The sequence below is a fragment of the Tenrec ecaudatus genome, chromosome 17, assembly GCF_050624435.1.
Source record: "Tenrec ecaudatus isolate mTenEca1 chromosome 17, mTenEca1.hap1, whole genome shotgun sequence".
Taxonomy (NCBI): domain Eukaryota; kingdom Metazoa; phylum Chordata; class Mammalia; order Afrosoricida; family Tenrecidae; genus Tenrec; species Tenrec ecaudatus.
The window spans coordinates 16800251-16933710 of NC_134546.1; the positions used below are offsets into that span (position 1 = coordinate 16800251).

General features: G+C 46.3%; 1 protein-coding gene, 2 long non-coding RNA genes and 2 other non-coding genes across 6 annotated transcripts; 3 read left to right on the plus strand and 2 right to left on the minus strand.

The window, feature by feature from the left end:
• Positions 1–13766: 13766 nt before the first annotated feature.
• Positions 13767–79975, minus strand: LOC142430620 (uncharacterized). Of its 2 annotated transcripts, XR_012780642.1 has the most exons (6): positions 79820–79975; positions 76004–76097; positions 57349–57415; positions 43544–43641; positions 14755–14897; positions 13767–13865 (listed from the first exon to the last, which is right to left on the minus strand). It is a non-coding gene; the product is annotated as an uncharacterized LOC142430620 (long non-coding RNA). The 2 variants fall into 2 exon arrangements; XR_012780641.1 differs by lacking the exon at positions 57349–57415.
• LOC142431251 (small nucleolar RNA U13) lies at positions 26585–26688 on the minus strand. Its single transcript, XR_012780785.1, has one exon. It is a non-coding gene; the product is annotated as a small nucleolar RNA U13 (small nucleolar RNA).
• On the plus strand, positions 77970–79596 carry PCBP1 (poly(rC) binding protein 1). Its single transcript, XM_075535348.1, has one exon. The coding sequence runs from the start codon at positions 78192–78194 to the stop codon at positions 79260–79262; it is 1071 nt and encodes a 356-aa protein (XP_075391463.1). The 5' UTR covers positions 77970–78191; the 3' UTR covers positions 79263–79596.
• A 20847-nt stretch (positions 79976–100822) lies between the features above and the next one.
• On the plus strand, positions 100823–100924 carry LOC142431158 (U6 spliceosomal RNA). The gene has a single exon (XR_012780716.1). It is a non-coding gene; the product is annotated as a U6 spliceosomal RNA (small nuclear RNA).
• An 8315-nt stretch (positions 100925–109239) lies between these two features.
• Positions 109240–119601, plus strand: LOC142430277 (uncharacterized). The gene is made up of 3 exons (XR_012780631.1): positions 109240–109320; positions 113688–113754; positions 118194–119601. It is a non-coding gene; the product is annotated as an uncharacterized LOC142430277 (long non-coding RNA).
• Positions 119602–133460: the final 13859 nt, after the last annotated feature.

The following is a 133460-nucleotide window of genomic DNA, read 5'->3' on the forward strand; positions in this document are numbered from 1 at the left end:
CCCACGTTTCCTCCTGGGCCTATCCATGGCATCCGGGGGAAGGAAGCCACAGCAGACTGCCCAGTTTAGGTAGAACGGGTTCCTTTGTGAACTGGGCTAACAACCTGAAACGGAATTGATTCTAGTCCATCAGCTTCGGGTGCTTCAGCAAAGTCCTCGTCTGACCCACAGCCTAGGAGGGAGGATGGGCGGGGAGGACACATACTGACCTCCAGCTTCTGCTGCTCTAGTCTCCAGGGACACCGGTCCAGCTGTGCAATGAAACTCATGCTGCCATGACACTGACCCCACCCCGGCCAGGACACTTCACCAAGCATTTCCAAGTGAGCCAAGAGGCATCCAAGGATAAGCCAAAAGCTGTGGTTACCAACCACAGAACCCTTTCACAGAGCTCTCTGGACGTGAAGCCAGTGTTTCTCGATGCATCCTCTATCGAGGCGTAGCTACTTCTGAAGGCAGTGTTTCCATCTCTCGAAACCTCCCCCAGGATCCCTGGTGGTGCAGTGAGTTAAGTGTTGGGCAGAAAATGCCATGTTTCAAACCCACCAGCCATTCCTCGGGGACAAGAGGAGGCAGCCGCCTCTAGAGAGATATATGGCCCAGAGACCCAACAGAGCAAATTACCTGCCTGCCCTGCTGGCGGTAGATTTGGGTTTTGATGGACACACTTCCCTGAAGAATTCTGCTCTCTTCATCTTAGTGGGAACATCCTCAAGAGAATCCAAGGGTGTTCCCTTTCAGTGAGTTTGAGGAACAAAAAGAAATAAGAAGGGGCAAGATCAGGATTATGGGGTGGAGAGGATAAGGTTCCCCATGAAAATTCTCATAGGACCAAGCCTTCGACCCAAAGTTAGCAGCTGTATTGTCAGGATGGAAAAACACCCCAGGGCACACGTTCCCCGGACTTTTCCTCAGCAATGCCGTTTCCAAGGTTCTTGAAACACCTTCGTAATAAGTCCCCATGATTGATTTCCCTGCGTCCTTCGAGAAAACAGATCAAGATGAGGCCGGTGGAGTCCCAAGAAATAGCTCCCAAAGTCTTCTGAGCTGCCCTCTCAGCCTTAACCTGAACTGGCCCAGCAGATCCCGTGGAAGCCTGTGGTTTTATTAGACTTCCCTCTACTGGCAAAGACTCAGTCCAGAAAGTGGTCCGCTTTAACTTGAATCTTGCCTAAAAGACTGGGGGAAGGATGGACTCTTGGAGCCAGCTGATCTTCCTGCCATGCTTTTTCTTAACGCCTTTATTTGAAGGCGCGCCAGTGAGACCAAGGCGAACCTATCTATGGCCATCCATCGACCACAGACTTGTTGAAACACACGTTGTTCCGAACAGACCCATGCGTGTAGGAAATAGAACCGTAGTGGCAATATTTTCGGGCTTACCAGCATGGGTGAGTGGATCATTTAAAATCTGGACCATACCACAAGAACTGGGACTTACCGGGTCTTAGCCGGTCAACCTCTGGTGAAAGAACGTGGGCAGGGACTGAAAAGCTACATGGTTCAGAAAGAGGGCGCTTTCTAGTCTCTGGGAACACTGTGGTCTGAGAAGCATTAAGGAAGTTTCCAAGGTCCCCTCCTATCTACTGAATGGTGCCTAAAATCCCATAATTAGAGCTCTCTCGCTTTCTATACAATTCCATTAGACGGGGCAAGTCTAGGTGAGGGTGGGTGGAGCTGGAACTGTGTTACGGGCATTCTTTCCCAGCTGGGGACAGTATGAAGGCTCTGAGACTGGAATAGGGTTTGGCTTTATGGAAGTGGACATAAGTTACCAGGCCAAGACAACTTCCTAATGTTGCCGCTGAATGGCTGAATGAGTCTAGGGACCCAATCAAGGTGAGTTCAGTCTTTGAAAATGAACGCGCTTTCTGGTTCAAGTGTCCACGGCTCTGTGGAGAGTCCTAGCAAGAAGAACTTCCTCTGCAGAGGCTCTCTGCAGGCTCCAGGAGCTACAAAGGTATCAGGTGCTTAGCCCACAACCTCCATTTGTGGGCGCCTCTGCATCTGGGGCTAGGACCCAGGTGGTGACACAGCAGGAAGCCTGGTGCGTCTGTCAGATGCTTACAAATCCGTCCTTCCGACAGTACTCCCCGCTGGCCCACCAGGCAGCTAACTCCCCATTGGAATATTCTTAACAGTACTCAACAGGTCCCAAAATACATTCAAATGGCTTTTAACTTAGTGTGGGGCTAGAGGGTGGGTGAGTAACGACACAGCACAAGCAGCAGTAAACAAAAATCAAGCCCACGGCCGTCGTCGAGTTGATTCGGAGTGGCAGCAGCCCTCTAGGACGGGGTAGAGCCAGGGTTTCTGAGACTGTAGCTCTTTATAAGAGCAGTACGCCTCATGTTGCTCCGGCCCGAAATAACCAAAAGCCATATTTAAGAGTTGATTCTAATTCATAAGAGGTCAGCTTAGAACTGTCTCATTGGGTTTCCCAGGCTGCGAGCTCTTAAGGTGTGCTGGAGGCCCCTGGAGGCTAGGAAGTGGGCTGCCGACGGCAAGATTGGTGGTTCAAGCCCACCCATCTCTCCCCAGGAGAAAGATGAAGCCAGGGGAAGATGAAGATGGAGTGGCAGAAACACTATACAGGGTCGTTATTGTTCACTCGGAGGACAAGTGAGGCTTTCTACTCCTGAAAAGAGTTACCACCTCAGAAAGCCACAGGGGCAGCTCTACCCAGCCCTGTAGAGTCACTATGGGTCCGCATGGCAGGGAGAAGGTTCAGTTGTTAATGAGACAGAATCGGTCCAGGGAGAAAAGGTTGACAATGGAAAGAGTTCCAAGCACACACCCCCTAGACTCCCGGGGAAAAAGGAAAGTGAAGGGCAGACAGGACGCATTTCTTACCAATGGCAGAGACCGAAAAGGTGAGTGGGTGTGGGCAGAGGAAGACAGGATATTCACGTCCCCACAGTGGCTGGATCGACCCTTGGTTTCCAAGCTGGATAGTAAAGCAAAAGCATCAACTCTGCGGTACTTGTACCTAGGAGGGAGGTTCGATATGGAAACCCAGCCAAGAACAAAAGATCCACTAGACAGCGAGCTAATGGTGGAAGGTTCACCGTTAGCCGGATAAGAACTTGGCTCTTCGTCCTATGGTGTCCTCAATTAACCGGGTGGCATTTTGGTATTTCACACTGAAAAAGAAAAACAAGCCTCATGGCCATCGAGTTCATTCCAATGCGTAGCAGCCAAACAGGACAGAGTAGAACTTCCCCTGGGGATTTCCAAGACTGTTTTTCTTTATGGGGAGAGATAGCCTCATTTTTCTCCCACAGAGCCACTGGTGGTTTTGAACCGCTGACCTTGTAGATAGCAGACCAATGTGTAACCCACGATGCTACTAGGGCCCTTTCTACACTTAAGGAATGCCTTAAAAACCTCATTCGTCCCAGTCCATCTTTTCTCTGTCTCTGGTCTGAACGCTGCCCTCACCTGAATCTTCCCTGTGCGCAGAACAAGAACCAAGCGGAGGCTTGAAACCTTGAGGGACGGTGGGAGTCGGACCTGACTGAGGGCCACAGGCTTGGCTTGGGGGTGGATTTGGTGTTTGTTTGTTAATCTGTTGGGAAGCCGACCTTCCACAGATGTCTCTCAAAGAGCAGCCGGTGCATTCAAACTGCGGACCTTCTGACATAAACACTGCAGCCGCGGGCTCCAAGTGGTCGCCCCAAAACTTGCACATGGAGTTTACAGGTGGCAACTCAGTTGAAACAGGAGCTGGAGGTAGGGCGATTAATAAGGCTTAGAGATGCCTGCCTTAAAGCTGTGTTTTCGGAGTTGATAAAGAGATGACTTTGCATTACGGTGAATGCTTCTGTTGGATGGCTTTGACCAGGGACTAACAGAATTGGGATGCTAAAGAGGCCCCCAGAGCTACCCCTTGACTTTACCAGTACAAGATCCAAAATAAGCTCAGCCTCAAAACAGGGAAGGTGGGGTAGGGGGTTGGGGTCTCTTCCAGGATCCACGCAGGGGGTCGGAAGGGGCCAGGAGGGGGAGAGCTGGCAGGCCCTCAGGCTGAGAGGGGCAGGAGGGAGAAGGGCGCAGGCAATTGTGGGGTTGGATTATCCAGTCACATGACATAATCTCCTGCTTCTTGTCACATGATATCTTTCCCCCTCCCTTCTCTGGTTTCTGCTCCTCGCTCCCCCGCCCCTGCTCTGTTTTGAGTCGGTTAAAATAGATGCAAACTCCAGTCTTTTCTATTTTTAATACCTAGCCATTACATAATCCACAGCGTAATTGCTGACTTGAAAAACTATTGGCAACAGTAGAAAATCCCCAGAGTTTTAAACAGGAAATGGATGATTGCCCACAAAGCCATGGCAGTTTTACTGACTGGTAAACTAGCTATAATCCGTTTGAGAGCGTCACCAGTCAGTGGAAGTCACGTGGGCCCTGGGGAACACTTCCCACCTCCGGGAGATCAGGCTGGGGGAAGGGAGGAAAGGCCGCCTCTGCAAGCTGTAGAGCAGATGCTTGTCACATCGCCCTGGAGACACAGGGTCAGGATGGGGAGCTGGGGCTGGGGCTGGGGCTGGGCCCAGGCTGAGGGCTGAAGGGCTGAAGGGCTGAGCTTCAACTTAACCCTCGGGTCACCTTTGGGGGCTTTTGTTTCTTGCTCAGTAGCAGCGGCAGAGAAGTCTCCAGCCTCCAGAGCCTTCCTTGTCAACTTCTGTGCCTTCCCACAGCCTCCAACACATTCCGGGGCGAGCCTGAGGGTGGATTGCCCTGTTAAGCAGAAGATGATTTTATAAAAGCACAGGAGTTTGTTAAATCACACAGTCGCCTGACCTACTTCTCTGCAAAGCTTTCCAGATATTGGGCCAATCACCACACGGTTGAATCCTTCAGTAAAATTGTCCACTAAATATATAAGAACTGCTGGTTTGGTAAAAGGTTCCGCAACCAAATAGAAATGCACTCGCGTATGAAGGCAAGCGTCACCGGATGAGGGTTGGGGGTGAGGGTAATGCAGAAGATGGTGGGAAGCACAGCGGCTTCTGTGCCCCGATTTACCAATTCTGCTCCAGTCGGAATCCCGCCGTCAGTAACTGCTTGCTGACCGGCACACACTGGACCAGGAACTGCCAGTCCAGCCATTAATCAAGACACGTCATAAAGCTACTACAAAGCTTGATGAAAAGTACTATGTAGGTGCACGGGGGCACAGAGGAGAGAACGTGGTCAGGTTTGAGGACGCCTAGAAGGCTCCCCAATGACTTAAGAGCCCCTTCAACTCAGCATCCGCCCTCCCTCCACATGGCCCTCTCTCCGTCTTTCCTTCCTTCCTTCCTGGCTGTAATTAATATTCACTGGACTCTCTCCATGTCAAGGATAACGCTAGGTTCTGGATGTGTGTGGTCCCGTGTGAGTCTTAAACTTACGATTCAGCCCTGGAAGACCAAAGAATCCCTTGCGAAAGGCTGAGCCACACTTTGGGATGAGAGCGACATACCATTGATAATAAGGATTAGCTGAACCTCTCTGGCTGCCGGAGACAAAAATCCCAAAATGCCCCTAAGAGAAAAGGAACCCCGCGCTCATGCACAGACTGTCCAAGGCAGGCTCGCCGGAGGCACAGTCAGAGCCAGGAGCTCACCGGGGCGTTTCTGCCCTCCCGGTCTCCCCGTCTCCTGCTGACCTCCTGCAGTTCCAATACGGTGGCTTCACTCTCAGGCAGCGCTGCCCGCAGCAGGAGTGGGCTTCCAGTCCTGGACTGTCTCTGTCCCACTCGTGTGCCCTCTGGGCCCAATTCTGGGGAGGCTGCAGCTCTCTGGTTCTTGAACCAGGTTCTATGCTACAGATCATCCCAAAACAATCACAGCAGCAGAACATCGACCAGAAGCTGCCAGAAACACAAGCCAGATTGAGAAGAGGACCTGGAACAAGGACTATCCTTGCTGACGTCAAATGGAGCTTGGCTGAACACAGACAATACCAGACGCAGGTGGACTTGGGCTGTATTGACGATGCTAAGGCATTCGCCCAGGGAATCAGCACAAACGATGGCAAACATGTCAAAGAACTGGACTTCCAGAACATTTCACTGCGCTCCTGTGGACCCTGTACAAACATCAGAAGACAGTCATTGAATCGAACAAGGGGAAGCTGCCTGGCTTAAAATCGGGAAAGGTACGCATCAGGGTTGTATCCTTGTACCTACTGATTCCGTCTGTATGCTGAGGAGCTGGTCTCTAGGAAAAAGAATGTGGCAGCAGGATGGCAGGAAGGGTCATTAAAAACCTGTAATATACAGGTGACACAGGTGGGCTTGTGTCCAAGGGAAGAGGGTCTGAAACATTTACTGATGAAGGTCAAAGACTACAGCCTTCAGAATGGTGACAAATGAAAGTAAAGAAAACCAAAATCATCCCAACTGGACCCATAGATGACATCATGATACATGGAGAGCAGATCGAAGTTGGGCCAGGATTTAATTTTACTTGGATCCATAATCAACTCCTGGAAGCAACTATCAAGAATCAAAAGATTTGCCTTGGGCAAATCTGCTACACAAGACGTTTTTAAATGTTGAAGAGCAAAGATTGACCCAGACTTGGTATTTCCAATCATCCATCTGCATAAATAAGTAAGACCGAAGAAGAAGTGACACATCTGCATTGAGGTGATGGCAAAGACTCTGAGCGTACCGTGGACCGCCAGCAGGAAAGCAAATCTGTCTTGAGGGAGCACAGCCAGAATCCTCCTTGGAAGCAAGGTTGGCAAGACCTCATTTCATGTTCTAAGGAGAGCCTAGTACCTGGAGGAAGAGGTCATGCTTGGTAAAGTTGAAGTTTAGCACAAAGGAGGAAGAGCGTCAATGAGATGGATTGGCACAGGGCTGCACCAGTGGGCTCACCTTAATGTGCAGGCGGTACAGAAGCTACAAGGTTTCAAGCTGCTGTAGATCCGGCCGCTGTGACTTGGAACATAATGAACAAGTCTTCTGTTAGGAAATGTTGCTCCCCTTTTGGAGTCTGAAGGTGCTCTGGTGGTTCTGAGGGATAAGCAGGTAGTTAGCTGTCCGATGCTCGCTAACCTGATAGTGCGACCAGGGCCAGGCAGGAGTAACACAGCACTATAAAAGTCAGAGGTTAAACACACACACACAGGGGAAGGGGGTGCGAACAACAGAAACTTGGGTGAAGACAGACAGCAGGCAGTGTAAGATATGAAAATAATAATAATTTATCAAGGGGTCACGGGGAGGGGGAGGAAAAAGAGGAGCTGATATCAAGAGTTCAAATAGAAAGTAAATGTTTAGAAGATGATGATGGCAATAAATGTACAAATATGCTGGATACAATTCATATATGGAATGTTATAAGAGCTGTAAGAGCCCAAGTCCCCCCGGAACTGTCGGTCCCGTTGTTTTTCATCCAGATAGTTCATCCAGCCTGTCCTATTCAGACAGACCTGTGGAGTCACTAACATGCACGAAAACTAGACAGAGGAAAACAAAGCAACAGTATACAACCAGACAAAGACATGTACATGCAAATATATATAGGAGGATGGGGAAATAGATCTATGTGTCTATATTTATAGGTCAAGTATTAAGGTGGCGGAAGGACCTTGGGCCTCTACTCAAACACTCCCTCAATGCATGAATACCTTCTTTTATTAAATTGGAACTCTATGATGCTCACTCTCCCGACAAAACGGCTGGAGCCAAAGTGGGTGAACAAGTAAATGTGGTGAAGAAAGCTGATGGTGCCCGGCTATCAAAAGAGATAGTGACTGGGGTCTTAAAGGCTTGAAGATAAACAAGCGGCCATCTAGCTCAGAAGCAACAAAGTCCAACACACCAGCCTGTGTGATCGAGTGGTCCCAAAGGGATCAGTTACCAGGCATCAAAGAACAAAAAATCATATCATTGACTGAACACCTCCATGATAGGATCGCTGAAGACAAATGGGTGCATAAGCAAATATGGTGAAGAAAGCTGATGGTGCCTGGCTATCAAAAGAGATAGTGTCTGGGGTCTTAAAGGCTTGAAGGTGAACAAGCGGCCATCTAGCTCAGAAGCAAATAAGCCCACATGGAAGAAGCACACCGGCCAGTGCGATCACGAGGTGCCCAAGGGACCAGGTATAAGGCATCATGCAAAAAAGAAAAGATATAAGTGTGTGTATGTATGTGTATATATGTGTATATGTATATATGTATGTGTATATATGTATATATATATCATATTAAATGAAGGGGGAAGTGCAGAGTGGAGACCCAAGGCCCAAGTGTCGGCCAATGGAGATCCCCTCATAGAGGGGTTTAGGAGAGGAGATGGGTTAATTAGGGTGTGAGGTAGTATCGATGAAGAACACAGCTTTCCCCCAGATCCTGGATGCTTCCTCCCCCCAACTACCATGATCCGAATTCTACCTTGCAGGGCTGGATAGGACAGAGGCTGTACACTGGTACATATGAGGGTTGGAGGTACAGGGAATCCAGGGTGGATGATACCTTCAGGACCAAAGGTGTGAGGGACGATGCTGGGAGAGTGGAGGGTGAGTGGGTTGGAAAGGGGGAACTGATTACAAGGATCCACATGTGACCTCTTCCCTGGGAGAGGGACAGCAGAGAAGGGGGGAAGGGAGACTCCGGATAGGGCAAGATATGACAAAATAACGAGGTATAAATTACCAAGGGCATATGAGGGAGGGGGGAATAGGGAGGGAGGGGGGGAAAAAAAGAGGACCTGATGCAAGGGGCTTAAGTGGAGAGCAAATGCCTTGAGAATGATTGGGGCAGGGAATGTATGGATGTGCTTTATACAATTGATGTATGTATATGTATGGATTGTGGTAAGAGTTGTTTGAGTCCCTAATAAAATGTAAAAGAAGAAAAGAGAAAAAAATGATTAGGGCAAAGACTGTACAGATGTGCTTTATACAATTGATGTATGTATATGTATGAACTGTGAAAAGAATTGTATCAGCCCCAATAAATTGTTAAAATAAAAAAAAAACGTGAATATGAGCAAAAAAAAATATTCATGTTAGGAATTGGTAAATCCATCTATGTAATAATAATGTTCTATGCAGATCCAATAGGCGTTATTTTGTAATAAGCATTATAAATGGAAAATATCACTGCTTTGAAAGATAAAATGCTGATACATTTGAAATTGCTTTTGAAAATAGAGGAACTCGTCCTTTTTCAATAAGGACAAATATAATTTTTAAAACATTAAAAAAAAAAGAGCTGTAAGAGCCCCCAATAAAATTATTTTTTTTAATCAGATGTTAGCTGCAGCCACCCTTTTCTTAGCATATTTCAGTTCTTTCAGCAAGAACCCCTCGTGGTGATGTGGCCTAGGTGCTGTGCTGCTCACTGCAAGGAAGGCACTTCAAACTCTTGAGCCAATCTGCAGAAGCAAGCTGAGGCTGTCTGCTTCTGCCAAGATTTACAGTCTCCGAAACGTCACTGAGGCACTGATGACAGTGATGACAGAATTGATGGCAATGGGCTTGGTTTGGTTTTTGGAGTTTGGACTTTGATTCCAGTGCCCCCTTGGGCCTTTGACCTCACACCCATCTTACCTCCTAAGGCTAGTAAACGCTTCCCTCTGCCTTGAGCTGGTGGGATTCCGATCTTTATACAGTTTTACTGGCACATAATCCACATATCATATTATTTACTCGGTCAATCATATCAAGAATTATACAATTATTATGAAAATGTTATATTTTTATTTTTAATAAATAATTTTATTGGGGACTCATACAACTCATCACAATCTATACATACATCCATTATGTGAAGCACATTTGTACATCTGTTGCCATCATCATTCTCAAAGCATTTTCTTTCTACTTGAGCCCTTGGTATCAGCTCCTCATTTTTCCCACTTCCTTCCCCACCCTCCCTCTCTTATGAACCCTTGAAAATTTATAAATTATTATTTTTTCATGTCTTACACTGTCCAATGTCTCCCTTCACCCACTTTTCTATTGTCCGTCCCTCTGGGAGGGGGTTATATATAGATCATTGTGATCAGTTCTCCCTTTCTCCCACCTTTCCCTTACCCTCCTGGTATCAGTACTCTCATTACTGGTCCAAGGGGTTCATCTGTCCTGGATTCCCTTGTTTCCAGCTCTTATCTGTACCAGTGTACATCCCTGGTCTAGCCGGATTTGTACTGTAGAATTGGGATCATGGTAGTGGGGGGAGGAAGCATTAAAGAACTAGAAGAAAATTGTGTTTCATCAGTGTTATACTGCACCCTGACTGTCTCATTTCCTCCCCCCATCCCCACGCCTGACCCTTCTGTAAGGGGATGTCTAATTGCCTACATATGGGATTTAGGTCCCCACACTCCCCCTCATTCACAATGATTTTTGTTGTTGTTTTTTTGATGCCCGATACCTGATCCTATGGATACCTCGTGATCACACAAGCTAGTGTGCTTCTTCCATGTGGACTTTGTTGCTTTTCAGCTAGATGGCTGTTTGTTTAGCTTCAAGCCTTTAAGACACCCGCTCCCCCTGACGCTATATCTTTTAATAGCTGGGCACCATTAGCTTTCTTCACCACATTTGCTTGTGCTCCCGCTTATGACAATCAATTTTAGAACATTTTCTTTCATCCCCCATGATTAAATCACCTTTTAAATGAGTTGTGTAATCACATTCAGTTCTAGCACTCCCTCCCCCTTCAAGTTCTTGTTTCCATTCTTGACCCCCAAAAGAGGAAAAAGAGTACACACTCACAAACGCACTCAAAACATTTGTGTGCTTAGCAGATTTTCCTGAGGACATGCAAACATGGGAGTTTTACACGGGGGTGGGGGGAGGTTAAATTCCCCTTACACTCTTATGAAGAGTAATGTAGCTCTCCATCTCCCTCCCTGGCTCGAGCAACCCCCTCCACCCAGTGGCCCCCAGTGGGAGTCAGCCCCACGAGTCCCCCACGCCCATCCACTCCAGGTTCTGCACTGAGAACAGAGAGGGGTCCGTTTTCAGTGCCACCCCGGCCATTCTGCAAGTGGGCAAGGGCATGGGAGGCCTTTTCTCTCACAAATAAGGACTGTGCCACCACCACCCACGGAAAGGCCTGGAGAGCCTCTGCCTTAGAAGTCAGCCACTTTACAGCCATTGGATTTAGCATATTTCTTGCAAAATGCTGAAATCGAGGTCCTAAAAGAAGAACGATCAACTAATTAGACTTCGAGTGCTATGGAGTTATGAGGAAGCTCTTTTTGTTGTGACATAGAATGATTGCCAATAAATATGCTTAGTGGGGGAAAAAAGTCAGATTTTGTTTAAAAAGCAGCCACTGAGAACTCTAAGGAGAAAAGTTCTAGCCTGACATCTATGAGGCTCACCATGAGCCAGCATTGCCTCAATGGCATTTTTGTTTTGTTTTGTTTACCGTATATACTCGAGTATAAGCCGACCCGAATATCAGCTGAGGCACCTAATTTTACCACAAAAACTGCATTAAAAATGTGACATGACAAAATAACAATCAATAATTTATCAAGGGTTCATGAGGGAGGGGGGAAATTAGGAGCTGATGGCAGGGGCTTACGTGGAGAGCAAATGTTTTGAGAATGATGAGGGTAACTGAGTTAGTTTATTGTGCCAACCTGGTCAATAAACACATGTGGGATTAATTGAAGGGTGGAGGGATAAACGGCTCAGTGAGCCTCGCCTTACTAGTTCTTGGGTCTCTTGCTTTCTGATGGTGGGACCAGGGTGAAGCTGCCTTAGCCAGTTCCCTGCTTCAGCTGGAAAGGCTCACTTCCTGCAAGACATCTCTGAGGAGAAGCCGCATAGACCTACCCCGATGCTGCCCTGGGTGCGGGAGCACCTGTGTGGAGACCCCTGCCAGCGCTGAGATGCTTACACGTTCACTGACTCAGCTTTACTCCTGCAGTTGGCATCATTGCGTCTGTTTTGTGAGATGGAGGAGGACTTTGTGGATTGGTGTTGGACATATGGGTTAATGTTGGACTTGTGGGCTTGGGTAGCACGGGGTTGGGATGTTTTCTTACTGTGTACTTACCCTTTATATAAAACTCTCTCTTATACATGAATTTCTGCGGATTTGTTTCTCTAAAGTACCCAGACTAACACAGTAATGAATATACAAATGTGCTTTATACAATTGATGTAGTATGGGTTGTGATGAGTTGTGTGAACCCCCAATAAAATGATTTTTTTAAAGAAAGAAAACCTTTTTAAAATGTGCTGAAAAAGTTGGCTTGTACACGCGTATATATGGTAATTTAGAAGCAGAACTGGCCAGTTGGTTTTGTTTTAAAATGAATTTAAGTAACAGAAGCCCGAGTCGCTAATCTGAAACAATTTCCCTAAACACTTATTAGGGTCTATTGACATGGAAACTGATTAGAAAAGCAATACTTCTGTTCACAGTGCACTGTCTGGTTAGTCTCAAGGTTGCCAGAAAAGAATAAGGGGTTCAGGGTTCATGTCCTAGTACCACCTTGTGATGGAATTTCATCTGTTCCCAGCTGGGGCTCTGATCTGAAACCCCAGAGTAATCCACAAAACTAGGTGTGAGTTTCAAGGATTCACCTCGAGTGGTGGGGAGCCCAAAAATCATCAGTCTTCTCCACAGGAAACACACACACACACGCAGTAGAACTGCCCGTGCGGGTTTCTGAGTGAGCAGAAAGCTCATCTTTCTCCAGGAGTGGCCTGGAGTTTCCACCTGCGGATCTTGCACTAAATGCAAGAAACAGCTTTCCTCCTACGATGGGGGCCAGGGCTAAGCCTTGGCCCCATTCCGCCCTCAATCCTTCCCAGGCCACTTAGGTTTCCAAGGAAAAGGAGCCAGCAAGGCCTCCCAACCGGGAGGAGGTCCCAGTCCTTCGGAGGCCACCAAAGGCCAGATGGGAAACGTGTGAGGACCAAGGAGGAGCGAATCCTGGGAACCAATTCTGAGCTCTGAACCCCTTTGTCCCTCACCCCCGAGACAAGCACAGGCAGCATGGCCCCACAGGGGTCCCTGGGGAAGCCTTTCGGTTCCTGGAGCAAGAGGCATCATGTGCCGTGCCCTCGATTCTTCTTCCAGGCTGAGATTTATGATACCAGATGAAACCAATAAAGAGAGAGGGAAGTGGGGATGAGGAACGAACCTTTTATCTCACAGAAGAGGAAGTAATACATTGGCATTTCCCTCATTAAGGTGTTGACGGAAAAAAAATACAACTTTTAAATAATTTTAACCTGAAAGCACCCGCTAATAACACTGAAAACAGTATGCATTGTGGTCAACCACTGACAGAGCTTCTTGTCGTGAAAAGACTTTCACCCTCCAGTCACAGACTGCCTTTCCACCCTGAGTCAGCCCCTTCCACTGGGCGGGCACCACTCATAGTCACCCCGTGGAGCACCAAGAGTAAGTCCGCTGGGTCCTCAGCACTGCCCAGCTTCCCACTGGTGTGTTCTTAGATGGCTCTCAGCCATTGGCGTCACCAGGGATTTTTGGCATCACAGTTTTTTAAACTAGACCAGTCTCCCTTCTATCCCTACCGGGCCCAGACAACCTGAACTTCTGCCCAGAGTAAATAAAGCCAATCATGGGGAGATTCAAAAAACACCTTCAGTTTTCTGTCTCCACCCAAATGTTACCATCCCTTAGTCCCATCACATCCTTCTTCCCTACCAAAGGAGATTTTTTTTTAGGGGGGGTCACTATTTTTTTTTATTTCTAGACTGTGAGGCCATTTTGATTAACAGACAGTACTCACATAATGAGACAGCATTTTTATAAATCATTTTATTGGGGGCTCATACAACTTTCATCACAATCCATCCATCCATTGTCTCCAGCACATTTGTACATTTGTTGCACGACGCAGCATCTTATGATGGATCAAGGTCCTGTGTCCAGGAGGAAAGCAGGGATGTGATTAATACCAACTTGATGCTTAAGCAGGTATGTTTATAAATAACACAAGTCTCTATAGATTAGGCACACGGTTTTCTTACACTTTTGGTACAATAGAAAGGACCATAAGCAATTTGCATGTTTTATAGAAATTCATTTAGTTTTTCCAATTTTTAGTTTTATTGGCATAAAATTCACTCCTCACACAAATCAATCGTTGAAACATATTAAAAATTAGTTGTGTTGTCACCACCATCTGTTTTAGAACGTTTTCTTCATCCATCTACGTATTGTTCTTAGCTTCCCATTTCCAAAGGAGATTTTAAAGGGCTTCGGCAGAGCTGACAGCAGGCAGGAGAGCAGTACATGACGGTGGCAGTGCCGCGGAGATTCCTCAGTGGCCGCTTTGCCTCCAGGTTCCCATCACATTGGCCCGTTCCCCTTTCTAGGTCACAGCACTCCACCCCGTCCGCTGCAGGACCCTTGCTCAACAGGTTTACATTGTCCTTTCCTTCTCCTTCGCTCACAGAATGACCTGAGACTCAAAAATAAACGCCCTCCCTAAATCCTACAGCCTCGCTCTCACTTTAGAGATGAGCTTCTTGAAGGAGCAACCTGTCATGGGGCCGCGCCCTCTTCATCCGGCCACCAGCTGCAGGGCTACTCTCTAGCGAAAGCAAGTCCACTGCTCTTTTGTGAGCCACGATCCTGCGCTTCGGGAACTTGCTTGAGAGATGAGTATCGAAGCATAGTGAAGGGGGATACACTGAGTCCCTGTTACTTCAGAGTTTTCATAATGTAAGTGAAGAGTGACTAATGGCCTTATCCTTAACAGAGCGGAGCAAGATTACTTAAAGTGTTCTTGAAACAATATAAACTTACCTGTTTTCATAAACTTCCTCTCATCCTCCAGAGCCAAAGCTCCTCCCTCTGAATTCCCACACGGCTCTGCACCTGCCACACCTTTGTCACTTCACAATTAAACGATGTACTCCGGGTAGGTCCTCAAAAGCAGCTGTCTGCAGCTAAAAGATAATTGATAAAGGAACAAATGAATTTTATAAGTAGCTATTACAGAAGAGATCATTCTAATTACTGATCAATCTAACCGATTGACTCAAGCGAGCAGCAGCACCGCCTTGCGAAGAATTCCACTGCCATTTCGCTCAGCTCCGATGAGCTTTTCTGCACATTAACTGTAATAGAGTTGACCGTTCACGTGCCTTGGGACGGCTCCAATCCTGAAGCCTCCCTTTCTTCGCGGCTCCATCTGGAGGAACCAGGATAAAAGTGAGCAGGCCGGTCAGTCTGAAGTGGGTCCGCAGGCATTCCTGGAAGAAAGGCACTTATTTCCCCACCACCACCCTAAGAAGACTCTGCAACTCCTCCAGGGGGACCGAAACGTCCTCGCGCGCAGAGCTGCCCTCCTCCCCTTCAAGGCTCACATTTCCGAGGGTCCACTGCTCAGGAGTGGCTTCGCCCTGTGCTGGAACTCGCTAAAGATGACAAACAACACCATCGGGTTGACCCCGGCTCACAGCAACTCGATGGGACAGAGCGGAACTGCTGCCGTAGGTCCCCGGGGCTGCGGGTCTATGCAGGAGCAGCCCGCCCCACCTTTCACCTGAGGAACAGCCAGCACACAGCCCACTGTGTCACCAGGACCCTCTTGGTGACGTGGGTTGAGCAGTTCCAACCTATTAGCCACTCGGTGGGGAAAAGATGAGACTTTCGGCTCCTGTAAAGACTTACAGCCTGGGAACCCGAAATGGGCTATTCTACCCAGTGCTGTACAGTCACGACAATCTGGATTCCACTCAAGGACGGTAAGATTTGTTTTGCTCCTTAGGTTTGACCCATTTCCCAAACTAAGAAGTTTGCCTAAACGTTTCAAAAGTACTTCCTGATGCTAATATACTATGACTAGTTGTACATAACTTAAACTTAGAAAATCAAATTCTCCTTTGAAAAATAGGCTCAAGGCTGAGAGAGACCTGGGGGTGTCTCCTTGTGTGATATGAATCATCTGTACACCCGTCATCACCTGGATGTAATCATCCAATCATCTATAGGAGACCAATGATTTTCACAAGGCAGGAAGTACAGTTCTCTCAGGAGCTTCTTCCAACACACTGCCATTCCTGTCTCCACAGTTCCTCTGAAGAGTGAACCTTTAATCCTTTAAAAGAACAAAAAATACATAAAAATAACCACCAAAGCCACCGCTGCCAAGTCGACTGAGACCCACCGCAAGCCAGGTCTACAGCTGTAAACCTCTGGAGGCAGACTGCCTCTTCTTTCTCTCACAGAGCAGCCGCTGGATTCAAACCACTGACCTTCCCAGCACTTAGCTAGTGTGCCTCCAGAGCTTGGAGGAAGTGTGCTAAGGGCAAAAAGGCGGCCTGGATCACATGCCAGGAAAAACAGGGTGGGGCCGGGTGGCCAATCCTAGTCTCCAGTGCCCGGGGAGCCAGAGCCAGAACTTCCCAGTTTGCTTTACCCTCAGAGAGACTGTCATTTCCAGCAGGACTAAAAATTGTCAATGGCATGTGGCCAGAGGGCAGGGGCAGGCTAGGTAACAGGGTGGCTCCTGACGTGGAATGGAGCAGGGAGGAAGCCAGGCGGGGAGCTTCCCAGGGAGGACCTATGGTTGCCCTCTAGGGGTGAGGTCCAGGTTGCCTCTCAGATCTGCCCCCAAGGGCTCCTCTCGCTCCAGAGCCATTCTCAGTGGCCTGTCTTTTTAAGAGGACAGACCAGGAGACAGAGACACCCCTCAAGCCAACGTTGGAACCATCCCTTCTCTGCAGAGCCACCACCAGCTCTTGGCATCTCCACCCCTTCCTCCCCCCACCCCCACTGTACAACTCAAGCAATAGGACTGGTCCCAAAACAACCTAAGGAAGCCGCTGTGAGAGCCTGTGAGAAGACTGTACCCCACAGCTCCATGTGCCTTCAGGGATAAGGCTCACTCACTTGTTCACTCATTCATTCATTCACTCACTCATTCATTCATTCACTCACAGTCTTTCCAGGGACTCTGCAAGTTGGCCAATGGCCCCCTCAAAAACCAGTCTAGCAGTGCAAGAGAACCTCTTTTAAGCTCGACTGATTGAGAAGTTTTCACAAGAGATAGCTGTGTTTTGTAATTATACTATTAGAATCAAAACCCCACAAACTCACTCCCACTGAGTCATTGTTGACACCTGTGGATTTCCGATACTGTAACTGTTTACAGGAATAGAAAGTCCAGTGTTTCTCCCAAGGAGCTGCTGCTGCTGGTTTCGAACTGCTGGCCATGTGGATCGCAGCCCAATGTGTAACCACTACGCCAACAGGGAAATTCATCCCATCAATGTGACTACCAGTTGGAAAACTGAAGCGACTTAGGAGACTCTTGTTTCCACCCAGTGAAGCAGCGTGTCCCGAGCTCTCTCCTGGCAAGCGCATCCACAAGTGGGGTGACTATGCGGTTCCCAAAATCAACAACCCTAATGACTTCACACAAATATTTTTTTTCCATTAACTAATTCAGACAGCCTTTTCCTCATGAGTCTAAGTCAACATTTTTTACTATATTGTGTTCCAAGGAATGAGGCCAGAATTCAAAAAGCCACGAAGCCCCTGACTGAACTATGCCACAGCCACACCGCCCACGCTTACTTCCCACACCTCCCAGCTAGGTAGGGCCAAGGCAGGGTTTTCCTTTTCCGTTAAATTTAAAGGAGGCTTAAGGAAGTGTCAGGATCCCCCAGGGCTAGGGGACAAGGCAGTGGCTTTGTGGGCCATGGTCTCTTTCCTGACCTTGTCCGTCTTCCCAGCTCTTGGTGGGAAGCGCCAGGCGGCTGCTTTTACTCAGCTAGACCCCCTTAGAAACGCCATCGTTAAGAGAGAGTGAAAAGAGAGAGCGCGCGAGAAAGGAGAAAGAGAAATTGAGGTAAGCGTTGCGTTTGAGTCTTAATCCTTCCAAAGGAGCCTCAGTGTCCATAAAAAGGGGGAACCACTCTCACGAGAATGCAAGTGGATCTGGCTGTGCGTGTGCTTTCTGAAGGGCACTTTCTTGGAGGGAGGGAGGGAGAGAAAGAGGGGGGGAGGGAGAGGAGAGGGCGGGGGGGGGGGGGGTTACATTTAAATGCTATGACTGTTGTTGGATGATGATGACTACCACCCACTCCTTCTTCCTGCCACTCCCTAAGCCCTGCCCTCAGGTTCCCACTGAGCCCAGGGCCACACCTTCCTCCGTGGGGCCTGTGGAGACTGCCAGCAGGAAGGGAGAACCAAGATCTCGGGCAGCCTTCCCTCAGCGGTTCAAGGGCCCCCATTCTGAAGACGTATCCGCTCCCACCTATGACCTCTAAGAAACATTCAAGGGAATCCATGGCCCATGAACATTTCCCCCCAAATGTGCTTCCGGTGCCTCAAATTCAACCCCAGGAAGCACAGCCGCTGCTTCCTCCTGGAAGAAAGGCGCCCTCTTCAAGCACATCCATTTCTATCGGGACTGAGCTAATCCATTTCTATCGTTCCGTTTCACAGGGTAGCCTAACACCACGGATCGTCTTTGGCTGGTCAGTCATTTCATTCTTTCTCTTCTGCAGACAAACCCCAGCCCACTGCCGGCGAGTCAGTGCTGACTCACAGCAGCCCTGGACCACCCTGTGGGACCCAGGGCTTCCGGCCGGCACATCTTTAAGGGAGCAGCCGGCCCCATCCTTTTCCTGGGGTTGAACTGCTAACCTTCCCGTCAGCAGCCCAACTCACAACCCCTGCCCCCACCAGGGCTCCCTTCCTGCACCATGGATTCACCGTGTCGTTCGGATTGGGTCTTTATTTTCTAACCCTACTACCCACCCCAGCTGACGTCTTCTTAGCTCAGGGCTGCAGTGCCACTGTTACCTCCCTAACTAGTTTTCTCTAAACTCATTTTCTGCTTCATTCACTTCCCACGCCCACGCTCATCACTGCTTTTACCACTCTTACCTACTCAAAAGCCTACAATGGCTCTTTATTAGCTAACCCATCAGGGTGAAATAACTCTCAGCCCACCTACTACCCTCAAGAAAGCTAGGATCTAGTTCCTATTTTTAAGTGACTTTTTTCTGAATTAGGATATGTAACCTTTTAGCACTGTGTTGCATGGTTATGTGAGTCTATGCACCTGGCTCTGGCTCACAGTGACAGTGACTCTTTGGGGGGTGGCGTTAACAGGGTAACCCTCAATAAACTTTCTCGAACAAGGGAATCCCTGGTGGCTTAAATCAGGAAAGATGTGTGTCAAGGTTGCACCCTGTCATCGCACTTCTTCGATCTTTGGGCTGAACAAATAATCCGAGAAGCTGGACGATATGAAGAACATGGTATCGAGGTTCACAATGCAGATAGCCCGATCTTACTGAGACGGAAGAGGCCCTGCAAGCACGTTTTAATACAAATCAAGCTCCCGAGATGGAATACAGGTCAATGTTAAGAAAAGCACGCACTCACAACTGGACCAATCTGCATCGTGCTGCATGGAGAAAAGACTGAAGTTGTCAAGGAATTCATGGTACTTGGATCCACAATCACTGCTCAGGGAAGCGGCAGTCAAGAAATGGAACAATGCATTGCACTGGGCAATTCTGCTGCCCAAGACCTTTCATTAAAGTGTCTAAGAGCAAAGATGCCGCTCGGAGGACTAAGACGCACCTGACGCAAGCCATGGTGTTTGCAATCCTCTCATAGAACATGTGAAAGTTGAACACAAGAGGAATATATTTTACATTGGAATTATGGTGTTGGGGAAGAACATTGAAAGTTCCATGGACTTCCAGAGAAGAAACATGTCTGTACTGGGAAACGTTCAGTTGGAATGTTCCTTAAACAAGAAGAGTGAGACCGTACCACCTACTTTGTTAGGTGCCAGTTCCAACTCGGAGGGACCCTGTGTCCAACACAAGGAAACACTGCCTGCCTTGTGCCAGTCTCACTACAGTTCTTACGTCTGAGCCCATCCATGCAGCCCTGGGGCGACCCAGCTTGTTGAGGGCCTGCCTCTCTTTGCTGCCCCACTACTTGACCAAGATGATGTCCTTCTCCAGGGACTGGTCTCTCCTGACAACATGTCCAAAGTACATGAGACGAAGTCCCACCGCCCAGGTTTGCCTCTAAGCAGCACTCTGGTTGTACTTCTCCCAAGGGAGACCTGTGTGTTCTCTTGGCAGTTCATGGTGTTTTCAAGATTCTTGGCCAGCACATAATTCAAACTTAATTTGTATACATCAACCCTTCTTCAGTATTCCTTAGTCAATGTCCAACGTTCACATGCATATGACATGATTAAAAACACCATAGCTTGGGTCAGGCACACTTTCGTCCTCAAAGTAACATCCTTGCTTTTCGACACTTTAAAGAGGTTGTGTGCAGCAGATTTATCCAGTGAGATATGTCATTTCAACTCTTGACTGCTGCTTCCATGAGCCTTGACTGTGGATCCAAGCAAGACAAAATCCTTGACAACGTCAACATTTTCTCCATTTATCATGTTACCAACTGAGCTGTGATCCACACTAAAGGCTGTAGCGCTTGATCTTCGTCAGCAAGTGCTTCAAGTCCTCCTCACATTCAACAAGCAAGGGTGTGTCATCTGCATATCTCAGGTTGTTAATAAGCCGTCCTCCAATCCTGATGCCGTGTTCTTCTTCATAAAATGCGGTCTCTCTGATTGTTCGTTCAACACACAGATTGAATACGTATCGTGAGAGGATGCAGCCCTGATACATACCTTTCCTGGTTTCATGCCCTTGTTGTGTTTGCACACACTACCTCTGATCCCTTGTGGAGGTTCCAAATGAGCACACGATAGTGTTCTGAGATCCCCATTCTTCTTAAGATTATCCATAGTTTGCTATGGTCCACCCAGTCGATTGCCTAAACATAGTCAGGAAAACACGAGTAAACATCTTTCAGGTGTTCTCTGCTTCCAGTCAAGGTCAATCTGACATCAGTAAGGACATCCCTAGTTCCATGTCCTCTCCTTAACCCAGTCTGAACCTCTGGAAACTACATCATTATTGGATGATTTTTTTTTCACATTTTACTTGCATGTGATATAAATGACAGTGTTTAATTTGAACAGTCTGTTGGGTCACTTTCCTTCGGAGTCAGTACAGATATGGATCTCTTCCAGCCAGTTGGCCACATAGCTGTCTTCCAAATTCCTTGGAAAAGACAAACAAGTGCTTCCAATGCTTCATCAGTTTGTTGAAACGTTGCAGTTGGCGTTACATCAATTCCTACAGCCTTGTTTTTGGTTAATGCTTTCAATATAGCTTGGCTTCTTCTTTCAGTACTATCAGTTCCTACTCATATGCTACTTCTTGAAATGGCTGTAAGTTGAATATTGGGGTGCAGTGACTCTGTGTTCTTTCCATCTTCTTTGGATGCTTCCTGCAACTTCAATATTTTGCCCACAGAATTTCCAATATTGCAACTCCAGACTTACCTCTCTTCTTGAATTCTTTCAGTCTAAGATATGTGGAGTGTGTTTTTGGTTTTAATTCTCTCTGGGTCTTCACACATTTCATTATAATATTTTAATTTGTCTTCTCGAGCTGCCCTTTGAGATTTTCTATTCAGCTATTTCAGTTCTTCAAAGTGCCTAGGTCACTCTACACTTAAGAACAAGTTTCAGCGTCTCTGCTGACATCCATTTTGATCTCTTTCTTTCCTGTCTTTTTAATGACCTTTTGCTTTCTTCATGCATGGTGTTCTTGATGTCATTCCCAGAGATCATCAGATCATAATCATCATTCTGCCCTTGGTGAACAATGCATCAAATCTGTTCTTGAGATCTTCTCAAAACTCGGGGGGACAGACGCAAGGTCACATTTTGATTCTCATGAACTTGTCTTCATTTTCTTCAGCTTCAACCTGAATTTCCATATGCAACATTGTCTATTCCACAGTCAGCCCATGGCCTTGTTTTAGCTCCTCATATTGCTCATATTGGAGCCATCTGATTTCTGTGTGTTCCGTCTGGAGAGGCCTTCCATGGTGCTGTAAAAAGTCATTGCGATGAACAAGTAGTCGGTCCTGCAACATTGTGTCCCACAGTCCCTGGTCTTGTTCCTGTCCCAGGGCCACAGCTCCTTCCTCCGTTTCCAATGTCTGCATTCCAATCACCAATAATTGTCAGTGCATCTTGGGTGCATGTTTAATCACCTTCAGACTGAAGGCATTGGTAGAATTCTTCAATTTCATCACTAGCTTTGGTGGCTGGCGCATACATTTGAATAACAGTTGCACTGACTGGATTTCCTTGAGCTCGGAGGAATAAAATGCTATCACAGCACTGTCTGTTAAGCTAGATCTTGAAATGAAATCGTTTTGATGAGGACTGCAAAGTCTTCCTTCTGCATGTGTCATTCCTGGCGTAGGAATTCCTGATTCCAAATGGCCAGTATCAGTCTATTTCAGCTCATTGATTCCTAGAATATTGATTTTTTATGGGTTCCATTTCATTTTTTACAACTTCCAATTTTCCTAGATTCATGCTTTGTCCATCTCAAGTACAACAAATCGGCAGGCAAAAGGTAGCTCTTTTACTTAGGCCATATTTTCAGACAGGTCTAGTCCCTGGAAAAGGGCGAAAGGGCAGCATGCTTGGTAAAGTATGTCAGTGACAAAGAGGGAAGCCCTTGATGAGAAGGACTGACACAGCGGCTGCAGCAATTCGCCCAAACCTAACAATGTGAGCGTGGTGCAGGGTCACGTAGTGCTTCGTTCTGCTGTGCATACGGTCGCTGTGAGTCAGAACCAACTCCACAGGACCCAACGACGACTGCTGCTGCTGTTCACGGAGCCCCGTGGTTATGCACTCAGCTGCAAACGGAACCCAGCTACTGCTCCACAGGAGGAGAACGTGGCGGGCTGTTTCCCGAAAGATTACAGCCTGGAAACTCCCTGGCACTGTTCTGTTCTGTCCTGTAGGACAGCTATTGCTGTATTCGACTAAATGCTAACAGGTTTTGTGTAGTTTTCTTCAGGAATATATGGATGGATGGATGGATGGATGGATGGATGGATGGATGGATGGATGGATATGTATATATATAAAGTTTAAACAGGAACAAATTTATATCCTATATACTTTTCATGTTTATACTGTGGTCATATTTCTACATCAATCATTATAGACCTATTTCATTTATCACCACCTGGATAAACCACAATTTATATATCCCTATCAGTGACCATTTTGGTGTGTCATAGGTATTTTTTTACATTTGCCCTTGGGATCAATATCTAGATTAAGAATAGCTGGTCTAAGCCTGTGCATGCATTTTACACTTTGATACATATTGCCAAACTGAACTTCAGAAAGGTTGTACTAATTTATATTATCAGCAGCGGGGTAGGGGTTCCTGTTTCCTCAAGCTTTTACCATGTGGGGGACCAGCCTCCCAATAATCAAATGGATCCAAGGGGCGGTTGTATAATTGAGAGGTGAACTAAGGAAACATCAGACAAGATAAAGCATGCAAGTGCTCACCTTCACAGTCATGACCGGGCAGAGGCCGAGTAATATAGCTCACGAGCTTATGTGCCCTGGAGCACGCAGGCCATGGCAAGCACATACATCATGGGAAGGGGCTGCACAATAAATAAGCATAAACATAACCGGAGGGGGATGAGCTAGGAGTATACACGCAATAGGAAGGGGAGGCACCAGAGGCACACATGTGACGGGAAGGCACATACGTAATATGATGGGTGGACTTTATAATAAAGATGGCAGCCTAACCTTGGTCATCCCTGAGTTGGCTTGACCTTCGGTGACTTTGAGTTCTCCTTTAGGGGAACAACTTATTATTCTTATCATAAGGGAGTGGGTCCTACTCAGAGTGGGACAGACAATAGGGTCTGATTGCTCTAGAAGGTGGACAACATTCAGGAAGATAACCCTCAAGTGGTTGACCTCCAAGTGTACAGTCGGTGACCATGTATTGCAAACAGCACCTTAAACTTGGCGTTATTATGGGGGGACATGGCGGAGAATAACTTTTACTGAGGAGAATGTGAGTGAAACGCAACTCCAGCCCCTGAACGTGAAGGTTTCCTCCACAGGAGCCAGGGCCTCCCAGACTCAACGTATGAATGTTGAAAGTTTGCCTGAATACACTCTTTTCCCAGTTTTTAGTTTTCACATTACCCGAGTAAGTTTTCCCTTTTTCATATTTATCAATCTAAACGGCAAAAAAGGATTATTTCGCTCTTCTTACATTATTGGGTTATAAATGGGAAATAGCTTTTATTCCCATACATTTGCTAAGCCATTTCTCGATGACCCAACCCACTTTTTCTTTCATTTCTCTGTACTTGCTTTTTTGCCCTATTGATTTGTAAGCACTTGTGTATACACCAGATATATGTTGAATACCCTTTGTAACTAATCCATCTGCTCATTTTTACCTTCATTTATGGTGTTTACTGAGATGTTTATGTGTTTTAGCTAATCCACTACACGCTCTGCTTTGGTGTCATACTGAAAAAGCCTAATTGTCTTCTAGAACAGGGGTTCTCAACCTTCCTAATGCCTCAACCCTTTAATACAGTTCCTCATGTTGTGGTGGCCCTCCAACCATAAAATTGTTTTCACTGCTATTTCATAACTATATTGAGTGACCCCTGTGAAAGGGTTTTAACAACCCCCCAGGGGGTCACGACCCACAGGTTGAGAATCACTGTTCTAGTACATTTATTGCTTTAGATTTTATGTGAAAATTTTTAATCCACCTAGAATTTATTTTGCTATGTGATAAGAAACAAGTATTTTTTAAAGATGGTTAGTCAGTTGTCCTTTATTACTTTTCCTAACGGTATCCTTCCCACTGAAAACGAGTTCTGCTTCTAGACGGCATCTATTTTGAACTCTGCTCCCCTCTCACTGTCCACCACTGGGTTTGGATAAGTTGTTGCCTATATTAAAATAGTCTTTTTTCATCCACAGATCCATCCAAGCAACACCATTCAAGGGGCAAAGAGAAGTGGTAAATACTAGTTAAGGGAAGAAATACCAATAAATAAATAAATAAAATGTTAAAAAGGAAGAAATGCCTTCAAAAGAAGGAAGATAATATGAAAGATTGAGTCTGAGAGTTCTACGGATCCTTTGTGTGATGAAACAACAGGAAAAAGCTTCCTGTTAACTCAGGAGCCTTGCCCATAAAGAGACGGGCCTAAAGTTAAGGCTGGGATCAAGTTAGAGAAAGTTACACTGCTTTGCATAATAGATTAATAAGCATTTGGAGTTCCTTGTGCCAATATGGTAAGGAGGATTTGGAGAGGGAACAAAGAAAGCTTTTAAGAGACCGAGACGATGTCCAATGGCAAATCAGAAAGCATTGCTACCAGGTTCCAGTTCACACATGCACAGGTCGATTCCAAACAAACTGTGTTCAGCAGGTCCCTGCCGTGAGTGGCTGGCTGCAGACAAATTCCCTCAGTGTAACTCATTTGTCTTCAATTTGGCTCTCCTTCGGCTGCTTGCAGGAAAAAACAGAGGGCCTCTGCTAGTTCCATTCAAGGCCAAGTTGTCAGCTCAGAAGGCTATGGAGACTGTTTTGAGGTTCCCAAGGGCCATCTGAGCGATGTTCTCAAAGGACCCAGGACAACCACGGGGACTAATTAGGAGAACACAATTTTAAGAAGAATGCATCAGTGAGAAAATGGCCAGGAAAGTTGTGCCAGGATATTTTTCCATTACCACAACGTGCCTGCTCCATTCTTTGAGGGCACCAAGAATTGTCTTAGGAGAATCTTACTGGGAAACTTAGCCCACCTGCCCGACAGCCCTGGTTTTGCCCCTCCCCTTCAGGTGTCTTTTTGTTGCCAAAACCCAAAGAAAATTGAAGATGAACAGTCTCTGCATTCCTGAAAGATGCTTTTTTGGCATGGTATGAATTAAAGAATGCAGAATTCTGGTGGTACAGGTTAGAAACATGGAAACACTACTGTTTGGGCATGGTACAAATAAGAGTGCAGAATTCTCAGGCAAAGGTTACAATCTGATTCAAAATGATCAATACTAGTCCACCATAGCTCACTATTACCGTATATACTCATGTATAAACCGAGTGTTTTAGCACATCTTTTATGCAATTTTTGTGGTAAAATTAGGTGCCTTGGCTGATATTCAGTACTTAGAATTTCAGTCACCAAGCACCCCATATTACATTTTTTACAATCCCTACATTTCCTTGAAGGTGGCAGAGGGGGTTATGTGTTGGGCTGCTATCTGCAAGGTCAGCTGTTTGAAACCACCAGCTGCTTCTTGGGAGAAAGATGAGGCATTCTGCTTTATAAAGGGGTACATTCTGCTTTATAAAGGGGTAAAGTCTCAGAAACCCACTGGGGAAGTTCTACCTTGCCCTATAGGGTCCTTAGTCAGAATTGACAAAGTGGCAGTGAGTTTGAAGCTTCCTTGATTCATACTTTGTACATTTCATGTTCCAAAAGAGTGGAAAGCTCTCAACAGGACAACTGACACAAGCAGCTGCAACAATGAACTCAGACCTAGGAGCAATTGTGAGGATGGCGCAGTGTTTCATTCTGTTGTGCATAGGATTGCTATGGGTTGGAACCAAGTTGACAGCCCCTAAAAACATGTTCCCATTTGGTTTTAGTGCAACAGTTTTATTGGCACATAATCCAAATTTATCATACAATTTTTTTTTCGTATCAGATGGGTAATGTGCCCACGTCGTAACAAGTATTATGGGAGGCACACGTCACACAGGCGCGTGAGAACCCGATCATCATGTTTATGAACCGGAAAAGGATCTATCATACAATTTTCAATAACTCAATTATAACAAGAGTTGTACAACGATCACCATTTTCTTCTTTCTTGTGATTCATTGCTATAAGCTCCCCATTTTCTTATAGCCCCCTTGCTGTACCCCAATAAATTAATTCAGTTACTGTTTCTATAGATTCACCACTCCTGGATTTCATATTCTGCAAAACAAAGAGTCAAAAAAGGTAACAATAACAAAATAAAATGGAAAAAATTGAAAATAATAAAAACTGGAACTTTAAAATGGGTCCAAAGGGAGATCAATTAATAAGGTGTTAGATTTAACCAACTACATCTGCCATAGTCCACTTTCCAAAGCAGGCGTATGATAACCAGGCTACTCCCACCCCTGGGCTGTGATCAGAGGGCAGTCACCTGAGGTGAAATCCATGTGTGTTAGCCCTTTTTTTTTTTTTTAATTAAACTGATAGAACTTTCAATGGGTCAAAAGGGGCATCAAATCAGATGTGACATTTTAACCTGACCGTGGATTTCCTTTCGTCCCGGGTGCACATTCAACAAGTGTGAAAGCTGCAAACTATGGCTGTTTGGGAATGAATTTTTTTTTTCAGGGTTTTCTGACCAGATAGAATTTCCTTACATTTCACAAGAAGTTTTGCTTTTTGCCTTTCTTAAGATTATCTTCCATTTAGTTTAACAAAGTAAGGGTTTGTGTACCTGCTTTACTGATTGTAATTGAGCATGTGTCCGTGTCTGTTTCTTGTTGGAGATTCTTCCACGTGCAAATGTATGCCAGATTCTGCAGGCCAGATTGCTGAGAAAAAAATGTTTGTGGTTTTTCTTGACCCAGTAAGCCCTATAAACAGATACTCAGTTGTCTTTGTTTTTTGTTATCTACCTCATATATTAAAGTCAGGTAGAGTTAGAAACGTGTTAAGCTACAACCCACATGGTTGGCAGTTTAAAACCACCGGCATCTCCACAAGAGACCAACTGGGCTTTCTACTCCCGTACACAGTCCCAGTCCCAGAAACCCACGAGGGGTTGCTCTGAGGGAGCACTCCCTCTCTATCACTACAGTAGTTGTCCTTACAAGCCTGTCTGATGACAAGGCTATTTACATTCCATGACTGCGGTCAGAGAGCAATCACAGGAGGCTTACTCGATGTGTGGGTGCAGCCTGGACTGGGGGCTCGCACTGTCATCCAGAGCCTTCTGAAAACAGGACAAGTGAGTGCATCAGCTGCGTATTTTTTCACCAAATTGTTCGATTTGTATATTAAGCAGATAATCCGAGAAGCTGGATTATATGGGGGGGGCAGAACAACACAAAAACACAGCATTCAATACTGAGCAAGACTGGAAAAAAAGAGATTGAGCAAGACTTAGCAACCACCTGGGATATGCAGGTGACACTTATTACTTGCTGAAAGTCAAGAGGACTTGAAGCACTTATTGGTGAAGATCAAAGACTACATAGAGCCCTCCAGTAGGGATTAGAGCTCAACATACAGAAACCATACACCATCACCATCACCACAGAACCAATAAACAACATCATGCGAAACAGATTGAAGTTGTCAAGAATTTCATTTGACTTGGATCCACAATCCACCCATGGACGCAGCAGTCAAGAAACCAAAGGACATTTGCTGTGGGCACAGACCTCTGTAAAATGTCAAAAAGCAAAGATGTCACTTGGAGGACTAAGGTGTCTCCAATGCTGTTTTCAATCCCTTCGTACATAGGGATTGAAAGCTGGGCTACGCCTAAGGAAGCCCAAGACAAACTGGGGCCTTTGAATTGCGATACTGGTGAAGAATAACATGAACAGACAGAAGAGTGAGCAATCTGTCTTAGATGAAATGTAACCAGAATGTAATGCTCGTTAGAAAGGAGGATGGGGAAATCTGATCATTTACTTTGGACATATTATCAGGAAAGCCAGTCTCTGGAGAAGACCATGCAAGGTCTTCAAAACCACACTGCCATCAAGTCCATGCTGACGGATAGCACCCGTATAGGGCAGGGTAGAACTGGCCCTGTGGGTTTCTGAGATTGTGACTCTTCACAAGACTAGAAGACGGGACTCTTCACCCCATCTTTCCCCTGTGGCATGGCTGGTGGTTTGGAACTGCTGGCCTTGCAGATGGAAGCACTGTGCATAACCACGCCCCCACCGAGGTCTGTGAAAAAGAGGAAGCCCCTTGTTGAGATGCACGACACAGTGGCTCCAACTCAGCAAAACAACTACGACTGTGATACGGAATCGCCAGCATTTCCTTCCTTCGATTGCACAGAGGGGCAGCAATCAAGTGGAATCAAGGGGCAGCAATCAAGTGGAATAATGTCTGCGGTCTTTAAAGACTTGTTGTATCCAAACAAGCAACCATCTACTAAGCGAGGAGCCCACTAAGTCCACACCAGCTTGTGTGATTCAAAGATGACAATTACAAAATTCAAATATGGTGAAGAGAAAAGCATCCAAGTTAAACTATGAACATCCAAATTGTGGAGGGTCATGAGGGACGGGGGGAGCCCAGAACCCATCTGTAGGGCATCTGCTCAGACTGAGCCACTGGCAGATCGCTCGAGCCACAGGCACGAGTCTCGAACAGCCTTCTTACGGGGCCGAGGCCATTGCCATATCGATTAGGCTGGCTCAAACTCGATACTTGGTCCACTGGCCTCCCTACAGACGCGACCCGAATGTGCGCCACGTGCCGAGAATCCCTTACTTGTTTCCATGCAGAAATTTCTTCCCTGGCTTTTTGGATGCTGGTGGGGTCTTTTCCCTTCTTATACATGATTTGTATTTTTGCCTTTATACCATGACTTTATCCTTACCACCTTAGTGAAATTTTGTTTTTTATTGTTTTCTATTGGGTTTCCCAGCTGTGAAGCACAGGAGGAGGGGATTTGGGGTGAAAGTGCATGTCAGGGAGGGAAAGGGAATCTGGGGAGTAAATAAAGAAGGCACGAGGGGGGCGGGAACACTAGAACGGATTGATTGCACAACTCAGTTTAAAGCGATTTAACCAGGCAGGTGGAGTGCTCTAAAATTCATGTGGTGATGATTGTACGATTCTCCTGGATATGAATGAATGATGGAACTGATGAATTGTATGATATGTAAATTAAGTGCCAATAAACTACTGGGGGGAAAATGTCCATTAGCTGAACTAATTTAGAAGAGCTCAAAATCAGTGACCATAAATATATGAGGAGAAATTTGTAAAAACTAAGAGGAAAGAAGTGGAATTTCTACAAGTTGTAGAATGCCAATTTGAGCCACAATGTTGAGGGGAAAGCTGTCCCCAGCTAATTCGTGAGTTACACTAAAGTGCTCGATCCTTACAAATTTTTAAAAGGTACCAAACTATAGGATGTTGAGTGGGGAGCAGAGAAGCAGCCATCAGGGAAAGTGGCAATTACTCGGTTTATAAAAGATGCTAAAGACCATATGCCCATTCCTTCGGCCCCACCCTTACCCAGGACTTAGAAATGGCCTTTGTCCAGCCCTCTTCCATGAAGCTTGCTCCCAGGTTAACCTCACATTCTTCCTTTTCAAAACTTCCACTTACCGTTTCATTTGAACCTACGTAACCTTTCATTCTTATCAAGTTATTCCTGTTATATTCGCTGTCAAATTCAATGAGAAATATTTTACAGATAGGAACCAGTCCCCCTAAAAATATGGGGAGGTGAGAACCACATCCTAAACATTTTCTTTCTTTCTTTAGCATTTTCTATTACATTCAGATCCTACGAAATTCTTGATGAGGAACCAGTAGAAAATACCGATGCAGAAACAAGTTAACAAATGAGGCAGGATAGTGATGCTCCCAAATTAAGGGACAAAGGAGGAGGAGAGATTTGGAATGGAAGAAAGAAGAAGGGTCAATGAAGATGAGAATCTGGCTTGGAACATGCTGAGGACAAGATGCCTACAAGTCACCAGGTAATGATGTCAACAGTGTTTGGCTGCATGATCTGAATTGGAGACAGAGACTTGGGAAAGGGGGCTATATAAATAATAGCTTGAAATGCGTACATATGAGCTCTCCCAAAGACAGTGTATATGAGTGAGGTGAGAAGAGGTTCGAGGACAGCACCTCAGAAAGTTGTTTCACTTAAGAGCCTGCTATGGGAAGAGATTGCTGTTAAATCGATTCAGAGACAAATCAAGCAAAATAAGCCCTCCACAATAAGACCTGAAGACTGAACACATAACCAATTGGTTCTAGTTAAGATCTCTAAATGTCCATGTCAAGTGTCCTCCCCCTCCTCATTGTTAACAGTACCGACATATAATTCACTTACAAGTCACTGAGTTAAGCACATTAAGGACCTGTGCAATCATCACCGTCAATATGAGCTATGTCTTCACACTTGTCCTCGTTACCATTAGCACCCCACCCCCTCAGCCCTAACCCTAAGCTATTATTCACTAAGATATTATTACTGTCTATAGATTACCTAGCCTGGATTTCATACAAAGAAAAATATATCGACAGTCCCTCCCAAAACATTAACTCCAAAACCGGGTCTCTGGGAGTTGGAACCCACTCTAAGGACAACGAAGTAACAAAATAAAACACAAATGATGATGGTAGCATATATGCAAATGTGCTTGGCGCTGTGGAAGGATGGATGGATTGTGATAAGAGCTGTAAAAGCCAGGGGAGTGGGGAGGGAGGGAGGGAAATGAGGAGCTGATGCCAGGGGCTTAGGTGGAGAGCAAATGTTTTGAGAATGATGAGGGCAAAGAATGTACAGATGTGCTTTACACAATTGATGTATGTATGGATTGTGATAAGAGTTGTATGAGCCCCTAATAAAATATTTTTTAAAAGCTGTAAGAGTCCCTAAATAAAATGATTGAAACTTTAAAAAAAAAAAACAGAAAAATAACAATCCAAAAGAGAAAATAAATAAAACTAGAGAAATATTTTAAAGGATCAAGAGAGAACAAATGATGATAAATTTTATCCCAACTACATCTGCATTAATCCATTTTCCAGTGTATTCTGATAGCAAAGCTATTTCACATCCTTGGTCAATAGTCAAGACAGGGCTCTCGGAAGGCTTAATCTACGTGGAGCCTCTGCGAATGGATTTTAGACTCAATGTCATCCATCGCCTCTGCAAACCAGGTTCTTAGAGTTTAAGTTCCAGTACAGTTCCCTCTTCCAGTCTTGGATTTTATTATTTACTATTCGGGGATCACAAAGGCTGCTGTGCTTCTTCCATGAGGACTTTAACAACTATTTTGCCCGATTTGTCACCTCAGGTAGTTAGCTGCTTGTTTTAAGTCAAGCCTTCAAGACCCCAGCCAATATATTTTTTAATCATTTTATAGGGGGCTCATACAACTCATCACAATCCATACAAACATGATATTCTTTCTGATAGTGCGGCACCACCTGATTTCCTTATTCACACTAGCACCCCTCTCTTCAGTGATCGCTTCATGAGGGCAAGTTATCCAGTGCGCCGTGTCTTACAAACTAATTGTTCTTAGATAGGGCTATGACTGAGCGCAAGGTCAAACTTCATTCATATAGCTATGGTTTACAACGCCCTTAGTGTGCTCTAAAGACATTATCATTTTATGCCCAATGTTACATATTATTCCATGGGGGCATATGATAATTCTATTGATAGTCTCATTAACTTAGCCAATGATAGAGAATCTAAAATACTCTTGAGCATTAAGCCTTCTACCTTCCTGTCAATGAACCAACTCCCTGACCATCGCAGTGAGAATCACGGTCTTCCAAAGGAAGTACAGACAGGGACATGCCACGGGCTAAGGCCCCAGGATGGAGCTCTGGGGTAAAGAACGCTGCCTGCGGGACGCTAAAAGAATACCACATCGAAGGGCAGGCCCACAGCTGAGCCTTTCCATCTTGTTTGGCTCAATCGGCTTATGCCCAGTCAACTGGGGTCTCGTCATTTCTTACGCAGAGGTCTTAGTCACATTTCTTGGCAAACCTGGTTGGGAATGTCACAGAGAAAACGTGATTGACTTCCTCCTTCGTTAACAACTATGCAAGAAGGTCACCCATCTTGCCAGAATTGAAAGTTTCTCCATCCACAGAGTATTTGCCTATTTAATGTCAAGGGTTAATACATATGTATTATAGATACATAGTTATCTATATTAGATATTAGTCTGGATTGGCCCCTAAGCTATTAAAGAGAGATCTAATGGGGAAAGTGGAAGATTTATATGTCACATCCACTCCATAAAAATGAGCCATTCCACTTGGTAATGATCCCCATGTCTCTAAATCCTGAGCTGGCATGGAGAGCTAAGACTGGTCTCAGACAGGCAGCCCCAGTGAGGAAATATGGGGCTGTTCCCAAGTCCTAGCTGACGCCAAACATGGGGAAAGGACTCTCAGAGAAGCCAACCTTCCTTGGATCTAGGAACTGATGATGCCGGTGGACATGATGACATCACTCCGTTTACCACTTCCTGTTTCAAGTGGAAGAAAGAGGAAGAACATCCACACATGGGAAAGAAAAATACAAAATCCTTATTGCCTTACCTTGGGGTTCCGCTGCAAATCAGGGCTGGCCTTATGCAGAGACAAGCTAAATGGTCAAACACATGACCTGGTTCCAGGAGCCTGTGACCTGTTGCCATGGAGTCAATTCCAACTCATAGTAACGCAACAGGACAGAGGAGAGCTGCCCCATAAGAGTTTGCAGAGCTTTTTCTTTTTCAACCTTTTTCTTTTTTGAAGTTTTATTGGCACTTCATCCACATGTCATACAATTCAATAGTTCAACCATATCAAGAAGAGTTGTACAATCTTTACCACCGTCCATTTTAGAACATTTTAGTTTTCCCCATACTCATTGTTATTTATGTGGTTTTTTTTTTCAATTTTGGCAAAAATACAACAAAGCATTCACCAATTCTACAACTTCTATAGTCATGCCACTGACCACTCTTCATATTATATAGCCATTATTGATATCCCTTTCCAAATTATTCCACCACCATTAACATAAACTCAATGACACCCCCGCCCCCCCCAGCCAGTGGTTCTCAACCTTCCTAATGCCGTGACCCTTTAATACAGTTCCTCATGTTGTGACGACCCCCAACCAGAAAATTATTTTCGTTGCTATTTCATCACTGTCATTTTGCTACTGTTATGACTCAGGTGACCCCTGTGAAAGGTTGTTCGATCCCCAAAGGGGTCTAGACTCACAGGTTGAGAACTGCTGCCCTAAGCAGTAACTCTTTCTCCTTCATCCATGGTAATCATTGGTCAACTTTGGGTTTTTCTCTTTTTTTAGTAGTTTTCTTGATATAATGTTCACATACCATACACTTCCGTGGTTAAATTGCTTCTAAAAAGAGTTGCATATACATCATCCAATCCGTTCTAGTGCTCCCGCCCCCTCCCCCCAAAGAGCTGTAATCATTGTAATAGCATTGCTCCACCTTTTTTCCATAGCGTGACCAATGGATTCAAGCGTTGGGGTTAACAGCTGAATGCTTAAGGACCACACGACCAGGGTTTCCTGGTTCCAGTAAAGGGATCAGTAAATAGTAGGGGCTCAGTGGGCATTTGTTGGACCCAAGAGAGATTCTCTACCTTCAAAGACTTTCTTTCACTGATTTGCCACATCCCCTTCATCTGCAATTCTTCCATCTGATGTCCATTCCTTTAGGATAAAGCCACAATTTCCAAAGCTGTGTTTCCCCAATCACTAGCTAGACTACCATGATATCCTATTCGTCCACATAGTAGTACGCAAGAGTTCAAGGGAATTCCGTGGTTAACAATCAGTAGATCTGGGTGTGAGTAGGTCTCTGCCCACTGAAACCCACCGTCACAGACAGGACCTGGCTCAGGAACAGCTGACAAGCAAAGTCACAGACCCTGGTGAGGGGTTGGAAGCAGAGCTGAAGAGCTACATGGGGCCAGGGAGCTGAAGCAGGGCAATTGGAGCTTGGTACTCCCAGAGAAAAACAAAATAAAGGGGCGAGGCAGAGACTGATGGTGGACAAAAGCCACTGGAAGCCCAATGCACATGCCCCCGCATCCTCCTCTACTGGGGTGAAACTGCTCACCTCTGCTGGGGTGAAACTCTGGAAACCAGCAGGCCTAGCTGAGCAGTGTGCTCTGTCAGTGCACAGGGCTGCTGGCGGGCAGTGGAAAGTAGAATGCCCTGAACCTGGTTCCGAGAGTTCTCCCGGTTCCATTGAGTAAAGAGGTCCAGCTTGTGTCCAACTCGTGAGTGCGGAGGCAAGGAAGGAAGGAGTCAGTTTTTTAGGGTATCTCTCTAGGTGAGTGCTCCAAAAGAAATCAGTTCCACACCAGGGAGGTACACTCTCTGTACCGTCGGCCACCTCAGTCTCAAAGGGCAGCATCTGGCCAAAACCAGAGCTCGGAGGCGGGAAGGGGCGGGAAAGACAGACAAATGGAAACAGACTCCAGGGCGGACGTGGGAAGTAGTACACTGAGGGGGCTGCAACCAGTGTTCAAAACAATATGTTTATAAATTGTTGAATGGAAAACTATTTGCTCTGTGAATTTCCACACATTCACTACAGTAAAAACTTAGAAATTATTTAGAAGGTAAGAGTTCTACAATGAGGCCAAAAGTTTAGATCGGGGCTCGGGGAGGTGGGGGAATGGCATGGATTTCGATTCAGGTGTGGACAGAGTGGACATTGAGAGCTTGAGGGTGGAGGGCATCCATCAACTGAACCGTGAGCAGCTGGGAAAGGCACTGGGACTTGAACTGCCGATCACAAGACCCTCCGGGAAAGGAAGAGCTGGAAGGGCTCCGAAGATAAAAGCAATTGGAGAGCCTGGTAGATGATGGAAGGTTTACTTATTTATTTTGGGGTGACCAATTAGGAAAGCTGTCTGGAGAAACTCAGGCCAAATCATCTGCACACCTAAATCGCAGGGGCTGCCTGTGGCTCAGCTGTTTCAGCTCCACAATCTTAGTGGGCGGGTGACACTGCACCTTCGCCCAGACACTCCAATGCTCTGTCACTGCTTTGACACGGCTTTAATTTGCTTTCTGGTAAAGCACGATCTTGGCCCCGCTGGTTGGGAAATCCTGACCAGAAGTTGTGACCAGATGCCACTGAGGAAGTGCCCTGCCCTTATTGTCTTTGGTGGCCTCTTTTTGCAGCACCATTTTGCATCATTTCTGGGAAGCTGTCCCTCTCCCCCCTCCACACACACCCCCACCCCCTTAAGATCTGTGTCGCTCTTGTCTGAGGACGTGATGGCAAACCACAGAGCCGCACTCTGTTACATTCTGCTGGTCAGCTCGGCAGACGACACAGTGCCTAAAGCGCTCACACACTGCTGGGAAACCTCTCTACCCAGCACCCACCCCCTCTGTAGGGTCAGGAGCCTCCATCCTAATACTCTCAACTTCTTGCCTTTCAGATAAATTGAAAAGAGAACTCAGAAACACTGAAAAGAGAAACTCAGACAGAACTGAGAAGAAATCAAGACGTTCTCTTCTTCAGGACCGCGGCTTCTCTTTCAAGGTCTTCATCTCAAATGCAGTTGTTTCCTTTCTGTTCCTGCAAAGGGTGCGAGGGGTTGCCCTCGACTCTCCTGGGCTTTGGTCTAGTTCTCAGAAATGAATTTCATAAACTCAATCACACTGATACCTGCATGACCGGATGCTTCACAACCCAGAGTCTCTATACTTTTACCAGGTCTCAAAGCTGTAAGCCAAGAAACGACCACTTCACTGGTGCAAGCTCAAGCAGTAGTAATAGCTGGGGCTAGCGGGGCAGGCCAGGTTCTTGGGGGAGGGGGGGGCTTGAAATTATACCACTTGACAAAGCAACTGTCTCTCCTGATGCCACCACCTGAAAGCCTCAAGCTGTCCTCCTCTGCCAGCCCAGAGGTCAGGATCCCCGGGAGCTGGGCCAGCACCCAGTGCCATCTGGTCTCCTTTGGAAAAACCAGAGAGAGGCCTCTTGTTTATTCAGTAATAATTCATCCTAATAGTCACACAACAGGTGCCACCAGCTCAGTCCACGCAGTAAGGGCAGGGCGCACCACACCCTCAACCCTGACCCCTCACCTTGCTCCTTAGGATATCCAGCAATAGGTGTCCATGGGGAGGGGCCCCTGAAACACTACCGCAGGGTCCCCAGTTGGTGGTCTGGCACTCCTGGGCTGCACTGCAATGAGGACTACACTGCAGCGGTTCTCAACCTGTGGGCCGCGACCCCATTGGGGGTTGATCAACCCTTCCACAGGTCGCCCGATTCTTAACAGTAGCAAAATGGCAGTGATGAAGTAGCAACGAAAATCATTTTATGAATGCTCTTAGCTTTCTTTGTTGTGTAAACTTACTCCCTTTTAGCAGGTACTTCCATGGAAAGAGATACACAATTTTTTTGAGCCCTCTACCCATAGGGCACCCTAAAAAAAAGAAGATAATGTTATGGTTGGGGGTCACCACAACATGAGGAGCTCCATTAAAGGGTTGCGGTGTTAGGAAGGTTGAGACCCACTGACCTAGAGGTGCAGAACAAAGGCGTTTCTTTTAAACTCTCTCCTACAGCCAGTTGGTATCTTTGCCACGTTATTGCAACAGCTCCATGCAGAGAACCTAGGTTTCTGTAAACAGGGCGCTCTGGCTAGACACGTTTCAACAAGCAAAACTGTGAGGTAGAGAACACCGACGTCTCCTCTCTTCCTTTCTGAAATCTCACAACCCAAGAGTGTGAAAATGAACTGGCTTTGAAGATGGAGACTTCAAGAGAAAGCCTAGCTCAGCCTTTGGCTGTGTGACTTTGGGCAGATAACACAACCTTTTTGACTTTACCCTTATCCCTGTACAAAAAATGGAAATGATACTGGTTGGTATAAGGAAATACACAAAAGGCATCTAAGTTATGTCTGGTTCTCCAGGGATGTGATTCTGTCCTTCCCATCTAGCTCATCATACGAGATCCCCCAAAGAAACAGGGGGAAAAAGCTCCCCGCTAGGCAAGCATCAAGCAACTCGCTCTGCACTAGGGTCGCCTGGGAAGGTTCTCTCTGGTCACAGTGAATTTTTTCATAAAAGCAGTTTCATTCGAGCCTCATTTTTTGTGATGGTTGATTTAAGAAAACAGTGTGCTGCTGTGAGATTTTGTTTCCTGCTTGGGAAAAATGCTGCAGAAACTGTTGTGACATTGAACATGGCTTACAAGGACAGCGCTATGAGGGGGAAAAAAGTGTACAGCTGGTTTGAAAAGTGCTTCCAAAAAAGGTGAAATACCAATTGATGACAAATCTTGTTCTGGATGGCCATTAACTTCCCAGAAGAAAAGGTCGGCTTGTAGTGCATCTAGAGTTCACTCCACCAGGTCAGACTGTTCATCAAGCTTCGTTTAGAGGTTCTCAAAAGAGTGCCTAACAGTGTGTGACCCAAAAGGCCTGGTTTGTGGCAGACGTTGAATGTGTTTGCCACCACAACAATGCACCTGCTCATGCACCCATCTCAGTGCGCCAGTTTTTTTTAAAAAACATCATGCCTCCCTTGCCCCACGCATCTTACTCACCTTACCTCGCTCCATGTGACTTTTTACTTTTGTTTCTGAGAATGAATAGGGACATGAAAGGACAATTTGATGACGTACGTAGAAGAGGTGAAGAAACAAGGGAGGTGCAGTCAGCCATCTGAGCAAATGAGTTTGAAAAATGCTTCCAAGAATAGAATCACAGATTTGACAAATGTATTAAGTGTAATGGAGAATGGTTTGAGGGTGATAAGGTCATTTTGTAAAAAAATAATTTTAATACCTATCTTTGAAAAAAAATTCTGGGGTTTTTCGGGGTACCCCCTTGTACTCCTGAGGCCCTCCTGCTGCTCTCTGGCTGTCCACGCTTCGGCTTCTACTTGAGTGCGCACACATCCCAAAGCCTCACCCTCCCCTCCTTTCCTACCCTATCAAAGTACACATCCCTAAGAGCTGACTGAGCTCGTCAGTGTCAAAGAGAAAGCCATTCTAATGAAATGAACTCACCTGAAATGTGAGCGATATTGCTGGGCCCCCATATTAGCTCTGTGGGGTCTTTCTTCATTCCAAAACAGAGCCTGGGAATTCACATTTCGAAAGGTACCATGCCTAATGGCGATATTTCAAATGTCACAGAACCAGAGATGCTGCGACCCTCGGCCCGTACCCTGCAAACACAGCTCACAGCACTCTTCAACAGTTCAGAGGGCTAATGCCAGCTGCAGTCACCAGAGGTCAACAAGAGACCCCGGGGGCCTTGGCTACCCTTCTCCGCTCTGGTCGGCACACCGATCCGTTAGCCAGGAAGCTACGGTGGTGCTTCTTTTCTAAGCGGTTTCCAACACAGTTCTAAACTCGCTGGCATCGAGCAGCAAGAGGATTAGATTACGGTCCCAGGCTTATGACCATCTAAGGCAGGCCTGGGCTCCACTTCCAGCATCACACCTCATCTCTCCCAATGATCTTGGGAAAAATAAGCCTGGGTCTTGACTTCTCTCTCAAGGATCCAGGAAAGGGGACCACAGGCACATTTTTTGGCTTCCCTCTCACAAGGTCACAGAAGATTGTTTAGGCTGAACGTGGTGTGGCGTGCTACGCTGACTATACACCACAATGCTGCATGGGCGTTCTCACGAGCTGTTACTCTTTAGCAGTGTGCACTCTACTTTCAGGGTAAGCCTCCCAAAATCCAGGGGCATTGGGTCAGACTGGTGGCAGGAGTTTGCTGGCAGCTTCAGCAGATGATGTAAATAGGATATGACGGTGAAGTCCAGGGGGAGGAAGGGGCTGGTCCAGGCAGGATTACCTAACAGTACATACTAAAGGAACTGACAAAGCAAAGGCAACAATATTATTTTTAAGTTATATCATATTTATTTATTTTAAATCATCAAAGTACTCACCATTGGAAAAATCTGAAATTCAATGGATTTCCTTATACTTATGTTTGTGTTTATACTGTTCGTAAATATACACAGTGGAGTGAAAGTGTTAGGGGCTTTTAGTTTTCCCATTGCTTAGGCCTCTAGAAAGTTCTTAATCTAGTCCTTGGCTTCAGCAGAAAGCAGGAAAACCAGCAGTCTGAAACATTAAGGCCAATATTAATTTCGTCAGTCAACAAACATTTGAGAGGCAATAAGTGGCAGGCCTTTGCTCTGTGCTGGGATACAGAGGCAAACAAAACAGATGTGGTTCCTGTGCTCTCAGTCAGGATGCAAGGCAAACGGTCTACTACCCTGGCAAAGAAGGCAGGCTCCGCTGCCAGGGCGGAGAGGCTGAGGGAGCCGATGGAGGAGATGACCTAGTGCAGGTGATGCCCTCCTGCAGCAGACTCCCGCCTCGAAGGCAGATCAGAAGTCCACTGGCGAAACTGCGTTCTTCAACAGCATGGGGTCACTGGCACCTTCACAGGCAGGTACCCCATTTGGCTCCCAGCCATGAACTGTGATGTGACCGGTGAGCTGGGTAAGACCCCAACAACTCCAGGGGAAAAAAACCACAAGACTTGATTTATCTGTTGACCACGATTCTAGAAGGCACAGCAGGCTAGAAGTCAGAAACAGGGTGACCCTCCCCCACCTCGTAACCCATCCACCTCAGACTGCATGGAAAAACTGAGGGCCTGACTTCCCCGCCTTCAGAGGAAGCAATGAAGGACTGAGGGAAGGGAGGGATGGGGAGGAGGGATAAACGGATCCGCTGATATGAGCTACAGCCAAAGCCTCCTGAGAAGAGAGGGTGGAGAAACGGTGATCCTGGTGACGGTAGGAGCGCCAACACAGGAAAAGCAAGAGCTGCAAGTCAGTGCACAGCCAGCCAAGCAGCACTGTAGAGATGGCTCAAAATACCTGACCTCTCTGAGCATTTACCACTTCAGTCAAAAAGCACTGTTACTGGGTTCCTGTTCACATATGCACAGGTTTATTGCAAACAAAAAAATTTTAAACATGTTTCTGTGATCAGAAACAATGTCTTAGTCTCCTTAGGGTACCATATATACATTTTTAAAAGCAATGTATAAAGATGAGTTAGCTCAACCAGCTGATTGCTCCACCAGTATTTTAAGCAAGATCCAAGCTAATGAAGATGATTTTATGGGATGAATCATAACCAGAGACAAGTAAGTGTTGAATTACCAATATGACCCACAAAGTGAGGTCCAATCAAAACAGTGGTTTCTGAGGGGATCTGCTGGGCAAGTGAAATAAATTCAAGGCACAGAGGTCGGCTCAGAAGTTTTGTGGCAACTATCTGGGGGATTCCAAAGAGATATTATTGATAGGATTTTCTCGTAGGTCACAGGACAATCACTGGAGCTTTTGAGGCATAAGTTTTTTGGGATTTTTATTAAATTCTTTTATTGGGGGCTCTTATCTTATCACGATCCATACATTCATCCAGTGTGTCAAGCACATTTGCACAAATGCTGCCATCATTTTCAAAGCATTCTCTTCCCAAGGGAGTTTTAAGACACTTAAAAATTGCCCTGGTGAGAAAATGGCCAGGAATTTTGTACCCCCAAAAATTACCATCACAATGTACCACTCATTTTCAAGGGTGGCAAGGGCTATTCTACAGGATTTTTTTTTTTCTTACAGGAATTTTGTTGGGAATCTTTAGCCCATCCATCCTAAAGACCTAATCTTGCCCCTTCAGATTTCTGTCATCGCCCAAACTCAAAAAATATTGAAAAGGAACAAGATTTGAGTCCCTCATGAGTACAAACACAGTTGTTTTGACATGTTATAAATCAAAGAGCATGAAATTCTTCTGGGAAGGGTTAGAGAGATGGTAACATTTTTTACTTCAGAAGTGTATAGACCTAGATGGAAACTATGTTGAGAAACAACAGCTTAACTTCACATTTTGATATTTGTGTTTAATAAAGGTTTCTATGACTTTGTAGCAATGTTTTTTAATTATCTTCATATGTGTAAGGCAGTGGTTCTCAACCTTCTTAATGCCATGACCCTTTAATACAGTTCCTCGTGTTGTGCTAACCCTCCCCCAACCATAAAATTATTTTCATTGCTATTTCATAACTGTAATTTTGCAACTGTTATGAATCGGGAGACCCCTGTGAAAGGGTCATTCCACCTCCAAAGATGTCTCAAATCACAGGTTGAGAACCGCTGATGTAAGGTATTACACAGAGAATAGAATCATGTACCTGTACTAGTATCTGTTATATACGAGTTAGCTAGTATTCTTTATCATCTCTGCAGGTAACAGCTTCCAATGGGCTATGTCCCACTCTGTTACATTAAAAATTACCTTCTATCTAGAGTCAGAAACAAGAAACTCGCGTTCAAAATAATCTGACTTGGTAAGTGGATGGCAGTTTTTTTGGGGGGAGTTGTAGTTTTGGCCCCTCCCAAGCGGCTTCCATGTTAGCATCCACAGTGACGCTGCTCCAGAGATGGCAGAAGCTGCAACAGCAAGCACTGCAGGCACGCCCCCTCCTCCCGCTCCCCATCACTCACAGCAGAGGCTCCTTAGCTTACCTATACTGTACCGGTTTTAGTAAAAAATCAGCACTACTCTGGCAATTACAAATGTTTCCCATAACCCAGGATAAAATGCAGGTGTCTGTTTTTGTAGGCCCCCTGGATCATTCCAGTGCTCCCAGAGAGCAGTACTGTCCACTTTGGAAAACACTGATTTAAAAGTCAGCGTGTGCGTTCTGATGCTAAATTGCTTTTTAAAAATGCAACCTACTCACGCCCCATAGCTTACCAAGTGAATGCCTTTTGACTATATCCAAATATCAAATCCATTTTCTGAAATGAAGATTTATTATCTCTGTGGCTATATTTTAAAAAGATTCAGCACTTTTAGATTGAGAAAGAGAAAGGTGACTGCTTTTATTGTTATTTTGTCTTCAATAAATAGATTTGAAACAACCAGCTATCCCCAACTGGAGTAAAAAGCAAGCCAGATCCTGATTGCTTTTCTTAGTACAATAAATTTTAGATGGATCAAAGATTGAAATTAAAGATTTACAAAGAAACATACACACAACACACACACACGAAAAAAATCATTCAAAGCAGATGAGTGACTACTTTTATAATTTTGAGATAGGGAAGAATATTTTTCCTATGCACTGACCTAGCATAGAAAAACTGTACGATTAATTTGAATACCTATATATGTAAAACTTTCTAGACCAAAAAAAAGCAGAAACAAAGTTCCAAAATAAATGACAATCAAAGAATCATTCTGTATTACATATGTTAGTCAATGTACCTGTAATATGTTACATGGTGATAAATGAAAAATAAAAGAAGAAAGGAAAGGAGACAGAGAATGAAGGGAAAATGTTGCATTTTAAGTAAAGGGGTGAGGAAAGGCTCCGTGAATAACAGATGGTATAAATGAGTTACATATCAGAGAATAAAATATATTATGATATAACTATACAATTAAATAGAATTCAATCACTTGTCCTATATTTATTGACATAAAGATATCCACAAATTAAAAATATTTTTCAAAAAATATAAAGGAGATGACAACGTGATTTAAAGAAAAAATGTAACTGCCCAAAACATATCTGAAAAGATGGTCAACATTTAATATTCAAAGAAGTAGATTTTAAGTCCTATTCATTGGGTCAGTTCTACTCTGTCCTATGAGTTGGAATTGACAGCAATTGGTTTGTATATTTTTGTTTTGGATTGGTTTAGGTTTATATATATATATATATATATATATATATATATATATATCAGTTACTATTCTATGAATTATACTTAATTAGTTGAGACACTCTTCATAACCACCCCCATGAAATAGTTACTACTATTATTGTTATTTTACCAAAGAGGGAACGGAGAGACAAAGAGTCAATGTCTTACCCAAGTTCACCTAGTCAATGGTGAGTCAGAACTCAGGTCCCACGAGTCACACTCTTAACCACAATATCACAGGGACAAGGCCATGCTTCACCTGTCAGCTGCAGAGAAACAGAAAGCACAATGAGTGTTACTGAGGAGGGGGGGAAACAGGTAATCTCATGTACTGCTGGTAGAAGGTGACTTGTTTTTTAGTTGACATTCTTATAAATAGTATGGTTTTATGAAAAGAACATTTTAAATGCGCCTCGCCATAACCCAGCCATTCCATTTCCTGAAATTAATCCTATGTAGAGAAGTAGATAAGTGTTTCAAAGACATAGATACCAAGATGCTGATGGTAGTAAAAACGCAAATAAAAACTCAATAGTTATATCCAAAGTCCAATAGAAAATTATTTCTTCATGAAGCTTATATTCAAATGGAGGGATTAGGTAATAAACAAGATTTTTAATTATGTAGTAAATCAAGGGTTGATGGATGGTAGAGAGAAAAATAAGGGAGGAAAGAAATAGAGGACGAGGAGGACCGCTTTGATCTTAAAGTAAGGGGTAGGGTGGAAAATTGATTTAATAAGTTTCATTGGAGAATAAAATTAATTCTGGTACATCCACCCATTGAAATTTTGTCAAGTAATTAATGACATGAAAAGATGCCTCCAAACACAATCAAGTGGGCCGGGGAGAGGGCTGGTTCTAAAGAGCATTCAAAAGAGTCCTGAGGCATGATTTAGATATGCGTACATATACACGCTTATAGTCTAACTGGGAGCGAGGAACAACACACAGAGAGATGGATCCAGGCTGAGTGTCAGACAAGTGGTACATGAGACAACTGTTTGTTCTTCCACCCACTCCTCTGCCTCCCCACACCTACATTTTGTTCCAGAAAGGATTTAAGGACAGCAAATGTGAACAATCAGAGCACGCCCACCAATTCTTCAAGCCTACATAATGGTGCTCGGAGTCGGAACCTACTCAATGGCAGTGGGTTTGGTTTGGGGCATTAAACCAAAATGGCCTATAGGGGCGGTCAGAGGCCCGGCTGGCTTCTCTCTTTTTCTTTCCTGGGAAGCACAGGCACTTCTCCGGCACACAGTGCCTGAGTCTTCTTATAGGCAGAAGCTTTCTGCCCTACTTTGTCTCCTCCTTCATGTCTGACCCATGAGCTATCTTTGCTAAGAATTCATGGCCACTTCCACCCCACTAGTATGCGCGCACACACACACCTACATCCCCTTTGCCGGTTAGGCTAGAGTTGGAGATTCAGGGGCTCCCCTATTAACATTATCAAGACTAGGTCCCTACCAAGAGAACTGCCCAGGGAACCAGACAGGCTAGTGTGACTGGCACACTTGCAGTTTGGGGTGAGGTTTTAAGTGAATCGGTGGGCGGGGCGCAGATACAATGCTCTCAGATTACTTCTTTTCTGAGCATCGAGCACAAATGATCACTCAGCACCCTTCCAAATGTGTAATCCAAGGGCTGACCCTATTTCGTTAGCCTGAGGGAAGAAGAACTGTGGGAAATAGAAAGATTTCTCCCAAGTCATCTTCCCCAAACATATGTTAGACTTAGGACACTGCTTGCAGCTAGTGGTAAATGATTGTCAAGTTACCTTCCTGAAGGCAGTCAGTTGCCAGACTACTCTCTGGTCCTACCACAGGTAGGCCCACGCCTTGCTGTTAAGGACAAATGAGCTACTTCTCCCTAAAGGCTTGTGGCCATCAGTTTGGTCCCTGTAAGGTCGGCTTACACCCTACTGATAATTGTTTCTATAGTGAGCCAGAGAACAGGTCAAACCTGCTCAGTGACATCCAAAGTTAGGCCGCCATCATGAATCTAGGATCCGCCCATCTTGTCACATGTGTACCCCCATCACCTCCCCTTCCTATTACATGGATACCCCCAGATCACCCCCTCCCATTACTGTATTATTTATAGCACAACCCTCTCCTGTGACGTATGTCCTCACCTGTAATTAGGGGGCTTGCACAAGCCTTGGTTAGCAATAAAGATCTTTCTCTCTCCACATGGACTACCAAGCGGGGCTGAGGTAAGCATGCTACCATGAAAAGTGTCTGACTCTATTATTTCAATCTCTCATGCTCTCTCTGACTTTACTATAATCTTTACTTATTATCGCTGTACAATTGCACCTACCGGACCCGTGATGATGTGTTAGGGGCTGATCACCCCTGACTCAGAATCACATGAATGGAGGTAATGGCCTGTGGAAAAGATTTGATGGTTTCAAAGTATTTTTCACATATTCTCTGTCACTTCTTAGATCCCAACTATCTCGAGACATCACCATCATTGAGTCCATGCTGACTCATAGCGACCCCCTGTGGTTTCCAAGACATATGTGAGTAAACAGCCCAGTCTTTCTCCCAAGGAGCTGCTGGTGGTTTTGAACTGCCGACCATGTGGATCACAGACAAACCTTTAACCACTGCACTGCCAGGGCTCCAGGGGTACCTACTATATGCCTGTTTAAACCCAAACCAAACCTACTACCATCAAGTTGATGACAACTCACAGCAGTCTCCGTTATATGCTTTCATATACTAGCACCAAATATGGCAAAAACCCCGTGCAGTGAACAGTTCTATTCTGTGCTACCCAGTTGGGGACGTCTACGGTCCATGGGGAGGAGCCCTGCGGGCACAGAGGTTACTGGTTGGGTTGCAACAGAAAGATCTGCAGGTTGAAACCACCAGCTACTCCGAGGAGAAAGACGAGACTTTCTATTCCCGTAAACAATCGCAGTTTTACTCCAAGAGCGTATATGGGTCACTATGCGCAGGCACTGACTTGATGGCAGAGAGCTAGAGAGGGCACATAGGGGGTACAGTTACGATTCTTCCTAGACATAATCAAATACTTCAAGAGACTGGGTGCTGGGACCTCATGTGGAAGAGAGGGCAACTTGGGGATTTGGCATAACATAACTTTTAAAAATAAAGCTCCAAATCTTAGTTCAATGAGCAGTACCTGAGTCTCAAAAGTTTGGGAGCACACATCTAGGAGACAACTATTGGTTTCTACAAATCCGGGGCAAATAAAAAGCAAGCAATGACTCAGAGCAAATATTAGTCTATACAAAAAATAAAGAAAATATTCGTCTACTTGAACCACAGCCTCACCTACTTTGAAGCCAGAAGAACTAGATGGTGCCCAGCCCCTTCCAACAATGGACACAGTAAATAACCCTAGGTAGGAGAGAATATAAAAACAAAACTCAAGTTCTTTTTTAAAAAGAAAAAAGTCAAACTCACTGGACCAGTAGAGACTACAGGAGCCACTGAGACTATTCCTTGAGAGGCTTTTGACACCTGGACCTCAAACTCATTTATCAGCACAGAAGTCAGGGTAACTCATAAAAGAAACAATATTGCTGATAATGCTGGTAAGTACTGGGCTCCCCTAAACAATCATCTGTAAGAGAACTAACAGTCAAGTCTTTACCCTAACCCAAAGAGGAGAAGGTAAAAGGGGAACCGGAAAGCTAGATTAATAAAAGTATAACTATCAGAATGGAAATGGAAATGAGAATAACTGATGTTACTGAATTATACACACACACATTTGTTTGTTTGTTTGTTATCATTTTATTTTCTTTTAAAGCACAAATGCCCACACAGCTTCGACTTACAAGGCAGTTCTGGATAGTCTGAAGGTGTTAGTGAGGTGGTGTGCCAGGCACATCCATCGTGCTGCTCCACACAGCAGAGGACCACTCACGCTGAGCTTGTCTAGAGAGCAGAGCGTACCAGGGGGCACGTCCACTCACAGGAAGAGATGAAAGTATCCCGGCATGGTCTATTGCAGATGACCTTTACTTGCTATCGCGAAGTGTGAATTTGTAGGGGGAAAAATAATACACTCTAGCACACACTTATTTACATGAAAACCTAATTCACTGTGTAAATTTTCTCCAAAATCACAAAATATGCTTTTTTTTTTAAAGACAGCAACAGCAGCCTAAGGCTTACACAGGTCCAACTGCCAAGCTGACAGTTTAAATAAAGTCCAGGGTTGATATCAGGAGAACAGAAATCTAAGATTCTCCTTAGGGTCGCGGCACAGAAGTCTCTCTATGTACTATTAGGTCAGAGCCATCAGTCTGTTCAGTTCTTAAAAATCAACTCAAATTCCCAGTAATGTCACTCCAGAGGGTGATGCTCCTGGGCAGTGGCCCCGTTCTGCCTCTTGCTCTTTCCTGGCTTTTCAGTAGGGAAATCCCTCCCCGCCCATCCCAACTCTCCCCCACACTCAGTCTGCACATGAAAGAAATTCCCTGCAGGTGAAGGATACCAGATGGAGTCAGATGAAAACAAAAAAGAAATACCTCTCCCTGGACATCCCCTTACAGAAGGGTCTCGGGGAAGAGATGTAGCAATGATGAAACATACAACTTTCCTCTAGTTCCTAAATGCTTCCTCCTCCCCCACTATCATGATCCCAATTTTACCTTGCAAGTCTGGCTAGACCAGAGGATGTACACTGGTACAGATAGGAACTGGAAACACAGAGAATCCAGGGCAGATGATCCCTTCAGGACCAGTGGTGTGAGTGGCAATACTGGGAGGGTAGAGGGAGGGTGGGTTGGAGGGGGGAAACCGATTACAAGGATCCACATGTGACCTCCTCCCTGGGGGACAGACAACAAAAAAGTGGGTGAAGGGAGATGTCGGACAGGGCAAGATATGAAAAAATAATAATTTATAAATTACCAAGGGTTCATGAGGGAGATGGGAGCGGGCAGGGAGGGGAAAAAATGAGGACCTGATGTCAGGGGCTTAGGTGGAGAGCAAACGTTTTGAGAATGATGAGGGCAATGAATGTACAAATGTGCTTGACACAATTGATGTATGTATGGGTTGTGATAAGGGTTGCATGAGCCCCCAATAAAATGATTTTTTTTAAAAAAGAACTACCTCTCCCACATGGGAGGCACTGTCTGTTTCCCCTACTTATATCCACCAGTTCTCACAAAATAGGAATTCACTGAGCAACTTCTAGTATGCTCATTGCTACGGGAAATCACCATAAAGCATGTCTCCTGTTTTCAAGACATTTCATCTTCTTGGGAAATGTGTTACACAAAGGGCACGCTATGACTCCGAGTGCATGAAGTAGGAAGAACAAATGGAGGGGGGTCCTGACATCCTCAGGGGCATTTCATTTCAAACACAGACAAATCCCCCACACACATCCACCACCACCCCTTTTTTTGTTTCCTTCTTAGGAGAGTTGTATTTAATTTAAGAAAACCTCAGTACAAAAATCCAAGACATAAAATTAAGGGATCATTCACTAGATTAAAAAACTATTTTCTATAAAGTTTAAGGAAAGAAACTTTATAAACACGGCCACTCCCTATCCCTCACTGCCACCAGGCCCTTCCTGTGTGTACCCCCCACACACATTTACATCATGTTTACAGGATGAAGCAAGGTACTATAATACATTAATTAAAAGAAAAAATTAGTAAGAAGAAAATATTCAACAAAACAAAACAAAAAAGAAAATATTCAAAACAAAAGGATATTACATTTTTTTCAAGAGATATTCTGAGTATATAACAAATAAGCATGATTTCTTCCTTTCTGACCCACCATACAATACTAACAATACCACAAGCACAATTCTGTATCATGCTTTTCCCCCTTAATGACAGATCTTGGAGACTATTCTATCTCAGTACGGCTATGTGTTAAGTCTATGTGTCTAACATTCTTTTTTAAGAGCCAAATATAATAAAACTGCCATAGAGTCGTTCTGACTCATTAACAACCCTCTAAGACTAGAATTACCCCTATGGGTTTCTGAGATTATGTCCCTTTACAGGAGCAGAATACCTATTTTTCCCGTGGAGCAGCTAGCGGTTTCTGTCGCTAAACTTGCAGTTATCAGTCCACTATGCCACCAGGGCTGCGACATAATATAGTATCCATCACAGTTTACCCAACTAATCTCTTGTCACTAAACAGTAAGATATGTTTCAAGCAAATTGTGTAGAAAGTTCTGTATTCCTATTTCTCACACTTTCTTCCATCAAAAATGTTCAGATTTTCACTACTTATAGGTTCTCCAATACTTTAGACATGTCATCAGGAGGGGCCAGTCCCTGGAGAAGGACACCCTGCTAAGTAAAATGGAGGGTCAGCAAACAAAGGGAGTCCCTCTTTGGGGCCTGGCAGGGTGGCTGCAATGATGGACTCAAACATGAGGTTGTGAAAAAGGTCAGGACCAAGGAGAGTTTCGTTCTGTGGTACATGGGGTTGCTATGAGTCAGACCAAGGGGGTGGCACCTGACAACACCACATAGTCTCCAAGCAACTATCAGTTGAGGGTTGATATTTGTTTGGGTTTGTATTGAACGGTTTCCATTGGTTCATTTCTATGAGGCTGTACATTGGCTCCATCAGGGTCATAGCAGTCACCAAGGGTCTGAACAGGGGATAGATGAACCATATCGCATCTTCACAACCCTAGGGTCACCCTTGACTCTGATTTAGCATCAGTCTTCCTGTTACTGTATTCAACTCTGAAGATTTTAAAATATAGATAATAAACAAACAAACAAATCTTTCATTGCCCGAGTTGGTCAGCTGGTTGGCTGGCTGGTTTTTAAGACACTTCTTTCATCTTAACCTGTGCAATTTCTTTGAGAGGAGGAGCACTGAGGTAGAATGAGTGAGGGATCTACAGGTGCACGTAGTCTGAATCTCAGTTCTATGATCTACAAGTAAATCCATCTCTCCGCTCCACTGAGTGCTCATCTGTAAAACAGACAATGCCATCCAGTGCTTACAGAGCTGCGCCCATTCAAGAGGGACAAAGTGCTTTCTTCATTGAACCAGCACTGCCAGAGAAGTCAAAGAAAACGCTTGGAGGAGCAATGAAGCTCAAGAAGGTACCTGGCAAACTGGCAGGAGAACGCACGGGTGTTGCAACAGCACATACCCACGTACAGGGTGAGAGCCCTGCAGAGCCACATGTAGCAACCCAGACGCTGAGATGAAAATCCACTTAGGCAACAAGTACTTACTGAGTGCCTGAGGACACGACACGAACAAGATGATCCCTGCTCTCATGGAACTTATGAAAATCTACTAGGAAAGACAAGCAAAGATAAACAGCAGTAAATGGGCTAGTGGAAGTGGGCTAATGGGCTGAGACAGAAACTGGGAGACATTCTCAGTGTAAGATAAAATGGTGTGTGACTGACACTTGATGGGAAGGGACAGTTAGAAAGGTAACGAGCAGGAAACAGGGAGTTCCAGAGGCTACAGTATTGCAAAGGACTTGAGGTGAGAGAGAGGAGAAGAGGTCAAGGAACTGCCAGCAAGGGGGGTGGTGGTGCCAGTAGTGGGGGAAGGAGCACAGGGTCTGGCAGAGAAGATCTGCAGGGCCCAAGCCCTAGGTTGGGTCAGATTGTGCAAGACACTTTAACTGTAGAAGTAACAGGGATGCAGAGAGGATTTTGAGAGAGAAAAAACAGGCTGCTGCTACGAGGACGAGTAGGAGCAGTGTGGAAGCTCTAGAATGTGGAGACCAGATGAGGCAGGCCTCTGCTGGGGTGGGTCCACGTATGCAGGGAAGGGGGGACCTTGGGTTAGTCCGGGTAGAGAAACAAATCTAGGGACAATCATTTGTGTAAGAACTTTTCAGCAAACAATATTTGTATATTGAGAAAATATCCCAGTCCCTAAGTCTGATATTAGCCCATAAGTCTAATACCAGTCTATAAATTCCTCTTCAGACTCACTCAACACATGCAATGATGCCAAACACAGAAAGATCACAAGCCAGTGGATAGAAAGTCTTGTGGATCCAGTGGCGGTAGAAGCATCTCAGTGCTGGCGTGGGTCTCCATGTGGCCCCTCCAGCTCCAAGGCTCTGGCTCCATCAGCTTAGCTCCTTGTGACTTGTCAACAGAATGTAAAGCAGAGAGAGTGTGTCCTTGTGGCTTGTCAACAGAATGTAAAGCAGAGAGAGTGTGTGTGTCCTACCTCCAGGGAGGAAGACAGGAGTTCCCAGAATCCTCTGGAGAAGGTCATGCTTACACAGAGACCTCATTGGCTATGGCCTGATAGGCTAGACTCCACCCCTTTGCAAATTGACAGATTAGGTAAATGCCACAGATCTAAAGACCAATTTTAAGTATAATGGGCAGACCTCAAGGTTGACATTCTAGCCCACAGGGCATGTGCTTTCCAAGGTCAAATCCAGTGCCCTGTTAAGCTCTCCAGATGTACAAACCTGCCATGAGGGAGTCATTAAGGACCTCCACCTCATCTGGGATCTGCTGCTCCTGTGGCAACGAGAAGATGGAGTCTGGGTCCATGGAAATGATGTCCAGCACCCCCATTGGATAACCACGACAGGTTAAGGTTTCTAAGATGTTTGAAATAAATCCAAGTAAAAGATTCAGATTGCCCTTTCTCTCCTTTAAGAGTAGGGAGCCAACAGAGTTTCCCCCTCTATAGTCTGCAGATGATGACTGGTGTCAGAATCACCTAGGAGGCTAATCAAAAGGCAGGTTCCTGGTTACCACCCCATACCTATGGAAGCAGACTCTCTTCTTTCTTGACATTGTTAGGTGTCTTTGAGTCAATTCCGACTCTGAGTGACAAAAGTACACTGCCAGGACCGGTGCCATCCTCACACTGTTCTTACGTATTTGAGCCCATTGCAGCCACCATGTCAATCCATCTTGTCAAGGGCCTTCACCTTTTTTGATGCTCCTCCACTTACCAAGTATGATGTCCTTCTCCCAGGACTGATTTCTCCTGATAGCACTGTCCAAAGTATGGAAGACAAAGTCTGACCATTCTCGCCTCTCAGGACTATTCTGAGTGCATTCGTCCAAGACAGACCTGCTTGTTCTTCTGGAAGTCCATGGTGCTTTCAGTATTCTTCACCAGCACCATCGTTCAAATTAATCCATTTTCCTTTGGTCTTCCTTATTAATTTCTAACTTTCACATGCACATGAAGTAAATGAAAACAACCATGACATGGGTCAGGTGTACCTTATTCCTCAAGGTAACACTTTCGCTTTTCAACACCTGTAAGAGTTCTTGTGCAGCAGATTTACCTAACGCAATGCACCACTGTTTGCTCTCTCGACTGCTGCTTCCACGAACAACAGAATGCAAGGTGGATGCAAGCAAGATGAAATCCTTGACAACTTCAATCTTTTCTCCATTTATCATGCTATTATTTATTGGTCCAGTTGTGATGATTCTTATTTTCTTTACATTGAATTGTAATACACAGTACGTTAGTCCGGGTTGACTATAGAAACAAATTCTTTGATACTCATGTAGGTATAAGAGAACTTTTTATCAAAGAGTAATTGAATATTCAGAAAACGTTTCAGCCCAGTCCTGATCAAATCCCTAAAACCGGTATTAGCTCACAAGTCCAATACCAGTCTATAAATTCCTCTTCAGACTCACACAACACATGCAATGATGCCAAATGCAGGAAGATAACAGGTCAGTGGATAAAAGGTCTTGTGGATCCGGTGATGGTGGAAGCATCTCAGCACTAGCGTGGGTCTCCATGTGGTTCCTCCAGCTCCAAGGCTCTGGCTCCATCAGCTTAGGTCCTTGTGGCTTGTCAGAAGGAATGTCTTGCAGGGAGAATCTGTGTCCCACCTCCAGGGAGGAAGACAGGAGTTCCCAGAATCCTCCAGAGAAGGCTATGACCACACCAAGGCCTCATTGGCTACAACCTGATTGACAGGCTAGACTCCACCCCTTCCCTCAAGTTGACAGATTATTTAATTACCCCCCACAGTATCTCAGAAACCAGGAATCTGCATTTTCAACAAAGATCTAGTCTCCCCCTTTGAGCCCCCACCTCACTGCCCCATACACAACCCCTGGTAATTCCAACGCATTAAAGCTTCAAGTCCACAACTCTGGGAACAAGGCTGATACTGAAGAAGGCCCTCACCTACTGCTGGCTGGCCAATGTTGAAATAAGGGGGCTATGGAGAGCCAAGAGTTAAACTGCGTGGAGTGAGCATTCCAAAAAGAGACTCAATGAAGTTTGCGTGTGAAGGCCCCAAAGCAGAAAATAGAAGGCAGGACATCAGAACATGGGGCTTGGGAAACAGAGAGGGCAAGCCAAGACAAGGCGCACCCTTGGGGAAAACACTGAGAAAAGCTACAAATGCCAGTTCACTCAGGCTGGTTTTCCCAGTGGAACCCTAGGAGGGGGTCATGCCTTACCTTAGAAGACCAAAGAGCTGCACAATCGTCCCATACAACCTACAAAAAAGAACACACTCTTCCTTCCACAATCAATAAGGACTGTCCTATCCTCATGATTTCCTCTTAGTGCCTACCATACAGTTACTGATCAGCCTGTAAAAGGCTCCAACACAGAGAGAAAACCCTAGTGAATACTCACTGCCAGACTCAAAGGGACCCTGGAGGACAGAGCAGAGCTGGCCCTGTGGTTTCGGAGACTGTGACTCTTTATGGAAGTAGAACGCCTCATCCTTCCCGCAGGGAGCAGCTGGTACTTAAGAACTGTTGACCATGTGGTCAGCAACCCAACATGTATCCACTAAGTCACCACAGGATTTCCAATACCTCTAACAGTCCCTGACTAACACTACTCACCAAAACACCGTCTAACTCAACAGAGCCTAATCCGGCTATATATGAGGACAAGCCGAGAGTATTGCTAAAAGGGGTTCCAGTTCATAGATGGACAAATTTATTACACATAAAACATCTTTAATATGTCTCTGCAGCCAGTGAATGGCTAAAAACAAGTTCTCTCTGTCTCCTTAAGGTGTACACAAGGCACCTTGGTCTAACTCACGACTATTGAGTCAGTGCAAACTCATAGCAACCCAATAGAACAAGGAAGAACTGCACCATGAGCTCGTAACTATTAAAAGAAGTAGAAAGCCCGTCTTTCTCCCCTTCACAACGCACCTGCTTGAAGATGAGAATTTTGTTGGGAAACTTAACCCCAATTCACCACCCTACAATCCTGATCTTGCCCCATGCAGACTCCTTTTTTGCTCCCCAAACTTAAAGAAGATTATTTATGTCCCTTTCAGATCAAAGCCCAACATGTAACCACAGCAACCAGGGCTCCTAGTATGTCTAGTAAAAAAATCCAATCGGGAAGAAGGGGAAAATGAGCAGCAGATACTAAGGGCTCAAGCAGAAGGCAAATGTTTGAGAATGATGATGGCAACAAATGTACATATGTTCTTGACACAATGGATGGATGTATGGATTGTGATAAGAATTGTACAGCCCCCAATAAAATGATTTTAAAAATAAATTAAATTTTTTTTAAATCCAATCAAAATAGTGCTTCCAAGGACATCTGCTGCTTCAGTTTAACTCTAGGCAGAGAGAAGCTTTGGCAACTGTTTTTTGGGATTCCAAAGGAGTGATTTTGATATATTTTCTTGAAGGAAACAGGACAATAACGGGAATTAAATGAGAAAAAGTTTCAAGAAAACGACATTGGTAAGAAAAAGGCAACAAAGTTTGCACCGGAAAAAAAAAGTTTCCCCTTCACAACAATGCACCTGCTTGAAGGCAGCAAGGGCTGGAATTTCACTGGGAAACATATCCCATTCACTACCCTACAACCCTGCGGATGACTTCTTGTTATTAAAACATGATTTATGTCCTTCTAGGATGCCAAAAGTGCTGCTATGATTTGGTAGTAGTATTTTTGGTAACTAAGGACCATTCCAGATCAGAAAGCTTACGGTCCGGTGCCTAACACCCCTTCACGCTCACCATCCTTGCACATCTAGCCAGTCTCCTACTCCTCCTCAGCAGCCATAGTTCACTGTCACAGCAGCCCTCCCTGAGTCAGAGGTAAATACCACAGACTTAGGCGGGGCATAGGTCTGACTCCTGAGGCTACCTAGAGCAGCGCCCATGCCTGCTTTGGTGCCAGGCAGCAGTCTGAGAGTAAGTATCCCCACCCTAGTCTACAAGGTGATCACGGTAAGCTTCCAAAGAAGAAGTATTTTGTTTTAAAGACCAGCTAGTTGAACTTGGTAGAGGGAAGGTAGGCTACTGGCAGCAGAAACTAAGGTGAAGACTAAAGGCACAGTAAGATTTCTGGGGATTTGGCTTTAAAGTAAATAATACATAAAATACTAACAATGTACCTAGCCCAAGTCTTTATATGTCAACGACCTGATCCTCCCTATAATCCCAAAGCTGGCTGAATGAAAGAGGTGAAAATGCTAAAGGATGATGTAAGTAATCCCCAAGATTATTTATGATCTCCATGTAGAACCGCTTGCCCTGCCCCTGCTTACACACGTCCACTATCCTGATTCTCTAGGTTGCTGACCCGGTGATTCAGCTTCCTGTTTTCTGCCTGGTGTCACCTCAGGCCCCAGGCCTTTTGCATCCTTCCATGTGCAGGATTCCCCTCCACTGCCAGTAATTCTGCCAGGAGCCACCTGCAGTCAACCACCAGCCTACCTAGAACCGCAGGGTGCAAAGCCCTTTCTGAGCAAAGCCCCTGCTGATCACCCTAATTTCAGTACTATGACCTTGAGCAGGCGTCCTCAAACTGTGGCCCACCGAGGACATTTAACCGGCCCGCAGGGTGTTTTTGCCCCATTTGTTTTTTTACTTCAAAATAAGATATGTGCAGTGTGCATAGGAATTTGTTCATAGTTTTGGTTTTTTTAACTATAGTCTGGCCCTCAAACGGGTCTGAGGAACAGTGAACTAGCCCCCTTTTAAAAAGTTTGAGGCCCTCTGACCTAGAGAGAAAGCAGGTTAGATGGTTCATCCAGGCAAACACTGGAATCACCAAAGATAATGGAACAAGGAAGATGAATGACCACAAATGTCGAGACCTCACCCCAATATCCGAAAGTCTATCTTTCTAGACCTCAAGTGTTGCCCCTTCATCTGCCACCCTCACCTCCAGGAATCCTTCCAGCCCACAGTCTATCTATCTCTTGGACACTAGGAATAGAAATGAGCGAGACACAGGCCTCTGCCCCACATTGCTAAGTGAAGACAACATCTGTAACTATAAACATGTAACATGCACAGTAATTAAAGGCAATGCACACAAAGTTCTAGATCAAGGAGGCTAGTCAGAATATTAGAATTAGCAAAGGGCCCGTGGCAGTTAGCTCCATACCCTCTCTAAAAAGCTAATGATGCTACCGCTGCAGTGGAACAGACTTATACACACAGACCTTGGAGATACGAATAGATTTTGAGCTCACACTTAACCATAAGCCCTAATCTAAGAACAATTAGTTCTCATGATGTGACCCTGCTTAATACTTAGCCCCCAAGAATGGGTCACTGATTATATGGGTACTACAGCAAAGTGTGGTAAAGAAATTACAAGGTACCTGGCTATCAGAAATAATATCCTCTGGGTTCTTAAAACAACAGCCACCTAAGTAAGGTGTTAGCGAAGTCCACGTACAAGTACACCAGCCTGTGTGATCCCAAAATTGTACATAACGAAGTCCAAGATCAGAGGAGGGAATTGTCTTAGAGCTTAAATTCTGTGTACTCAGTTTGCTATGGATGATAGCGAACGCCCAAACACAGTTGCAGATTACACCTCCACTGAACTCCCTCAGCTCATCCTTTAGACGTGTGATTAACGATGCCCACTGAGTGGATCGGAAAGTAGATTAATGCAGACGTAATTAGGTTTAAAGTTAACATCTTATAATGTTCTTCCCTTTTGGCTCATTCTCATTTTGTTGTAGTTTATATTATTTAAGATTTTAGATTGAGGTTTTGGTGCTTACCTTGTTGTAGTTGTTGTAGGTTTTCCTGTCTATGATTTTCTTTCTATGAAATCCAGGATAGGTAAATCTACAGAGATAATAACTAGATTAAAAGTTTCTTAAGGTTATAGCAGGGAAGGGTGGGAGGAAATAAGGAAATAACAATAATGAGTAAAGAATGAAGGTTCTAAAACTGACTGTGGTGATTATACAACTTGTCAATTCTTTTAAATCATTGAATGTATAATACATGAATTATATGTCAATGAAACTTTGAAAAAAATTTAAGGAGGCGACTCAGGTGAAGTAACATCACAGCTGAAACTTGAAGGATAAATATACTCAGAACAGCCAAGTATTTGAAGAAAAGCATTCTAGGCAGAGGGAACGGCATAAGCAAAGTCCTGTGGCAAGCAAGCACATCCAGAGCTGGAATGAGGGCTGTGTTTTGAAAGAAGGTCACCAGGCCTTTTCTCAACGTGCCTCTGCGGGCACTCAAACCACTGAACTAAGTGCACCATTTGCACACTTAGAACTCCATACAGCAGCCAAAAAAGAATGAGATGTATCTTTACGTGCTAACATGGAATACTGTCAAGGCATATTATTGTACATTATTCCAAGTGCTTCACATGCATGTGAAAATTGGACCATGAGAAGCGAAGATGAAAGAACTGAGGCATTTGAGCTTATACATGAGTACATACGGTACTTCATTCTTGAAAAAAAATATATAGGTTCACATATTCTAATTCCCACAATTGTTACAGCGAAAACAGCAGAAAATTGGACAGCATCACCAGCAGCTCTCCTGTTGGCGAGGGCAAAGTGGCTTGAGTCAGAGGGAAGTGCAGGGGTGTTCAGTTAGGTTCTCTCTAGAGAACCCTGTCCAATACAGATGCTGCCAGGAAAACAAATAAATCTCTCGTGAAGAGGTGCAGACAGAATGCTAGAAGCGAGGACGGAGAGACTGCTTCCCACATACTTCAGACATGTTGTCAGGAGAGACCAGTCCCTGGAGGACATCATGCTTCATAAAGCAGAAGGGAAGCAGAAAAGAGGAAGGCCCTTGGCGAGACGGACGGACACTGTGGCCATAACAAAGCCTCCAACATGACAACAATTGTAAGGGCGGCGGGCGGGACCCAGGAGAGCTTTGTTCTGCTGTACATGGGGTCACTGTGAGTTGGAACCAACCTGACAGCACCGAACAACAAAATGGTTACATCGATGGAAAAATGGTAGACCGGTAAATAGAATAGGGTACCATTTTTGTAAATTAAAAAAAACAAAACACAAAAGAGCACTTTCATTTAGGGGAGTTCATATATGTGTATACATGTGAACACATAGAAAATAGTCTGAGAGATACATTCCAAATCGCCAAAAGCCTACCTCTGGGTAACACAGAAATAACTGAAATGAAGTTGTGGGTTGTAAGGGGCATCAGGAGCCATCAAAATGTTTCCATAATGTTTTAAATAAGTTTTAAAAGGATATTACTACTATATTTCTTAAAAACTTAAAATTAACTTTTTGAAAAAAAGAGGGAGCCTACAGGGAAATTCTTTGCTTCAGGTACGATCACTTCCCCTGTCCCTTCCACCCCAACTACAGTGGTGGCACCAGCGCTGTGGAGCAGGGTGAGCTGCACCACACACCTGCGAGGGGCAGGGGGGAGGCACTAAAAGGACACTAAGTGTTATGAAGTGCTTCTGCAGAAATTTATTTTTACAGTTAGTTGTGACAAAAATACTTTTTGCAATCCCAACTTACATGTATCAACATATCTACAAGGCTAAAACTCTGATAACTTACTTTTTTAACTTTTTAAAATTCTATAATTAACTTTTAATTTAGTTTATTTTTATTTTAATAAATCATTTTATTGGGGGTTCTTACAGCTCTTATAACAACCCATACACCAAATATATTCTTTAATCTTCTGATGCACCCAGAATACTCCTTGAAAGTGAGGATGAAAAAAGTGAGGCTGGCTAAGTCCACATGGAAGAAGCACATCATCATCAGCCACCAAAGGACTAAAAGCCATATAATCAAAAGTTGAAAGAGGGAACAGTATCAGAGCCTAAATTGTAAGAATCTGGAGTGCAGAAGGTGATGGATGGCAGTGGGAGCCCAAGATTCATTTGTGGAACAACACAGAAAATAAGCCTCCAAGGAACTCTTGTCTAGAATTGAGGGACGGGAGGAGAGCGGTCACTAAACAGAGTGCTTGGGAGAGAGGAGTCTGGAAGATCAAAGGCATGAATAGTTAAAACGTTGTCAGTAGATCCTCCCTATGATACAGGCTGGACCTGATCTAGTCTCCAAATTTTCTGTATTTTTGGTTTGTTTTGTTGTTTGGATTTGGCTTGTTCATAGAGTGTATCTCAGAGGTATCATGTCAATGGAGGCCACCCTCTTGAAGCTGTGTTATAAGCTCTTCCATTTTTTGGTCTATGAAACCTGGGGCTGATAAACTATAGGAACAGAAAATAGAATAAGGGGTTTGGGGGGAGGGGGGTACATTGGTGGGTGAGGGAGGTGTAAAAGAGAGACAAGGTCAAGGAGTCCATGTAGAAAAACACTGTTTTGAAACTGTGGGTTATCAAATCCCAACCAAGAATAAATAAAAAGAAGAAAGTGAAGATGGTAAGACTTGCTCACATATATTTTAGCCATGCTGTGAGGAGCGCCTAGACCCTGGAAAATGGGTACCACACTTAGAGACAGAGACCCTCAAGGAGATGGACTGAGGTCACGACGGTCACAGTGGGCTCAAACTCACAACTGTCCAGACGGCACAAGACCACGCAGTTCTTCCTTCTATTGTACCTAGGGTCTTCAAGATGAGGCACTGGCTTGATGGCGCCTACCAACAACGTCCTCAGGTCCGAGTTGTCATTATTACCAAGATACTTCAAACTGGGTGGCTACAGTGGAAGGGGGCCTAGCATCCCCTCATTCACACCCAGACCTACCTAGCCCTGTACCTCAGCCCTAACTGAACACCCCTGCACTTCCCTCTGACTCAAGCCACTTTGCCCTCGCCAACAGGAGAGCTGCTGGTGATGCTGTTCAATTTTCTGCTGTTTTCGCTGTAACAATCGTGGGAATTAGAATATGTGAACCTACATATTTTTTTCAAGAATGAAGTACCGTATGTACTCATGTATAAGCCAAGTTTTTCAGCACAAAAAGTGAGCTGAAAAACTGGGGTTCAGCTTATACACGGGTCAGTGGCATGAATGGATGTCATCTGGTCAAGCCCGACTAACAAGAGGAGGACATCTCATGAAGCCTGACATAGAGTTAATAGCAAAGTGGGTTCGAGATGCATGGGAAGACATTCCAGAAGACATGGTGCCTTCAGAAATGTAGTATGAGTAATGCTATGGATGGCAGTGAAGACTGCACTTTGTATGAAAATGACAGCAGTGAGGGTGATGACGGCGATCTCGGTGAGGACAGCGTCTGTGATGACCTCAAACCAGCTGAATCTCTGCATTGGGATATGGATGATGATGAGGAATCCAGTTTTGAAGGATTTTAACTCTTTACATTTTAGCTTGGTTGCTGATTGAGCTCAGGGAATAGTACTCTTACAGTATCATTGTTGATACCTTGTTTTTGTTGAACCTATTTTCCACTTACTGTGCTTGTCTACTAATGTTAAATGACTTGTCCTTTTGTTTTTTATTTAAAACAAATATTTAAATACATTACCCCACTGATGTCTCAATTTTTAGTAATTTTATTTTCATTTGTTTTCATTATTGAAACTCAACAATAGCTTCTACATTTTCCACCAGAGGTTTATACTCAAGTCAATCAGTTTTTCTGGTTTCCCAGGTAATAACTAGGTACCTCGGCTTATACTCGGGTCAGCTTATATTCGAGTATATATGGTAGTTATTAAAGGCTCCCTTCAGTTACTAATAATGTTACAATTCAGTGAATAAAGAACTTCACAAAACAATTTTGTACTAATAAAATCTAAGGATTATTACATTTAAGCAATTTACAATTCTGTTTGTATTACTCTGTGATTGGTACTGACAAGAAACATTACTAAGATTCTGTATGACCCAATATAGGAGGGACATGAAGAATAGCTTCATCAGTTACCGTACTGGCTAACACCAACCCTAGTGACACCAACTGCCCCACTGGCCTCCATGTTCAGGTCTCCTGGCTTCCCTCTGGCCACATCCACGGTGTGGACACCAAGTCACCTAATACCACGTTCTATTTTGAACCCTCAGTACCAGACCAGGCCTTGCCACTAATCCCCCAGCCTGGACCCCAGCCCCAGGAATCCTTAACAAACGTGAATAATCAGGTGGCCTTGCTGGCCAGCAGGAGTCTTACAGGGGGGTTGGGGGGGGGGAGCAGTAGTATCTAAAGGGTATCAAAGTCTAATGGTCCCGAAGTGCTACACTCTGGAGGGCTAGGGAACAGGGCTGGAGGATATTCAGGCAAAGTCAGGGGGAAAGTGGTACGAGTTGAACTTAATAAAGAGCCAATTCCACTTGTAAAGCATACGTGTGATATGTTATAATCTAGAAGCCAGGTTTACTCAAAAGGGAAGAGTGGAAGCTATATTCTGTACAAGCCTGTGGGAGAGGAATCTGGGCCATCTAGAGAAGTCACTGCATACCCATGCAGCAGTTCTAGGAGGTACACTATACATATTTATAAATGCTTTCTAAAGTAGGTGGTACAATTCCCTAGGGGGAACTGGAACAATGGGGGGTGTGCAGCAAAAGCAGATTACTTGTACTTTACCATGGATTATAGGTTATAGTACAAAAGTTTTTCATAGTCAAAGGGGTGCTGAGTAATTCTTTTTTCTGAAATGGGGGGGGTGGGGGGCAGAAGACACATAAATCTGTGAACCTGTCATTTAGAAACCAGCATGGCAGAAAGAAGCCAGGGACTTTGCTCCTACCTGAGTAAGTCTTCCCTTCTCTGACAAACCACAGGTAGAGATCAGGGCAGCTCTCTGGTGGTGGAACTCTTGACTTTCAACTCTCTGGGTCAATAAAGACATCCTATTTGGGCTACGTGATTTCCTGGTTACCAAAGAAATGATACTGGCTAGGCCTTGCCCAACAGTTGATTCACCATCAATTAGACAACATCTCAGTCTGCTGAGCCTCACACCTCATGCACTCACATACCAGACGGCTCTGGAAGGAAAACAAACTGGTGTGAGCTGTCAAAGTCCTCTCAGGACCCAACCTCACCCTCTGAGAGTTAGGTTTCATTTCAGAACTGAAAGAGACTGAAGGGCTGGGGAAATCCAAAGAGTAACAGAGTCAGGAACAGGGCGGTTCCCAGCAAAAAAGGGTCCCAGGCTAGGACTCAAAACAGAAACCAGACCAGTGATAAGCCGTAGTTTATGATGTCTGTCTCCAGCCTTCAATGCCATTTGTGTGTTTTACAACGCTTACAACCGGGCATGGCCATCCTTAACCAGCTGCTGCCATCTCAGTACCCACGTGTTCATGCCACTGCCCAGCTTTACCAAGTTTTAACGCTTGGGGGTGGGTAGTTCTAACAAAAGGGATAATGGGGGTGGGCTGTAAATTCTGCAGTCATTCAGACGGGACACCTTTTAATCATTAATGAATTTTATCACCTCTTTATCTCCCCAGGAGCCATTGGCAAAATTTCTGCCTCACTAAAAATTGAAAAGGCCTTCAGGCTAGCCCTCTCTCATTGGAACAAAATTCAAGACAGGAAAAATCTGGTTCCCCACAGAAGTAAAGTTCATCTGTAACTGGCTGGCTGAGCGTGGGCACATCACTTCACTCCCTTTCTGGGTTCAGTTTCCTCATCTGTCAAGAGAAGGCTCTGAAAACACAAAGGAGGGAAGCAAGGTAACTTCCCTGAACTGGAAGTCAGAGGGGACCTTAACATTTTTAATCCTAACAAAATAATTTTTAAACACCAATTTTTTAAAATACCAACTGTATAATTAGCATAAAGAAAAAAATATATACAAACTACCAGAGAGAGAAAACAATTATTATGAAGGAAAATAATCCTGTTGACACTGGACTTCTCATCTGTAGCACCAGAAGCTGAAGAGTGAAAAGAAACTGTCCTGTCCACAGCCAGCCTGGCAGGCCAGGTCTGAGAGACGTCCGTCACCTAGTGGCCTGATGGCGTAAATGCAGTCTGGTCCAGTCCGGGGCAAGCCTAGCCATTTTGTGAACACTGTCAGAATGCCCAAGACAACAGCCAGGCGGGGAAGATGGCTAGCCCTCCAGTCTGCTACGATTTTAGGATTTAGCTCCCTCTGCACTCATTTCCCAGGAATTTGAGGACAGCTAAGCCTAATCAGAAGAAACAAAACACAAGTTTTTTAGGCTAAACTTGCAAAGTAGGGAGAGGTGAGAATTGCTTCTGCATTTGGACACGTTTAAATGCTGCCAGAAAACTACAGCTGTGCCTTATGTGTAGAAGAATGTTTGCAGACACTCACAAGATTGGCGTGTGAAAGAGGGCTATTTATTCTGTACAGCTACAGAGGATAGACCTAAAACCAAGAAATCTCAATTCCATTTCCATTCAAAACAAAAAGCCATTGTTCACCCATGAAAGCTATCCAACAATACAGAGGGATCCGAGAGGAATGAGCTGCCCCGTCAGTAAAGGTATTCCAAGAGAAGCAGATGATCATCTGTGCTGGGAGGCGACAGAGAGAGCAAGGGCATTCCTTCCTCTGAATAACAGGCTGAAGACAAGGAGCTCGTATTCAATTCCCTCAAGCATCTATCATTCTAAGTAAGACAAAAACAAAACAAATTTTTTAAAATTCATAAATAACTATACAGTCCTTCCAGGATAAATATTCACAAATTACTAAACGATCAGTTCTTTAGTTTCATTGTGTGTAAGATGACAATGAAAACAATACTTAATGCACACTAAGCATTCAAAATAAGCAGCCTGAATAGGAAAAGTCCCGGGAAGGGAGAGCGGAGAGAAGGGAAGTGAAACAGAAAGGCTCTGCTTGTTTACAGTACCTGTAAGGGATCCTCACCCAAAGCATTCCCTGCTGTTGCTGGCTAGCTGGTAGGTTTCCTTGGCAACCAGCCTCATAAAAATGCCCAAGACCTATCTTCTTTAAGGAGATGGTTCAGGCCTTACTCTAGAATCTAGCATCTTTCCTAGGGTACAAAGCAGGTTCTCTGAAGACCTACAAATGTTCAAATGAAGGGGCTTGCCCAGTATTGCTCTCCTCACTTCACAGGAAAGAGCAGTCACAGAACATCAGTTAGAAGGGACCTCCTAGACTACATGGAGCGACACTCTTTTTAATCAAGAGACCAAAGCTGAGAAAAGTACAGTCCTGGATACGGCACAATGGTGGCAGTGACAGGTTCGAGAAGAGAACATGGGCCTCCTCCTAGTCCAGTGGTCACAATTTCCCCATTTGAAACAGGGCTGGCCCGACCCCCTCCTAAACCACCCAGCCCCCACTGTCAACTTTACCTAGGAGGAGCAAGAGAATGTAAAAGGTCAAGAATATGGGCATGGAGCCAGGTTGCCTCATTCAAATTGTAACTCTAACACTTAACTGTGTGACTTTAAGAAAGTTCCCTAACATCTGTCTCCACAAAATAGAGACAACAATGACTACTTTGTAGGACTATGTAGGGCTTAAATGAGATAATCCATGTAAAACGCATAGAATGCATTCTATGCATACACTGTTCAGCGTTGTCTCCTTTCTAGGTGTGTTAAGAGAAACAAGATTCACCGATGAAACACACAACTTTCCTCTAATTCTTTAATGCTTCCTCCCTCCCACTATCATGACTCCAATTCAACCTTACAGCTCTGGCTAGACCAGAGCACGTGCACGGGTACAGATGAGAGCTGCAAACACAGGGAATCCAGGGCAACTAAACCCCACAAAACCCATCATGAGAGCAGCAATATCAGGAGGGTTAGGGGACAGAAAGGAGGAACCTATCATAATTATTGACATATAACCCCTTCCCGGGAGGACGGGCAACAGAAAAGTAGGTGAAGGGAGACAGCAGTCGGTGTAAGACATGAAAAAAATAATAACTTATAAACTATCAATGGCTCATTGGGGTTTGGGGGAATGAGTTGACACCAAGGGCTCAAGTAGAAAGCAAATGTTTTGAGAAAGATGATGGCAACATATGTACAAATGTGCGTGACACAATGGATGTATGGATGGAATGTGGTAAGAGCTGTAAGGGCCCCCAATAAAATGGCTTTTAAAGAGAAACAAGCCTCAACCCCATCAACAAAGTCAGATTTCTATAGAGAGAAAAGGAGGAGTAAGTATAATCCTGGGAGAGACGACTGCACAAGCTCCTTCCTCTGGGCCACAGCGCACTGAGACAGGCACAGGTGTTGGTTTAGTTCCCTATTCCCAGGCCCAAGGACACCCAGTGTCTTAGAAGTCTACAACCAACCCACCACTCACTCATTTCTCCTTCTTTCTTTGGATCTAGGGACAACTCAGTTCAAAGAAGAATTGAGGCACTTGCTGTGGTGTTAAAATGCTTCAGTTCTAAGTTTAAGTCAGTCAGAACCAAGCAGACCTCCAGACCTTACACTTTCAAGAAAGACACAATGCAGTCCTTACTCTCTCTGCTCCCTTCAACCAACCAGGGGGGTACAGAGCTCTGGCTGCCTGGGTTCAAATCCCTGCTTCATCATCATCTCTATGCTGTGTGACTTGGCAAATTACCTTACCTCCCTCTAAGTCTTTGTTTCATCCACTGTTAAATGAGGACAACTATTTTAATTATGGTAATAACTGACACCAAGCACCTTCTATATCCCAAACAATTTACATGTTTAATCATTTAATCATCACAGCCACCCTATGAGGCAAGCACTACCCTCATTTAACAGAGGAGGAAGATGAGGCACTATTTCCTTGTTCCAAGTCACAATACTTCTATGTCACTGCAGGCAGTCTGATCCCAGGGTCTACATTCCTTACTCCCACCCTGATCTGCTTCTTTCTCTTTTTTTATGTTATTGTTGTTTTTTAATCACTTTATTAGGGGCACATAGAACTCTTATCACAATCCATACAAACATCACTTGTATAAAGCACATTTGTACATTCATTGACCTCATCATTCTCAAAACATTTGCTCTCCACGTAAACCCCTGGCATCAGCTCCTCATTTTTCTGATCTGCTTCTCAGTAGGCCCTGCCTCATACGGCTATGTGGTCAGCATAAGATTATCAACATACAGTGATTAGCTGCTTTGACTATTGCTGCTGTTGTCCTTCTTCTCCTTGGCATCATCATGAACCCCTCTCCCAAATACTACCTCCTGAGTTCTGATTTCATCTAGCGGGAAAGGGCTCCCTCTTAGCTGAGGAGCAGCTCATTGGGTAGCTTAGGGTGGGGTTCTAGCATTCTATTTCCTTCAGATAATAGAGGGATGTTTGGGAACAAAAAACAAGGGAACAATCACCTTGTAAATTTGGTAGACATTTTATGGTTTATTACCTCTATCTATTCCACTTAGGTTTATGTTTTTAATAATAAACTACTATTCTCAATAGAAAAGGAGCATGGGCTCACTATAAATTCTTTTCACAACCAAAGTATATAGTACTGACTAAACCAAATGAAATAACCTGCCCTTCCCTGCTGTCCCCCCTTTTCCCACTCTCTAGTCCAATGAACAGTAAGTTAGTCACTTAATCCCCCCAAGGAGTAAAACTGGTGTCATTTTTCATTACCCTCATGTGAAAAGTATGGTGAAGGGAGGTTCAAGGCCACACAACTATGAAGTGGGTGGTCAGGTGTACAGGAAGATAAAGTTAATCAACTATGTTACTCATCCTTCAGATATGGAGGAGGTGGTTGTGACAGAAAGAGCCTGGGAGGGACCAAAAATTCCTGACAGGTTCTTTGAGGAACTTTTGAAAAAGTCCCCAGTGCTCTAACTAGACAGAGCCAAAAAGGAGCTGTATCCTAAAGCACAGCACTTCCCCGCGTGATCATCAGCCTGGCCCTCTCCAGAACAGTAAACATCGCTGATGAGTCTGCAGAGCAAGGCTTCGTCTCTGACGAAACCCACAGCCCTGCGCATCCGCCTTCACCTCCCAGTTCCAAAATGATGCATCGCTTTGTTCTGTTTAGCACTGTTTAGGTCAAAATTATCGCTTTTTAAGACTCTGAGCAACTTGAGGGGAGGTACAATGTCTAATTCACGCAGATCTTTTCCTCATTAACCTGATATATCACCTTCTATTCAACACAGTTTTGCTTACAAATTCAACCAGTTCATTCATTTAAAGATTATGTACTAGGCACAGCTCTGGGAGACAGAAATACAGCAATAAAAACAAAACAGCGTTTGAAAATGATGATGGCAACAAATGTACAAATGTGCTTGACACAATGAATGTATGTATGGATTGTGATAAGAATTGTACAAGCCCCCAATAAAATGTATTTTTAAAAAAAAGAGCAAAAGTCCTAACCATCATGAAATTTACATTCTTACAGCGGTGAGAAATAACACATGCGAGTCCCGAGGGCAGGACGGGGCCTATCCGGGGTCGGGAGCACTCTGTGTCTGTTGAAAGAAAGACAAGACGGGATGGTTGGGAGGAAGGGGAGAGAAAGCAGGAAGAAAGCAGCTCAGCTGGCAAAAGAAAGAAGGGGGGGACGCATGTCAAACTGCACTCGGTGCAGAGAGAAACCAAGCTGGAAAGGTGGGCAGGGAGGCATCGCAGGACGATGACTTACTTCCAGTAGGCTGGATGGCCAAGGAAAGCGTCGTCCCTGATTATGGACAGTTGAGCAGAAACCTGAAGGAGGTGAGGGAAGAGGTCAGACTAAGAGTTACTAGTTTAGTATTCGAGTAGAGAAGAAACAACTGGGCCTAGCCTGTTGGAGCAAGTGCCAGGAGACCAGAGTGGCTGGTACCCAGGAGGAGTGCCGGTGAGATCAGGTGCTGCAGGAGGGGTGGGGTGGCAGATCCAGGAAGGCTTCGCAGACCACTGTAAGCACGTTAGCTTTTAATGTGGGTGGGAGGGGCACCCAGCGAGCAGTTTTCAGCAGAAGAGTGGTAATGATCTGACACACACTTAACCGACCACTGCGTAAAGAGGGCTGAGGAAAAGGAAGGACGACCACTCTTAGGCTCTTCCAACAGTAGCAAGGAAGATGGATACACCTTTTTAAGCTGACAGGACCTGCTTGGGGATTAGGTGAGGAGAGAAATAGAACAGAATCAAGGAAACGCCCTCTCTATATTAAATACACAGCTGAAACTGAAATGGGGCGGAACAATCGAAGACACAAAGGAGAAACTCAGGAGTTTAGCTTCTGAAGGCATTCAATTTGATAAGCGGGATTTCTAGTGGGTGGCTATATGTAACGGACCTATGTTAAGGGGAGACTCACATTGAAGCTGAAATGCAAAGTGGAGAACGGTCAAGACACAAGTGATTTTTCAAGTCTTAAGAATAAGTAGCAGATACAGAAAGGGTCTAAGGACTGAGCTGAGAACAGGAGGTTGACCAGATGACGGGAATCAACATAAACACAGAAGACGGAGAAATAAGGCCAGGGGACACAGCACGTGAGCCAAGGGAGAGGCGCCCTGGAAGTCAAGCTGGAGTGGAGCACAAGGAAGGAGTGACAAATGCGAACTACGAAGACTAAGAAATGTTCTTTCCTCTCCCACACCATACTAGTTATGCCTTTTAATCCAGGTAAAATCCCAGCACTGTCCGATGAATACACATTGGGTTTTCTCAGTTTAATGCACCTACATCCATGAAGCTAAAACTCAAAACCCCAAAAACAATGTTCTTACTCTGGACACAGCATGTTTCACACGGTGAATACTGGTGAACCACTGCTTTGTCTGGGTGAAGAAATTGTCCCCAAGTATGTCCTGGGTGTGCCCAGTTGGAAGACGAGAGAAATGCAGAAAGGAGCGAGGATCCTTTAGCTTTCTCCTCTTCCCTAACTAGCTCAAGGAAGACCCTCGATTTCCACTCTCCTCCTCCAAAAAAAAGCAAAAGCAAAGCACAACCAGATCCAAAAGTTGGGTGAAAAAGGACGTGCTGCGCACTGCGCCTCTTTCCTTTTACAGACAGAGTTGCCCATCATTGGCCGCTTCAAAGGCGATGCCCCGTTTCCAGTTTCTCCTTAGGATCTCTAAACAGAAAGAGCAATTTCTGCTGCCTTCAACTTAAAGAGAGAAAATGCCTTCTGCTATGAGCTGACAACTTTTTATGGCTACAAAGTGAGACTTTCTCTCTGTTCCGGCAAACACAATGCAGTCTCCATTTGCTGAGGTGGGAGAACAATCATCGCCAAAACCCAGATAACTCAAACGCCCTCCATACTGACCTGAAATGGCTACCACTTCGGAATGCCGTTGGATCTTTTCAGAGCTGGCTCCTCTGCCTGAAAGACCCTTCGCGGCAACTCATCAAACTGAGACTCCGCCTGGATGTCAACTCCTCTAGGTAGCTTTCCCTGACTAACTCCCTCCCAGGCTGCATGACTCAAGGACCACCTCTGCTCCCAAAATACCCTCTGTTTCCCCACATTCTGACTCTTAACATCATGTAGAGCAGTGGTTCTCAAACTTCCTAATGCCGCAACCCTTTCATACAGCTTCTCGTGTTGTGGTGAGCCCCCAACCATAAAATTATTTTTGTTGCTACTTCATAACTGTAATTTTGCTATTATTACGAATCAACCCGTGAAAGGGTTGCTTGACCCCCAGAGGGGTTGCGACCCATAGGTTGAAAACCACTGCTGTGCTGTAGAGGCTATCTCTTTACCTTCCTGTCTCCCTCTCCAGACCATGGACATCGTGACAGCAAGGACAGAATCTCATTCCTCTCTGTATCTAGTGTCTCGGACATATAAGCAATAATTATTTATTGAATGAATAAAAAGAAATTGCACCTGAAATACTGTGATTTCTGTAATGTGTTTTTCTTTATAATATGAGCTGAGACTAATATTAAAATTATAGGCATCTAATCACATCTCCAACTGTTATAATTTTTTAATTCCCCCGACCTACTACTAGAAACTAGTAGCTCAACAGGGGAAAAGACAAGACTTTCTACTCCCAAAAAGAGCTACAGTCTCGGAAAACCACAGGGAGAGTTCTACCCTGTCCTACAGGGCAGCTAGAAGGCCAATTCAACTAAAGGGCAGTTAGTTTGGTTGAGTCTCGTTACTATTAAATTAGAAGACCAGAAAGGCAAGCAAGTAACAGCTCAAGATCAGCTCATGTCAGCTGCTCTGCTTCGGGTGAGACGGCTGCCTCTGTGTTTCCATGCCTTCAACCAAAAAAACAACAACAACAAATCAAAACACAGTTCTTTACTGTCAAGTCGATTCCAACTCTTGGCTGCCCCATGTGTTACAGATGGGAACTACACGCAGGCTTGCTGTAATTCTTCCACAAGTGTGCATCACAAAGCCCTTCTTCCAAGGCACTGCTGGGTGGTTTGAACTATCAACCATTCAGTTAGTAGCAGAGCAAAAACCATAATCAACATCCAGGCATAAGCAAAGCCACTGCCAGCAAGTCAGTTCCAACTCATAGGAAACGTGGATAGAGGTGAACTAGCCCACAGGGCAGGGGAGTGTTTTACAGAAACAGACCGCCACATGTATCTCCTCTGGAGCAACTGTCAGATTCAAAACCCCCACCTCTGGCCAGCAGTCAAGTGCTTAACCACTGTGCCACCAGGGCTTCTCGTCCACCAAACCAAAACCTGCTCCACTGACTCAATTCTGACTCAGAGAAACCCAGGAGGACAGAATAAAACTACTCCCTAGGGCAGCGGTTCTCAACCTGTGGGTCTCGGCCCCTTTGGGAGTCAAATGACCCTTGCACAGGGGTCGCTTAAGACCACATACCCGATGGTCTTAGGAACGGAGACACCGCTCCTCTATCCGTCTCCAGGCGGGTCTGCCCACATGCAGATACGCCCACATATGGGGTCACCACACGAGGAACAGTATTAAAGGGTCACAGCATGAGAAAGGTTGAGAACCACTGCCCTAGGGAGTAGTCTTACTCTGAGGCTGTAAATCCTTTTTTTTTAACCACTTTATTGGAGGCTCGTACAACTCATCAAATCCATATATACATTCATTGTGTCAAACATATTTGTACATTTTTTGCCCTATCATTCTCAAAATATTTGCTTTCTACTTGAGCCCTTGGTATCAACTCATTTTTCCCCCTCCCTTCCTGCTCCACCTCTTTCAAAAACCCTTGATAATTTATAAATTATTATTATTTTGACATATCTTACACTGTCCGACGTCTCCCTTCACCCACTTTTCTGCTGTCCGTCCGTCCTCCAGGGAGGGGGTTCTACGTAGATCCTTGTGATCGGCTCCCCCTTTTCCCCCCACCTTCCCCTTACCCTCCTGGTATTGCTACTCTCACCACTGGTCCTGAAGGGATATCTGTCCCAGATTCCCTATGTTTCCTGTTCTTATCTGTACCAGGGCACATGCTCTGGCCTGGCCGGATTTGTTAAGTAGAATTGGGATCATGATGGGGGGGAGGAAGTAATCTTTATAGAAGGAGGCAGCCGCATTTATCTCTCTTGAAGCAGCTGGTAGGTTCCAACTGCTGACCTTGCTGCTACCAGTCCAATCCTTAACCCACTAAACTACCAAAAAACCAAACCTACTGCCATCAGTTGTTTAAAACTCAAGGCGGCCCTGTAGGTCATAGTAGAACTGCCCTTGTGGGTTTCTAAGACTCTGTAACTCTTTTCAGGAGTAGGAAGGCCTCATCTGCCTCCCCCGAGCCTCTGGTGGTTTCAAACCCCCAACTTTTCAGTTGGCGGTCTAACTGGGTATGACATCACCAGGGCCACTTGATACACTACCAGGGATGTTTTCTTACACTGCGATTTTCTCTATCTCCTCCCTCCTCTTATCTCGTCTTCCTTCCCCACATTCCGTATCTGGTATTTACATGATGTTCTCCATTTTTCCTTTTAACTCCTTTACACTCCCTTCCCCAAATTACACCTTATTACTTCAGAAACATAAAGGGAAATTCAAGGCATTATTTGGCCCAGTTAGAAGTCTGTTTAAACACATTACTCTACACCCCAGTCACTTCTGTAAGCCACTGGACAAACCTCTTCTGCTTCTGAAGAATCCAACCGGTGACCCCTGTAGCAGAGCAGGGTCACCAGCTGATGAAGCCAATTGTTGCTAGCCACAAGATGGTTAAAACGTGTTCCTAAGATGTGACAATCCATCATTTGATCTCCCTTTTGATCTCCCTTTTATTCTGTCGTTATTGTTTGGTTTTTGTTTGGGGGATTTTTTATCCTTTTCTGTAGATGAAATCCAAGATAGGTAAGTCTATACATAAAGGAACTGGATTAATAGTTCCCTGGTGGCAACAGGAGCCCGGGTGGTGTAGTGGTAAATCACTTGGCTGTGGTCAGCAGTTCAAAACCGCCAGCAGCTTCGAGAGAGGAAGAGTGGGGTTTTCATCCTGTAAACAATCACAGTCTTAGCAACTCATAGGGGTCGTTGTGAGTCAGCATTGACTCGATGGCAGTAGATTTTTTAGAGGTACGGCAGAGGAGATTGGTGAGAAATGGGGAGCTTGTTAACAAAAATAAGTACAAGGAAGAAATGTCCTAAAATTGATTGTGGTGATGAACACACAACTCTTTTCAATATGATTGAACTACTGCAACATATGTGAGTTATATGTCATTAAAACACGCAAACATGTTTTTAGGTTGTACTTTACAGTAACCTAGGAAATAATAGGAACAAGGTCCTCTCAATTTACTATCATTTTAAGTCAAAGAGAAATAGGAAGAGTCATCCGAGGAATGTAAAATAAAACACAGGTTTCTGAAAAGCAAATGCTGCATGTGAGTAAAGCAAATTCAGATAGCTGTGCCAGGCAAGATGGGAGAGTTTCTTAAAGCCAGAGTCAGAAGCCTGCGCTACGAGGATGGGGTGTTCTAGGACAGAGAACGAAGTGAGCCAGAAAGCCTTTGGTGTTGAAGATACAGTCATTCCATATGTTACAGTCAGTACCACCAGCATCAAGAAATCAACAACAATCCACAAGTAGGAGTCAGGATGCTCAGCTGTATAGCCTTATGCAAGTTACTTCTGATAGTAAAGTACTTCTTCCCTAAAAGAATTAGTACAATACCACCTTCGTGGCAAAGTTGTTTGTCACGATTAAATAAATAACATGAAATCACTTGGAAAAATGTTCCCTAACATGCCCAGAGTAACTAGGAAGCAGGAACCCTTCCATTGAATGTAGTTTAAGTCCTATGGCTCAGTTCCCTAAGTCTTAACCTGACTCACCTTCCCAACCATGTCAAACCCCTGACCAACCTTTGGTCACTGAGGGAAGGAGAAGAATCATATGCAGAGCTCCAGGGGTGGGGCCGTGACTATTCAGACTCAGTTGCTCCATAACTACCATAAGTGGATTCATCTGTACAATGGGTGACACGGAATTCACTCACATCACCACAAGATTGTGCAAGTCTGAGGAAGTTGAATGGAAATTTTACCTAAAAGGAATGAAAAAACATTTATATAACCTCCCCATCACCCTGCCACCCCAGGAACAAATAACTAAGATCACCAAATACCAATACTTCCTGAAAAAAATTAGAAAGAGCTTTCCAGAAACATTACTCTCATCTTACAGATGGCAACACTGCGGCCAGGCTAGGTGAGCTGACGTGTAGTTGTCTGGGAGCTGGTCAGTGACAGAACTGGAGCGAGGACTAAGGCCTCTGACTCCCAAGTCCCAGCACCCTCTTTGCCAGGTGACAGTCAACCAAGACACCGGTGGGGTACCCCATTATCCACACCAAGACCAGAATCAACAGTCAAATGTGGGCTCCCAAAAGGAAGGGGCAGAAGGAGAGGGACTGAGAGCTACTTCACAGAGAGGCAAACTGGGTCCTGAGGGTACACAGGGTAAAAGAAAATCAGAAAATATTTCAGGCAAAAAGCCTAAACTAGGCAGTCTTGAAAATAATTATTTGATATGCTTTTGTTTACGAAAAATAAGCGAGAAAGTTTACAGGGCCTGAATGCATTGAATCAGGATAGACCTTGGTTACGTCCTATTTAGTCTCTTCTCTGTCTCCTGAGTTTTCAGCATTTACTAATTTATTTAATTCCCCAACTTAAAAGTCAAGCTTCTCTGCAGAGCCCACGTGTAACTGAGTTGTTAAGTATTGTATTTCTGGACTCATTCCCTAGATTCAAATCCTGGCTTTATCACTTTTAGCTGTGGACAAGTTCTTTCAGCTCTCTGACTGTAAAGGGAAAGTAGTATCACCACCCATCTCTTAAGATTTTGCGAAGATTAAATGTGTACAGTGGTCACAACCTAATAAAGGGTTTTTAGTCACTTTAATTATGATCTGCATATATGTGTATATATGGATAAAACATACATATATACATATATATGGGGAAGGAGGGGGAAAATTGAGGAGCTGATACCATGGGCTTAAATGGAGAGAAAATATTTTGAGAATGACGTGGGCAACGAATATACAAATGTGCTTGACACAACTGATGTATGTATGGATTGTGATAGAGTTGTATGAGCCAATAAAATTATTTTTTTAAAAAGAAAACAAAACTGATGAAAAATGTCTAGTAAAATATATATATATACACTATATATATATATGTATATTACAAAGAACAGTAAATCACACACAGAAAAGATAGTATTTGGCCAGGAGGGGCTGTTTCCATGCTACGAGAGGGGACTTCTAAAAGTTTATGGAGAAACACAATGAAAAGATCAAGGACTCTTCCAGGAGCATTTTTAACGCTCCTTCAAATTATACACACCTTGCTTTGTTTAAAAAACAAAACACAAGAGCCACTGAATTAATGCATCGAAAGAAGCTTAACACAGTGCCTGGCACACAGTAAGAACTTAGTGCGAGGCATGACTGCCATTGTTGCTGCTAGACACCTACTTATTAAAGTAATCTGTAGGATTAGACGGTAATTAGAAAGAGCTTTGGAACATTTGCTAGATGACACTCATGTAAATTAATGTCCAAAAAACTCAAAAACCTTCTTTCCCTCTTTGATACCTACACAAGAAAAACCCTGTCTGCTGTCTGGGAGTTGTTACATTGAATCCAGGAGCCCAAGACTTATGATTTATCTGCCACTGTTCTGCCCTGTCAATATTGACAAGAGCAATGAAGATGTGGCGCCAGGGTAAAATCATTTCTTTTTAACCAGTTGGGGAGTTGGGGTGGGGAGGGTAGGTGTCAAGGGTTGAGTCACAGGCTTGTTTGCTCCCCAGAGTCAGGTAGACTGCAGTGTGCCACAGGCAGGGCCGGATTGACAGATACTTGGGCCCTGCGCTGGGCTGAATCACTTCCGTCTCCTGATCCTCACTCACCAGGCACTTCACAAAACAGCAAAGGAGCCCTTTCCTGGTGGGGAGCTCACATCAGGAAAAACTGGAAGTCCTAACACAGACCCAGCAGGGTGTGACCGCACGGCAAACGTTTACCTGCAGAGGAACCTTCCAATCGCAAGGTCACCGAAAGGAGCAGGTCAATTCCAACATTTTAATTTGCAGAACTGGAAGATACACTCACCGCAAAGGCAATCAGGCCTGGAGTCCATGCCCCCATACTGTGTGACCTTCAAGTAGTGCCTTCGGGTCTCTGGGCCTAAATGCCAATGCCGTGTCTGTTGAGAGAGAGAGAACACCTACTTCAGAGGAGCATTGCAAAAAGCAGGACTGTGCATTTAAAAGGTCTAGCGCAGGGGCTAGTAGCTTTAAAATAAATCTGTCTCCCTTCTAGACCGAAAATGAACACTAATTGTGGGGTAAACGGAGGTTCACTGGTCAGTGTGTGAAATGGGTCACAGACGACCTTTCGCGAAGGTTAAATCTTTGTTATTTTTTAAAGAGGCTTTTCTTTAAACCCATGGCTTGTTCCTCAGCATCCTGGGCTAGGAAGTCCCAGAGGGCAAGTTATTTCCCATCTCATTCACTCAAAATGGAACTTGGGGTGGGGGGCGAACTTGTACCCCACGCCCCCAAGGACAGGCATCATTTTTTATTTAAAGAAAGTAATCAGTCCGGGGCCTGCATTTTGCCATGCTTCACATTCCCTCTCACATGAACGGGGGAATTGCCTTTAGAAGCGCGCGCGGGGTTCCGCCCCCGAATGTTGGGAGAGCTCGGCGCGGGCGAGGCCCGAACCCACGACCGCCAGGGCCGAGGAGCCCACTCGAGAGCTTCCGGGCGCCTCGCTGGCCACGAACCGGGCCACGTGTCGCCATTTTGTGTGCCGGAAACATGGCGGCCGCCCCCGCGGGGAAGGGCGAGGGGGAAGGGGGCCGGGGTGGCGGGCGGGGGCGCCACGTTGGCTGCTGTCCCTGGGGGGCGCGGGGCGCACAGGCGGGGTGCGGGTCCGGCCTAGCCGAAGGGGACGGGGCCGAAGCCGCCGCCGCCACGCCGGCGTCCGGAGCGACATTTCCTTAGCGAGGGCAACGTGCGGCGGGAAGGGCTTCTCCAAGATGGCGGGGCTCCGTCGGAGGCCGCCCCCGGGGGCCGAGGGGCGCGGCGGCTGCGGCAACGGGGACGAGGGCCAACTGGCACCCGCGGGGGCGGCAACTGCGCGGGCACGAGCGCCGCAGCCCCCCAAAGCTTGGGCCGGACCCCCTCAATAAACCGAAGCCTCCACCGAGGCGCACCATTGTTTCAAATGTCTGACGAGGCTGCGACGACCGAAACGACGCAAGGGCAGGGGGTGGGGCGACTGCGGGCTTAACCGAAAGAAACTTGCAAAATGCAAACAAAGCATTATGTAAATGGGCGCCATTCTTTTTTGAGGCCGTGTTTTTCCAGCGCTGCTTCAAAACCGTCGGCGGCCGGGGGGCGGACTACGACCCGGGGTGGGGTGCGGGTCTTTGGACCCCCGGCCGCCGCCGTGGGGCCAGGCCAGGCCAGGGGTGGGGGCTGGAGCGGACGCCGGGGACGAAGGGCCCCACGTGCCCGCCCGCGCGCGCCCGTCAGGCCTCGCCTCGCCGCCCCTCCCCCCCGGAAGCCGGCGGGGGCCCCGCCCGCTCCTCCCCCGCCCCGCGCACGCGCGCTGGCCGCCTCACGCGCACGTTTTAAACCCGCGGCGTCCCAGCTCCCGCCTGCAGTTACTGTCAGGGCTGCCCGTGTCACTCCGTGCACAAAACGCGTTTGCGAGCCGGGAAAAATACACCGTCTTTCCAACACACAACCCTCACACCTAAAAATACCTGCCGGGGCCAATAAAATTTTAGAAAATGCCTATTTATTTTACAGCTCTGCCGGACTCCCTGCGCCCGCCTAGCGTGGCCTTATCTTCACCACTAGGGTGTCGACTGGGGCGGTTTTTTGAGTACGGTTTGGGAGGAGGCGAGCCTTCGCTACCTAAAAAAGACGGGTCCTCATTTTTTTTTCAAGGGGTCCTGAGGCGGCAAGCACTTCCGGGGTCAGAGGGTACGCGGGGTTGAAAGCGGGCTTCCCGCCCCGCCCAGACCGCCGAGGCTGCCGCCGGAGTCGCTACCGCCGCGCCCTCGCCCACCCGCCCGCCCGCCGCTCCCGGTCCCGCTCGCCCCCACCGCCGCCGCCGCCCGCCCCTGTAACGCCGCTGCGGCCTCCCGCCCGCACCCGCTCGCTCCCGCGGCCCTCGCTCGCCTCGCGCCGGCAGTTTTGGGCCTACACTCCCCTCCCCCCGCCAGCCGCCAAAGACTTGACCACGTAACGAGCCCAACTCCCCCGAACGCCGCCCGCCGCTCGCCATGGATGCCGGTGTGACTGAAAGCGGACTAAATGTGACTCTCACTATTCGGCTGCTTATGCACGGAAAGGAAGTAGGAAGCATCATTGGGAAGAAAGGGGAGTCGGTTAAGAGGATCCGCGAGGAGAGTGGCGCGCGGATCAACATCTCGGAGGGGAACTGCCCCGAGAGAATCATCACCCTGACCGGGCCCACCAATGCCATCTTTAAGGCCTTCGCCATGATCATCGACAAGCTGGAGGAAGATATCAACAGCTCCATGACCAACAGCACGGCGGCCAGCAGGCCCCCGGTCACCCTGCGGCTGGTGGTGCCGGCCACCCAGTGCGGCTCCCTGATCGGGAAAGGCGGCTGTAAGATCAAGGAGATCCGCGAGAGCACGGGGGCCCAGGTCCAGGTGGCGGGGGATATGCTGCCCAACTCGACCGAGCGCGCCATCACCATCGCGGGCGTGCCGCAGTCCGTCACCGAGTGTGTCAAGCAGATCTGCCTGGTCATGCTGGAGACGCTCTCCCAGTCTCCGCAAGGGCGAGTCATGACCATTCCGTACCAGCCCATGCCGGCCAGCTCCCCGGTCATCTGCGCGGGCGGCCAAGATCGCTGCAGCGACGCGGCGGGCTACCCCCACGCCACCCATGACCTGGAGGGACCACCGCTAGACGCCTACTCGATTCAAGGACAACACACCATTTCTCCGCTCGATCTGGCCAAGCTGAACCAGGTGGCGAGACAACAGTCGCACTTTGCCATGATGCACGGCGGGACCGGATTCGCCGGAATTGACTCCAGCTCTCCAGAGGTGAAAGGCTATTGGGCAAGTTTGGATGCATCTACCCAAACCACCCATGAACTCACCATTCCAAATAACTTAATTGGCTGTATAATCGGGCGCCAGGGCGCCAACATTAATGAGATCCGCCAGATGTCGGGGGCCCAGATCAAAATTGCCAACCCGGTGGAAGGTTCCTCTGGGCGGCAGGTTACTATCACTGGTTCTGCTGCCAGTATTAGTCTGGCCCAGTATCTCATCAATGCGAGGCTTTCCTCTGAGAAGGGCATGGGGTGCAGCTAGAAGAGTGTAGGTCCACTCGTAAACCCTTTCTGCTGTTTTGCCCATGATCCAACTGTGTAATTTCTGGTCAGTGATTCCAGGTTCTAAATAATTTGTAAGTGTTCAGTTTCTACACAACTTTTATCATCCGCTGAGAATTTAAAAATCACCTTTTCTGTTCAGCTGTTAATGCTGGGATTCATATTTAGTTTTATAAGCTTTTCCCTGTTTTTAGTTTTATTTGGGTTTTTGGCTCATGGATTTTATTTCTGTTTGTCAATAAAAAAATGTAAGAGTGGAATGTTATTAAATTTCAGTTTAGTTCTGTAATGTCAAGAATTTAAGAATTAAAAAATGGATTGGTTAAAAAATACCTTTTTTCGGCTTCATATTTGAAAAAAGCTGCGAACTGCTATCTTAAACTCGTGCTTTTAAAAATCTTCTCTTTTCCTGTTAGGTGTTTCCTGGGAGGAGGGGGGAGGAGGGGCCTCGGCCTTGGTGTTCCCTCCAGCCTTTAGTTCATTGGTAAGAGTCCATGCCCTGTGCCCCAACAAAGGAACATGGCAGGTTGGGCCTACCTTGGGGTGTTTGCAAAGACAGGGGCTCTCCCGGGAATGTCGTTTCTCCAGCCAGGTTCCAGAGAGGCCCCTGCTCGTTTCTCTGGTAGGAAACCGGTTTTCCCAAACGAGATTCACCTATTTCTGTAGACCTCTGATGAAAGGCAATTAATCCCATCCTTCTACCCAGTTTCCTCTATTTTAACTGCAGAATGGGGGCGGGGGTGCAAGGGGAAGTGCTGGGAAGGGTGAGGGCTGGAGGAGGGAGGGAGTGGCCGGAGTGGGAGCTGTGGGGGGAAGGGTGGGCTGGAGGGCTGGCTTGGGAGGGGGCGGGATAAAGGGGTCTTGTGGGTGGTAGGGGTGGTACCCACGGGGATAGGTCAAACATGTACCTGTGGGTGTTAACACACTGCCAAGTGGAACATATAAGAGGCCCATCTTCCAATTCTGTATCTGTGCGCAGGACTTAGGAATGGGCCATACCAATAAGCGATCCTGCATAATGAGGCAATTTTCTCCAGGAGGAAGGAGAGTAATCATTGACTCAGGATTCTAAGAATGACCCTGGGGCATTAGAAATGCAGATTCCTACCCCAAAGCTTATTTATTGCATACGAAAGGAAGATTCCCTTCTGAAGGACCCACGACTGCTGTCAGCCTATGACTAGACTGGACCTGATGACCAAGACAACACAAAAGTACAGGACAATAGACAATTAGGTGCCAAAGTGTCTCTCAAACGCCAGGCATTATGGGAGATCACTAAAGGGATGGAGAAATTCCTGTGGGAGGAGTATTTTCCACAATCAATAGTTATCAGTTACCTAGGCTTATTCCCTGGACAATCATTCTCAACCTATGGATCGAGACCCCTTTGGGGGGAGAATGACCCATTCACAGGGGTCACCCGATTCATAACTAGCAAAACAGCCCCTGGAGGTAAGATTGGGGTCAGCCCTGTACTTTACACCCACTGTGGGAATCAGGCAGGCGGCCGTGGAATGAAACCCAAATTCTGGCATAAAATTTAGATCCTGCTACTTGAGGCCTTGGGCAAAGTAACCTCAGTAAAATGGAGATGTTAAAGCTATACACCTGCTGTGGTTGTGAAAATAAGACTGTAAAGAAGTATGGTGCTTAAAAGACTAATAATCCTTTATAGTTTACAAAAAAGCCTAAAGGCTTATCTCTGGATTGAGGGGTTGCTCAATGATTTGGGCCAGGAAGAGAATTACACTGGGGCCCGCCTGATAAAAGAGGCCTTAAGACCCAGACACTTAACAATGTCTTCTGAAAACAATGAGCATAAATTGATTCTATTAGCATATCTTAAAGCTGGCATGAATGATTAGGTTGGTCCCTCAAATACCAATCAAGGCAGTTGGTGAGTACCTGAAGCTCCCTTGGTACAGTGACCCAAATGCCCTAAAAAGTAGGCCTCAAAATCCCCCCTCCCCCATTTCCAGGTGTTGGCACTTTTCAGCTGTCACTTCAAAGCTGGCGATTATTTTTAAAATGTGTAAAAGTTTAATTGCAACTTGGAGAGAAAACAAGACAACAAAATCTGCCAGTGGAATTGGTAGCAATACAGAGACCCTACAGGGCAGACACAGTTACTGCCTCCTTGGGGTTTTCAAGACTATTCATCTTTACTGGAGGAAATAACTGCTCTGGGTTTAAACTGCTGACCTTAAGAGCAACTAAAGCTCAGTGGGTAACCCACCATCTGGGAGGGCTCCTTTGGAAACACTAAAGGCAATTCTAAATCCGAACACCATCCTAAGTGAGGAGCAGGGTTTTGTTTTTTTAAACAATTAGGGGCTCATACAACTCTTATCACAGTCCATACATATACATACATCAATTGTATAAAGCACATCTGTACATTCTTTGCCCTGATCATTTTCTTTTTTTTTTTCTCTTTTTTTATTTTATTAGGGACTCATACAACTCTTATCACAATCCATACATATACATACATCAATTGTATAAAGCACATCCATACATTCCCTGCCCCAATCATTCTCAAAGTATTTGCTCTCAAGGAGCAGGTTTTCATAAAAATGCAAGTGTGACAGACTGAGCACTGGCAGGGAGGCCGAGAACTGAGGCGTGATGAACATTGGATTTAGACAGGGTGAAGGGAAGCCTATGCAAGTAGAGCTATTCAACAAGTAGCAAGACTCAAGAAATTGGAGACAGCAACTGGAGAGAAATCAGCTAGAGGGAGACAGGTAAGGAAGACAGGGGTTAGAGATGCAACTTTGGAGTATATCCTTGGGGTAAGGATGCTGTCATTGTTCCCTCAGCCCTGTGTCCCTCAGAGCTTTCACCAGGTCTGCAAGACTGCAGTGGCTTGTTACGTATTTGTAGAATAAATATGCAAGAAACAGACAGGAATAGTCAAGTTAGCAGGAGAAAAGCTAAGATGCTGTGCTGGAAAGGAGGAATGTTTGGAGGCTGGTAAAACCCAGAACCAAATTCATTGTCTCCCAGTCAGTTCCGTTTCGGAGGAGACTAAATCTGACAAGGAACAGACAGCCTCATCTTTCTCCTACAAAGCAGTTTGTGGCTTTGAATCGGGGACTTGGGGGTTAACAGCCCAGTGCCTAACCCACAGCACCACCAGGACTGCTTTCAAGGCAGCTAGAATCACAGAAAAGCTCAATGGTTGTTTTGTTGTTGTTTTTTACAGATTCATTTCAGACACTTATTAGATGCAAAACACTTTGAACTGGAACTTGCTGTTTGGGCAGTTTTTAGAAGATGACCAAGTTGATGAGGGCATGTAATTTATGTGCTAAAGGGAGGGAAGAAAAGGTGGATGGAACCACAGAATCATTGAGATTAACTTGTCAACAGCCTGGAAAAGGGGTGAGCTTTATTCTGAAGACCAGAGGCCTCCAACATTTTCTCAATAAAGTCTTGAGCATAGTCCCTTATACATGCTGAATTCTTTCCAATCAAATGAAAAGATAATAGAATTCCCCCCACAAACTTTTGAAAGCCTGGTTGTGTGCGCACTAATCACGGGAGCCTGGGTGTGGGTGGGTTGCACCCACCACAGCTCCAGGGGCAAAGACCTGGAAGTCACTCGCCTTCCGGAGAGACAGTGAAGAAAGACCAGTGAGAAGGGTTATACAGCTGGACAAGTGGCATCGATGTCATTGAATTGTGCATGCAGAAACGGTTGAATTGTCCATGGCGTTCGGCTGTGTATCTATCTTCTCATCAACAAACAAAATTAATTATGTAAAGGGAAAAAAAACGATTACAGCCAACAAAAACCTACGGAGTAATTCTGCTGGTAACACAGAGTGGCCAATGTAACAAGAGCTAACAGCAGCATGCTTCCTGTGATGCTTACGTATAAACTATATTCCAGCAGAATTCTAAGTATAACGTACATTATGAAAAATGTTCATGTTAAAAATCAAGACAAAATGCATTGGAATCCAATTTGTAAGTTTGTTTGTCTGTCTCTTTACTCCTTCCTCATCACTCAACCTGGGTCCCAGTTATTTCAAGGGTCACAGTAAAGGGAATCTTTCAGAAGCCGGAGTTGGCCGTTAAAACACTTCGAGTATCCTGGGGAGCAGAACTTCAGAAAATGGCGGACAGGCTGCAGTAGCCTGAGAACCTGGGAAAAGTGGGGACGGTCCACAGGGAAAGAAAGGGGGCAGTAGCTTGAAGGGGGAGGACTGGAGGAGAGTGATAATTTTGTTATTTTTGAAAGGAACTCCCTTGAAGGCAAATGACAAGGAACCAATAAAAAAGCAACAGAAACACAAAGCCTCCAGATAAGAGGCTGTGGGTAGAAGAGTCTGGGAGCAGCTGCCCACCCCCCAGGCCAGGTTAACTCTTGGAATTCCATCCCCTCTCCTACCAGGGTGCTGCATTTCAGGGTGCCTCTCCTGTGTCCTTTCTCTTGGGGTAACTTGAGCCTATCCATCGGTGAACCCCTCTGTGCAGTTGCTGTGTTTCCAGTCACAGGCCCCTTCCAGCTGTTAGACCACAATCCAGAGAAGGCTGAACAGGCTGACAGGCACTTGTTGCTTCAGAAGCTGCCCCATTTGGAAGGCTGGTCCTCCCACCCCCAACCCTCTTCTTTGTAAGCAGTGTTTGCCAAGTACTTGAGGTTTGTGAGCTGAACCCACCTCACCCCTCTGATATTCCAGGGTACTTTAAGTGGGAAATCACCCCCAATGCAGCATCGCTAGGCCTGCCTCTTCCTTCCATGGCAACTCTATACCCAGTCAGACACATGAGGAGGTCGCCACCGCAGGAGAAGCCTTCTGGTCACCTCGCCTGGTCTGGCCCCCTGTAGGACCTTCTGATGTGCAAACCTGACCACATCAGTCCTGGGCTTCAAGGTCATCGTGGTCTATAGAAGTCAATCCCAATATCTCAACAGGGGAGACCCTCACCATTGTAAGACCTGCTAGCTTTTGTCTCTACCTAGAGAACAATGTGGAACTCTTCCAAAGCCATCTGTTTTGGCATCCCTGCCTTTGGGATATAATTGGTTCCTAATTCTACCCGACTTCATTCTCCTTCGTAACCTGCCTGGGATCCTGCCGGCTCTTGAGCATTTACACTGGGCAAGGAAGATGATCTGCCCCCTAAGCATTCACAGCCTTGGCAATCCGATGACAAGAGTTCGTTCGTTGTGTCTCTGAGTCAGTCAGCAGTGAGGGTTTGGGTTTTTGTTTTGAGGATCTGAAAATCTGAGTTTAATCCTGGTTCTGGCATCAACTCATTGCAGGATCTCAGACAAGTTCTTCCCTCTTTCTGGGTCTTAGTAGTCCATCTGAGGAGGAGAAAATCCTTCTAAGATCCACGGTTCTCTGCCCTGGAAAACAATGCCGCCGTTGTGGGCACCCACCACTGCATCTGCCTCCTGCCATGGAGCTGACTTCTGACACACAGACCTTCTGTAAACACTCGAAGAGAGGAAAATGGAAGTTAACAAAAAATTGGCAGAGCTAAACCCCAGCTTGGCACTCTGGGTTACTACCCACCGGGGGCAGAAGGGGAGTGGGGACTGACAAAGGAAGAAATAGAAAAGATGACACTGCCAGAGATGCGTGTCCTGAGCATCCCTGATGTCTGTCCCTTGGATTTGTGGAAAAGAGAAGAGGACAATAGAAGCAGATCCAAGCGCTCTTCCCCTCCTTTTGCCTGTCATCCTACCCAGCAGGCTCTCCTGCTGGCCCCTCTCCCAGCTGCCCAGGACCTGGTGTTCACGAAAGCAGGGAGAGCGTGGGTGTAGCTTCCCCCTCCCACCCACACCCCCAACATGCTCTTGCTATCGTGCTCTCAACAGCTGCCCCCGGAATGAGGGGCCTCAGTAGGCAGCTGAGGCAACTGTTCTTCGGTGGCAGCAAACATGCTGCCCAATTAGGCACTCAGGTGGTGGGAGAGACCACAGCGTCCGGCGCGGAACAGTTCCACACAGCGAGGGGAGACCCTTTCCAAGGCCTACCTGCCTTTGGATGAAAACCGGGGCCCTCATTTGTCAACTCATCTCCACTTCCAAAAGTTTGTCTGGCTTTTTCATTGGACCTTAATGGGAACCTTCTCCCATGGGCTCGTGACAGGACGTGAGTGAGGTCAGATGTGGCCACGCTGCAGCCTGGAACCTGAGCTGCTGCACACTTGCTTGACCTAGCCATGTAACGCCAGGGCGGGCAAACACTTACTGCTTCACGCACTTCACATGAATTAACTCATGTCGTCCCTGTGATGTGAACACTGTCCTGATGTGCCTAGCAAGTGGAAAAACTGAGGCACGGTCATAATTGGCCCACGGTGATAGAGCTAGCTGGTGGCAGAACTGGATTTGGAACACAAGCAGTGCAGCCCCCAAGCTACTTCCCGTCATTTATGAATTAGGATTCCAGCCATCCGAGTGGGTGTAAGGTGGCATTGCATTGTGGTCTTGATTTGTGCAGTGGTTACACTTTGGGCTGCTAAGCAGTTCGAAACCCCCAGCCATTTCCAGGGGCTTTCTACTCCTGTGAAGCGTTACAGTCTCAGAAACCCCCCGAGTCAGTTCTGCCCTGTCCTGTCGGTCCGATGCGTCAGCATCAATTTGATGGCAAGATTTTGAATTTTTGAGCTATTTAAAAACTAATGACATTGAGCATCTTTCCATGTGCTTTATTGGCCTTTTGCATATTTTATTTGGAGAAATACATACATTTAAGTCCTTTGTCTATTTTTAAATTGGGTTCTGTGCCTTTTATTGTTGAGCTGTAAGTTTCTTATTGTTTACTAGGCCCTTGACAGATACATGATTTGCAAAGTTTCTCCTGTGTTGGGGTTGTCACTTCACTTTCTTAGTTGTGGCCTTTGACACTCAAATGTCTTAACATTATTTTTCTCTGCATGAAAAGTTTATTTTTAAACTTTTCTTATCTTGAAGGACTGCTGGCACTAGATTTCTCAGTTTTTATTTACTTCTACCTAATTGTTCCACTCGACATAGAATTCTGGTTTGCTTGTTTGTTTTCTGTTTTATTGACATGTAATCCCTATACCATACATTTCAAAGGTTTAAATGTTTGTTTGTTTTCTTAATTTTGATGAAGTCTAATTTTTTTTCCTAATCGTTTTATTAGGGGTTCATACAACTCTTATCACAATCCACATACATCAATTGTGTAAAGCACATTTGTACATTCATTGCCCTCTTCATTCTCAAAACATTTGCTCTTCACTTAAGCCGCTGGCATCAGGTCCTCCCCGCTCCCCCTTCCTCATGAGCCCTTGATAATTTATAAATTATTATTTTGTCATATCTTGCCCTGTCCGACGTCTCCCTTCACCCACTTTTCTGTTGTCTGTCCCCAGGGCGGAGGTCACATGTAGATCCTTGTACTCGGTTCCCCCTGATGAAGTCTAATTTCTTCTCCCATTTGGTTGCTGGTGTTTTTAGTGTTTTATCTGGCCAAACCCAAGGTCCCAATGAGATTTATTTACATTTTCATCCACAAACTCTGTAGCTTTGGCCTTTCCACTTAGGTTTTTTTTATCTAGTTTGAGTTTGTTTTTGTAGATGGAGTGACATAGGGGTCCACATTCATTCTCATTCATATGATGCCCCGTTGCCCCAAACACTTGTTGAAAAGACTAATTTTCATTGCATTCTTCTTTTGAGCTTAAGAAACTGGGAACATTGTTACTAAAGAAACTACTATTTTACTTTGCAATCTGATGCAACACGCACATCTGGTAGCGCCTGGTAAACTTCCCTGTACACCCCTGAGAAAATGAGGGTGAACGAGGAGAACTAACAGATTGATATTATTATGAAATTATTTTGACCTCTCAGACCTCTGAAAGCACCTCAGGGCGCCCTGGGGGTTTCTGACCACTCTGACAAACACTGCTCTCCAGAAAAACGACCGCAAAATCATTTCAGGGCCTGATTCTCTGCACTGCTGCCAACACCGGGCATCCTGTTTTGTTTGTTTCTTCGTTTGTTTGAAATCTTTGCTAATTTGTTAAGCAGAAGGCAGGATCTCTTCGTGGCTTTAATTTGCATTTGGGAATGTCTGCTTATGCCGGATTCTTCTTTATGATTTTTGCCATTTTTGTTTCTTCTTTCCAGAATTGTACACTTCATTTCTTTTCCCTTATTGACTGTAAGAGCCCTCTCTCTCTACATGAGAGTCAGGACATTCACCTTTGTCATGAAATGTTTTTTTACGTGCAAACAAGTTTATTCTTATTTCGACATAGACACATTTATCTGGATTTGCCATAGTTTTTGTCCTTTCTGTTTGCCCTACCCAAAGTCAAATTGTCCTCCTGAAAAATACCAATTAAACTCCCCCCAGCAGTGTGTGAATGACCCATTGTTTATTTGACCTAAGATAGCATTAGGAAGTACCTGATCGGGACTTTTATTTTCTAATTTTTATGATTTTTTTATCAGTACTTTCCTATTACTAATATGGCCCATCCGTTTTTATTCAGTTAATTATTCGGGTGCTGGACAGGAGGTGAGTTTCACTGATATGCAAGCTGGATGGAAGCATTTGAGGTTCCCCTTCCTCTGGGAGAAGGAGTGGGCTCATCTGGGTGGGCCTCTGGGCCTCAGGCCAAGATGGCCATGCCCAGCAGGGGGCTGTCGCACTGTCCCCAGAAGCGGGGCTGTACCCGAAACTTTAGCCAGGCATTTGGGTCCCCAAGAAATGAAAGCTTGTTGAGGAGAAAACAATGACCCGTTTCTTAAGAAGAGAAGCTTTCGTCTTTAGAACAAGAAAAGGAAACTAGAACTTAACAGCCTGACAGGATATTCTAGCTAACCACAAATTCACAGAATTAAAACTTAGCTACAGAGACCTTCTCCTTTCGCAACTTTCCGCAACCAGCACCAGTAATGCTACCTCCCACTGCTTGACTGCTCTCTGATAAAGGTAATCAGAAACCGTCACAGAGTGGATTTTGTGTCCAAGGGAACTAGGCCCCATTAGCTGGGATTTTTTCCATTTCAATACTGTTTCCCACATCCTTACCCACACTGGAGAGTTCCCTTTGCCAGGTTGGCAAGAGGGGAAGGAAAAAGAGGGTGGGGGTGGGTGGGTTACAGTACTGTTTGAATTTTCATTTAGATTACTGGTGAATAAAATTTTCATTTAAAATAAGTTTGTCAGATCTTTGCATTACTCCTAAAGTAAATGGCCGCCTCGCATCTTTTTCTATTGGCACAGTCGTATTTTCTTATTGACCCGGGAGCTCATCGAGTAAAATATTAACCCATCACCATATGGACTGCATTCTCCCTCCCTCGTAACGTCTCCGTTGGCTTTTAACTTCTGCTCTGCAGGCATTTCTAATGATTAAGTAGCTCAATCCATCAATCTTTAACTTGATGCTTTTTCTGTATTTACTGTCAGGCTTGGGAAGTCCTCCCCGGCCCCGCCCCACCCACAACAGTTATTTTAAAGGTTTCCTTTTTTTTTCTCTCTCTCTCCAATATTTTGTGTATTTTAAAAATATATATTTAAATATTTAATCCATCTGAAATTTATTTTGGAACTATGATGGAAAGAGTTTATCATTTTAGCCCCATTTTACTGGCTGTTTGCCCCAGTGATATTTACTGAATAATCCAGGAATTGCAACTATGTGTCTGTGGGCAGTCAGGCTCCCCCTCGCCTGGGCCCCTGGAAGACATGTCTAATCAAACGCAGAACTCACTCCCTCGGTCTAGCTAAACCGAGATCGGGCCTCACAGCGGCTACATCCTACCTCTGAGATTTGGAATGAGAATAAAAGCTTTTTTCACTTTCGACACGAATCCGAATCCACGCTTTCTCTCACTGATGTGAGATGACTTTATTAGATAGCACATTCTTTATTTATTTTAATTGCAGACTTTCCTTTCTGTTTCATTGGTCTGTCTGTCTTTTCCTGGGCCAGTCCCACACTGCTGGTAGGTACTAAATGGTAATGACTGGCAAGGTAAGCTTTTACTGTGGTCAACATTTCCTTGACGATTTTTCTCTCATCTAATTTCTGGCCAAATGTATTTTATCATATTTTCTCTAAAAAAACATTTTTTTAAATACTCAATCAGATTTTCCCAGCTAGGCCCATGGAATTTCCATTTTAAGGATTCCCTTTATATGTCAGAAGAGGTTATCCTGAGAGATCTTATTCTTTGCTGGCTAGGTTTATTCCTGGGTATTTTAAGCATGTGATTGGTGTTATAAATGAGATCCCTTTTCCCAACATAATATCTGACTACTTCTTTAGTCCAGCAGTTCTCAACCTGTGGGTCATGACCCCTTTGGGGGTTGAACAACCCTTTCACAGGGGTTGCCTGATTCATAACAGTAGAAAATGGCAGTGATGAAGTAGCAACGAAAATAATGTTATGGTTGGTTAAGGGGGTCACCACAACATGAAGAAGGCACTGTATGAAAGGTTGAGAACCACTGGTCTAGAATGCAAGCTTCATGGGAGATTGGCACACTGTGGTCTTAGTGTGTCTTTATTTTATTTTTATCTAGGACGTCTTTCATTTGTAGCAGACAATCCTGCTGAATTGTTTTATCAGTTGTTTGGGCTTTTCTTTTTTATTTTAGTTTTTCAAGTGATTCGATGGAATATTGTTTTGCAACTATTCATATTGAAAATGCCCTGCTTAAAAATGTGTTCACTTGCAGTAATAAGGAGTCTGTCATTCTTTTGAAATATGTGCTGAAGAGCTGATCATGGACCATCATCTGGTCACCTGCTGTATTTTTCATCCTGAATAAAAATAATCTTAACACAAACACACACACACACACACACACGTCTTCCTGACATTTCTGGTACCAGTTCTAGTGCTTTGCTGGTCAATGTGATCCTCAGATGAAAACAAATTTGAAAGGCAGAAGATCACTGGTCCCGCTTTGCAGATGTTCAGAAGGATGCCTGTGTACAGATAGAGGTTCAGTGGACAGCTGGGCATACAGGCCTTGAGGAGACCTGCAAGAAAGACATTTGAGGAGTTCATGTAAAATTGACTGTGGGGATGGTTGCTCAACCCTTGAATATGTTTAAAGCATTGACTTGTATCATATGTGAATTATATGTCAATAAAACTTTTTAAAAATTTTTAATGAGTTGGAAGTTCATATTGTGCGAGAGAGGAACACCAACAAAATTCAAGATTAAATCTAGAAGAAAAGAGAGAATGAGTACCATCAATATGAAAGCAGGGCAGAGGAAGAAAGAGGAAAGCCGGAAGGGAATTGGGAGGAACTCATTCAGAAGATGAGTGGCAATCACTACAGAGAGGAGTCACAGGAGGCCAAAGATGAGCCATGAGGGAGAGGAAGTGGTCAATTCAGCCGGAAAGCAGGTCCGGGATTTAGCCAGGAAGTTTGTCGGTGACCTGGCTGTGAGTTCAGGGCTGTGATGGAGTAGAAGCGACCAGGGGAGAAGGAGAGAAGTGAGGTTTTTCAGTCCACAGTCAGAGGCCTCCCGAAAGAAGCTGAGCCAAAAAGATAATCCAAGAGTGGTCACTAAATTAGAAGGGAGAGAGTCCATGAAGAAAAAAAAACAGTCCTTGAAGATAGTTGGATTTTCAGACTGTAACCCTTGGAAGGTATAAAAAGCTAACAGGCTGGCTACTAACTGAAAGGTTGGTGGTTCGAGTTCATTCGGAGATGCCTCAGGAAAAAGTCCTGGCCATATTATACTTTAAAAACTTTTTTTTTTAATCAGTCGGTGAAAACCCTCGGGAACCACAGGCCTGCGGTGACACCTATGGGGTTGCCTGGAGGGAGCATGATCTGTACAGCGACTGGGTTTGGGTTAACTGAGGATGTTTATCAACTGAACAGAAAAGACAGTCAAACTGACTGAGTTTGAGAAAGGGAGGGAGTGGGAGGGGAGTTATGGCGTGCCAAAGCACCGCACTAGTAGAAGGAAGGGGCTCCTGACGTGGGGATCCTGCTAGCCTTGACCATCGAGTCTGACTCATGGTGACCCCATACCTGTCCGAGTAGAACTGTGCTTCATAGGGTTTTCTCAACGGTAATTCCCCCCGCCACCCCCCACCACCACCGAAGTGGATCTCCAGGCCTTTCTTCCCAGACACCTTTGAGTGGACCGGACCACTAACCTTTCAGGTAGCAGCGAGCCTGTTAGTTTTTTATACTCCCCAGGGACTCCTGGTAAGAAGTCCTCCTCTTTTTCTGAAGTGGGGAGAGGGAGAATCTAAGATAAAGTTCCCCATAGTGTCCTTTCTCCACCAGATGGAGAAAGGAGAGCTGGGAGGGGCAGTGAAATGCGGCTGCCCTGCTACCTTGCTGACTGCGGAGGATGCACCTTGCTGACAAGAGCTCCTGCTCTCACCCAGGCTGCAAACCCTACCTCCACCTGGCTACAGCCTCCAGAGAGTCTGACTTAATTGTTCTGGTTTGGGTCTGCACCTCAGAAAATGTAAAAGCTGCCCAACCAATTTTAATGTGTGGTCATGGCACTGAATTACAGGGATGAATAATGGACTAAAGTGTATGACAAGTGACTCCCAGAAGCCCTGGGCTTGTGTGGGAGCTGCAGACATTCCCCTACTTGTAGGTGGATAAATTCCCAAATCACTGGGCCCCTCAGTCAGGCTCTGAATTGCACCCCCTTCCCCCAGTTTCCTGGAGAGGAATTCCTTGGCAGGACAGCCCAGCAATCAATCCCTAGTGTGACAATGGAGTGCAGTGTCAGGATTGTCTTAATAATGATGGTAAAACATGCCTTTCCATTTGATAACCAAACCCTCAGCCTGGTTTTACCACGCATGCACGAGCACGTGTGTGTGTGTGTGTGTGTGTGTGTGTGTGTCTGTCTGTCTGTCTGTCTGTCTATATCTATCCAGCTGACAACTGAGGAACAAAAGTTACTCTGAGGCTTGGAGCAGAAGGTTGATTCATGCTGCTTGGCTTCAGAGACCACAGGGCTGCCACCCCCTGTGGGGTAGGGTCTGGGTGGGATGACCCGAAATCAGAGTGGATCCCCTGAACTCCCCACCCTGGCCCTGGACAAGGCTAGATTTGGGGCCAACCAAAATGTTATGTTTTGCGTTTTTTTTTTTTTTAATTAAGACAGAAAGTGTAACTTTCCTCTTATGATCACAAGTTTCCCAGTGGACGCAGGCCAGCTGACACAAGGGTGAGCCCAGCGGGTGGCGGGAGACTGGGCAAAAGCGTGGGGCTGTTCGCACAAGGATCAGGGTAGCTTGCTTCAACACCAGCCTCAGACCTGACACAACAGAAGTCCTGGGCCAAGCCTGGCCATCCCTGAGAGGGGAGAGCCTCATGGGAGACAGAACCCGCCCAGAGGAACGCATGCATGGAAGCATACAAGGCTCAGGAAACATTAAACCTGACTGTCTTCATGTAGTTATTGAGCACTTGAAAAATCAAGAACAAAACAAGCCAGTGAGCTGACTCTGACTCATAACGACCCTATAGAACAGGGTAGAAATGGCCCAGTAGGTTTTCAAGACCCTAACTTTCCAAGAATAGACAGACTTATCTTTCTCAGAGAGGCAGGGGTTTCAACCTGCTGATCTTGCAGTTAGCGGCCCAACTCATTACCCACGACGCCGCTTGAAGTATGAATGAATTGAGATGTACAATACAGCGGGCCTCCAAAGTTGATGGGAAGATGGAACTAAAGAGAATGGAATTTTCCACAAATGGCACTTTATGAAGCCAGATTTCAAAGGCTTCCTATGGGCATGGGGTGGGTGGTGGAGGGAAGGGGAATAAAAAAGACCTTACACTTTATTATTAATTTTGATAGTGACCCCATGTTAAAACGAGACGGGTGTGAGCATATTGAGGTAACTGAAATGCGTTAATAAAATTAATTTCACCTCTGGGGCTCAGCTTTTTTCAAGATCACTGTGAGAAAATTCTAAACTAGCCATGTGGACATGAATGGATTTCTACTGGACAGGTGGCACTAACTCCATCATCAATGAACTTGCTTGGGAATCTAGTCTATTCAAGAAGCAGGAGGGTTCTAAATAACCCCTACGGGGCTGACACTCGCCTGGGACTCTACTGACTTAGGTCAGAGAGTTGAGTCCCTTGTATTAACCATTAGGCAACGCTGCCCCTCTGATTGAGGCCCTAGTCAGGATGCGTCCCGGACAGTGCTGCCTCATGGCAGCAAACACTGGGTTAAAAATCAACATACCTTTTTAAAAATGATGATGGAAACATATGGACAAATGTGCTTGACACAATGGATGTTTGTATGGATTGTGATAAGAGCTGTAGGAGCCTCCAATAAAATGATTTTTAAAAAAGAAAAGAAAGAAACCCACATCGGTATGAATGCTTCATCCAGGCGTGACCTTGTGGGTTCATTGACACATCCCTAGGACCTTGAATTGTTCCTAATGTATCATAAGTTCTCCATAAAGACTTGGTGATGCAATGTATGAATGTCTGTATTGTGATAAGAGTTTATGAGCCCCCCCCCAATAAAATGATTTTTTTAAAAAACACTTGGTGATGAATTAATAATGTATTAAATAAAAAAGATGATAAAATCACTCTGCTCTTCCCTCCCTCCCAGGCAGCACGACTTCACTGACTCCTTGCAGGAGCCCGGGAACTCAGAATAAACGTCTCCTTCTCCTTCTCGCCATCTGGACCTCTGTCCATCTTTGAGGCCAACCTAATAGAGGGTACCGAGATAGCATTGCAAAGCCTGGTGCGGACTAGGTGAAGGCGAAGGTGACCAGGGCTAGGAATCCTTCACACCATCAGCCACTTTGGTCCCTAAATCCTGAAGGAGGGGCTCTCCCCCAGGGAGCCCCCAGGGGAAGAACGTGGACCACAAGTGGGAGGTTGTCTCCCTGGAAATGAAAGAGCGGCAAATTCTAACATAGCCACGTTCTGAAAATCCATCAGAGCACAGTCACTGGACAAGAACTCCTGGGGGCTGGGTTGTGCCCCTGGATCTTCGTGGTTTCAAAAAGACCTTCCCAGTTGTTTCCCAGGTCCAGGGTGCCACAGGTCTCTCCCGTTGTGCACAGGGCAGCCCACTGGGGTTTTTTTTAAATCATTTTATTGGGGACTTGTACAATTCTTATCACAATCCATGCAGACATCCATTGTGACAAGTGCATTTGTACATTTGTTGCCATCGTCATTCTCAAAACATTTGCTTTCTAAGCCCACCATTTTTCTACCTTGCTTCCAGGATGTGCTTTAGAATGTTTATCGATCCGTTTCTCCCAGATTTAAAATCTGACTCCACCTCCACCCTACTGCGCCCATTACCTGTAGTCAATACAAACAAACACATAATTCTCCAAGGCTTCAACATTGGGTCACAAGCTACATTTTTTTAAAATCCCATTTCCTTCAGAGAAGTGCCTTCCTCTTGCTCTCAGTCTACTCTGTCCTGTATCTCTCTGTCCACCTCCCGACAGGACAGCCCACTCCAGGCCATGTCTGCCCTTCAGCTCGCATCCCAGTCCTGGCCCGTGTTGGTGTTGGGTGCCTGGAGGTGATGCCAACTCCCGGCAAACCCATGTGAGCGAGTTAAAACTCCGCCTTTGGGTTCTCTTGGCTGGCTGTTCTCTTTAGAGCACTAGGAGCTACTGGGAGGTTTGAGCCGCTAATCTTTCGGTTAACAGTCAAGCGCTTCCAGATTCCTTTTCCTGGTATATAAACCCCCTGCCACGGAGTCAATTCTGACTCATGGGCTTTCTGAGGCTGGACATCTTTATGGAAGCAGAGATTCTCAAATGTCTCCCCAAGAGGACCTAGTGGATTTGAACCAGGGACCTCCCAGGCAGTGCTGTAACAGGACAGAACCTCATAGGCTCTGGAAATGTTTACTGCCTGAAATGTCTGCACCTATGTGAACCAGGACTATTGGACGGGGCAGTTTCTAAACTCCCAGTCCTAGCTCCTGGGGAAGCTTCTCTGAGGAACATAACTCTAAGCTGCTTAGACTTTAACCTAGTTCATACAGACAGTTGTTGCGGTTTCCCAACCAGAAAAACAGACAGGTGCTCTGACCAAAGGTTTCAAAGTTTCTTATTCTTCCCCCTCCCGCCTCCTACCCTTGTGAACCCTTCATCATTTATCAATTATTTTTATTTTCATATTTTACAGTCTCCCTTCACTTAGGTTTCTGTTGTTTGTCCCCCTGGCTGATGTGTGTGTCGTATGTTATTCATTCAGTTTCTTATTCATACAGTCATTTTTTTTATGTCTCAGTTTTTTGTGTTTTTTAAAGTTTATTTATTTATTTAAAATTATTTGTTAATTTTTATCAAAGCATGCAATTAAGTTACAACTCAGTCAGATATTTTAAGTGCCATTAAGACAAGACCATCTTAAGTATAGTTACTACTCTGGTGGGCATAATGGGTTTCACCTGGGACTACTGACCAAAAGGTCAACAGTTCAAAATCACCATCTGCTCCTCAGGAGGAAAATGAGGCTTTATACTCCCATAGAAAGTTTCAGTCTCCCATCACAGAAGGGTCACAAGGAAGGGACCAGTCAATCAGACTGCAGTATAGCACCGATGAAACACACACTACTCCTCTGGTTCTTTGAGGCTTCCTCACCCCACCCCACCCCACTATCATGACCCCAGTCCTGCCTTTCAGTTCTGGCTAGACAGGAGCATGTACACTGGTACAGATAAGAACTCACGTCACATGGAACCCAGGTCAGATGAACCCCTCAGGAACAGAAATGGGAGGTGCGATACCAGGAGGGTTGGGGGAAAGGAGGGGCAGAAGGGGAGGAAGGGTCAACCTATTGCAGTGATCGACGTATAACCACTGTATAACCACCCCCCACCAGAGCGACAAACAACAGAAATGTAGGTGTAAAAATATGAAAATAATTTATAATTTATCAGGGGTCCAGGAGGGTGGGAAGGTGGGAGAAGGAAGGGGGAAAGAGGAGCCGATACCAAGAGCTGAAGTAGAAAGAAACTGTTTTGAAAAGGATGATGGCAACATATGTACAAATATGCTTGATACAATTGATGTATGGATTGTGATAAGATCAGTAAAAGTCCCCCATAAAATGATCTTTAAAAAAAAAAGTCTGTCTCAGAAACCCACAGGGGCAATCCTACTTGCCCTAGGGGTCGCTGTGAGTCAGAGGTGACTGGAGTTCTAGATGGAGAAACCTCTGCACTGGGATTTGTTTCAAAGCAAACCATCAAAAGCTCCTTCCAGGAAGCAGAGCATCAGACCTTTCATTCTTAGAGAGGGTGGAAAAGAAAGGATTCCTGGCAACAGAGAACTATCTCAAAGGTGTTTATATTATAGTATCCTACCATCACTCTTGTGCAAGGTCTTGGTCATCTGCCACTCAGCTGAGGACTGCAGAACAAGCAAACGTGGTCTCTGGCTGACCATGATCAATGTCACTTGACTCATTAAAGACCCAGTTTTATGAGGGAGGTGATCTCCATTGTATAGTCTAGGAAATTAAGGCTCTGAAGGGGCAAGTCACTTGCTTAAATTTATATGACTGGCAAGTTGAAGAGGAGGGCTCTGGTGGGGTAGTGGTCACGCACTGGGCTGCTAACCACAAGGTCAGCAGTTCAAAACCACCAGTGAGAGAAAGACGAGGTTTTCAACTCCTGTGAAGAGTTACAGTCTCGGAAACCCACAGGGGCAATTCTACCCTGTCCTCTAGGGTCACTATGAGTTGGCATCGACTCGATGGCAGTGAGTTTGGTTTGGGGATTGGCAAGTTGAGGAGCCAAGATTCAAAGCTCAGATTTGGAAGGAGACAACAAGAAAGAAAGAGGCACAGGCCACCGTGTTCCCACTCTACCACGTCTCTGGACTCACTGGCTGCTGTTGGATAATCGATGGCTTTCTGGTTTGCGTTTGGGTTTGAGGGCCCCTTTCCCAACCAGGTTTGGCTATGGTTACCTAAGCCAAAGTGGGATGTTATGAGGAGGCTGAGGGGGCTCGGAAAACGATGGAAGAGGCAAGACAACAGGCCCAGGCTGGCAGGGACGGAGTGGCCGAGGAAGCTTCCCTCCAGGACACAGCGACGTCCGTGCTGCGGCTCTAAGCTTGCCTGGCTCCGGGACTCTGTTCAGGTTCTCAATTCCCAGGAGAGAGACTCGGTTTGCCTGCCTGGGTTAGGTGTCTGCCCAGTGGCCCTGGAGTGTGGTTACTGAGACTCCTTCTGGTGTGGGAGCTTCTCAGAGAAAGGGAATCCTCTTCGGGAGGCATAGTTCCCATGCACAGCCTCAGAAGATACTGTTCTTGAGGAGAGCAAAGGGGAGAGGAACGGCCTTCTCACTTCTAGACCCTCCCATAGGAAAGTCCTGAGCTACAAAATTCAGTCTCTTTTGCAAGTTGTTCCGTGTGTCCTGACATCACCACTCTCCCACCACCACCCTCTGCCGTCCAGCTGATTCTGATGCATAACCGCTCCAAAAGACAGAGGAGGACTGCCCCATGGGACTGCCAGAGGAGCCCAGGGTACCAGTCCGCCGTGGGTTAGGTATTGGGCTGATAACTGCAGGCTCTGTGCTGCAAACTCAACAGCCACTTTGTGGGAGAAAGATGTGGCTTTCTGTTCCCATAGTTACGGTCTCAGAACCCCCGGTCTGGGTAGCTATGAGTCGAAATCCACTCAGTAGCAATGGGTTTATTTTCTTGTGGTGTTTTGTTTGTTTTAATCTTGACAGAATCAAACTGCCACCCAGGGGGGTGGAATTCTTGCAATAATTCTGCAGTGTTGATCTCCCCAAAGCCATGGAAATGTGAAAACTCGCCTTAACGAAACCAAGGTGACTACACTGGTGCTTTTCATCCAAAGGCACTTCTGGGAGTCTAGCAGGTTCTAGATCAACACAGGCAAGCACACAATCTAGAAAGCTCAAACGTACCTGACAGGGTGGCTCACTCACCAAGTGTCAGGGGAAGCCAGCCCCTAACACAGCATTACGGGGCCAGTGAAGATTGTAGTAAAGTTATCGAGAGCATGAAAGATAGAAGAGAAGTATTGAAATGGAGTGAGACACAATTCATGGTAGCATGCTCACCTCAGTCCCGCTTGGTGGTCCACGTGGAGGGAGAGAGAAAGAATCTTTAATGCTAGCCCAGGCTATTATTATATTATATTATATTATATTATATTATATTATATTATATTATATTATATTATATTATATTATATTTATTGTATTGTATTATATTATATTATATTATATTATATATTATATTATTAGTGCAAGCCCCCTAATTACAGGTGAGGACATACGTCACAGGAAGGAGTTGTGCTATAGGTAATAGGGGGTAATCTAGGGGTATGCATGCAATAGGAAGAGGAGGGATTGAGGGTACACATGGAGATGGGTGGATCCTATGGCAGCCTAACTTTGGATGTCACAGAGCTGGTTTGACCTGTTCCCTGGCTCAACTGATAGAAACCATTCATCCATTGTCTCCAGCAGCAGGGAGCAGGCCCACCCCTGTGGTGGAGCCAGGTAGCAGTCTGGCAGTGATTGCCTTCAGGGATGTCTGTAAGCATCTGACCTCCACCCACACCAAGAACCCCTGACGGCTCTTGAAAAAGAAACACAGATTGGATATCACACATTCGACTTAACTTAGCTGTGCGTCTGAGCTCCTGTAAGAGAAAACTGCCCATTTACAGCAAACTTCAGTTCTAGCAGTCCTGGCGGTATAAAGGTTATCCACTGGGTCTCTGCTAACCTTGTGGCTAGGAGTTCGAAACCACCAGCCAGCTCTGAGGCACAAAGATGAGGCTTTCTACTGTTGCAAAGAGTTATCATATGAGAAACCCGTAAGGGGCAGTTCTACCCTGTCCTAGAAGGTTGCTATGAGTCGGAATTGACTCGGTGGACGTGAGTGAGTCTAGCAGGCTGGATAACTAGAGGTGCCTGGCCCAAGTTCTAACGTTCGTTCCTGGCTACTGGACCCATTAGTTCTCACTGGATTTAAGTTCTTGGCACAAATCCCATGATTAAATGAAATGGCCAGTCGTCTAATGGAATTTCAGTCACCAGGACTGCTGTGAATTAGCAACAGCAACAACTGTACCTGCCCAGCACCCTTGTACCTGCCCAGTACCTTACTACTATTTCACCACTTCTCTGCCATCTCGAGGAAGCTGCTGATATTCTAAGCATTGCCCGACAAGAACAAGGAGACACAGAGTACTTGACTTGGGGAAATAGAGCAGACAGAATGGGGGCTTGAACTCAGATCTCTGACCCCAACCCTAGGCTGACTTACTGTACCTTGAGGGTTGTCTTACGGCGCTTCATTCTCTTAAGCCTATCAGCTTTCTCTCTGAACACATTGCTTGGTGAGTCTTCACCTTGGCCCGGGAGGCTGACTTCTCCAAGTGGGGCTCCGTGGACCTGCAGAGATGGTGGCAGTTGGGTTTTGTGGCTCCAATTGTAAGGACAGCTGAGCTGGAGCAGACCCTGTTGACCTTTGTCCACAGATTCCCGATCACACAGAGGAAGCTACCAGGAGCCATTCGAGGGATTAAGTTAGACTGGGGATGTGGAGGCCATGGAACTAGAAACGCCTTACTCTAACCTCAGGATGGGAATCCAAGGCCAGCCTGTGCCTGTTAGGTGCCCATCGAAGCTTTGTTCAGGCTCAGTGCTCTGATGCAGGTCCTCAGAGTGACCCTCTGTAGGTCTACGAAGGCCATGCCTTCGGAGTGGGAGATGAGTGAATGTGGCCTGGAAGTAGGTAAAATTCACCCTCTTCCTGGTCCTGAAACGTAAGTCAAGATGCCGTTGTTAAATCAACTTATTGGGTCAAGATAAACTTACCGTATACACTTGAGTGTCAGCTGACCCGAAATATCCGCCGAGGCACCTAATTTTACCACAAAAACCGCATTGAAAACTTTTAATGAAAGAGAATGTAAGATATTTAGTCAGTAGAAATGTCAGACTATATCACATGTAGTTAGGGTATTGTTCCATAACATTTTTAAAAACAGTTTTATTGGAACTTAACAGTTTGATCATATCACATCACATGTTACATGAAATTTTAAAATATTCTTTGTGCCCTTCTCGAAAGTCATTGTCTGAAACAGATGCAATAGGCAAATCAGACTTTCTAATGAGAAAATAATAATAGACTACCTGTGCATGTAAATATATATTTTTATTTATATATATATATTTTTATATTCCTTCAAATAGGTATTTTATAGTAGCAATTTGCAACGTAAAATTCCTTACTTATAAGTCACAGAATTAAAAAGTCACTGGCTGTGTCTGCCGGGAGCTGGGCTGTCTAGGTTTATAACCTTATCCACTTAATCTTAGATCTCAGCTGTCAGGGAATGTCATGGGACTATTTAAAACTTGCCACCTAGGGCGTGAAACCAGAATCCCAAACCTCCAAGGAACAAGATTGCGAAATTTGATGTGTGACTATTTCTCTATGTTCCTTTTTCTTTTTTTTACTATTTCTATATTTTCTATGTTTAAAAAAACATTCAGAATGGAGAGGTAGAAAACAAATGTTAAAAAAAAAAAAACTTTCGCAGAGAAGATTAGCATGGCCCCTGCGCAAGAATGACATGCAAAAAAAGAAACTTGCAACCCGTATCTCAAAGAGTAAATGCTTTTATGTATAAAAACGATGAAGGTAGATCAGTAGGAGAAAATGCCTGATGTCCTTCCTATAAGGAGCAAAAGGACAGAGACCATGCCCTTGAGAAGGGGCAGCAGCGGAAAGGATGTTCAGCCTCCCCAACAATGTCATTGAAGACAAGATCAAATCCTTTCAGCACCCGATTGGAAACCAATGCCCACTTTTGTCCCAGATGCAGACATGTAAAAGATACCATTATGCAGCTGGTGGAGTACAATTCGATAAGCTGGAGCCCAAATTGGCAATACGCAGTGGAAACCTTGAAAACTGTATTCTTTGAGGCCATAAGTCCTCTTCCAAAGTTTATCTCGAGGAAGCAATCATGGGTGTGCTCGAGGATGTGGACGGTGGTAAAAAAAAAGTTGGGAAAACTCCCTACCTGATCAACAATAGGCAGGCTGTGATTTCCTTTGTGTAAAAATTACAGTCAACAAGACAATACATAAAGAATCTCCGTCAGTTTCCCATTTATATTTATCATACTCACTGCGACCCAGTCGATGCTGACTCACAGTGACCCTCGAGAGCAGGGCCAGCCTGCTCTGTGGGTTTGAGACTGTGACTCTTTCCTTAGGAGAGTAGACAGTTCCCTCCGTCTCCCAAGGAGTGACTGGTGGTTTTGAGCTGCCAACCTTATGGTTATCAGCCCAAAGCGTACGTACTACACAGAAGCCCGGAGGAGGAAGGAGTTTGGAAAGGAGAGCATGAGGGTGGGGGAAGATGAAGACGGTGGGGCACATGACCAGACCTCAGTGGGGAGAGAGAGCTGGAGCAGAAGAAAAGGGACTGCTTTCCTGGGCGACCCTGGGGGACGAAGTTTAGGGCCTGGAAGGCATAGCAAAGTGCTTAACCTCCAAGGAACCTCCAAACCAAGCCCATTCCTATCCAGCTGAGCCCCGCTCAGAGCAACTCTACTGCAAGTCTTTACCAGAGCAGCCTCGCCTTTCTCCACGGAACTCCAAACAGACTGGAACTGCCGACCTTGCGCTGAGCCGCACTTAGAACCCACAGCGCTGCCTTTTACTGATCTATTTTCCACATGTTTTTCTACAATGGAAATTGTAGTAAGTAGAGAAAGGATGTTTGAAATAAAACCTTTCCTTTCCACTCCTCCCCCTCTGCCTGGGGGATGAAATGAGGGTAAGATACTAATCATAGTATGGTATTTCAGGGATCACATCCTTACTTCCCAAATCCTTACTATCCTTCAACCAGCATGACTATCACCATCTCCCTGGAACCCCTCCGCTTCCCCTGCCACCTCCCACAGCTCATGCTCGGCCACTTCTCTGGCCCTGGGTTCCTCTTTCTGGAGGCCAATTCTCCAGTGTCCATACTTAGAGTCTGCTTTTGTGGGTGGAGGGGCCCTTCCTGCAACTCCACTCTGGAACCGGTGCCAGAGAGCAGGCCCTGAGAGGTTCTATTGTCTGAAGCCTAGTGTCCAGCTGAGAGAAGTAGGGGAGGAAGGACCTTGGAATGTCAGGCTGTGGAGACACAGAGGCAAGCCAAAGACTGGCCTTGGATCTGGGGCAGGCTGTGGCCTCCCCCAAAGCACTAGGTTCCTGGTTCATCCATTCTGAATCCCTGGCTCCTGGGAGGCAGGGAGTGAACTAACTGTTTGTGTAAGACTTGGGCCCTGGAATGTGTCCCAAGCTTTCTGGCACCAGGTGCCCCACTTAGAGACCTAATAAAAAGCAATGAGAATTGGTGGGAGAGCCCTCTCACCTCTCACACCTCCTTCTCTACACACCACCCTATTCAGTCTTCTTCTCTGTTAGCTTGTATAGGGCTGGTCTCCCATGGCGTTTAATATTCCTCAAGAACAGGATTTTGTTGGCCACCGATTATTTCCATTAACTATCATTTAATCATGCTCCCCTTGTTCAAACTTGACGTTATTTCCAACTTCTGGAGTTTTTTAATAGTTGATCGAAAAGGAATGATCAAAGAAAACAGCTCCCACATTTTGATACTGCAACCTAGAGGGAAAACCTTGCGTTTTCACTCAGATTTCCCACCTTCTTATGGCTTTTCTACTTTGAAAAAGGAATCAATCTTTTTAATTTTTAATTTCCCTTGTTGTTGAGACTATACACAGCAAAACATACACCAATCGAATCACTTCCACACGTACAAACCAGTGGCCTTGATGAAGTTTTTCAAATTGTACAACCTGCTCACCCTTTTTTTAATATATCATTTTATTAGGAGCTCATACAACTCTTATCACAATCCATGCATACATCAATTGTGTAAAGCACATTTGTACCTTCATTGCCCTCATCATTCTCAAAACATTTGCTCTCCACCTAAGCCCCTGGCATCAGCTCATTTTCCCCTTCCCTCCCCACTCCTTCATGAACCCTTGATAATTTATAAATGATTATTTTGTCATATCTTGCCCTGTCTGACGTCTCCCTTCATCCACTTTTCTGTTGTCCATCACCCAGGGATGAGGTTATATGTAGATCCTTGTAATCGGTTCCCCCTTTCCAACCCACCCTCCCAGTATTGCCACTCGCACCACTGGTCCTGAAGGGATCATCCTCCCTGGATTCCCTGTGTTTCCAGTTCCTATTTGTGCCAGTGTACATCCTCTGGTCTAGCCAGACTTATAAGTTAGAATTGAGATAATGATAGTGGGGTGGGGGGAAGGAAGCATTTAGGAACTAGAGGAAAGTTGTATGTTTCATCATTGCTACATTGCACCCTGACTGGCTGTCTCCTCCCCGAGACCCTTCTGTAAGGGGATGTCCAGTGGCCTACAAATGGGCTTTGGGTCTCCACTCCACACTCCCTCCCTCATTCACAATGATATGATTTTTTGTTCTGATGATGCCTGATCCCTGATCCTTTTGACACCTTGTGATCGCACAGGCTGGCGTGCTTCCTCCATGAGGGCTTTGGTCACCCTCCTTCCTGAGTAGTTCACTACCATCCTGGTAACTCACTGCTCCTTAAGGTTCCTATTTAATCTTTCAAGTTGCTGTTATCAATCTGATCCCATACAGATAGCTCATTCCTAAAAGAGTATATTGCTCACCACACTGCCATTGAGTCATCCTGATTCCTAGTGATGCGGTATTCTCAAGGCAGGTCTTCTTCTTTTACTGGTTCAGACAGGCTATTGTTTGATTTTAAGATGTCTTCAGGGGATACTTTTGGTTTAAGATTTAAAGATAATCTCAGTCGTAGGGGTTTACCCACCCTCTGTGACTACAGAAAAACGAGAGTTCGTTGGCATGTGCCATTCTGTTTTGCATCTGTACCCCCACCCCTCTTTAGATCAATATTCTGCTATGGCATCTTTTATCAAAAAGTTATGTAACAGTAATCAGGAAATATCTAGTTTTCTTGGTCGATTATCAAGAAAAGCAGTTGTTCACAGAGGCAATTAGCCCCACATTTTACATCTTCCTCTTTTTGCCCACCCTCCTTCTGCTGTTCCAGGTGACTAGAGACCAATTGATGGCCCCTTCCATGTTTTTAAGACCCAGGCACTACACAATGAACTGGGAGGTAGAAAGAAGCACTAAACATGGTATCCAGCCAATTAACTGGGATCGCCCAAGAAACCATACCTCTAACCCCCAAAATCAAGGAACCAAATCCTGTGAAGTGTTTGGTTGTTTGTGTATAAGCAGCTTCTCTTTTGTTGTTGTTGTTGTTATTCGTCTGTTGTAAATATATCACCCAATTTTTTTAATTCACCTTTTTAGGTTTTAAATTGTTGAAACCTTTTCTTCTTAACTGGGTAAAGATGTGCAGAGAATATCAGTTTTCCATTCAATAATTCATACATTGCTTCATCTAATTGCAGTCCCCACAATATAACATCACGTACCCCCACTTCCTCCGTTTCCTGTTTCCATTCTTTCTTCTTCCCTAGCCCTTCTGACCTTGGTCCTTAGGGAAATGATGCTCTTTTGATCTTACTTTGAGGATCCTAAGGAATGGGTACCTCCCTAGAGTTACTGCTCCCCTTATAAACCTGCCTATTGTTGGGCTGACAGTTGAGCCACAGGGTGAGTTCAGTCCCTCATACAACTTTTGCCAACCCAACTTTGTACAGGTGCACATCTTATGGGCAATAATTCTAATAGTTGGCTGTGGGAGCCTACTCTTTATGTGATATTTTTCTTTTTTTTTACTGGTGAAGGTGAAGGTGATATTTTTCTAGTACAGTTCAGTTCCCTCTCTCCTGGGAACCACTAATAACGTTAGTCTTTATACATTTGCCTTTTCTTGTCCTTTGATATGTGAAGTAATACAGTATTTGCCCCTGTTGTGATCGGCTTCTTTCGCTCATTCCAACAAGCTCCATCCTTCCTGTATGAGCATATTAACACCTCATTTCTCTAGAGGGTAGACAGGGGTTAATCTGGGTGAAGGGGAGAGAATATTCAACATGAGATGGAAGGGGCAATTATGGAAACCGGCCATGGCATTGGGCAATTTGATAAGTTGTGGACTATAAAAATTATCTGCTCTCTAAACCTTCACCTAATATACAATAGAAAGTTAGAAAACACTTAAAATGGACATTCCCTGGTGCTCCCCAAACCTGTCAATTAAAAACAAAAAACAACTCCACACACACAAAAAAAAGTTAAAAAATTTTTTGGTTTTCATTTCTCCTACTGGCCCAGAACTCCATTGCGCGTGCTAGTTTGGGCCCGCTTTGACCCACTGATGGGCACCGGGTTTTTGCTACCTTTTGGCTGTTCTGAATCGCTGCTGTAACAAACACTGCTGTTCAAGGTGCTCTTTGAGTCTCGGCTTTCAAGCCGAAGACCTTTCAAGTGTTCCTTGGGAGTAGAATTGCTAGGTCATATGGTGGTTCTATTTTTAGTGCTTTGAGAAGCTGGCGCTCTGCTTTCTACAATAGCAGCACCTTTGTGCATTTTCACTAGTAATGGGTAAAGGATTCCAACTTCACCGCATGCTCACCATATTTTTCTTTTTCTTTCAGATTTGTGCTGTTTTAAAATCATGCCCATCTTAGGGAATATAATGGTATTTTACTGTGGTGTGAGCTGGCCTCTGATGTGTAATGACACGGAGCGTCTTTTTGTGTCTGAGGCCATTCTAATGCTCTGTTTGGTGAAATATCTATTCCAGTTCCTTGCCCATTTTATGATTGGGTTCTCTTCTTTGTTCAGTTTCCAAAATTTTATATATATATATATATATATATACTTGGTTCTTAGATCCTTGTGAGATATATGGTTGGTGAAGAGGTTCTCCCAGTTTGTAGCTTGCTTGTCTTTCTAGAGTAAAGCCCCTCAAGGGCCCTTGAGCAGTATTTGGCTCTGTGATTAGCATTTGCATCTAGACGGAGTTTTAAAGTTTTTGATGCTGCTGTCAGCAGCCCAGCACTTCATTCTCAGCGCTACCATGGCTTCTCAATCTACACAATAGCACACCGATCTGGATTGGTGATTTAGATTGGGGGGCATTCAAGGCTCAGAAAGGCTGACACATCAAGGTAGCACAATTACACAGCATCAGAGCCACCTGGACTTCTGATCTCAGGACTCTCCGTGCCCGATCCTCTACCATGTGCAAAGTGCTACCCTGGGGGGAAGGTAGACCAAGTGAGAAGGCAGCAGTCCTTCAAGATGGCAAAGTGTTGTTAACGAGATACAGATAAAGTGGGACAAAAACGGGGTATAATCTTTCAAGAACAGACCCGTTCACCACCACCACCACCCCTCCCAGGACACATTGTAGGAGGCTTTTGGTGAAATATCAAAACCCTATCAGGTCTTCTGGGAAAGAGTCAAACCCAAACCAAACTCATTGCCATGGAGTTGACTCTGACTCACAGCGAGTGAACGGAGAGTGGAATGGTCCCATGTGTATCTGGGATGTCAATCGTTTTAACAAGAGCAGACAGCCTCCTCTCTCTCCCACAGAGCAACTGGAGGGCTCGTACAGCTGACCTTGTGATTAACAAATAGCTCTCTGTGTAGCCCACTATACCATCAGGGGTCCTCTCTCCAGGGAGAGTCACACTGGGTATTCAGAAAAAGGAGGGCTTCCAGAGATACTGCAAGAGGGAAAAGAGGTGGCCCCTGGTAAGGGGATGGATGCAGGGAGGAAAAGGAGGGGGAGAAAGAAGAGAATGGTCATTGTAAGTAACCCCACTGACGCTGGAGTCAGGACCTTGGGGATCTTCAGGTGAGAAACCAGAGATGCTGAGCCATCTGCAGGGGTGGTTGTAGGCCAGGAAAGGGTAGTCTCCAGATTCTAACCCTGGCCTCTGTCCACCCAGGAGAATGTCCCTTCCAGGCAATACACCCCAAAGAACAAAGGTGTCATTTCCTTGTCGGATTTGCTATTGAGTACTGGATAAATCACCGAGTGGACTGAAAGGGCCAGGCCTTGAGAGTGGGCAGCCAGAAGCCTAGGAGCAAAGAGTGAAAGGTAGAAGAGCAAAGAAATATGGCAAAGGCCATTCTATCAGGGCCCAGCAAGCGATCGATACGGGGCACCTGAAAAGATGGGCGTAAAGATGAGTTCTGGGCTGCCCTAGGGAAACAGCTTCAGTGTTCAGAGGAGGTGGCACAATGAAAGGTTGATGGAGAGCCAGAGAGCAGGGAGGCGTACAAGAAATTTTGCAGCACTGCAGAGCAGTCTGTACTACACCCCCGTTTTATAGAATCCGCGGTGAAAACAGTGAAGTGCTTGACTTTTAGCCCAAAGGTGGGCGCTTTGAACCCACCCAGTGGTACCTCAGAAAGCTGACCCGACTAACCTGCTCTCAACAGGTTACAGCCTTTGAAAACCCCTGTACTCTGCACACAACAACAGCGAATGATGCAGCCAGCCCTTTCTGACGTACACCCAACTATCCTTTTTCTGGGAGAAAAAGCACAAGAAACTGGTACCAGCAGGAAGAAAATGGATAGCTTGTAGAGGTCGGCTGTGTCGCCCTTTTATACCTTTTCAATTATGAGCCAAGAGGGTGTAATTAATATATAATAACAAAACTGATGAAAAGTGTTTCAAGTTGTGTAGCGAATCAAAATAAAGCAGCCGTAAAACAAAGAAGCGGGAGCTTCCCTTCCCCCACGTAGGTTGGGCAGCTTGGGGGCCTCTTTGGAAGAGGAGAATGAACTATGAGGAAGGGTCGAAGGAAACATGGCCCAGCAGAGGAAGGAAGGGCGAGCCTACGGGTCCAACAGGAAGTTGGAGAGGGGAAAGGCCGCCTGTAGGAGGGGTAAAATGGTGCGGAGGGACCAGGGCCGGTGCAGATATTTAAGCTCTGCAGGCTGACAGAATGCTCATAGGGATGAAGAAAGAGTTCGCGGAGCTTACTGGGGAACCACGTGAACTGTTACGGCTTTTGGGGTTGTATATTCATTGCAGCATGGCTTAGGGTGGCAAAAAGCAACAAAACAGCAAAGGAAAAGGCACAAACGGCACAACTGTTATATGAACGGAAAACTGCTACCCAGCCATTCAGCGCGCATCCCAGCTGGGACTTAGGATTTCCACGATGTATACGCGTCTGCGTTACAGAACGCCATTCTGGAAAACAAAAGGACTAACTGCGTCGCGCACGCGCTCTCGTGATTTCCAGTCAGCACGGGGCGGGGTGGGGGGGGACATAGGAAAGGATGTCCCCTGCTTGTTAAGCCCGGGCCGGTGGGAGAGAGATCATTATAAATACGTACACAATTAAAAAGACACGTGTCCATGTAAGACTCAACTGGGCCGGTACTTAACAGAAAAAGCACGCGGGCGACGACGGGCACAGCGGGCAAAGCAAGGCCCGTGGGGGGCCTCCCTGATTCTTTGGAAACCGTGGCCATACTGGAACGCGCACGTCGGCGCCGCGAGCGCGGGACCGCGGGGGGCTCGCTCCAAGCCCTTTGTTAACTGAAGGGGGAGGGGAGGGGGAGGGAAGGGGGGAGGGGAGGGCGCGCCGGGCGGCCACGCGGCCGGGGCAGGAAAAGGTGCGCGGAGCAGCCTGAGGACGAGGGCGGGGGCGGGGGTGGGGGGGGGTGGGGAGGCGCCAATGGCGGAACCAGTTCCGGCCTGTTCTGAGCTGTCGCCGCCCCAGCTGCCGCGGGTCGCATTTCTCGGCGGGGAGGGCGCCCCCGCCCTCCACCCCCAGCGCGCGCTCCCGGCGTGCCTCGCGCGAGACAAAGACGCCTGCGCCCCGAGCGCGGGGGCCCCGCCCACAGCGCCCGGCGGGACGCCTGTCCCCGCCTCTCTGACGCCGACGCTCGGGCGCGCCGCCCCGCCCCCGCCCCGCCCTCCTCCCAGCAGCCCGTGCGCCGCGCAGGCCTTTTCCGCAGCGCCCGACGCTGTCGGCCGCCATGGCTCGTCTGTGGCGTTCTCGGTGAGCTCCTCGCGTCCAGGGGAGACGTGTGAAAGGCCAAGCTGAGTTTTATGAGACGTACTTTTTTCACAGAGTTGACTTCTTTGTATTCAGGATGAAGAAAACTAGGGTGGCTAATGGAAAGGGCCGGAGGGCCTTGGTTGATTTAGAAACTCAGGGAACGCCACGGTGGGCCGCAAGGTGCCATGACGGCTGGAGCCCACTGGGGACATCTCCTTTATACCCAACATGTATATATCGCATTACGGGGCCTCTGCAGCGGCCACGCTAAAGGGCCCTGTTTCCCACTTTGAGGCGGAAAGGGCAGCCGGGGTAGCTAGCCGTGCACAGGAGAATAAGGTGGACCATACGGGAGCAGACTAAGAACGCCTCCAGCAAGTGAGAGGTCCTGAGATGATTTTAATTCATGTCAAACAACAGACTTCAAAGGAGCCAACAGTGTAATAGAGCAAGAAAACAAAATCTCCCCGCCCCCGGATCAGGAGAACTGCCCTCACCCACTAGAAGGGTAGCAATAGTTAAAAGATCGTCAGTAGAAAGATTATGCAAGTCATATTTGCATTTTTTCAGTAGCTGCCTTTAAAAATACATAAGCAGGTGAATCTGTTTTACTTCAACTCAGTATAGCCAATCATTTCAGTATGTCATCAACATAAAAACTAGATGCTGACTGATTTAAGGAGCCCTGGTGGGCTGTGGGTTAGGAGTTGGACTGTTAGCCACAGGTGGGTGTTTTAAACCTACCAGCTGCTCCTCAGGAGGAAGGGGTGGCAGGCTATTCCCAGAAAAATAGTTTGTCAGAAAAAACCTTACATCGAGAGGGCGGCTGTGAATCAGAATCAATTGATGGCAGGGGTGGTGGTGGGTATTATGATTTGGGTGGAAGTTTACAGATCAAATTGACTTTCTGTAGATTTGGTTTTCCATTCTCTTAGGAGGTTTTTGAAACCCGTTTCAAGTGGATAGGACAGGATTGGAAGCTGGGACTGGAGACTCAGGTTCTAAACCTCCCTAGGAGGTGTAACTACACAAATGACCTGACCTCTTTTATTGCTGTTTTTTCAGCTATAATATGGAAATAATACAACTACCCACTTTGTAGGGATATTGGGAAATTAATGGCAACTAACACTTTAGTACGCTATTAATGAGATTTTGGTATTACTGTTAGCCTGACGTCATACATTCCCATACCAAATGATATGGCTAGGAGACATTACAATTAGATGAAGCTAAATGACAACTGACAAACTCACAACCAATTTATGACATGATAAACAAAATATTGTTCTTGGCTCCTTGAATGTGCTTATCACTAAGGGAAAGGAATATGAATGGGGAATTTTAAAACAGGAGACATTCAAAGTGATTTTTTTTTCTTTTCCCAAACGGAGAGAACCCATTGAGAGTTTAACTCCAGATACCAAATGCTATATAAACACAAGGTAGCATTGTTGAGCAACACGTTGGCAGCTATCAAAATTAAGTGGAACCTTTTATTAGAGAAAGGAACCCTGGTGGTTCAGAGGGTTAAGTGGTGACCTGCTAACCAAAAGTCTGGTGGTTCAAACCCATCAGCCACCCCATGGGAGTAAGATGAGGCAGACTGCTTCCATAAAGATGTATAGCTTCAGACCTGCCAGGGCGTAGAACTACTCTGTCCTACAGGGATGATCTGAGTCAGTATCAACACAAGGACAGTGGGCTTCGGTCTGGAATATTTGGGAGGGAGTTTTGGGTAGTATGTAACCGCTAAACACTAGATTGCTAACAAAAAGGATGGAGATTGGAGTCTCCACCCAGAGGTGCGTGGAAGAAAGGCCTCGTGTTCTATGAAAATAGCCACTGGGAACTCAAAAGGAAAACAACCAAACAATGGAGCATCTGGTTTCTACTCCAACAGCAGTGAGTTCTAATATGGAGAAAGATATAAGGGGCTCAGTTCAAGAGAACGAACCAGACCACCCTTTCTACCCAACCCTTTCCTCTTCACATGAAGCCGAACAGCCAACAAACATTTAGCAACTTTAATTTCTCCTAATCACGTGCGCTTCAATTTCATATTTGCTTTGCTAATAGTCCTTGGCCACAGGTGTGTTGACATTTCCTGTGGCTTGAAATAGCCCCCAACAGCATTCCACATTTAGGCAGGTCTCACTGACCTCCTTACTTAAGCCACAAGAAACAACCCAAAGCAAGCCCACTGCGATCAAGTCAGTTCCCACTCCTGCTTTCCAAGACGATACAACCACAGACTTCTCTCCTGTATTCCACGATACTCCCAGCGTATTCTGAGACCTTGGGTGTTTATCTGCCAGCAGGGTCAGATGCATAATTTGCAGGGTTCAGTATGAAATCTTTAAAAGCGCTGGTGGCATAGTGGTTCTCTGTCCGGCTACTAACCTGACTCTCAGCCATTCAAAGACACCAGCCCCTCCACAGGGGAAATGGGGCCTTTTCTCAGAAACCCACGGGTCCAGTTCTATGCTGTCCTCTGGGGTCACTACGAGTCAGCATCGTCACCATGGAAGTGCATTGTCTTGACGAAAGACAAACACAAGGACTCCTTTTTTTCTACAAGGAAGAAAAGAACTCTCTTTCCCTGCCCAGTGTCTTGCTCAACTTGTCTTGGTGGGTTTTTGGCTTGCTCTTTAATGTTTGGACTCCCTAAGGCACAGGGGTACTTGCCAAGAAAGTACAGACCCTCACAGGTGTCCCAAGACCCTGCTTGGGGCGGGGGAACACCTGGTCCCCACCCTCCCAGTGCCACAGCAGGGGAAGGGGTGGCCCAGAACCCTTTTGGGTAAGTGGGGAGGCAGTCGGAGATGGAATTACGTGAGAATCAAGTCTCCAAGCCACTAACTATGCACGCTCCATTGTCCCATCGGACAGTTCACTTACGAAACAATAAAAAATGAAATTATGAAGAATTTTCCGTCAGTGAGCACAGAGCATTAAGTCCCAAGCAGGACTCTGAGGCCTTGTGGGACTGTGCTGTTTGCCGGGCCCCAGAAGAGCTCCAGGCTGGCCGTTAGCCTACATGGTCTTTGCCTCTGAGTTAGGCACTCGGTTATCCCATGGAAACACTAAACTTTCCATGCGGGTGTGCGCCCTCCTCAAAGAATGGCAACAGGCCAATCTGGCGCCTTCTGAGGTGCTCAACAGTTGCAAACTAAACAGCATGCCCCTGCCAAGTGAGGAACTGGCCAGTCGTGGGGGAGGACGCCCTCTGGGCCGGCCCTGGCCAAGGCCACTCTACAAAATCGTCCCATTCCTATTGCCTCGTCCCTTTGTGTGCCCGGGTGTCTCATGAACCAGAATTGAAAGAAACCAACAGAGGCCCCTCACTTTACCAAGAGCCTGTTTGCGCGTGCGCACAAAACACGGAGCTGGAAAGCCCACGGGAGCTGGCACTCTCATGCAAACCATTGCCGGCACACTGCGTTCCGACTCAGCAGTACCTCTGTGAGTCGTTACCACAGCAGCAGACTGCCTCTTCTTTCTTCTGGGGAGCAGCTGGTGGATTGGAACCAGTGGCTTTTCAGCAGCTGGGCGCAGCTGGATGCTTCACCCTCATGCCACCAGGCAGGATTCCTGAATTTCATCATAGGGGCTCTCAAACAAAACCGAAAGGGTGGCAGTTTGAAGCTGAAACAATAGTGCAGTCAGGGACCCTTTTGGCCAAAATGACAGGTCGCCAAGAGACTTTGGATTTTGTGAGCTGGTTTGAAGGAGAACTCAAAAGATTCCAACCAGCTGCTAACTCTCTCTGTCCTGACTCCAGTTTTGCCAACAGCTTCCTGACTCTAAGGAGGCCCCTCTGTAGAACTTATATCAGGAGCTGGCGTGTAAGCTGGAGGGAAGCTCACGGCCTCACCACTCATCCACGCAGGTTAATTTGACCCTACAGGATAGGGCAGAACTCCCCTGTGGGTTTCCAAGACTAACTTTACTGGAGTAGAAAGCCTCGTCTTTCTCCAGAAGAGCAGCTGGTGGTTTTGACTAGTGACCTGGAGGTTAGGAGCCCAACCAATAATGACAATGCCACCCCAGCCCCTACTCAACGCAAATCTCAGTCTACACATGTTAGTGCTCAGCAAACATAACCTGACTTTCCTGTAACTAATTTTAATATCAATCCCCTATTACTCTGGACACTGGATATGTCATCACAATCAGTTTCGTGTTTCTCCCTTCCCTGGGCGACATCTGGGTTTTTACAGGTCTGACACAGTGCCCAAACGTGTGTGTGGGTGTGGTGGTTGTGGTTGAGGTGCAGGGGTGGGGGGGGTGCAGGGGCAGTGCTGCCTGGTCCTCAGAGGACACCTGTCCACGTGGCTCACCAGTCACCTCTTGTTTCCTGTCAGGTGTGACCTGCCCATGTCAACCTCCACAGAAAGCAGTGATCACAGAGAGGCCAAGAGTCACAGCGAGGTAACTTCCCTACCCCAGTGCCAAAGGAACCTTGGGGTGATTCTCTCTACCAGGGCTGGCTTCCGGGATCTAAGCCCCGCGCTTAGAAGTGCCCTGCATTGGATCTAATGCTCTGCTATCACCACCTTGAGATTCTGGATAATTTCAGAAAGCGCCCCATTTTCATTTTGCACTTGATTTCGAAAATTAGGTAGCTAGTCCCCTCATCTTCCCAGGACCTACTCAGGAAAGGGGCATGCGCTCTGGCTCTGATCTCCCCAAGCCTATATGAAGCAAGGCCTTTCCCCACCATCCTCTCCCAAGCCCAGCCCTCCAGCCCTCCATGGAGGGGCTTTCTTGGGGTCTAAGCTCTCCAGCTTCCTGCTCCCTTTCCTGGGACACCACTTTAGGAACACTCCCATCTAGTGGTCTGGGCAGTGTGGCTCTCACTGAGCCCGGTCCTCTGCATTCCCCTCTACAGGCATTACCTTGAGGCAAACATTGCCTCATGACCCAGCCACGCCAAGAGGGAGGAGGGTGGGTCACAGGGTAAGAGGAAACACAGAATAAACACACTGGTTAAGATAGCAAAACAGCATCCCTCCACATACATCAGCGTCTGCAAGCTCAGCTAATGAGTCAGCCCCCAGAGAGCTGACCCATCCCCGGTGTGTTAGTAAATCAGGTTTGGAGCAAGGTGAGACTAAGCGCAGCTGATTGGGCTCCAAGGTATGTTGACACCCATGGGGATCTCTAGGTCGCCAGCATGCCATGGTAACTAGCCCGTCTCCCAGTGCCACTTCTAGAAAAGTCGCAGACCAGACGTTGTCGGCTCACGTGGGTGAGAGGCTGTGGGGCCGTTGTGGCATCAGTGGTGGGGTCTTCACCTTGGCCCTTTCCTTCCTTCCAGCCTTGTTCATGGCATCAACTCCTCACTCCGCACTCCCAGGCCCGAGTCGGAGGGATGACCCTACATGCAGAAAAGTATTCCTGTGTGTGAAGGCCTGGATGCAGAGGCCCTCGGGTGAACTTGAGGGTCCTCCCTCCCTAGTCCACGGGAGGCCAGAGTCTCCACGTGGGCCTTTCCACCACACCCTGGCAATGCAGTAGCTAAGGAAACCAACACAGGTGCCTTACATCAGCATCGAAGGATGAGGAAGGCTCTTTGCTGACTCAGAGCCAAGAGCCCAGTGCTGAAAACACCAGGCTGGCTCCATGGTGTCTTCCGAGAGAGCAGCCTGTACCCCTTCCCTGGGGGGGCTTCCCTGCTGGTGGGGCTTGTTGCCCCCTGCCCCACCTGGGCCACATCACAATGGTCCCTTGGGCTTTTTGCTAGTTGCCATTCAGTAGCATTTCACATTACTGACAGCCATCTTCTGAAAATTCTCTTTTCCTGTTTATTTCATTTTATTATCTCTCCCTCCAGCCAGTCAGTCAGTATTCACTGAACATTACTGTACACCAGGCATGGTGAGGATGTTAAAGACGCCAGATAAGCCAGACCTGGTCCCTGTCTTCAGGCTCCTTCTAAACAGCCTCCTCTTTGCTCTCTAGCTCCCAAAGATGGTATCTCCTGATGGTGGTTGCCCTCTGGTCCTCTTGTCTTCACTTCCCATGGGATCTATTTCACACCCAGGACTCCACTCCCACCACAGTAAAAATGCCCCGTCTCAACCCTCTCCTGATCTCTAGAATTGAATCTCCAAAGGTTGTGTATGTGCCATGACTATTTAATAGGTAATTAATAATTCATAATGCCCAGATGAATTCAACTCCATGACTCCTCTACATCCTGCCTCATGCCTCCTAAACATCTTGTCCAATTGATTTCAAAGTTTTAAATCAACCAAAAAGTCCCCACTGCCATCAAGTTGATTCTGACGCATAGTGACCCTATAGGAGAGGGTAGAACTGCCCCCTGTGGGTTTTGAGACTAACTCTTTACAGAAGTAGAAAACCTCATCTTGCTCCCTGAGAGTGGCTGGTGGTTTTGAACCACTTACCTTGTGGTTAGCAGCCCAATGTTTAACCAGGACACCACCAGGGCTGACCAGACAGAAAAGCAACAATTAAAAACCAGTATCAAAGAGCTGATTCTGGCTCATGGTGAACCCATGTGTATGAGTCAGAGTAGAACTGGCTCCTTAGGTCTGTGATGGCTGATTTTCCATCAGTTTGCCGGGCCTCTCTTCCGTGAACCGTTTGTACCAGCCAGGGACTCGGCTTATGGTGACAGAAACACTCATTTCTAGGGATCCGTGATTAAAAAGTTTGGTCTCTTTTGGGTTGCATTGTCCTGCCAACCCATCCCCACTCCCACCCCCCACTATGTGTTATAAAACTAACCCCTTAGCGCTCCTGTGGCATAGTGGTTATGAGTTGGGCTGCTAAAGGTAAGGTCAGCAGTTTGAAACCAGCTACATCAGGGAGAAAGACAAGGATTTCTACTCCCATAAGGAGCTACGGTCCAAGGAACCCGCAGGGGCTTTCCTGTAGGCTTGCTATGATTCGGCATGGACTTGATGGCAGTGAATTTATACCCTTCATTATGATCCACTTGGGAATAGGCTTTGTTATATGAAGGAGGCCATATTAGTGAGGGCATGGCTTGTCTGACCTCTTTCGATGTGTGAAAGAGCAGGTGCAGTGCCAACCCACAGAAAAGAGAGATGGAGGGAGATCCAGATGCCAGGCCTGCCAAGGAAGATCATGTGCAAGGCACAGGACGGACGGACGCTCAAGATGCCCGGAGCTCCAACAGAGAGAGAAAGCGCTCCCCTAGGGCCTGCACTCCCAAATTCAGACATCTAGCTCTGGCCCCCTAAACAGACCATGAATTTCCATTTATTAAAGCCACCCCTCTGACTCCGGGGATCCACTTCTGTAGTCTCTGGCCATCTGTGCCTGCAGATGTCTCCTCCTCTCTCCTTCCACCACCCCGGGGCTGGGTGTCACGGACTGTGGCACACCTTCTCTTGTCCTGTCTCCATGCTCCCGAATTATCTGTTCAATGGAGAGCTGCAATTTGGTCTTTTTTGGCCTGAAGAGCTGTCACAGGCATACCATTGTCACCAGAATAAAACCTGACACCCAAGGTCTCATGCATACAGCCCTATGTGAGCCCCATATTTTCTTTTTTCCTGGACACACACTGAACTGAGCCAAATGGACCCTTTGTTTCTGCCTCTTGACTCCTGTTATCTCCATTCCTCTGGGTCAAACTCAGAGCCACACCTCCAACCCCACCCAACCCACCTCTTTCTAGTCCATGAAGCCTTTCTGCCCTTCAAAGATGGATCTGTCTTCTTCCTCTCTAGAGAATCTCCCTGAGACCCACATCTTTTCTCTTAGGCCTAGTGAATCATCAGCTCAGTGGCACTGTGCGCTGTGACTGAGGCCGTCCTGACTCCTAGTCACCCTTTAGAACCCAGGAGAAGCCCTGAGGGACTGGTCACCTTCCTCAAACTCCCTCCGCCTGTTCTGTCTCTGCCTTATAGGGATGGTTGTAGATCAAATAGGGAGTTCTTTATTTTATAAATCATTTTATTGGGGACTCGTGTAACTCTTATCACAATCTATACATCCATCTATTGTGTCAAGCACATTTGTTGCCATCATCATTTTCAAAACTTCATCTTTCTACTTGAACCCTTGGTATCAGCTCCTCAAATTTTCCCCTTCCTCACCGCTCCCCCTCCCCTTACTAACCCTTAATAATTTATAAATAATAATAATTATTTTTTTTTAATAATAATTATTTTTTCATGTCTTACACTGTCCGATGTCTCCCTTCACCCACTTTTCTGGGGTTATATGATTAGATCAAATATATTATTAAAATTAATCTCAACTGTTTCACTTTACTTTTTTTTAAAATGTGTTACCACAGGAAACTTTAAAATGTATTTGTGTGGGGTAAAAAGGGGGAACCAATTACAGGGATCTACATATAACCTCCTCCCTGGGGGACGGACAACAGATAAGTGAGTGAAGGGAAACGTCGGACAGTGTAGGATATGACAAAATAATAATGTATCAAGGGTTCATGGGCGGGGGGAAGAGTGGGGAAGGAGGGGAAAAATGAGGAGCTGATGCCAGGGGCTTAAGTGGAGAGCAAATGTTTTGAGAATGATGAGGGCAGTGAATGTACAAATGTGCTTTACACAACTGATGTATGGATGGATTGTGATAAGAGTTGTATGAGCCCCCCATAAAATTATTTAAAAATCTTTTTTATTTGTGGCTGGCATTGTATTTTAACAGACAACAGTGATCTAAAGATTAAAAAGTAACATGGACTTGTATCCAAGGCATATAAAAGTTGATTAGTTCATAAAAGTGCAAAGAAGTGCATGTAAAATATTAAAATTACTTTTTATGTTCTCATAAATTGCTTTCCTTTAAAATATTTAAAACTATATGGAGCCCTCCACTAGACCAAGCATGATTTCCTTCTCCAGGGACTGGGCTTTCCCGACGACGTGTCCAAATTGTGTGAGACGACGCCTGGCCATCCTTGCCTCTCAGCGACGAGGCAACAGAAAAGGCGGCCCCCGAGGACATGGATTGACGGTGGCTGCAACAGTGGGCTCAGGCACAGGGACACTTGCGAGGGTGTCACAGGCCTGGGCAGCGTGGCCTTCCCTTGTGCCTACTAAGGTCGCCATGGGTCGGAACCGGCTTGATGGCGTCTCACAACCAAGGAGTCCTGAATGCAAAGTGAGTCTGGTGTTGGGCCACAGGCCACAAAGCCAGCAGCAGTTTGAAACCAGGGAGAAAGACGAGGCTTTCTACTGGAAAGACTCCACGTCTCAGAAACACAGGGGCAGTTCCAGCGGGTCCGACAGGGTTGTGAGCTGGCATCGTCCAGGTGACAGTGAGATCGATTCGAATGAAAGGACAAGAACTTCTAGTGAGCGTTTAAAGGTCCAGGTGTGTGTGTGTGTGACCAGGAACGAACAGCATGAGCAAGGGAGCAGAACATAGCTGTTGTGTTTGGCTAGACCTCACAGTTAGTATTTAGGAACATTTAAATAAACATACATCTGAGGGTTTTTAAAATTTTATTTTAGCGAAATATGGCACGTTTTATCAAAGCAGAAGTCTTTGTCATTCGACCATCCCGTGGCCGTCTGATTCACTCGGAACCGTGCGCTATGCTGCTGTCCTTAGGGTGCGTCCGATCTGTGGGCTCTGCCCTCAGTGCACAGGAGGACAAGCACCCTAGTCCTTGCGCCCCATCTGCGGGCTCTGCCCTCAGTGCGCAGGAGGACAAGCACCCTAGTCCTGCAGCCTTCCCGACGTTGGGTTGGAGGCCTCTGGTGCATAACAAAGAAAACCATTCCCACCTCCGGATACCCAGTCCAAACTAGGAGGAGCAATCTTGAAGTCCTCATGCTAAGGAATCCTGCAGCATTGCAGCCAGAGGCTTTTTTCCTGCATCTTGAGAAAAGCTGAGCATATTTTTTTCCCTTGTTTTCTAACTCAGATCTTTGCAAAGTGCCTTTTTATACATTTTACTTTGCCTTCTCAGAGCTGCCCTGGGGCGTCTTCATCATCTCTTGCAGGAGCGTTTGCTATGGGCAAGAGCCACGTCTTTGTCCTTCCTGACATCCGTTTCGGACTTTCTTGTCTTTTTGATGATCCTTTGCTTTCTCTGTATATTAAGTCACCGCACAACTCCTCTGACCGTCGATCATTCATGTTCACAGTGTCAAATCTGCCCTGCCCTCTCCTGCAGGGGCACTGAGGCGCAATCGACGAGGGCAGTGAGGTTTTTGGGGTTAACCTCTGGAATGGTAAGATTATGATTTTGTGTCCTTTTAAGCCACTAACTTTCTGGGAACTTGTTAAAGCAGATATAAGAAACTGTTGTTCCAAAAAAAAAGAAAGAAAGAAACTGTTGTTCCTCTCAGCTGAGGACAAGGAGTCAATAAATTGATTTTCCCCCCAATGACAAAATGGCTCTCCTCCTACCCTTCCTGAAACCCAAGGCAATCATCCCAGAGAGATGGAAGCATCGAGCCCACACCGTCTGTCCCCCTCTGGCTGTAGCACCCAGGCAGCCAGGGTGCCCTGGTCTGAGAGGGAAGTCACAAGAGCAGGTGCTGAGAGTTCTCTCGGGGCTGGGCTGGCTCTCCGCACCACGTCCTGGGTGTCAAGGATGCCCACGTAGCTATAGAAGGACCTTGCAGTTGTGCATCGGAGATATGTGGGCCTCTCTCAAGTACTGGCCCCAAAGTAGGAAGGAGCCTCTTGGGTCTGAGTCCTGAAAATAGCAATTGGTGCATGGGGCAAAACAAAGCAGGAAAAAGTGCCTTTGCTGCTTTTTTTTTTCTTTTCTTTACAAGCACCGATCTAATTTTGATACCAAAAAAAGACTGAAACCAAAAACCCAACTCACTTGTCATTGAATCAATTCTGAGTCATAGAACCACTATAGGGCAGGGCAGAACAACCCCCCGGGACTTTAGGAGGTGAGAAATCTTTACTGGGACAGAACGCTCCTGTTGCTCCCTCGGGGGCTGGCAGGGGGCCAGAGGTTTAGACTGCTGAGCTTGGGGTTCACAGCCGGCCTCTTACCCCAACAGGCTACCAGGGCTCCTAGATCCTAAAACCATGGAAGTAACTTGAATGTTCATCTGTGGGACCAGCTATCTTACAGCATCTCCTTACTATGTGAGACTAACTACAGCTATCAAGATACAATGAGGATGCCCTCTGGATACTGATACAGACATGGCCCCGCCATAGAGTGTTAAGTGGAGGTGCAGGGGAGGTGGGAGAGGGGGGGTAGGGGGGGGACTGGCAACCAGAAAACAGGATGTGGAACAAATGTGTAGCAAATCATTTAGGTTAAAAATAAAGTGGAAAAGTATCTCTTCCCCACCCCCCTCTTAGATATGCATAAAACCAACCTAGAAGGATAAACAAAACCTAAGGAACATTGGTTATTTATTTAGGTTGGGGAAACTGGGCAGATAAAGCCAAATCAACCCACAAACAAATGGACAGCAACTTCTCACCCAGATACCTTTGATTTGGGAGGATTTGTGATGTTGGAGACACCTTGTCACAAAGCAGACTGGCCCCAGAGAGTTTTCTGTTCTTGGCTTTAGTGTTTTCTTTTTTAACTTTTATTGTGATGGACTCTATGTAATAAAACATTACTCTTTTAACCACTTAAAGTATACGATTCAGGGCTGTTAGTTACTTTCACCAAAGTTGTGCTACCATCATTGGTCTAAATTTTTCCCTCACCCGAAATAAATCCCCTTTAAATGGTATCTCCCTTCCCCAGCTCCATAATCACTAAAACGTTTGTCTCTGGGCCCTGGCCTAGTGCTATGGATGGTGTATCACACAATGTTACTCTTCTGGGCCAGACGCAGATCACTCAGCATGTTTCCAAGGTTCATCCAGGTCACAGCAGGTCTCAAGACACACTTCCTCGTCATGGCTACATCATGCCTTACTGGCTTTCCTCTTAACAAGCTCACCTGGCCTGCTGCTTTCCGCATGTCAGTGTGGCTGGGTGGCTTTGAAACACCCACCTTTAGGTGACCAGTGAGCACCTGTTTGTGCCATTCAGAGGCCTTTACTACAAACCTTTTTATATTTTTAAATTTAGTGCCCGTTTTAAAAAACAAAATGAAATGAAAACTCAATACATATAAAAATGAAACTAAGCTACTGCCCTTCCGGGCTTACTGATGGCCTTAGACACCTTTGGGGGGCCGTCTGTGGTTCCCTTTGAGTAACGGGACACAGCCGAGGGCCCCGGACTCCTGCAGTCCTGCCCGCCCAGACCGAGGAAGACAACCAGCAGCAAGCCGCCCAGGCCAAGCACACCCTTTTTCTCTTAGCCTCCACTTGGAAAAGCAGGAAAACAATCCGCCCTGGGCATTTCTGAAGTGGCTTGTGAACCAGTCCTCCCCTGCCCTTTCCTCTCCTTTCTCCTTCCCTTTACAGCAAGGCCAGGAAAGTGCTTTGCCAGCACAGGCTCCGGCTGTTCCCCCTTCCTTTGCCTGGGTCATCCTCTCAGGCAAGGGCCAGAGTCTGACTTCCTGCCAGCTTGCCTGCTGATTCATCTCAGCCTCTCTCCAAAGAAAAATCTGTATTTTCACAGATGCTCCAAACCTGGAGTTAGAAGCTAGGCCAGAAAAAGAAGCAGCTAGGTTACTTTGTCCAGTTCTTCACCCAAAGCAGAACATCCCAGCTGTAAATGTGCAGAGTAAAAAAAAAAACATTTGCAGGGTACAACGATTTGGTTCCAATCCCCTGGTTTCTATGCCCAACCAATCATCTCAGAGAGACACAGCTCTCGTTAAAAAAAAAAAAAAAATCGCTCTCGCTCCGAATCCCGCGGGGAAGGTTCGTTTGCGCACGGGTCCAGCAGCATGGCGAGCCTCGGTGAATTTCCATTCAGTAACGCGGCGGTGGCTGTTGATCGACACCGAATACCCACCTATCAGTGCCGGAGGCCCTGCGCTGGGGACAGGAACAAACATGAGCCCCAGCGCCTGTCCACAGGCTGACCACCTCGGGAGGCTGCCTGGAGCTCATGAACGTGTCTGAGCTCATGAATGCGGACTCATTTCATTTCAAAACAAAACAGGGCTGCAAGGTTGTGAGCCAAGAGTTGAGCATTGCGTCCGTTCCAGGGTGCGCTAGCTGTGGCTCCGAGATAAGGTTAACTGGGATGGTTTGAAGTGCCCTCCTCCCCACTTACTTCTCTTCCTTTCTTAAAGGCTTGGAAAGATCGTTTTTAGATTGCCAAGATCATAGCCAAAAGTTTACAGACTCAGTAATGTAACCCACAGAGAATTTAACTTTTCGGTGTTAATTTAGTCATAACAGGGCGGTAGCTCTCTCTCAGCTTGAATTAGCTAGCATTCCTTGGCTAACAGGCAGGAAACGGAGCTATGCGCCAGATGTGGTCAATGAAAGGTTTCGTTGAAATCAAATGTAAGTCAAAAAGCAAGTCTTCTTAGAGATGCTGAGCTGGCAGGGATGCAGGAGTCTTGGTCTGGAAGCATACCACCCTCCTCCCCAGAGAACGGGCGGCTGCTGAGCTGGGTCCCTCTGCTGCAGAAGCCCCCTGGGGACAGTCCATTCCTCGGTACACGTGCAGAGTGTCACCAGGGAGGCCACCTCGACACTCATTCTTTACTCATTCTCCAAGGAAATTCCCAGCCAAGCAGAGGATAGTGAACAGGCTGTACAAAGTTGCGAGAGAAAGTTAGCACACAGTTGTGACTTCTGCACACTCACACAGAAGGTACCGGCAGGAGAAAGGGGCAATGTGTGACTCAGGTTTCTTGTCAGGACATCCTGGCTCGGAACACAGTCTGTCACGAATGAAGGTAAGCGAGTTGACAGATTGGCAACAGCCAGTCATGGGCCCCAAAGCAAGGCATCCGGTCTCTTTGGAGCCATGTGCAGGCAGACTAATTTCGGCACACAGGCCGGACAACGTCGCTGCAATGAGACTAAAAATGCTGAGGGCACGCACTTTGTTGGTTCCAATAACTGTCAGTAAATCCAGGCAGGAATATGTTTAGCTACAAAGAAAGGACGAGAACATGCTCTATTGACAGCATCCTGTGTACAATGGGATGAAGCTGTCCAGCCCTGAGCCGTCCTCACGACTGTCCTGAAGGGGGAGCCCGTCGGGGCAGCCACCGCATCGTGGCTGTCCCAGTGTATCCGTGGGTCAGACGGACCCATTTGCTCTCTCTTGTCAGAACCAATGGCTATCTCCAAAGCCCTGGTTCTGAAGAATTTCCCAGGATGCCCGTCCATGACCTCACCATGACGAAGGCAAAGTGTGTAAGGGGGCAGAGTCGCCCCTCCCTGACTTTGGAGGTTCTAGTGCCCCAAACAGTGCCCAGGGCCTGGCACTAACCTAGTCCTGCATTGTTACAAATGGCCAAGGGGGGCCAAGGCGGGCAGTGAAGGGACAACCCCAAGGGATAAAGGTCTTCACTCACACCACTAGGATGGTCCTGAGCATCTCAAACCCTAAAGAAGGGGAACTGACTCGGGAGAACTAAGAAGCTTTGTGGCACTTAACTGGACCCTAAAGACCAAGGGGGAGATCTGCCAGAGCCCCCCAGGAAGAACCACAGTACGGCTTCCAGGAGCACTGACTCCACTACGTCTGCATTTTCGCTGCGAGATGTGGGCTTAAGTTACGTAAACAGCCAGTCTGTATCCTCATTTATAAAAGGCTAATTCTGCCTCGCTCACAGGGCCATTGTGAGGAGAGCAGGTTAGGCCCTGGCACCAGCTGACTAGGCTTTTCAGTAAACACCCATTTCTTTTTCCAAGAGAAAAACAGCCTGGAGGCAGGATCATCCAAACTTCCCATCCAGCTTCCCAAGGCTGGTCTTGCAGGTGGCGCTCAGCCGTGCCTCCAAGAGCCAGTGCTTCTCCGCCTCTGACACCAGCCGCCCTCCACGTGGGTCTGATCACGTACTGCAGTGGCCACACCGGACAGACAGCACTGCTGATTACGGGGTCCAGCAGGGAAGCAACAGGTTATATTTCAGGATCAAGAATGACTCAGGATACAGTCCTTTAGTTAAGACGGCTTTTTCAGCTGTGCCCGAAGGCAGGTGTGTCTCTCTCCATCCTTGGGGCTCCTTGGCTTGGCCTTTGCCCTGCTCAGTCAAGTGTGACAAAACTCTTTAAGCCCCCTGACAAGTACCCAGAGGTACCCTACTCTGCCAGGAGCCTCCTGCCCAATGTCAGAAGATTTAATAAGGTAAGCATGGGCTTGAGCTTATTTATTAATCTGCAGTGAACAATTTCACTCCCCCCATCACATCCAAGATTCTGTATCTCTTTTATTCCCAACACAATAGCACCCTCCTACAGACGCAAAGCTTTGTTTCAAATGTCTAATGCCTGACAGGGCCAGAGTAGCTGGTAAGCATGAGCCTACTTGTGCTTAATGAACAATCTCTGTGAAACTGTTCATTACAGATTAGTAAGTAAGCTTGTGCTCATTGGGTAATCAATCTGCCCTTGCTTCTGCCTGAAGGGGCTCAGCTCCTTCATTGCATGGGTCAGCCAGCCAAGCCCCATGGACACATGCCCAAGCTGCCCGATTCCTCCAGGATGCCTCCAGCCCCACGGTGCTCAATCACCGCCCTCCTGCACTGGGAAGCCCTGTGCTCGCTTGCTCTGCCCCCTGGTCTCCTGGTTCTGCTGCCACCGGGTGTCAGCGGCTGCTGCCTCTCATCTTGTACTTCTCTCTGGTGTTACAATTCTGTGTCCAGGGACCCCAGGCCCATGCTCCTCCCCTCCTGGCTCTTCCTTCTTGGTGGGAGTGAGGCCTCCCACCATGCTCTGGTCTTTCTTTTACGCCCAGTGAAGGCCAAGTTAGGGTTCGTATTCACCTTCTTTGAAAGGGTTCATCACACAGGGGTTCTAAGCACCTTATTTGCATATTCCCATCCAACCATTGTGTCACAAAGAACCGTCATATGAAATAATTCATTGCAGTGTAGATTGGCAGTGTCTCATCAGTTAGATCAGCCTCACAGAAGCACCTAGAGATGGCCTTATCCCTAGTCCCACAGACCATCGGGGCAATGACATGGCCACAGCAGAGTCATGTGAGGTGAATTCTGGGAAAGGTCAACCACAGGGGAAAGAATGAACAGTCCGCCGAGGCAGTGTGGACTGGAGACATAGCTCCCAGCAGAAAACCCACTGGTCTCTCCCGTAAGTACTTATGGAGGTGTTTGGACATTTAAGGAGCCCTGTGGCATAGTGGGTTATGCAGTGGGCTACTAAGTTTAAGTTTGAATCCAGCAGTTACACAATGGGAGGAAGGTGAGACTTCTCCTCCCATACAGATTTACAGCCTTGGAAACCCAGTTCTACCTGTCCTTGCTATGAGCCAGAACTGAAGACTGGCCATGGGCTACCCCTCCCCTCCCGCCTCTCAGTGTGTGGCACTGTGAAGAAGTGCGTTGCTGTCATTTGGGAAGCTGTGTTACCAGTATGTCAAATACCAACAGGGTCACCCAGGAAGGTAGATTTCAGTGGAGCTTCCAGACTAGGGTAACGTAGGAACAAATGCCTGGCAATCGACTATTTTGAACACTGGCCAGAAAGTCAAGGAAGATTCAGAAGCGAATGCAGAACAAGGGCTGTTATTTCTATGGATATTGGCTGAAAGTGCAGAACACCAGGAAAAAAACTGTTTTATGTTTATGGAAAGGCATTCTCATTTGTGTGGATCTTAACAAACACAGCTAACATTGTAGAGAATGGGATTCCAGAACACTTCATTGTGCTCACGTAGCTTGTCTGAACAAGAGGATATTATGTGGCTTAAGAGAGAGCTCTGGTGGTGTAGTGGTTATACATTGAGCTGTGATCCTCAAGGTCAGCAGTTCAAAACCAGGCACTCTTTGGGAGAAAGATGGGGCTTTCTACTCCCATGAAATTATAGTCTAAGAAGCTCACGGGGGCAGTTGTCTGCTCTGTGGGGTATTAGCCAGCATGGGGTTTATTATCAGGAAAGGTGTGGAGCTCAGAGTTATTGCCTTTCACCAAACCTGTATGCTGAGCAAATGTACCAAAAACCTGGAATATATAGAGCATGGGCTCAAGATTGGAAGAAGACTCGTGAACAATCTTTGATATGTAGATGATGCAACCTTATTTGCTGGGAGTGAACAGGACTTACAGCCCTTACTGATGAAGATCAAAGACTAGTCACACCCGAGTGAACTATACCTCAACATAAAACAAAAATCCTCACAATTGGTCTAATATGCAACAGCATGATCAATGAAAAGATTGAAGTTGTTAAGGATTTTATTTTACTTGGATCCACAGCCAGTGCATGGAACAGCAGGCATGGAATCAATACATTGCACTAGAAAAATCTGCTGCAAAAGAGATCTCTTGGAGGAGGGTTGGGAGGGTAAGGGAGAACCCATCACAATGACCGACATACATCCCCCATCCCAAGGGGACAGACAGCAAAGTGGGTGAAATGAGACAGCAGTTGGTATGAGACAGGGGGAAAAGGAATAATCTATAAATTATCAAGGGGACTTGGGGGAGGGAAAACGGGGAACAAATGAGGAGCTGATGCCAGGGACTCAAGTAGAAAGAAAATATTTTGAAAAAATGACAATATATGTACACGTGTTTGACAAAATGGATGTATGTACAGATTGTGATACAATAAAAAAAAATTTTTTTAATGTCACAATCATCACTTTGGCTGGCCTGGCCCGACATGTGTTTTCAATTGCTTTCTAGGCCTGTGGAAGGTGGGTAACGGGACCCCGGCTGCTGGAAGTACAGCTAGAGCCAGACTCCCTCTCACGCACGTGTTATCAGGAGAGACCAGTCCTGGAGAAGGATGCCATGCTGGGAAGGCAGCGTGACAGGAGGGCAGGGGAGACCCTCAATGGCCTAGATTTTGACACCATGGACTCCAACCTAACAATTGTGACACCGGCACAGGATTTGACAGCGATTCTGCTCGGCACACAGCACACAGGGAAGATGAGTCAGAACTCACTGCAGGGAGCCTGACAACTCCCTTGGGGCACTGGGGCAGGAAGCACAGGTGAAACTCAGTTAAGGACAGATGTGGCAGTTGGCTTTCGCGAAGTTTCTAGCCAGGAAGCCCACGGGTCCGTTGTACCGTCCGTGTAGGAGGCAAATGGGTTAAGAGAAATGCTTCAATTCAGCACTTACAGACCAGCCCTTTAGGACATTCTTTTTCGCCACCAAAGACGTAATCGGGCTGTGAAACGCACACTAAGAAGAATGCGTGGCCACCCAACAGTCCTTGAACTAACGCCATGCTTTTCTTTTTTAAAAAAATAAGCAAAGTGCATGTCTATTAGAAACGAGCACACAGGGCCACGCGAAGCCTTTGCTACTGGACCCAATGCAGTTATGAGTCGGCTGCAAGAATAAGAACGGCGAGGACTGAGGTGGACACGGAACTCTGGTGCTTTCTCCGGAAGCCTACCATGTGCTGGGCACTTCGGTCCAGCAGGCCCTGCGGGGCGCGGCACAAACGGGGCTCCCGGGTCCCAGACTCGAGGGAGCCCCGGCAGCTGGGGGCGGGGTGCCACCGGGGGTGCCGGAAGTGGGCCCGCCGCGCGGTCGGCGGGGGTCGGGGCGGGCAGGCCGGCTACGGACCCCGAGACAAAGCCTCGCGCCAGGTAGCCGGCGCAGTGCCCGCGCTTCCGCCGCGTCAGCACCTTCCCCCTCGGCGCGGCCTCGGGCGGGGCGGGCTCGGCTCCGGGCATCACGAGGCGGGGCCCGCCCCCGCTCCACCCCGCCCCCGCCCGCTCTCGGCGCCCCGCCCCTCCCCCAGCGCCCGGCGGAGGCCGGCCACGTCCGCGGCCCCGCCCCCCGCCCCCCGCGAGCCGCGCGGGGAACCCCGTGACGTCATCACCCCAGCACCTGCATTCCCGCGCCCTCTAGAACAGACGCGAAGGTGGTGACGTGTGCGCGGGTCCCGCGCGCTTGCGCACGCACGAGGCGTCGGCGACTGAGCGTCCTGCATCGCCGCCTAGTGGCCGGAAGCGGGCAGGGCAACCGGAAGCCCGTCCTCCCGCGGAGCCCAGAGGACAGCGGCCGCGTGACCAGCCCGCACGTTGTCGGGCCCGGGGACTTTGTTTTTGGCCTCCTCCACCTAGCCGCAGTTTGCAGCTACGTTTTCATGTCCCTTCTTGCAAGGTTATACACTGCCTAAGAAGAAAAATTACCAATGTTCTAGAAAATATGGATAAAAATTACCACCTCCCCCGCCCCTCCCAAACTTACTCCCGTCAAGCTGATGCCACGTCACAGCGACCTTTAGGGCAGAGTAGAACTGCCCCAGTGGGTTTCTGAGCATGTAACTTTAAAACTTTTAAATTAAAAGATCATTTTATTGGGGGCTCTTAAACAGCTCTTAGAACAATCCATACATCAATTTTGTCAGGCGTATTTATACTTAAATTGCCATCATTTTCTAAACATTTACTTTCTATGGACCCCTTCGTATCAGCTCCTCATTTTTCCCCTCCTCCCCACGCATGCAACTCTCATAGGAGTAGAAAAACCGACTTCTCCCTCGGAGCAGCTTAGAACCTTTGACCTGGTGATTAAGCAGGTCAAACGCTGAGCTGTCAGTATCCCCAAAACATTTTTAATCTCATCATATTTAGATCCAACCTTTCTTCTCTTGCATTAAGCAAAAGTGTAGTTTTACTTCCTAACAGTGTGAGGGCACTTCAAAAACAAGAGAAAAATGAAATTAGAAAAAAAAATTTCTCAACATAAGCTCCATCAAGCTCAAGACACTGTAAACCATCACATCAACTAATTAGCTCATCCCTAAGGAACTGAGGATCCTGGGAATGCAGTCATGCAGTCTGTTGTACATTATTAAATGAATAAAAATGGATGCCTCTTACAGATTTTTTTAAGGGGAAAAAAGTCAGGGAGACAAATGAGGACTGTCAGGTGGATGTTTAATGTTAATTGCCGTTGTTTGATGAGAATAGAAACTAATAAAATTGCCCTTGCTTGATGAGAATGACAGGAGCATTGTGATGGAGAATGAATTCTCTGGTGAAGTTTTCCCAGGTGTTGGCTTACTAAACCTTTGACTAGTTTCCTCAAGACACTTTTCTAATAAGCAGACACAATTGTTCTTTGACCCCCCCCAGAAAGCAATCAGCAAAATGTCTTGAGTATCCCCAAAACTTACCCAGACCCTCGCACTTGACCTGCCAGGTCATTTGCTCTTGACCTTACCATGCTCCACTCTTGGTAGCCATTGCTTTGATTGGGCTTTGTTGTCAGGATTTTATTGGTAAAACCACGTTTCATCTGTTACAGTGCTTTGGCGGGAAAATGCTTGTGGATCTTGATCCCACTCAATTACAATTGCAGTTGAACGTTCTCCTCTTATCTGCAGTCGATGTGGGCAGACCGTTTGGGCACCCATCAAGCGGAACATTGGCTCAACTCGAGTATTTCAGTTAGCGCTGTGTAAGCCGAGCCAGTGGTGATGTCTATGGTGTTGGCTGTTACTGGTCTTCAATTAAGGCACAAACAAGGTCGTTTCCTCCCAAGTTGACGAGGATGGTCTTGCTGCAGGCTTTCATCTTCAACATCATCTCAGCTCTTAAAAACACATGATCTATTTGATTTCACCATTCTTCCACTTCGCCAGAACCATGAATCTTAGGTTTCTTCTGACTTTAAATTGATCAGAATTCCTGTTACCCTAAAAGGGCCTTTTTTTCAAACTGATGTCTTGCCCTCCTTTTTGCCTCAAACTAGATCCTGTTCAGACATTGACCATAGCACATTGGATGAAAAACAAAAAACAAGACAAATCACGTGTTGTTGTTTCACAATACATATTTTTCATGAATTTTTTGAAGACACTAGCTCCCCATGTTATTAGGTGCAAAGACTTATAAGAATGGACAGAAAGCACCATTTGAGCCTCAACACAATTTATTGACATCAGCTATGTTAATAACGAAGCAACTTTACCCTTTATTCATTGTGATTTAAAAAAATAAAATCAAGCGCAGCGTCATGGTGAATAGTCACAATATCCAGGTGAGAAAACACTCTTCTAAGGCCACAGAAGAGTTGGTGTTTTGAACCCAGGACTTAAGGGCTTCAATTTTTAAGATGGAAAAAGTAGGGAGGACACTGAAGGAAGGGAAGCTGGGTAGGAGGCAGCAACTTACAGCACGATCAAGCTCGCGTTTGCTGCTATCCCCTTGAGCTAGCACTAGTTCCTGGGAACTGTAAGATTGAATTGGCAGTGGAGAAAAAGAAAGAGAGCAAAGATAGAAAACTGTTTTACAGGTTTATTTCAGAGTTCCCGGGAGGAGGGGAGAGCCGAGAAAGGGACAGAGCATCCTGAGCTCCCAGGTTGGGGTCCACGGGTCCCCAGCTGCCCTGGAGGGAGAGGAAGCGTTTTATAGTACTGGTCTCGGGGAGGGGCAGTTTGGGGGATTTTCCATTTCGGTTTGGCAGTTCTGCCAGGCGGGCAGTTAGAACTCAGTAACGATGAAACATGCCATCGGAGCTGCGTCAGGGCTTCAAAGGCCACCATCAGTTGTTGGTACCGTTGAGCGCTGCTATCAGGGTATGGTTCCACTTGCCTGCCCCACCAGTTCCCGTTTCTGCCTAACAGGAACAAGGCTAGTGCCCCCTTCCTCAGGGCGGTTTTGTGGGAGAGAGCTGGGAAGCATATCCCGTTTACAGGAACATCAAATTCAAACTCACTGCCATCAGTCAATGCTGCCGCAGAATGAGCTTATAGGACAGAGTAGAACTGTCCCTGTAGGTTTCTGAGACCAGACTGCACATCTTTTAGGAATAGAAAGTCTCCCCTTTCTTCCCTGGAGAAATTGGTGGTTTCTAACTGCTGACCTTGTGGCCAGCCGCCCACCGTGTAACCACTACACCACCAGGGCTCCTCGCGCTGTCTCACGGGGAAGGGAGATACACAGTGCTTGCTCTGTATCACATCAGACATGAGACACTGCTACTCAGCAATTTCTGCACCATTAGGAGCTTGCCGAGAACCCTCGTGGTGGTGTGGTTAAGCACTGGGCCATGAGCCGCATGGTCGGCAGTTCAAAACCACCAGCAGTTCTACTGGAGAGAGACCGGGCTTTCTATTCCTGTAAACAGTTACTGTCTCAAAACCCTCAGGTGCGCCCGATGGGGTCAGCATTGACTAGATGGCAGTGAGTGAGGTTATTTTGCTTTTGTTTTTTTGAGGAATTTGATAGAAATTCAGGTTTTGGGCCCTGCCCTAGAACTTCTGAATCAAAGCATGCTTTCTAACTAGATATTGGGCGACTGCTGGGCACATTAGAAGTTTGAAACCCACTGTTGTGAAATGAGTCAGCCTGTGCTCTTGATGAAGTAGCTGGGACGGTACAATGATGGGAAGGGAGCTTGCTGACTGGCAGGCAGGCAGATCGCGAAGTCAGTAAGGAGGCAGCAAAGAAATAAGTGACAGAAAATATGAAATGCAGGGTTGGAGAACCTAGAAACCTGAATCAGAATTTGGGAGATCAAAGGCAAAGGAAGGAGAAAGTTTGAGGAAAGGAAAGTTCACCAATCAGACACAGATGCTGTTCCCCTGCGGCGGACATTTCTGTGGGGGCGTGTTACTGAGAGCATTCAGTTCATGTAAAGCACTGGCGTGTGTGTCTGCCCATCCCCTCGCTTCAAGCCGAGAGGAATGGGATCGTCTTGGTGAGAGGTACGTTCGGGGCCTTTTCTGATACAGGAAAATCAGAGAGAGGAGTTAACTATGGTACTGGGGAAAAGGGTACTTCTTGAATGTTATGCAAGTATTGCCCATTGGAGTGTGTGGGGTGTTGGCTGTAGAGAAAGATGGGGCTTGACAGTGTGGGACATTTCAGCGTGCAGTGAAAGACAAGAACTTACGGATTGGGAGTTGCCTGTGGCAGAGGGCTCCAGGGCTGGTGAAATCTAATAGAGAACAAGCCAAGTAGACCTCCACTTAGGTGAGTGGTTCTTAAAAGTCCAGACACTAGAGGCCCTTAAGGAATCTATTATTTCTTTAAACACCAGCCAGCTGTTCAGATGCCCACAGTCCCGGCAGAAGCAGGGGCATGGTGGGTTAGAACACCAGTGTTCTGGGTGGAAATCGTAGCCAGTGGGTGTTCTGGAGCTCATGGTTAGGGGTCCCAGCCTTGTGGCTTAGAGGAGGAAGAATTAAGACGGCATCCCTGTCAGATCCACCAATTCACTCCATCTGAGTGGCTGTCTGGACATGGTCGTGACTTGTCCTCCAAGTTACAACATGGAGAGGCAGCTCCAGAGCAGCCCATGGAGGTGGGAGCGCCTTGACTGAGGGCAGGGAGCCCCAGTGGCTAGTACACATGTGGGGGTACGGTGCCAAGTCAGGACAGGGCTTGCAGTGTTGTTCTGGTGGGAGGGTCCAACTGGTGCACAATGAGATCAGTGCTGAAGACACCCCAGAGGAGTCTGGAAGTTAGGAGTGCAAGGGGTCCTACTGATCCTCCTAGGCTTGTGCCCGACCCAGGTGTCGAAGGGTTCAGTGTAACAGTCTCATTCCTGATAGTGATGGCCGGTGGTGGCTGTCTGTAGTGTGGGAAACAACAGGGAAGAGAGTATATGCGAACCAACTCAACATTCATACGTCAAGGAGTCTGGGAGGCCCAGGCTCCCGTGGAGACCTTCACGTTCATGGGCTGGAGTTGCGTTCCACTCACATCTCCTAAGTAAAAGATATTCCCCCACCATGTCCCCCCATATTAATGCAAAGTTTAAGGTGCTATTTGCAAACACATGGTCACTGACTATATACTTGGGGGTCAACTGCTTGAAGGTTATCTGCCTGAAGGTTGTCAGTCATCTGGAGCAAACAGACCCTATGGTCTGTCCCACCCTCAGTAGGAAACACTCCCTTCTGATAAGAATGGATTGTTCCCCTGAAGGAGAGCCCAAGATGCCTAAGGCCAAGCCAACTCAGGGATGACCAAGGTTAGGCTACCATCTTGATTCTAGAGCCCACCACCTTGTCATGTATGTGCCTTCCCGCCACATGTATGCCTCTCGTGCCGCCCCTTCCTATTGTGTGTACACTCCTAGCTTGTCCCCCTCCTGTTACCTCTATGCCTATTGTACAACCCCTTCCTGTTACATGTGTGCTTAAC

Excerpts from the sequence above, each read along its gene's own strand:
- PCBP1 (XM_075535348.1), top strand. The coding sequence starts at position 78,192 with ATGGATGCCGGTGTGACTGAAAGCGGACTAAATGTGACTCTCACTATT.